This window comes from Schistocerca gregaria, chromosome 2, assembly GCF_023897955.1.
Source record: "Schistocerca gregaria isolate iqSchGreg1 chromosome 2, iqSchGreg1.2, whole genome shotgun sequence".
NCBI lineage: Eukaryota > Metazoa > Arthropoda > Insecta > Orthoptera > Acrididae > Schistocerca > Schistocerca gregaria.
In genome coordinates, this window is record NC_064921.1 from 62,826,910 (window position 1) to 62,971,088 (window position 144,179).

At 42.4% G+C, this 144,179-nt stretch overlaps 2 protein-coding genes across 3 annotated transcripts in view; both read left to right on the top strand.

The window, feature by feature from the left end:
• Window positions 1–3,580: 3,580 nt before the first annotated feature.
• On the top strand, window positions 3,581–96,089 carry LOC126336328 (elongation factor G, mitochondrial). Its single transcript, XM_049999892.1, has 15 exons — window positions 3,581–3,841; window positions 3,978–4,133; window positions 5,410–5,542; window positions 16,013–16,217; window positions 36,430–36,546; window positions 36,664–36,782; window positions 36,873–37,062; window positions 37,153–37,324; window positions 52,701–52,847; window positions 66,494–66,688; window positions 70,333–70,485; window positions 70,592–70,709; window positions 74,998–75,117; window positions 80,753–80,913; window positions 95,460–96,089. Exons 1-15 carry the CDS (start codon window positions 3,770–3,772, stop codon window positions 95,640–95,642), a joined length of 2,241 nt encoding a protein of 746 aa, XP_049855849.1. The 5' UTR covers window positions 3,581–3,769; the 3' UTR covers window positions 95,643–96,089.
• Window positions 96,090–106,365: 10,276 nt separating this feature from the next.
• LOC126336327 (leucine-rich repeat and calponin homology domain-containing protein) overlaps window positions 106,366–144,179 on the top strand; it is a 725,442-nt gene continuing 687,628 nt past the window's right edge. The window contains exon 1 of one of the 2 annotated variants that reach the window (XM_049999889.1): window positions 106,366–106,705. In XM_049999889.1, the coding sequence (XP_049855846.1) occupies window positions 106,531–106,705 (175 nt within the window). In that variant the 5' untranslated portion in view covers window positions 106,366–106,530. The remainder of the gene's footprint in view (window positions 106,706–144,179) is intronic. The other variant, XM_049999890.1, reaches the window with a different exon arrangement.

Consider the following 144,179-nt stretch of genomic DNA (forward strand, 5'->3'; position numbering starts at 1 on the left):
CTGTTAGGCTCCCCACACCTGTCTAAAACTACATGCACCTAACGGCTTATAATGGACAAGACATCCCCTTTCCCAGACCATGTATTTTGCCTTCAATGTAGCGCTCGCATAAGCGGACTGTAACTTTCACTATGCTGAAATCACACGATTGTGAGAACATATTAGGTCCTGACCCATTTGATTTTTTTTTTATTTTAAAATACAGGACAATGTGTAGTCAGTGTCTTCATTCAATGCAAAAGAAAGTGTAGCTAGCTTGCTAAAAAATTCCTTGAACTTTTTTCTGAAGGTTTAAGCAAAGTCAATAATTTTGTTACACATATTACTCTGAAAGACAATGCTCACCCGAAATTTTGCCAGGCCAGAACTGTTCCCATTGCATTAGGGGGCACAGTGTCTACTGAACTTAACGACTTGCAAGGCAGTGGAGCTATTGCGCCTGTACAAGATAGTCAGTGGACAAGTCCACTGGTTTTGCTCCCCAAACCTTCTGGTCGCATTCGCCTATGTGTTGATTTTACGTCTACAGTCAACCCACAAACTTTCATTGATACTTATTCACTGCCACACCCAGAGGCCGTGATGGACAGATTAGGCGCTGGTCGTTACTTTTCAAAAACTGATTTGTGTGACACATATCTTCAAATACACTAGATGAAGAATCTCAACAAGTGTGTATAGTGAACACTCATTTAGGCTTGTTTAAATAATTGATTTTGATTTTTGGCAGTGCTTAAGCACCTGCCATTTTCCAACAGTATTTGGAACAACTGACTACTCAAACACCAAACTGTTCAAACTATTTGGACGATATTGTCGTAGCAGGTCGTACACTGGAAGAGCAAAACAGAAATCATGCCTTCCTAGCTGCACTTCTGAACAAATTCTTGCATTGTTTAGCGAAGCTAAAGGACAAACTGTAGTGAAATAGCGAAGTTGAGGTGGCATTTACCGAGCTAAAGACGGCCATTGCAGAAGCGAAACTGCTAGGCACCTCTCTTCTTGATGGTTGACGTGTCTGCCACTGCAATTAGTACTGCACTGCAAGAGCAAATAGAAAAGCACTGGCAGCCCTTAACATTTTTGCGTAACAGGTAATCGCCATCTCAATAGAAATGGTCCACCTTTGATCATGAGCTGTATGCTACCTATGATGCTATGAAGAAATTTCGTCACATGTTGGAGGGACAACAGTTCACACTCATCACAGATCACAAGCCACTAAGCCACTAACATATGTTTTCCAGCAGCATCCTGGGAAAGCGTCACCTCGCCAGCTGCGACATCTCGACTATATTGGACAGTTCAACACCAATATTGTTCATGTTGACGGAGAACTGACACTCTATCTCAGATCGAAGCAATCACTGATGCAGTTGATTTTGAATCTCTCGCTGCAGCTCAACAATCAGGCAGTGAGTTACAAGATTTGTTAGTGCAACCATCTGGCCTACAGCTTCGCCATATTACATTGCCACTGTCAACTGTGCTGCTGTATTATTACATCATCACTAACAGGCAGCCACTATGTTGTGACTATTGACTTTCACCAACAGGCAATCGCCTGTTTACATAACAAGTCGAAACATGGAGTAGGAGCCACTACCAATATGGTGAAGCAAGCTTTTGGTTGGCCACATATAGACAAAGATTGCAATCAATATGTGCGGCAACCTATTGCCTGTTTATTAAATAAAGTTAGGCGGCACATTAGGTCACTATTAGCATGTTTCTTCCTCCAGGTCATCGACTTAAACACGTCCATCTAGACCTCTTAGGACCTCTCACACCATCAGAAGGATGCACCTACTGCCTTACATCCATCGATAGTTGCACACGCTGGCCCGAGGTGTTCCCAATCATCGACAATACCGCCAAAACTGTCGCGACTGCTTTCTTCTGGGGATGGATCACCTGTTTTGGTGTGCCTCTATGAATTACGGCAGACCGGGGAAGATAATTTGAGTAGCTTCTGTTCAAAGCACTAGCCGTCCTACTCAGTATGAAATGGATTAGATCTACAGCTTACTACCCAGCAGCAAATGGTTTAATTCAATGCATGCACCGCCAACTGAAAGTGTTGCTTAGATGCCACGACTCACAGTGGTGGACAGAGACGTTATCCATCGTCCTCCTGCGTCATCATGTGTCGCTGAAAGGAGACCTGGAAGCTGTGACTGCAGAACTTGTTTATGACCAGCCGATCCGACTGCCTGGCGAGTTCTTTGCTAACGTGCCAGACGACTGTAGATTTCAAACAAAAGCTGTGTACACCGATCCTGCAACTACACACCATTGCTCCAAGGTATCAGCAGAGTCATCACCCTTTCGCTTTTGAGAAGCTACAGGGGTGCCATCATGTCTTTGTATGGAACGGCACAGTACACAAGCCACTGCAGCCACACTTCGATGTCATCAGTAGGGAAGACATGACATTCAAACATGATGTGATGGGTACACCAATAATCATCATTGTTGACAGGATTAAACTTGCTTCCCATGCAGCATACATTGGTAAAGACTCACCTTCACACACAATGGACCTGGACAAACATGCTAGCTGTTCCAATATCCATTACAGATCAGCTGCAACAGACATCAGAGGCAACCTCTTATGTGCCATGAGTAACCTGTGTATGACCCCTTGTTAGAGTCCAGACGACACGTCTGATTCAACAGAAAACATCATTGACAGTAAGGGGGAGTTGTGAAGTGCCGTGTTATGTGCCGTGTGATGCTATATGAGAGTGACAACTATTTCAATGATTTTCTTTGGGGCAATCACTGACTTAGGTTTACATATGTTTTACACTGTTGTTGAATGCTCTGGTTAATGGAGTTACTTAGCCCCGCAACAAACCTACAGCAATAATCTGTCAGTGTGCAAAATGACAAGTTTCTCATGGTGCAGAGTCAGCATTAATGTGTAGTCTCCCTATGCCTGGTTGAGTAATTTAGGTCAAATGTTAGACGAAGATAAGGGTAAACGCCTTCAATAGAATTATTCCTAATAAAACACTTCTACGTTCACACTAATCGTATGTTTGAGGACAGGTACAGCTTTTACTATTTCTTTTATAAAATAGCTGAATAAGCAAAATGTGGATATGGCCCTCTACTTGTCTCCATAAGGACGGAAGATCACGGTATCTTACATAAGAGTCCAGTATCCAAGCAATTTGTTACCCAAGCTCATCAGAACTATTCACACTCTCCACTACAGTAGCAACTCAAAATCATGCCGCTTATGTACCAAAAGATAATTCAAAGAGTTGCTTTTTATATATTGTTACACATTAGTAGATTTATTTACCTCTACAAGCATGTTTCCTCAAAGGGAAATAGGAATTCACCAGTTTTACCACAGCAGAGTAAATGAACGACATTTTTATCCATTGTGTATATTGCTTTTAACGACATGAATGATGCCTGTGTGCTATATCGTGTTTGGCTGGACAGTATATTTAATATGAGATGATAGTCCTACTTTACTGTGCCCAGGACGCTGACTTTGAAGTTGACACCGACAACTTTGGTGCATGTAAGTTTGGTGCCATTAATCAACATGCTGTACTGGTGCATTCGTTGTAAGTGGTCAAGTCTTTGCAATCCCTCTTCGATAATGTTTGACACCATGTGTTTGTAATTAGCGGTGCTGTGAATAGTGTAAAAATGTTGTTATATATCAAAGTGAAGTAATAAATTCGAATATTTGTGTCCTAAATACTAATTCCGTGTTTATATATTAAATATTTAGTGAGACGGAAACATGTCAGTTTTTAAGTACATTGATCGAAAATCATTACGTAAAATCTTAAAGCTAACCTCAAATTTAAAGGAGGTAAACCAGAAAACATAGTAAAATATGAATGTAATATAGTGTAGCCATATATCCTGTATGCCTGCCTATAGCTGTTTGATTTGTTATTATTGTCCCAAGTTTTTTCACGCTAGTAGATGACTTTTTTCTTTTACAGGATAGAAATGTTTTCTCATCATACGCCAAATATGCTGAACATAAAGAATTGGATCACATACGGAACATTGGCATCTCAGCACACATTGATTCCGGGAAGACAACTCTTACCGAGAGAATATTGTTTTATACTGGGCGAATCTCAGAGATGCACGAGGTATGTCAGAAAGCCGCCTCAGTTTCATTTAGAGGATTCTACAAACATCTCACTATATCCCAGGAATCCACACTGTTGTGTCGACGTTCTCCATGTGTACAGTCTTCTTTCTGTGTCCCTGTTTGCAAAAAAGTTCTTCCGTTTCATGTAGGTAAGGAAGTCCCTGAGTCCTCCAGTTCCAGGCCGCCGCCACCGCTTTCTCTTCTTATGTACGACATATTACTTCAGTATTTCGTCCATAAGATGCTCGTGAGCGTTAGATACCAAGTTAGCAGGTGAATATTTCGACTGTGAGGCGCAAACCTGTGGTATATCTATTTCATTGATCCGAGTGTGGTTAAATTGTTTAGAATGGAGCCACGCTTTTAATTTCCAGGCCTAACTGAACGATTAGAGAGTTTCATTTGTGGAGTACTGAAGCTCAAGTTTCCGGTACTGCCAGCAATTTTTGGCTTTAATAAAAAAAAACAATACTGCTCCAATGGATTGATGACATCATTAACATGGAGGAGACGTGACTTCAAGAAACATCTGATGGATGTTGTTGCTAATAACAAGAAACCATTAGCAACACAGAAACCATCAAAGTAATGTGGCTTCCACAGGCATGGGTTTATTTAGGTTTGCATATTCTTGTTTGTAAAGCCTCAATAATATCAGACCACAGTAGTAAAAATGGAGGTTTTCACCAGGGCCGTAATTGTAACTTTGAAATGTGTGGCGTGTGTTTGTGTAAAAAAGATATGTTAGTCATTACTGTCAAATTGAAAATAGCTTTTTATTGTTTGAGACATTTGTTGAGCCTGGAAACTCACAATTGACCCATCACTACCCAACCTAACCTGGGCCTCAGACTATATTTCAGATCAGTCTGTCCCCAAATACAACTGCTGGCAAAAACTCAATACAGAATGTCAGTGTCACAATCATCAATATACTAGACATATATTGTGAACTTGGAAATGGATAGTTACACAGAAATTGCTATCGTGGACTTTTGTAATGTAGCTTTATGGTTCCTAGCAGTTCTTTTGCAATTGCTGTTATACCTGATCTTTGTCATATATTTGCATAATATTAATTAAAGCTGTGAGGACTGGGCGCGAGTCGTGCTTGGGTAGCTCAGTTGGTAGAGCACTTGCCCGCGAAAGGCAAAAGTCCCAAGTTCGAGTCTCGGTCCAGCACACAGTTTTAATCTGCCAGGAAGTTTCATTCTATATATTTGCGTAGTTTGTTGCACAGTTTCACAGAGTGTGAATACAAAATTTTTTCACAGGTAAAAGGAAAAGATAATGTTGGTGCCACAATGGACTCTATGGAACTTGAAAGACAGAGAGGCATCACAATTCAATCTGCTGCTACATACACACTTTGGAAAGGATATAACATAAATATTATTGACACACCAGGTAAGAAGCTTTGTATTTATATTCATGATTTGATTGTAATAGAGAACTTTTGTCCCAAAATGTATTTTTCAACTTGTAGTTTAGAATGGTCAGCGTCTTTGGACACTTATCTTTATATAGGCTATTCATTTTTTGTTATGTTGAACAGTTGAGTTTCTGCCAGTTATACGTGTCTTTCTTGCATGCTATTTCAACTGCGTGACTCGCAGTCTTCTTCAGGTGCTGTCTGATACTGACTCCAGCGTGCAACGAGTCTGGTATTTATGCTTATGTTGTGCTAGGTGTTCCTCTGTGGTCTATGATGTATCCGGCACTCTTTTCTGTGGTATGTACCAACCAGTAGCAGCAACTGTATTGTTTTCTATTAGCCATGGCTGTTCTGAACACTGCACACATTTTGTGTTCTTGTCCATTGTCAGTCTTGCTGTATGGATTTCTGAGTGATGTCCAAGCCATGTTACACATTTTGCCTTTCAGTTGCCATTTAAGCCCCCTTGTGATCTAGGACATCCTGTTATTGTGGCATGCCATGTCATGCATTCTGTCTGAGGTCCGTGCCCACCAGGAGGGTCTGCCGTATTATTTTCAGGCTGCTGGTGTTCATATTGCTGCTCTTGACTCTGTAGAAAGTCCTCAGGTATTGGGTCTCTTGTCTGAGGTACTATTTCATGTGCATCCTTTGCTACATGTACTGAGCTGTTTTCTCTAACTCCACCTTTTATACCTATGTCCTGCAGGGTCTTGATTTTGCCTCTGTTGCGTCTTCAAAAGATAGGGTGCTGGGTTCCAGGCAGAGCTTAATCTCAATAGATTCTTCGATAATGCTGTCCTAATATCTCGATGTTTGTTTTAGAATCTTGGCATCTTTGGAGTCCGTAAAATGACTGAGTTCTAAACAGTGCCAGCAATCGCTGATATGGTTGTCTGTCTATCTCAATCCGATGTACCTTTGGTGTTCTTTGCACCTGATGTCAATGTTGCTAGTCATCTGGCCATTGTATGCCATACCACATTCTCATGGTATGTGGTAAAGGCCCAATTTCTGTAAACACAGGTCATCCTTAAAACTTCCTAGTAGAGCCTTAATCTTGATGGATGGGTGTAACGCACTCTTGATGTTATGTTTGAGGAGAACTCTGCTGATTTTGGCAGATGTGAACCCAACAATAGCAAATATGCAAACTCCTTGATTTCTTCTTGTATCTCTTCAGGTACCTCTGGTGTGGAAACAGGCCACAGTGTCTTTTGAACATCTTGAGAAGAGTATCCATTTTTGTAGAAGACAGATTGTAGGTGTTCTATCTCCATTGCCAAATAATGTCAGATGTAAAATCATCATCCCGAGAGCAAAATTTCACAATGATTACTACTCAAGGACATGTGTTCATCTTTCATATACCAAAGTAAATCTGTTTTTATTAAATATGACCTGCTCCAAATATTATTTACTGTACTTCATACAAGATGACGAACCTGGGCTGTAAATAAATAAGCAATAGAGTCAAATGGTAGTGTGCGCATTTGAAAAAAGGATACTCTTACAGAGATGCTCAAAAGACACTGCGCCCTGTCTCTCCAACAGAGGTTCCTGAAGAGGTACAAGGAGAAACAAAGAATGTTGTGTATTTGGCATATATTGGGCTGATATCTACCAAAATCAGCAGAATTCTCCTCAAACATAACACCAATAGCATGTTACAGCCACCCACCAATATTAAGGCTCTGCTAGGGATTGTGAAGGGTGACCTGGGATTACATAAACTGGGCTTTCACCACATACCATGAGAATGTGGTATGGCATACATCGGCCAGACGACTAGGACCATTGACATCAGCTGCAAAGAACACCAAAGGCACACCCGGCTCGGACAGGCAACCAAGTCAGTGATTGCTGAGCGTTGTATGGAACTCAGTCATTCCATTAGCTATAATGTTGCCAAGATTCTAACACAAACATCGAGATACTGGGACAGTGTTATCAAAGAACCTATTGGGATTAGGTCATGAAGTATCTCATTAACTGTGACACCGGTTTCCACTTGAGCTCTGCCTGGAACCCAGTGCTCGATTTTCTGAAGATGCGGTGGAGGCAACACCAAGATCCCAGAGGATACAGGCATAAAGGTGGAGACAGGGAAAAAAAACAGCTCAGTACATGTAGCAAAGGTTGCATGTTAGATGGTACCTCAGACAGCATACCGGAGGATGTTCTGTCGAGTCTCGAGCAGTAATTTGAACACTATGAGCCTGTAAACAACCCTACAGCCATTCCTGGTGGGCATGGACCTCAGACGGAATGTCCCACGCAGCATGTCCTAGATCACATGAGATCATAAATGACAAGTCAGAAGCTAAAATGTCTAACACGCCTTGGACATCATTTAGAACTCCATATAGCAAGATTGAGCAATGGATAATAACCACAAAGTATACACAGAGCATTTGAAGCAGCCACAACTAGATGGAAACACTACAATTGCTGCTAATGGTGGGTGCATACTGCAGACAGAGCACCTGACACTACATGGACCATAGGCAGAGCGACTAGCACAACATGGCATAAATACCGGGCACGTTCCAGGCTGGAATCAGATAGTATCTGAAGAAGGCTGCAAGTCACACAGCTGAAGTATCATGCAAGAAAGGTGCAAATAACAGGCAGAAATCAGATTGTTCAATATGACAACACCTCACCAGGAGAGAATGAAGAATTATTTATTATAGTTTAAAATTTTTTCTCATTTATCCTTCCCAAACTTCCTTAAATTATGTAACTGGTGTAGAGCCTTAATTAAATATGCTGTCCAATATGGACATAATAGTTAAATTTTGATTATCAGGATGCTATTTTACATCTACGTCTATATTTCGAATGCTTATGGTGTGTGGTGGAGGGTACGTATGATATAGCTGTGATTTCAACCCCTTTCCTTTGCCATTCATGAATCTCTCGTGCAGGTCCGGGGGCTAGAATACGCCCAAGGTATTCCTGCCTGTTGTAAGAGGCAACTAAAAGGAGTCACACCCATTTTGGCCTTTATGTGATGGTCCCCTGTGGGGTTTATCCTCCTTTTTTCAAAATTTTCCTGAACAGCAAGCCAATTTGGGGAAGGGCATCTTACATGGTGCATCGTGTCCATTGTGCATTGAGATCTTCCGCCCACTTTCTTGTTGTTGCATTGCAGTGTCCCCCCCACCCCCCACCCGTCATTCTCCATCTCTTTTCACCATGCACTATGCAGTGTCACTTTTTGTGCCAACAATGACCATGGACTTCTTTGCACCTCATATCCAGCACGTTAGCCAGACCATTGTGGTGGGGCCACCATGTACCCTGTTGGTTGTAGCCCCCTGACAACAGAGATCGATCCGTTAACTCCCCACGTATGCTGAGGAGTAGATGCCTGTCACCCTGGGGCATCTGGACTCTTGGCAATGGCCATCCTGCCAGGTGGCCTTTGCTGCGGCTGGGTGGCACCTGTGGGGAGGGCACCTGGTTGGAGTGGATGGCATCAGGGCTGGTGACACGCCATGAAGCATAGTACGTCATCTCAAGCTGGTGATCTGCCACCAGCAGTCTCTAAGCAGGCAAAGTCTAACTACAATGCTAAGAAATATGATTCCAAGTCATTCCCCTCCCTGGCTACACCATGGGAGGAATGCCAGGCTAAGGATGGCAGTGAAGTTTATTTGCCACAGTACCTTGTATGCTCGAGAGTTGATGGGGAATCTTTCATGTCCAAGAAGCCTCAGTTTTTTATGGAGCATTTGGAGGACAAGATTAGGGATGTGGAGGTCTTGTCCAAAATGCGCTCTGGTTCAGTTTTGATAAAAGCAGTACCCTCTCTCCAGACATGGGCATTACTCGCTTGTGACAAGTTGGGGGGGGGGGGGGGGTGTTTCTGTTACCATAACAGCCTAAATATGATCCATGGGGACCTCCTTTTGCGGTCTGATGACGAGCTGCATGCCAGTTTAGAGCGGCGAATTGTTTATTTTGTCTGGCACGTCCTTCGGGGTCCGAGGCATAACCAGGTTGCCACCGGTGCCTTCATCTTGGCCTTAGAGAGTGACACATTGCCCAAGAAGGTTAAGGTGATGGTCTACCGCTGTGACGTCAAGCCATATATGCCTCCCCCGATGCTGTGCTTTAATTGCTGGAAGTTCGGCCATATGTCTTCCGGCTGTACTTTCAGCCCCGCCTGCCATCTGTGTCAAGTGTGGAGAGAATCATTCACCTTGCTTGCCAGACTGCAGGATTTTACACAAAGAGAGGGAAATCATGGAATATAAGACCCTGGACTGACTGACCTACACTGAGGCTAAGAGGAAATTTGAGTGCCTACATCATGTGGCCATGACCACCTCACATGTTGCTGCTACAAGAACAATTGTCGCTCCATCAGTTCCTCAAATTTCTGTCACCTCTCAGAACTGGGAGACTACACCTGCCCCGTTGAGAAGTGGGGGGCACTTCCCTCCCTGTTGGTCCCGCACCACCTACTTCAGGAGCAACATCCCCCATCCATCAGGGATTTCAGTCCCCACTTCTGAGCTAGAGAATTGTAAGGCTTCCTCGGCTCCTCTCACCATGAAGGGGTACCTTGGGTCACTCCCTTCCCATGTTTCTTCTAATAGGAAAGACGGTCATCCTCAGTCCCGGAGACTGATTCAGTGAAGTCCTCCCAGCCAGGCAAACCCAAGGAACGGCTCGAGAAATCGAAAAAAAGACCCCCAATAACAAGGAACTTGTGGTGACACCCACACCACCGCTACCTAAAAGCTCTGCGTCTGCGGATGGGTGGAGATTCTGGCGTCGGCTGAGGACCTGGATGTGACCGGACCCTCAGACACAATGGATATAGACTGCTTAGGCAAAAAGCCTCATTGAATGTTCAATGCCTTCCCAGTCACGATGATGTCATCCTCCAGTGGAATTGTGGCAGTTTTTTCCACTGCCTGCCTGAGCTGTGGCAGCTTTTAAGCTTTACACTTGCTTTCTGCATTGCCCTCCAGGAAACCTGGTTCCCGGCAATGCGAGCTCCTGCACTCCACCACTATAAAGTATAATACAGGAACTGTAGTGACTGTAATCGAGTGTCAGGTGGAGTTTGTGTTTTATGTCCTAAACTCAGTCTGTAGTGAAACTGTGCTCCTTCAAACCCTTCTTGAAGCTGTGGCTGTAAGAATTCACACTACGCGGGAAATAACTGTCTGCAGTGTATATCTTCATCCAGATTGTGGACCGAGCGAGGTGGCGCAGTGGTTAAACACTGGAGTCGCATTCGGGAGGTCGAAGGTTCAATCCCGCGTCTGGACATCCCGATTAAGGTTTTCCGTGATTTCCCTAAATCGCTCCACGCAAATGCCAGGATGGTTCCTTTCAAAGGGCACGGCTGACTTCCTTCCCCGTGCTTCCCGATGAGACCGTTGACCTCGCTGTCTGGTCTCCTTCCCCAAACCAACCAACCATCCACATCGTGCAGTATCCCTAAATGTATTAGCTGCACTGGTTGATCAACTCCTTAAACCTTTCCTACTTTTGGGAGATTTTAATGCCCACAACCACTTGTGGGTGACACTGTGCTTACTAGCTGAGGCGGAGATGTCAAAACTTTATTGTCCCAGTTTGACCTTTGTCTCTTAAATACTGGGGCCGCCACACATTTCAATGTGGCTCGAGGTAGTTAATAGGTCGCTGATTTATCAGTTTGCAGCCCAGGACTTCTCCCATCTATCCACTGGAGAGCACATGACGATCTGTGTGGTTGTGACCACTTCCCCACCTTCCTGTCACTGCCCCAGCATCAGGCCCACGGATGCTTGCCCAGATGGGCTTTAAACAAGGCAGACTGAGAAACTTTCACCTCTGATGTCATTGTTGACTCTTCCCCCACATGGTAACATTGATGTGATGGTTGAGCATGAGACAATCACAATTGTTTCTGTGGCAGAAAAAGGAATCCTTCGCTCTTTAGGGTGCCCCCAGTGATAGACAGTCCCTTGGTGATCGCTGAAAGTCGCTGAGGCAATTACAGAGTGTCTGCAAGCTCTACAGTGACATAAGCGGCGCCCTTCCCTAGAGCATCTGATAGATTTTAAGCAGCTCTGTGCCTTTGTACACCAGCTTATAAAATGACGGAAATATGAGAGTTGGGATAGGTATGTGTCGACCATTGGGTGCCAGATGTCACCTTCCCAAGTCTGGATGAAGATCAGTCTTTTTGGGTACCGACCCCAACAGGTGTCCCTGGCGTTACCATCAATGGCGTGATATGTACCGACGCAAACGCGATGGAAAGGAAAGTCCTCTTGTTCACTACAGGCCACGGTGAACCTTACAATGCCCCATTTACAGTGTGGGATCTCCTCAGCAAACTTGCACATTGCCCTGACACAGCTCCTGGGCCACATCTGATCCACTGTCAGGTGATTAAACATCTCTCGTCTGACTACAAGCTCTATCTCATTGTCATTTTCAACTGGATTTGGGGCGATGGTGTCTTTCCATCACAATGGCAGGAGAGCACCATTGTTCTGGTGCTCAAACTAGGTAAAAACCCACTTGATGTGGTTGGCTACTGGCCCATCAGCCTCACCAACGTTCTTTGCAAGCTGCTGGAACATATGGTGTGTCAGTGGTTGGGTTGGATTGGGTTGGGTTCTGGAGTCACATGGCCTACTGGCTTCATGTCAGGGCAGCTTCCGCCAGGGTCACTCTACAACTGATAATCTTGTGTCCCTCAAGTCTGCCATCCAAACAACCTTTCCCAGATGCCAACACTTGTTTGCTGCCTTTTTTGATCTACGCAAAGCGTATGACACCACCTGGCGACATCATATTCTTGCCACATTATATGGGTGGGGTCTCTGAGGCCCACTCCAGATTTTTATCCAGAATTTCCTGTCGCCCCATAGTGTCGGTGTCCAAGTTGCTGCGTCCCATAGTTCCCCCCATATTCAGGAGAATGGCATTCCGCAGGTCTCCGTATTGAGTGTTTCTTTATTTTTAGTGGCTATTAATGGTCTAGCATCAGCTGTAGGGCCATCGGTCTCACTTTCTCTGTACACAGATGACTTCTGCATTTCATACTGCTCCTCCAGTACTGGTGTTGCTGAGTGGCACTTATAGGGAGCCATTCACAAGGTGCAGTCATCATTCTAGCCCACGGCTTCCAGTTTTCAGCTGCAAAGTCATGTGTAATGTACTTCTGTCGGCATCGTACCATTCATCCGGAACCAGAACTTTACCTTATCGGTTCTTATGACTGGTTCTTGATACCCAATTGACTTGGCTACCTCACCTTTGTCATCTTAAGCAGAAGTGCTGGCACCTCCTCAATGCCGTCCACTGCACCAACTGGGGTGCAGATCACTCTATGCTGCTGTAGCTCTACAGAGCCATTGTTCAGCCTCGCCTTGACCGTGCAAGTCTGGTTTACATTTCGGCGGTGCCCTCAGCGTTGCATTTACTCTACTCAGTGCACCTCTGTGGTGTCCGCTTTGCGATGGGAGCTTTCAGAATGAGTCCGGTGCCCAGTGTCCTGGTGGAGGCCAGAGTCCCTCCATTGCAGATCCAATGTGCACAACTGCTTGCCAGTTATGTTGCACACATTCGTAGTTCTCCTGAGCATCCGAATTACCGTCTCCTTCTCCCACCCATGGCTGTTCATGTCCCGCATCGGCAGCCCAGGTTAGGGCTAACAATTGCAGTTCACATGTGTTCCCTTCTGTCTGAACTGGAGTCCTTCCCTTTACCGCCTCCCATCCAGGTCCGTCCGCATACACCTCCATGGTGTACACCTAGGCCGCAAATTCGTCTGGACCTGACGCATGACCCTAAGGACTCACTTACTCCTGCCACTCTCCGCTGTCACTTCCTCTTGTTCTTGATGTGTTCCGAGGCTCTGAAGTAGTTTACACCGACGGCTCTATGGCTGACGGTCATGTTGGCTTTGCCTACTCCACAGATGCCATTTTCAACAGCATTCCTTGCCCGATGACTGCAGTGTATTCACCGCAGAGCTGGTGGCTATCTCTCACGCACTTCAGTGTATCCATTCATGCCTCGGGGAATTGTTTCTTCTGTGTACTGACTCTTTGAGCAGCCTACAAACTATCGACCAGTGCTACCCTTGGCATCCTTTGGTAGCCGTCCAAGAATCCAACTATGCCCTGGACCGGTCCTGTCTTTCAGTGGTGTTTGTGTGGATCCCAGGACGCACTGGCATCCCAGGCAATGAACTTGCTGGCAGGGTGGACAAACAGACTACGCGGAAACTGCTTCTGGAGATGGGCATCTCTGAACCTGTCCTGTGTTCTGACTTACACCATAAGGTCTTTCAGAGACGGAATGGCATAACAGTTCACACAACAAACTGCATATCATTAAGGAGAATGTGTGGAAGACTTCCATGCGGGCCCTCACAGGGAATCAGTTGTCTTCTGCCGGCTCCTCATTGGACATGCTTGGGTGACCAACGGTTACCTCCTGTGGTACCCGTTTCACAGTGGCCCATGTTCTGGTGCACTGTCCCACTTTGACTGTCCAGCGACAAAATCTTGGGTTACCAGTCTCAGTGCTGCTAACTTTATCTGACAGCGCCTCATGGGCTGATTTAGTTTTATGTTTTATTCATGAGGGTGGGTTTTATCATTTGATCTAAGTTTTAGCACATGTCTTTTGTCCCTCTGTGTCCTCCACACTAGTGCTTCTAGGGATTAGGTTTTAATGTGTTGCAGAGTGGCTACCTTCTCCTTTTTTATTCTCATGGTCAGCCAGCCATGGTAATCAGCTTTTTTTGTTTTAATCTCTACACCCAATTTCTTCTGTTTCTCTGGTTTTCTTATCGCCTTTTGTCCATTTAGATGTCTGTTGCCCTTCATTGTTGTTGTGATTTTTCCTTTCATTCTCTTTTGAGTTGTCAGTCTCGTTTATTTTATTCTCACACTTGTGGCATTGTTTTATTTGGAACAAGGGATGGATGACCTCTTACTTTGGTCCATTTCCCCCTCTTTTAAACCAACCAACCATCCATTCATGAATGGTACATGGGGAGAAAGTATGTCACCAATACTGCATATGAGGTCTAGTATTTTTGTTTCTCTCGTCATGTGGTTTCGTGCGAGACTTGTGTAGGCGAAGTAATATGTTGCCGGGCTGTTCTTGGCATGCACAGTATTGGAATTTGAACATCAATCACTTCCATGAGGGAAAACTCAACTCTTGTAGCATCAGCTACTATTTCCATTATGCTTTTGCACTTACAAAATGACAGTGACAAACTGTGCAGCTCTTGTAATCTTCCCCGAGTCCAGCATTAACATTAACTAGTAAGGGTTCCAGATTAATAAGCAACACTCAAGAATTGGGAAGTGGTTAAATCAATCTTCCAAATTCTTTTGTGCGTGAAATACCTTTTCTTAGGTTTCTTTCAAGGAATCTCTCTTTGGGGCATCAATGTTCCCTACAACCAGTTTTATTGGGTCATTCTTTCATAGTATGTTCAATTCTTTCATAGTATGTTCAAGATGAAGATGATATATCTTTTACACCTATAACTGCTTTATTGCATGAATGCCTTAGGTGTTGTACTCTTATTCTGTTTAGGTTGGAAAGTGCAGAAGAAAGGCAACTCCTTTGGCTATCAAGCTGATCTGTAACAGGCAATAAAAAAGAAGTGTTTTAGTGTGTTGTGGCATGTATGCATAATAGCATGACTCTGATACGAGTATATAAGCACAAACCTGGAGGCAAGAGATTAGTGTGGCATTTGTATCTTTCTGACATGCATGCGGTAAATGCAGAAGTGTTAACTATGGTAACGTTATTACCAAATGCATTCAAACAGGATCAATGTATTATTAGTCTTTTCCTGGCAGCCAAAGGCCAAACACTAGTAGACATTCATCAGAGAATGAAAAATGAATATGGGGCAGCATATCTGCCACAATACCACTATCGTGGCGTGGAATGGTGCACCCATCACAAATGCTGTAACCCAGAAGTTACGCCAACTCAAGAGGGAAACAATACAGTGCCCGTCGTTAGTCCTGATCTCATCGTGTATGATTATCATGCCTCTGATCCCTGTTGGATGACTATGATGTGTAGCAGCCAGCCAACAGAAAATATGTTATGCTTTTTAGCAGCTAGAAACAACTTTAATGAAGCATATCTGACGTAAATGGAGAATCACAGCTTGTGGAGACTTTAATACTAATCTTAAAAGAATTATGAACTCAGTGGCCTTTGTTTTACAATTCTCTGAGTTCAGATTTTCTTCTCTTGGCTTTAGTTCATGCAATTTGAATGAACTCAAAATATTGTATGGGTCATATTATCCAAATTAGTGTAGCTTTGTTTCTTGTAATAACACATGCAACAATGTAGCCCACTTTCTTGTATATAATTTATTATCCAGTTTCCTTTATATTCATCATCAATTTATTCCTTTTGCTGATTAATAGGTCACGTGGACTTTACTGTTGAAGTGGAACGTGCCCTCAGAGTTCTTGATGGGGCAATACTGGTCTTGTGTGCTGTAGGTGGCGTGCAGAGCCAGACCCTAACTGTAAACAGGCAAATGAAACGTTACAGTGTACCCTGCATCGCGTTTATAAACAAACTTGACAGGATGGGAGCAAATCCAGTCAGAGTTCTCTCACAAATAAGGTAAATAAGGTAATTATCTAACAAGACCGCAACATAAAAAGATAGCTGTACTGAATTCATCCGCATTGTAATTGTTTTCAGAAACACTAAACAGAAAAAATGCCTTGAAAACTTATTGCATAGTTCATTTTATTAATTTTTTTATATTATATTTCATCTAATTTCTTGTCAGTTTTATTACTACTCTTATGTTGACTATCTGTAAACACAATTCAGTGAGTGATGTAGTTCATCAGTTTATTGGCATACAGTTCTGTGGAGGTTGTTGTTATCAAGGAAGAGTTAAATCACTAGGAACACAATTGATCACCCCAGAATGCTCACAACACTCGTGGATATGCGATTAATGAACATGTGCCCCTGAGACTTCACCATGGTCTGCTACTTCCATTACTCTTTCTGCATTTCGAGTCTAACCTATGACCATCCTCTTCCTCCCCTAAGGGGCTTAACCAGTAATTGTAGTGCTGCATCCTCCATAAGCATAGCCCCTGTTCATGTTTCAGCAAACACTGTAGGATGCAATGGCAGAACACTGAGTTTCATATAGAATAGGGCTCTTGGTGTAACCATTTGGGTTGTAGGGAAGTACAAATGTGTATTAAAAAAGAACATTAACTTCAAGATGTGCTATGTAGTGATAAGGGGAATGACTGTTGTTGCAAAATGATCATTAACTGGAAACCTCTGGGAAGTCCTCTACATGTGAGTTGTATAAAATTTAACCAGGCAACTAGGGCTCTACAGGTATAGACTTTATAAATCTTTGGCTGCTACTTAACATCATATTAAATAATAACTTCTTATGTGCACATGTGAGAACATACAATTTTCTTTCTCTTTCTTGTAAAACATAAAAGCGAATAATAAACAAGGGAACATCAAAGGCAAAGAATAACAGCATTCAAATAGTTATTGTTTTTTTATGCTGACTGCTGAACTGTGCATAACTGTTTATTTATTTTGTATATCTTCCCTTTCCCACGCAGCCCTCTCCCAGTAGAGCGGAGTTCCAGGTATGTGTGGAAAAATGTATCGGACCTTCTGACCTGCCCTTTTATAAATCACTGGTTTTGTGTCTTGTTCTTCTGCTGCCATATCTTCCACCAGATTTGATTTATTTGCTGTTCTGGAAGATGCTTGCTCCTATTCTGGCACCATATTCCGCTGTGAGTCTTGTACGTCTTCATGCTTTAAGTCTACCAGCAGTAAATGAGCAGGCCTCGATCGACTAACGGAGCACCGGTTTATTGTAAACCTGGAGCTTCATTGTGTGTGCCTTACATTGCTATACTTTATAAAGTCCAGTCTGCAATGGGCCTCTTACTGTGTTGGTTCGTAACACCACGTGTGAACACTTGCTTAAGTCTCTGTGCACAAATGGAGTGTCACCATGCCATTTCAGCTGTTGTGGCTGGAGATTAGCCAGCTGTTCTTTAACCCCCCTTCAATAAATGCAGTAAGCCAGTCTAACTCTTACACTCTTCAAAGAACTCACTAGGAAGGTGCAAGACTTCTCCGTGCGGAAGCTCTGCTGTGGATGCCCCTAGGTCGGGTTTGAAAACAGTGCACAGACCCAATAACACCAGTGGCAGTGCTGTAGACTGTAATCTTCCCTCTCCTACTTCATTGCTGCTAGCGTTCACTATGGTAAAATCTTTTCTGAAAATTTAACAGGAGTAAGATTACAATAGACTTTTTAGTTTACTTATCCTTTTCTTGTAGACTTAGCTCCAGTTTTCTAACTGAGATTTTCACTCTGCAGTGGAGTGTGCGCTGATATGAAACTTCCTGGCAGATTAAAACTGTTTTAATCTGCCCACAGTTTTAATCTGCCAGGAAGTTTTGTATCAGCGCACACTCCACTGCAGAGTGAAAATCTCATTCTGGAAACATCCCCCAGGCTGTGGCTAAGCCATGTCACCGCTATATCCTTTCTTTCAGGAGTGCTAGTTTTACAAGGTTTGCAGGAGAGCTTCTGTTAAGTTTTGAAGGTAGGAGATGAGGTACTGGCAGAAGTAAAGCTGTGAGGATGGGGCGTGAGCCGTTCTTGGGTAGCTCAGTTGGTAGAGCACTTGCCCACGAAAGGCAAAGGTCCCGAGTTCGAGTCTCGGTCCGGCACACAGTTTTAATTTGCCAGGAAGTTTCTTAGCTCCAGTTGTCCTTGTCTAGGGGTCTGATCCTTCAAGCTGAAGCTGAAATTCTAACATTTTAGGTTCTCATCGTTGTACATTAATTTATTTTCTCACATTTTAATATATCACACAGTCTCTTAAATTTTCACATTAACAAAGCCGAAATTACAATGTTTGCCCAAATACAAAAAATGCCTCTAATCACATCAGAGGCATGCTTACTACTACTTCACTCTGTGGTAATAACACTATTCCAAAGGATTTACAATTTTTCTTGACGAATGAATTTCTGTTACATTCGATTATTATTACATAAATGAATCCAGAAATAAACATAGTAAGCAGTACTTGATTGCATAATTAATAATAGAAATTTTAATTGTGTCAAATGTGTTCAGGGGAAAAAAATTGAGTGTACATTCATAGCTAGTATATATCAGTTGTAGCAATGAAAGAAAAGTAATTCCTTTTCATAAATTTTAGCTCGAAATGTAACATATTGTGTATAAAATTATATGAATTTTTTCAGATAAACAGCAGAGATAATACTGACCTGTTCAAAATTCAAAAAATATTACTGGTATTGACTACTACTGTTGAGGAAAAGTAATGCTAGAGGAGGATGTCCCTATAGGAGACCAACTGTCACCATGGCACATCAATGCAACTTTAAGTGTTCTGCGCCATTGCTATCATTGCTTTACTTTCTGGATGATAACTTGTTCTATGGTGACATCAGAGTCCACAAATGTTTATCAGTTCAAAAAATAATGAGGATTTGAACTGACAATCCTAGTCAGTCATGACTCGTACTGGGCATCCAAATCTTGCTACCTGTGTCACCAAGAAATTTCGACTTTGTCTCTGCTGATATGTCTTGAATTGATATGGTTTCTGCCCACCTTGTAAGCCTGTCAGTTGCTGCTAGCAGATAACAGTAATGTTTAGGCACCAAAGATGTTGAGGTGCACGTGTTCAAAACGACCAGATGGTTCATCAGAGTACCCCACTGGTTTTTCACATGACATCCCACATTACAATGTTGACAGGCAGAGCATGCCTGTGTCCACCTTCAACACTTATTCCTAACTCCAGGCCAAACAAAGCATTCCATCAGCAACTTGTTCATGTACCTGGGTGAGCCAAATTGTATATGCTTTTGAATATCTCGCACCATAAACGTTCAGAAATGAACAGTCTATGTCTTTCTTGTGAGGTATCTCATATATTTTAATTTCATCACCTTCCTGACACATTTCTGCAGTCTCAACCCTGTGGAGGTACTCTGCCAAAAAACGTGAAGTTGTATGTCTTCTCTTTACTCTCTTGCCCACCTCGCATAATCCACAGAATTGGTTCTCGCCGCAACACTTGAGAAATAGTTCGATACAATATTCCCTGCTCCTTTTTACACGATATAAGCCAATGGTGAACAGGCTTATGTACTCTGTCTGAACTGCCTAACTGACAGAGTGTCTGTATGCTTGCTGAACGCAAAGCAGAGCGGTTTGTGATATGTGAACACTGAAAATGGTCAACCATCACCAAAGGCCAAAAGTGCCTTTTTGCCTTGTATTCTGTAGTAACACAATTCACATTTCCCTCGCACTTCACCTAGTGTAGACCGGGAACTGTCTGCTAGACCTGCCCGATGTGAACTGACTGGGCACGGCCCGTGCTGCCTGAGTTGTTCTGCCGGCAGAGGGTGTGGCCGAATTCTCGCGTGCCCTCTGATGGACAGGACTTTACTTGCGGCAATTACTGTCCGTGATGCGCCGTGCCGATGTGCGCCTCCCGCAGTCTTTCTGGTGGCTACTGCACTCCTCCTCCTTCGGGGGGTGAAGCCAATGTGATCCACTGCGTCGGAAGGTGGACTGTCATGCAGTAGCAATGACCTCCACATCCATTGGAAGGCTGGAGTCGCGGGATCTGCCAACCCTCGAGCTGGAACCTTCGAATACGGTCAGAAGTGACCCACACGAAGAGGCCTCCGTCGTCCCACCACCGGAGATCAGAACAGAACGGGCCACAAGCCGTAGAACTCCGGATCACGGTCCGCCACGGGAGGGGCAAGACCCAGTGGTGAGGACGATGGGGAAGGGACGACCACAGGTGAACCAGCCTCCTAAGAAACCAGGTCTGCGAGGGGGGGTCAGTGGGTGGGTGCTCAAGTGTGGACTTGTTGATTTTTGTGAGAGCATACCTCCTGGTCACCCGCCTGCAAGGTGTAGAGCCGGCGGCCGTTGCGGTGCAGGACCACCGCCGGTATCCAACATGGATTGTGACCAAACTCACATGCCCAGACCAACATACCCGGTGGAAAGCCGGGTACCCCATTTTGTGAAGACTGGCGAGGACCAGGCCGGAGGAGGTGCAGCAGAGTCTAGGTTGACACCTGTGGAGGAGCTCTGCGGGGCTGCGTTCTCCCATCGGTGTGGTCCAGTATGCCGTCAGGAAAAACGTCAATGCCTCCTCCGCAGGAAATTCGTGCACATACTTTTTCATCTGCTTCTTAAATGTGCGCACCATGCGCTGGGCTTCCCCATTCGATTCTGGATGAAAGGGGGGAGAGCAAATGTGCCGAATACCGAAGTGCCTACAAAAATCTTGGAAGGTCTGCGAAATAAACTGAGGTCCATTGTCTGATACCAGGGTTACTGGCAGACCTTCCACAGAAAAGATTTTTGCTAGTGCCTGGATTGCAACTTCCGAAGTGGTTGAGGAGCAGCGAACCACATATGGGAATAGGGAATAAGCATCAATGACAATGAGCCAAAAGCCATTGAGAAAAGCGCCTGCAAAATCTATGTGAACACATTCCCATGCCTGGGTTGCAGGCAGCCATGAAGAGAACGATGACCTGGGTGACACCTGTTGGCTTGCACACTGGGAACAGGCAGCCACCAAGTGCTCAATTTCTCTGTCAATACCAGGCCAGTACACATGTCTGCGAGCCAAGGTTTTAGTACGGGAAACACCCCAGTGCCCCTCATGTAATAACGTGAGGACCTCCCTCCGCAAACTTCAGGAACAACCACACGAGGAACTGTATCATTGGTAGCCAGAAGGAGAACTCCTTCCAAGACTGAGAGGCGGTCTCGTAGAACAAAATAATTATGAAGAGGGTCCGAGGCCTGACCTGGAGGTCGGGACAACCACCCCTGCTGTACGAGGCGAACTACTTGCTGGAGAACCGGGTCACCTGCCGTTTCCCTGACGACTCTAGAACTAGTGATCGGGGAGCCATCAACTGCATGGCAGGACGCCACATCCAAATGAAAACACATAATCTCCTCCCGATCGAACTTAGGATCCGGGCCCACCGGAAGATGGGAAAGAGCGTCGGTAGGGCGAAAATGAATGTCATAATGGTACTTAGAGAGGAACAAGGCCCAGCGCTGCAGTCTGTGGGCCGCCCTATCCGGAATCTGAGAGGCGGGGCCAAATAACGATATTAATGGCTTATGGTCAGTGATTAACTGAAACTTCGTGCCATACAAGAAAGGGTGAAGCTTGGTAACAGCATAGATAATGGCCAAAGCCTCTTTTTTCCACCTGGGAGTAATGGGCCTGCTCGTAGCCAAACAAGGCACTGACATGAGGAAGCCCTTCAGTGAGGTGAACGCTCCCTCGCATGCAGGCGACCAATCAAAAGGAACACCCTTGTGCAGAAGGCAGTACACGGGGCGGGCTATGGTGGAAGCCCTGGGAATGAACCGGTGGTAATAGGCCATCTTACCTAAAAAAGCTTGTAACTCCTTCAGCAAAGCGGGCTGTGGAAGGTCGACGATACCTTGGACCAAACTTCCTAGCCGCTGGACGCTGTGCCGAGAGATGGTGTATCCCACATACTCAATGGACGGTTGGAAGAAGTTCGACTTACGCAGGTTGCAACGCAGGCCCACGGACCTGAATTTGAGAAAGAGGGTTCGAAGGTTGTGCAAGTGTTCCTCGTGCTGCGGCCTGTGACAATTATGTCGTCCAGGTAATTAATACAATGAGGGATTGTCGACGTCACGTGCTCAAGATAACGCTGAAATATCGCCAGGGTACTGGATATTCCGAAGGCCAACCTCTGGTATTGGTAAAGGCCAACTTTAGCAATGTGTCCTTTTTTATTACATTTGCGACAAACGGCCCAACGCTGGGGGCACTCTGACCGATCATGATGTATATAGAACAACGCACAGGACGTTAACAGGGGCCGGCGGCCGGAACTCTGTTTACGCGCCGTGCAGGAGCAGCTGTAACGACCAGATTGTACCGCTCGCATGTTGTCCACCCCGGTCACAGTGGACGCGGCAATGCCACCCTGAACCACCGCGATGCCGCACCATACTTCCAGCTGTTGACCTGCGGTGTGAGCAATAGACAAGATTTCCTCAAGGGAAGGGTCTTCCAACTGCAGGGCCCATTGCCGGACCTCCCGATCAGGGGCTGAACGAATAATGACGTCGCGCACCACAACGTGGGCATACGACTCTCACGACTGCTCCATGACAACATGACACTTGCGACTAAGACCACGCAGTGTAGCGGCCCACGCCTGCATTGTTTCTTGCATTGATAGAACTCGACCCTAGCCGCCACAACATGTGTGCGGCGGCGATAATATGAAGACAGCAGTGAACACAATGCATCAAAAGACAAGGACGAAGGTTCCTGCAATGTCGCTAGCTGCCACAAAACTTGATACAGAGGGAGATATCCAAGACAAGGAAAGAGTACGACATACCTCTGTATCGGCAACATGAAACACCTGGAAATGCTGCTGAAGCCGAAGTTCATATGCGTCCCAATCCTCCGCCGTCTTGCATACGGGGGAAAGGGAGGAAGGAACGGCGCTGGAGCAGACTGCGTGGAGAGCAACGCCGGGAGCATTTGTTTCATGGTTGCCATGAGCGCCGTCTGCTGCTCAACCAAAACTCGCACTAAATCCTCCATGCCATGGATAAGCTGCGAATGCGGAACAACGACCAACACGCGAAAGAACGGCCCTACTCGTCGCCAGTTGTGTAGTAACACGTTTCATGTTTCCGCCGCACTTCACCTAGTGTAGACTGGGAACTGTCTGCTAGACCTACCTGATGTGAACTGACTGGGCACAGCCCGTGTTGCCTGAGTTGTTCCGCTGGCAGAGGGCGCGGCCGAATTCACGCGTGCCCTCTGGTGGACGGGACTTTACTTGCGGCAATTACTGTCAATGACGCGCAATGCCGATGTGCGCCTCCAGCGATCTTTCTGGTGGCTACTGCATGTACTGCTAACAGTTCTCGGTTTTACACACACCAGTTCCCATGTGCTTCCATGCGTTTTTTTTTTATAAAAGCCCTAATGGCTGGCAGTGCCCAACAGACACTTTATGCAATGCTGCTCTAATGGCTGGCTGATTTGGATCTACTGTTTTAGGTAGTGTTGCGTCTCTTTCAGGATGGGCTAGTAAAACCGCTTGCTTCAGACTTGTCCTTATCTGTTCAAAGACTTGCTGCATGCAGGGTGTCCAATCTAGATTGTGATGTTTATTGGTAATAGGATCTGTCACCGCTTCTGAGAGTGGTGCTTGTAAAGGAACTGCTCCCAGCAGATGTCGTCAGTAAAAATTTACAGCACCTAAGAACTTTCATAACTGTCGCAAATCCAATGGCCGAGGTGTTTGTTATATAAATTTTGCTTTCTCTCCCAATGGGCGGATCTTGTCTGCTGAAACTGTGTGAACCAGGTACGTTGTGTGGATTTTTCGCAAGTTGCACTTATTTTCATTAATTATCTTCCTGTACCTACACATAGTCTATCAAAAACTACTTTAAGCTGCACCTCATGGAGATTATATGTTGCTGAAAACATCAGTATGTTGTCAAGACAGGCAAAGGTGAAGTCTAATCCTCATAACGCCTCATCAGTGAAACATTGCCACATTTGAGCCACATTTTTAAGGCCAAATGGCATACGTAAAAATTTTAAGAGGCCAAAAGGTGTAATGACAGCTGTCTTCAGTATGTCCGTGTCTGCAACCAGTATTTGATGATACACCCTTTGATAATCCATGATGCTGGAATATTTTGCTCCCACTAGTACATTCATAAAATCACAAATATTGGACAATGGATATCGATTGGGTATTGTGCAAGCATTCAACTCCCTGTAATCACCCAAGGCCTCCAACTTCCATCTTTCTCTCCTTTTTTTTACTAGACATAAAGGTGACTCATGCACTGTCAGATCTTCATATCACTCCTTTTTCTAACATATTTTTGAACTCAGCCTTTGTACACATGAAATTGCTGCTGTCAATCTTCTCACTCTAAAGGAGACTGGAGGGCTTGGTACTGTGTTTATGTGATGAATAATGTTATGTGCCACTGTGGTCGGCATTTGTGTGGGCAGGTCCATACGCTGGTCCACCTCTGTCACTTATACCCAACTGCCTCCTCTTTCTCTGAATTTTCCTAGAAACCCAGTAGCCATTTCTTCTCCTTTCCTGAGTCGAGCCAACCAAACATTGATGGTGTTACTGTATGCATACAGAAAATCTGCTCATAAGGTTGGTCCCAGCATATCCGTCACTACAAATGTGCAATGACAAAGTATTATGAAAACCTAAATTCACATCTTTGCTGCAACCGCCATACGTTGTTTGCTGCTGTGAGGTGAACAAACAAACTGTCCTTAAGTTACATACCTCTGTCTGTTGGCGATGTGCTTACGTCAGACCCAGTGTCTACCAGATAATAACATAAAGTTTTCCTGGTGCTCAGCCGTAAGTAGATGAATGGATGCAGTGGCGAAGCAAAATGTTTGTGGACGTGGCTATAGCTGTGTCAGTCTTTCATCAATGCAGCTTACAGTGACAGCTGTTTCTTGTGGTTGTGTTGCAAGTTGTCAACCTAGCTTTGTCACCTCAATCTTCGGAAGACACCACAGTAACACCATCTGGGGTAAAAGAATTTGCATCATTCTCCCTCCCATCTCACAAAGGTGGGCATACACAACTCATTACCATACTACCACCATATCATTGTCGCATGCTCCCCTTCACTTACAAACTAAACACCCATCACAGAACTTAACAAAATGCAGCATAACACCACTACAATAAAATAGTAGCACAGTCATCATATGTTTTACTCATAAAACTGCTTCATTTATCATGCCCTGCTGATATATCTAGATTTAGATGCAGATATCTATTGGTGTAATCTGGGTGCTCCAGGTACTCTGCATACATCTTGCTTGTCAACTCCCATTTTTTCCCTTCCCTTCACTGGTAACTACACTGGTATTTATGGCAGAGCATCCACAGTTCTCTTAAGCTTGATGCACCCTACATGAACAATGGAAGCTTTGTTAATAACTGTAACTTCACATTCGCAAGTGAAGTCATTTCTATGACTTGATATACCCTTTGGTCTACAGGGATTCACTAGGATAACCCATTGACTGATTTTGTACTCAGGTAATTTGTCAACATTTTGTCCCACTTGTTCTTGACATTTGAGCGGTATCATATTTACTTTTTTCGTCCATTTCCAAACCTCCCATAATGGCCTCAAAAACTTCACCATCTTCCCATTTTTTCCTAATTTTACACTTATTCACTTCAAAAGGTGTTGCTATCTTTCTACTGTATAACAACTTTGTATAGTGAAAGTCCAATGCTACTGTGTACTTTAGAAGTGCAAGCAACTGTGACCTATGGCTGGTAAACATCCTAATCATTGTAGTGGCTGTATATATAACAACTTGACATCTTGGCAACAGTATGATGTACACATTCCCTTCTCCCATTTGACAGAGGCCCGGTGGGAGTGTGAAAAGGTGTAGTTCTGAGCTTCTGCATCTGCAATAGATAGCATCATAACTGTTCAATCAACTCAAAATAAAGTTGGTGCCATGGTCTGTAATTATTGTCCTGAATACCAAACTTCAGTAACCAGTTGTTTACCGTAGTCTGTGCCACTTTATTCACTTGTTGCTTCATGATTGCAGTCGTCATGACATAATTTGAAAAGTGGTCTATGGTGGTTGACACATTGCGGTTACCTGCCAGTTTTATGTTGAACAGACCCAAAATGTCCATTCCCACCATTTAAAATTATTTTGATGCCTCTGGTAATCTCTCTGGTACTCATTGATAACTCATATCAGCATATTGTGCACGGGGGACACTTTTCCTCGCATACTGGTCGACATCCTGCCTCTGTGTCCCCTGCCAGTGTTGCTCAGCTGTTCAATCATTAGTTATCCTTTGCTCTCTGGTACCTGTTAATGCACGGTCATGTACTTCCATCAACACTTTGGCATTCAAAGCTGAAGATATCACAATACGTGGCTTGCACTTCATTCATTCTACACAATAGCCCCTTGTGCATCGCAAATTGTGCCTGTGTGCTAAATAACTGGCAGTCTTTGTCAACAATCTGCACTTCTTGCCACACAGCTAAGTTTCTGCCAATCTTTCCGTGCAAGCCATCAACATTGCTGTTTTTACTGCTGCATCTTGTAATAGAATTCACTAAGTTTTAAAGCACAGTGTGTTAATCAACTCAAAGGATCTTCAATTCCTGTAAACCACTTTAATGCTGCATAGTCCATGATAAAGTTGTATTTCCCACCTATAGGTAACAACAGAAATACATAATACCATGTATAACACTCGCCGTATCTTTCTCTGTGGTTTTGTAATTCCATTCACCTTTATTCAACTATCTCAATGCATGTGTGCTACTGGGTGTTCCCTGTTTCATGTGTGCTAACTTAGAATATATCCAATTGCGTGATTGCTTGTGTCACAGGAAAGGGTAGATTCCTTCTCATAATTTGCAAATATTAATATTCGCTGGTCTTTAATGCTTCTTTCTATTTCTCAAATGTGGTCTGACAGTTGACTACTGAAATTCCACACTTTTTTCAACAAGTGAGTTGAGTTGACTGACTAGCAATTTCAGCATAATGAATTTTCTATACTAATAACACAGTCTTAGAAATGATTGAATTTGCCTGTTGTTTGTGGCGGTAAGAAATCGGGGACAGCACATAATCTTGTGTCAGCCTTGATGCCATCTTGGCTAATCACATGACCTAAATAGTTTACCTCCATGGATGTAAAGCAACATTTTTCAATACTTAATGTTAAACCTGCCGAACACAACCTCTTGAACACTTCCTCCAGTCACTGGGCATATACCTTTAGATCTTTAGAAGACACAGTATCTTCATCTAAATGGAGTGTATACTGCCATGGCTTTAATCTCCTTAGTGCTCCATTCAGAAACCTCTGCAATGTGGCTGGCTGATGTCTTTTGGAACCCGAATGGCGCCTGTGTATACTGATTGTGACCTCATGGAATGGTAAATGCAATCTGCGGCCAATCGTCTGGAACCAAATCTAATCCATGATATCCACTCTTCAACTCCATTGTGGAAAAGTATTTACATTGACCTAGGTTTTCCAAAGTTTCTTTTATGTTCAGCGTAGGATATGCATCGTTGATTGTTCTTGTGAGTAGGTATTTTTAATCACAACAAAATTTGTATTTCTTTGGGACAACAGTGATGGGTGCTCCCCCTAGACTATCACTCTTAGTATGGCATCAGCTAATTACTGATTTATGAATTTTTCTTATAGGTTGGAGACGTTTGAGTATTCTGTACAGCTTTCTGTTGACTGGGGGTTATTCTGCATCTGAATATTTTGTTAAGTCATGGGTGTCAATGGTATTGGGCCACTGGGATTGACAAATCTGCAAATCTTACTGATACAGTTTCCATAGCAGACATCCTTTCCTTTTAAATGCTTTACCTCATTGTGTAATGCAGATGCATTGGTGATTTACTTGTGGCAAATGTTCCCACTCGACCTATCCAAATCATCCCCATCTAGGATGTTCAAATTGGCAATCAGTAGGCATCTTGACTGATTTTCTTTGTCAGACCCAGAATTATCTACACTCATCGGAACTATGTAATGTCCATTTCCTGTGTGCTTGCCACGTTTCTACACAGAAAACAGTGCAAAGTATCCAGTTCGTCATTAAGTTCTAATGGCTCTATAACACACAACACACTGTCCGTTAGATCAGTATCAACAATCACCCACAGTAATTTTCCTGTACCTTTTGGTACTTTTCATGCGAATTGAGCTTTAATGAATGTGTGTGCAATTTATTCGCTTCCACTTTCATGATCATGATCCTTGTGACACTGTATCACTTGCAGCGGTTGTCCCCAGCCTAAAACATCCCACTGAGATCGAACGTATGCTGGGATATATCACCTTTTTCTTGATGCTTATTAAGAAAATCCAGCCCGAGGTTGTGCTATCCCTCACTTACAAGGGGTAATACTTCCATGTAATACTGGAAATACAGAAATTTATCTGTACTGACCTGAATGATACAAAATCATTGTCCTTACTCCACATAACCCACTTTGTGGAGACTTCTGCCTTCCCAGGAGGTCTGGACTAGTTACTGAAATATAAGCCCCTGTGTCCAATAAATACCTATGTTCCATTCTGTTTACCATCCCAGCCAGGCTTCAATCTGCCATTGCAGATGCTTTTTCAGTGTTCTGTTTTACTGGAAGTGATGTCTAGCAGTTGAGGAATTCCTGATGGTGTTTAATAAGCACTTGCCATGATGCCATCCACTGTGCTTTTTACTTGACAGACTCGTGTCCAATGCCCCACCATGCTAACTTCATAACATTGCGGTTAGCAGCATCGTTTCCGAACATGACCCGAACTTCCATGCGTATAGCATTTTACCTCTGAGGAAAAAACTTTACGCTTATGCTGCCCCCGAGTCACTATGTCCACCTACTCAAGTTGTGTAACAGCCTTAATGCCAGCAGTCCAGTCCTTTTGATTTTCCATCCGTATTATCATCAACATTTTGGCTGGAAGTCTCCTCAAAAATACATCTAATGCCCTTTGTTCTGCCTCTTGTAGAATAATTTTACCTGCCTCTTCATTCTGCGTCAGTTCATAGGTATGTCCATTGATTTTTCTGATTGTTTCTAAGAATGCCTGCACCAATTTGTTTCATTTCTGAGACATTTCATTAAGTTATTCTATGAAGAGTCTTCACTATTCTGTTTGCAGTACCACTGATAGTCCCGTTCTAAGTTGTTCAAATGTGTGCACTTTATTTAACCCCACAAGCTACATGGCATACACCTTTGTATCACATACTACTCATAACTTAACCGTAAGCAAATGTACATCGCCTGGCCAATTACCCAGACTAGCAGCAACTTCCAGGTTGTCAGTAAACATTAACACATCCTTAGTTGTAGTCAGTATTCTTCTGGATCTTGACTGCATTGTCAGTGTGTAAAACTTCTGCTATTGTAAGTGTCCTTCCTCACAATATTATTTTCACTAACTGCTGAATGAGAAAAGTTTGGTTCTTACATACTGGCGGAAGAGGCTGTTACCAAACTCTGATTGGCTATTCAGGATGAAGAGGAGTGGTGTTAGACATCGCGTATTGGTGTTTTTATTACTTCATTTCATTGGTGGAAGTAAGGGTTCTTGATTGGTGTTTGCTTTATTGCATGCCACTGGTGGAAATAGGCAAATGGAAAATAGGGCGGCAGTTGTGACTTAACATTTCACTTGTCGACTAGTGCCAGCTGAGGCATGCCGGTACTCTGTGTACCTTCAGCCCCTGTGGTCTCCGGCACACCTGTGTTTGTTACTTTGCATGAGTTTTTGTACTGTAGCACTGTTACTCTTGGCAACCGAGATGCCAGAAGTTGGTACCCATCCTCTTTATTCATGTTGGTGGGCCACTTGGCTGTTTCTAATTTTCCTCCTGAAGGCAAGAGGCTCTTTTAACAGTATTCAATCTGTTTGCCTCACTCATCATGGTGTTCTGCCACCAATGACTTGATGTGTTTTCTTAGTTGGGTATATCTTTCGTGTTCAGATACCTATGTTTTGATGGTCCAGAATGCTGGCTCCAGTATTTTGATGAAACCTTCATTACCTGGCCACATAGAGAAGAAGAGCTACAGAACTTCCACCAACACCTCTGTCAGCAGCACAGCAGAATCCAGTTCACTACAGCCAGAGAAAGGAATGGAAATTTACCGAAAGCCTGATGGTATATTGGCCATGGAATATATAGAAAGCCCACCAGTATAGACAGGTACCTCCACCAACCACCACACTGTCCAGGAGAAATCCGCCCTGCACACTTTAACCAAGAGCGTCCCATGATCAGCGAAGGAGGAGGTCTGAAGGCTGAACTAAAAAACCTCGGGTCCATTGTTGGAGCCAGTGGCTATGGGATGAAGATGTTAGATAAAACTACAGTGGCAAAGGATGAATGCACACATAACTGGCACTGCCTACTTACACAGTAATTTATGACCCATTAAATTACAGTATTGCTATCTGACTGCCTGCAGATAATATGCTTTACAATTCCCCTTGAACTGTGAAAACTTCACAGGTCCATCTGCTTTTGTGAATTACACCATCAGATTTCTGTGCTCGTCCTGTGTAATTTATCATGGCCGTGGACAAAAAAAAGTAAAAAAAGATGACTAAAATAAAAACTCATCCACCAAAACCATACTGCCAACTGCACACGGCAGCCAGAGACACTGTCCTGGTCATTTACCTTTAGTGTCACCACCTACAGTGGCTGGTATGGTTTGCTGCCATTGTGGGTGATGGAACAGGGCAATGGTAGGTCAGGATGCTGGTAGTCCACCACACAGAGCGGGGTAGCAGTGAGTGGTTTCCTGGTAGTTGAATGATGTATTGTCAAGAAAACAGTCTTGTTAAATCATTCATTTATTACTCAGTGTTACACTAGTTGTGAGAATGTCCAGAGAGGTTAATGCCTGCAAGACATAAGCTGTAAACAGTTGGCAAGGAATGTACTATGGTTAGCACGAGGGTAATGGTCATAGGCTGCCAGCAGTTTTGCGCAGGCAATGATGCCATCAGCAAGGCAAGTCCGCTGACACCAACAAACAGTGTCCCACAATGGCAGCCTTGCTACCTAGCGACAGCCAAGCAGCTCCATATGAGGCCATGGCGTGTGAGATCATGTTGTAGACCCATTGTAGAAGAGACAGCTCCCAACCTTAAGTGTCTACCCATACAAGCAGGAAGGAGTTTTCTTGCGCAAGTTATGATGGATGAGTGGCTGCATGGCCCTAGTCTTGAGCTGTAGACTTCCGAGGTAGCAGGCCAACAGCATTAGACTCGGCATGAACAGCAGTGCTGCAGTTGGCAATGGCTAAATTTGGAGAGAAAAACCTGTAGTACTGTGGAGACTCGTGGACAGCTGTAGGTCTCTCCTTGGCACTGGGTGCTGGCAAACTGCAGTACCTCTGACTATAAATGAAGAATATTTATGCAGTCCTGGCATGTGCTCATTTTGCTAAGACACTGAGTTCTACCATAAGTCACAACAGAACTATTGTGCGGACATGAAGTAATCAGGCCATCCACTCTATGTTGGTGCTGCCTTTCTGCTGTGTCAATACTATTCCACTTGTGCTCTGTATGCTTAGTGACAACACAAGGCAGCCATCTTGCCACCTAGGCAACAATGCTCACTGCATCAGCAGGAATCTCCTGAGGTAACTTTGCTCGGTCAGCCCTACTTGACCTGGGGAAGGATGGTGAGGCCAGATTGCAGGTAAGTAATTCCTGGAAGATGACCAGAGGGTGGTTAGGTCAAATGATGATGATGATGATGATGATGATGATGATGATGATGATTGGATTGTGGGGCACTCAACTGCATGGTTATCAGTGCCCTTACAAATTCCCAACCTGTGCTCAGTCCAATCTCGCCACTTTCATGAATGGTGATGAAATAATGAGGACAACACAAACACCCAGTCATCTCAAGACAGGGAAAATACCTGACCCCCCTGGGAACCAAACACGGGACCCCGTGCTCAGGAAGCGAGAACACGCAAGATCTGAATTTGGAATGTGTTGGTAGGGAATTTTTGGTGGATGTGGCAATTTGAAAGGGTCTGCTAGGCAGGGTCTGGATGCTGTAAGTGATTGATGAGGAGGAACTCTTTGGGTTGGATAGTTTGCTGCCTTACCTCAGATGCATATATGACATGTCAGTATTATTTTTTGGATCTACTGACACACAGGATGAGTCAGAACATTCAAGACAACTTTCTGAACATTCAGAATCAAGAGTGGAAAATATGTGATAGATGCCAGGAGAAGTGAGAATTTGAGGCAACGGTAAAGCATACACAGCATCCGCAGATGTCTGTCTCACTATAACGCAGATGAATCTTGCCGTTATATGTTAAGGCACAATTTGAGAGCCAAAACTATCCTAGTTAGTCATGAGCTCTGTTCATCATTTAATCTGTACACATAATACTGGAAATTTCCACTGTAATAAAAGTTATGGAAGGGGTAACATCAACTACTCATCACATAAATGAAGTGTTGACAACAGGGCACTAACAAGACTGAAGTAGAATCTTCCTGGCATATTAAAACTGAGTGTCAGACTGGGACTCTGAACTGACATCTTTGCCTTTCGTGGACAAGCACTCTACCAACTGACCTATCCAAGCACAACTCACAACTTGCTTTACTTCTGCCAGTGCCTCATCTTTTACCTCCCAAACTTCACAGAAGTTATCCTGCACACTGCTGAGGATTGCTTCCAGAATGAATTTTCACTTTGAAGCAGAGTCTGCACTGATTTGGAACTTCCTGGCAGATTAAAACTGCATGCTGGACCAGTCCTTAAAACTGTGCCTTTCATTCTAAAGACTTCAGTTGTTGCTAAGCTTTCATACAGTGTCCACTCTCAAAGATAACATTGGTTAGTATTACACATTTATGTCCTGGATCATATGGCAAAAAAATGGATGAGCCAATAATCCTATTGCACATTAAAATCTATCCCTAAGCAGCTTAGAGGCAGCTTCTAAAACTGTTTCAATGTTTGTATTGTTTTCAGATAAAATTGGTATCAAACCCTCAAGAAATTTGAAGGCCCCACACTTGATAACAAATAAAACAAATTTGTCAAAATAAAATACACAGATATAGATACTTTGCGTGCATCGCATGCTGGTGGGCCCTCATTTAAAAATGTAGCCATCAGTAAAGGAGCAGTGCATTATTCTGACTCTGACAAGCACAACATTCTCTCATCTCTATCACAGGCAGGGCAAGCACCTTGGTCAAATGTTACTTAGAATATAAAACACAGGCCGCTGATTATTAGTGAAACATACTACTGTCTGACAAGGCACCCATCTCATTGTTCCTCCTGACAACAGAATGTGATAATGAATGCAGAATGCTCAAAGACAGATAGGCATGGATGCTTGGATCTTGTCATTAATGTAAATCTATAATGGCTTTGTGGTCAGTGTCATGGATTTCTATTTTGTTGTAGTTTTAAAATCATTCATAAGTTGTCAGTGTTTCCCTCAAATGTCATCAGCACTGCTCCTCATTTAATGTTTCATCTTTGTAAACAGATTTCTGTCCCTCTCACCACTGAACACATCGACCTTTCCTTTTATCCAATTCCCTTCCGTTCCCTCAGAATATGGCCTCTGTTATTTTGTCATACATCAAAACTGTTTATCTTCCCGCAAAAAAGGATTTACATCATTTCTCACATATGTGTTACGAGGGTGGCCTGAAAAGTTCTCGGATTGGAATAGAAAAAAAAGTACTTACATCACTTGAACTTTTTAATTTTTCAATGTAATCTCCTTATAGATTAATGCACTCGGTCCAACGATGTTCCAGTGCCTTGACCCCCTTTCAAAAATCAGTTTCCTCCAGGCCTCAAGAAAAATTTTCAGTTTTGGGAAGACATGAGAGTCTGACAGAGCTATATCAGTTGAATAAGGTTGGTGTCGCAGCAATTCAGACCTTAGTTCATGTAATTTTGCCATGGTGACGGCACGTGTGTGGGCGCACATTGTCTTGATGGATGGTAACTTTCTTCTTTGCTAATCCTGGCCTTTTTTCGTGTTTCTTTTGTTGCAATTTGCCCAGGAGGTTAGCATAGTATTCTCCAATAATTGTTTTCCCAGTGGCAAGATAATCCCATTCACATCCGGAATACTAATGCCAGTTGTTTTGTCTCTGGGGGTATAGTAGTGTACCCAAGTTTCATCTGTGGTCACAAACCAAAGCTAAAAATCTTATTTGTTTTTCCTGAAACAAGCCAAACATTGTTCCGATATGTCTATTCTTCAGTTAAAATGTGATATATCCTTACAGATGACATCTGGCAAGTGTGAGCAATTTCACACACTGGTCCTCCATGACAATTTTGTGCACTTTTGCGATGGTTTCTGGAGTAGTGACAACCTCGGCCGATCACTGCTTGGATCATCTTCTAAAATTCTTCTTAAATTCAATTGTCCACATGGCAACATTTGACTATGAAGGAACAGACTCCCTCAGTGTATTCTGGAAATCAGCATGCATATCCTTTGCTTTCATACCTTTCCTTACGAAGTAGTTAATCACTGCTCGAATCTCGAGATTATATAAACTTCCACATGGGAAAAATATATTAAAAACAAAGATTCCAAGACTTACCAAGCGGGAAAGCGCCAGTGGACAGGCACAATAAAATAACACACAAAATTTCTAGCTTTCGCAACCAACGGTTGCTTCTTCAGGAAAGAGGGAAGGAGAGGGAAAGACGAAAGGATGCGGTTTTTAAGGGAGAGGGTAAGAGTCATTCCAATCCCGGGAGCGGAAAGACTTACCTTAGGGGGAAAAAAAGGATAGGTATATACGCGCCCACACACACACCCATCCATCCATATATAGACACAAGCAGACATATTTAAAGGCAAAGAGTTTGGGCAGAGATGTCAGTCGAGGCAGAAGTGCAGAGGCAAAGATGATGTTGAATGACAGGTGAGGTATGAGTGGCGGCAACTTGAAATTAGCGGAGATTGAGGCCTGGTGGATAACGAGAAGAGAGGATATATTGAATGGCAAGTTCCCATCTCCAGAGTTCGGATGGGTTGGTGTTGGTGGGAAGTATCCAGATAACCTGGACGGTGTAACACTGTGCCAAGATGTGCTGGCCGTGCACCAAGGCATGTTGAGCCACAGGGTGATCCTCATTACCAACAAACACTGTCTGCCGGTGTCCATTCATGCGAATGGACAGTTTGTTGCTGGTCATTCCCACATAGAAAGCGTCACAGTGTAGGCAGGTCAGTTGGTAAATCACGTGGGTGCTTTCACACATGGCTCTTCCTTTGATCGTGTACACCTTCCGGGTTACAGGACTGGAGTAGGTGGTGGTGGGAGGGTGCATAGGACAGGTTTTACACTGGGGGCAGTTACAAGGGTAGGAGCCAGAGGGTAGGGAAGGTGGTTTGGGGATTTCATAGGGATGAACCAAGAGGTTACGAAGGTTAGGTGGACAGCGGTAAGACACTCTTGGTGGAGTGTGCTCGTGCGCGCGTGTGCTCGTGTGCTCGTGCGTGTGCTCGTGCGCGCGCGCACGAGAGTATATACCTATCCTTTTTTCCCCCTAAGGTAAGTCTTTCTGCTCCCGGGATTGGAATGACTCCTTACCCTCTCCCTTAAAACCCACATCCTTTCATCTTTCCTTTTCCTTCCCTCTTTCCTGACGAAGCAGCTGCCGGTTGTGAAAGCTCGAAATTTTGTGTGTATGTGTTTGTCTGTTACTTTATTATGCCTGTCTACCGGCGCTTTCGCGCTTGGTAAGTCTTGGAATCTTTGTTTTTAATATATTTTTCCCATGTGAAAGTTTCTTTCTAATATATATATTCCATCTTTGCAAATCACTATACAGGAACAACAGAACCATATCACCACAACAGCTCTCTTCCAAGAGCACTGGCGTGGCACGTGTTTACAGGCAACAGTTCAATGAACATCACGTGAACAACTTGTTGCACTAGTGCTGACCTCTTCACGTGATTCTGAGAACTTTTCAAACCATCCTCGTACTAATTTAGAGGAAATCTGAAATTTTCGTCTCTGAGGAGGAGGAGAACAAGCAGAGGGAGATACATATTGAATAACCTAATTCACTGTGATGCATTTTCAGGTCAAAACTGGGGCACAATGCAGCATTTCTTCAGTTACCCATTGGTGCAGAATCTGATACAAAAGGAATTGTAGATCTTATAGAAAGGAAGGCTCTGTATTTCGAAGGACAGCATGGGTAGGTATTATTTTAGTTTATGCCAATATAATGAAAAATGTGCCATTACTGTTTTTTTTTCTTTATTTCTTTCAGTTGTGTTTTCAAAAATACATTGAATTGTTTGTCAATTTTCAGGGAAGCTGTGAGAGAAGATGAAGTGCCACAAAGCATGAGAGCAGAATGTGAGGACAGACGGCAAGAATTAATTGAACATGTTTCAAATGCAGATGATGTTCTTGGTGAAATGTTTCTTGGTAATTTTTATTTAACATGTTGATATGTTCTTTCAAACGCTACCTCCTTTAAGGCATATTTATTTTTGAATATTTTATGAAAACTCACAGAGGAAAAGACTCCATCAGAAGCTGATTTGAAAGCTGCTATACGCCGTGCATGTCTGCGTCGTTCATTCACACCTGTTATGGTTGGAACAGCATTAAAGAACAAAGGTGTTCAGCCACTCTTGGATGGTGTAGTTGACTATCTGCCAAACCCAGGAGAAGTACAAAATGTGGCACTAAGAGAAGAGGAGGGGTAAGTTACTTCATGTAAAATATGGTAGCATCATAACATTACTCATAGCTATACAACAAAAATATTAAATTTGCAGTGTTTTCATTTTAGAAAGAAGCAAGAAAAAATCATTTTAAGTCCTGTGAGAGATGGAAGCACTCCATTTGTTGCACTTGCATTTAAACTAGAAGCAGGAAGATATGGTCAGCTGACATATCTAAGATGTTACCAAGGAATGCTGAAGAAAGGAGACACTATATTCAATGCCAGGACAAATAAAAAGGTAAGGTATAATTCTGTAACATATCGTGAGCTGATTAATATGTTTAAACAACTATGGTAAGTTTGAATTCAACAGAAGTAGAGATTTTATCCAACTAAATCAGAGAACCTACACACACACACACACACACACACACACACACACACACACACACACACACTTATTTTTGCCTTCATTACCAGTTATTCAGTTAAGGCTGCTAGAACTAAGACATATTCCACATTAAAAATGCAAAAAGAGACACATGTAGGAAAGCACACACAACTGATAAGGAACAGTTCACAGGGTCGTACAGTGTGAAGAATATTCTGAAATTACTAGCTATAACTGCTTACAGGTGCAAGCAAATGTGTGGACCAACAGTTGTACATAGTCTGGTTTTGTAATGAGGTTATGTAATGTACTTTCTGATATTAGATACTTGACTGCTCATTAGACTACTCTTAACAGACCTCACCCAGTATCAGCAGTCAGCCTCCTGAAGAGGAAATTTTAGCATACATCACACATTTACCTCATGTGACCTACTTGTCTTTCACTCATTGTAACACAAAGATATCTTAAAGGTGCTATGCTTTTTTCTTAGCAGTTTCTCACTTGATGTAGCCTTTTTTTTCTGAAAACACCTCTTTACCCTTTTTGAGTATGTGTCAGCAATGGGCTTCATTTGTAAGAGTCACAGTCCATCTACCACTGAGGTGAGACAAACATAACACTACTATTCAGTAAAAAATAAAATAAAAGCACCCAGAATGACAAGGTCTGGATATGGTTTGTAGTAAAGTACTTATTGAGAAGACACAATGGCCTTCACAAAGAGACACAGCTGTTTTCATTCCCCAACCCGAGATTTTGTTCTGTGTTTGATGTGACCATGTCATCAATTGGTATTTAAGATCAAGGCTCTGTATATTTATGCTACATGGTTTGACAATGTAAAAGTAAAGTCTAACACTGAAATTAGGAAGTGTATTCAATAAAAAATAACTATCAAAAAATTTATTTCGATCCAAATATGGGTACTGAACTGTAATTAAATGATCAGTTTCAGTGCCATAGCATTAGATGGACAAAGTGTGTTTCAGGTACTATGTTCATAAAGAAATCCTAAATGCGTAAACTCTATATTTGTAACTACTAAAATATAATAATAATAATATAATATCAGGCATTTTGTCATTAAGAACCTAAACTAGATGTAACCTTATCAGTCAAAATATTACAACGGTAGCCACCTTGCGGGTCCAGGGGTTAGAATAGGGCTGAGGTATTCTTGCCTGTCGTAAGAGGTGACTAACATGAGTCTTGCACTTTCCGGCCCTATAGTTTGACCTGTCACTTCCTAAATTCTACAGAAGTGTGGGCCATATGGGGAAGTACGTCTTACGTGGTGCATGAGTCATCCATAGAAGCCCTTAGATTCGATCTCCTGAATCTCTTGTCATGGCTTTGCATGTCCACCTGCGACTCAACTATTTGGGCAAGGATACTTTCCAGGGCATGTCATCCTCTTTCCGTTGTCTCCTGTCCTCTTTCGCCCCCATGACAATATTGGATTTCGCTTTACCCAATATCCAGAACGGTAGCTAGTCCGTTGTGGTAGGGCTGTCATGTACCCATTTGGTGGTAATCCCCTGACAACACGGATTGCACTGCTGATGCCTGAGCTATAAACTCCCCACATACGCCAAGGAGTATATTCCTGTCTTCCTGGGGCATCAGGACTCCTGGCAACGGCCATCATGCCAGGTGGCCTTTGCTGTGGCTGTTTGGTGCCCGTAAGGAGAGCCCCTGATTGGAGTGGGTGTCATCAGGGCAGATGACCAGCAATGAAGCGGACTAAGTCATCTCTTGCTGGTGACCAACAGCACCAGCAGTTTCTAAGAACGGCAAGATTGAATACAATGCCGACAGGTGTGACCCTAAATTGTTTCCCTCCCTCACTACACCATGGGAGGAACATAGGACTACGGGATGAAGAGAGCCATATTCGCCTCAGGTTTTAGTCTGCAGCAGAGCTGATGGAGACTCCTTTTGACCTTTGAAGCCTCAGTATTTTGTTGAAGACCTTGAGGATAAGTTTGGAGAGGTGACAGCATTGTCCAAGATGCGAAACAGTGCAGTCTTGATTTAAACAGCATCCCCAGCCCAATCCCGAGCATCACTCGCCTGTGACAAGGTGGGTGATAGTCCTGTTTCCATCATTCCCCATAAAAGCCTCCACATGGTCCAGGGGATTATTTTCCATCGCGATCTCCTCTTGCAGTCTGATGACGAGCTCTGTGCCAATGTAGAACGGCAGGGTTTTCATTTCATCTGGCACGCTTTATGGAGGACCCAAAGACAATAGGGTTGCTGCTGGTGCCTTTATCGTGGCCTTTGAGGGTGATTCATTGCCTGAAAAGGTCAAGGTGATAATTTTAAACCATAAGTCCCTCCCCTGTGTGGTGCTGGAAATTCGGGCACATGTCTTCCTGCTGCTCTTCGAGTGTCACATGTCAAGACTGCGGATGTCCACTGCACCCAGCCCCCCTGCGGGTTCGGGGGTACGAATAGGCCCGCGGTATTCCTGCCTGTCGTAAGAGGTGACTAAAAGGAGTCTTCAAAGTTTCGGCCTTATGTGATGGTCCCCACTTGGGTTTGACCTGCCATTTTCAAAATTTCCGTTGTTAGTGCGTGCCATTTGGGGAAGGACGCCTTACGTGGTGTTTTTCTATTGGTCCATCGTGCACCTCCATATTGCATGCTATCTATTGTCGTGTGGAGGGATTTACACCCCATGTCTTGTGGGTTGCCTCCTTGTCTTGTGCGCAATCCCCTTCTTAGCGCCCACGGCAACTGTGGACCCTTTCAACACCTAAAATCCAGCCCGGTAGCCAGTCCGTTGTGGTGGGGTCGTCATGTACCCTCTTGGTGGTAGCCCCCTGACCACGCAAGGATCGCACTACAGATGCCAGAGCTGTTTCCTCCCCATGCATGCCAAGGAGTATGTGCCCATCTTGTCTGGGGCACGGGGACTCCGGGCAATGGGATATCGGCCAGGTACCCGTTGCTTTGGCTGGGTGGCGCCCTTGGGGAGAGCCCTCGTTCGGAGTAGGTGGCATCTGGGCGGATGTGGCGCAATGAAGCGCAATAAATCTCACCAAGCTGGTGGTCGCACTGCCACCAGCGTCTCTAAGCGAGGCAAAATTGAATTCGATGCTGCACAATATGATCCTCAGTCGTTCCCCTCGTTGGCTGCGCCATGGGAGGGACGCAGATCTAGTGCCAAGCAGGAGCCTTATGTACCACAATACCTTGTCTGCAGCAGGACTGATGGTGACTCCTTTCTTTCGACAAAGCCTATGTTTTTTGTGGAACACCTGGAGGATAAGTTTGGGGAAGTGGCGGGTTTGTCTAAAATGAGGAATGGGTCCATCCTCCTCAAGACGGCCTCCCCAGCCCAGTCACGGGCGTTGCTCTTGTGTGATAAGCTGGGAGACGTCCCTGTTACCGTCACTCCCCACAGTAGCTTAAATATGGTCCAGGGGATTATTTACCATCGCGACCTCTTGTTACAGTCCGATGACGAGCTGAGAGCTGACTTGGAACGACGTGGTGTGCATTTTGTCCGTCGTGTGCACAGAGGACCCAAGACCAACAGGGTGGCCACCGGTGCCTTTATCTTGGCCTTCGAGGGTGCTGTATTGCCTGAGAAGGTCAAGGTAATGGTTTACCGTTGTGACGTCAAGCCATACGTCCCTCCCCCGATGCGGTGCTTCCAGTGCTGGAAGTTTGGGCATATGTCCTCCCGTTGCCCATCCAGTGCCACATGTCGAGATTGCGTACGCCCCTCTCATCCCGATTCTCCATGTGCGCCTCCGCCTGTCTGTGTCAACTGTGGGGAACACCACTCTCCATGCTCGCCGGACTGCCCCGTTCTTCATAAGGAGCGGAAGATTATGGAATTTAAGACCCTGGACCGGCTTACTTATCGCGAGGCAAAACTGAAATTTGAAAGGTTGCATCCTGTCCCTCTTCAAACTTCTTATGCTGCAGCTACGTTATCGTCGCCCTCGCGGGCGGCAGTTGTCGCCTCCTCTGTGCCGCCTTCAGTTGGCCCTCGGGGCCGTCCATCACTGTCTGCCCCCCTCGTGTCTGGGGGCAAGCCTTCCTCTGTTGCCCCCTTAGCAGTTGGGGGCAAACCCCCTTCTGTCACTCCCCCCGCACATGCTTCAGGAGTGACATCTGCTCCAAAACCAGGGGGCTCGATCCCTCCCCCTCCCCCTTCTCTGCCGGCGTCGTCTCCGCCAGCGTCGTCTCTGCCGGCTCCTCTCTCGCGGAAGGGGTCCCTCGGGGCCCTCCCTTCTTCCGTTTCTTCTGCTACCCCGCCGGATGTCAGCCAGTGGCTGAAGGTTCATCCACGTGCTGGTCGTAGGGCTTCTGCGTCGTCGTCAGCCTCCGACGCTCCTTCAGAGATACTCTCCCAGCCCTCTAAGCCAAAGGACAGACGCGAGAAGAAGGACCGGAATGTGTCCAAGAAGAAGGACGCTCCGGCAGTTTCAGTACCGCCTGCTGTCAATAGCTCTGGCTCTGGGGATGCGGTGGAGATCCTCGCCTCTGCCGCGGATCTCGCCCTCACGGAACCCTCGGGGACCTCTCCTATGGACACAGCTGACTCTCGCTCGGTGGCGGCCGTTGACTCTGCGGCGCCGTCTGCCTCTTAGTGGACTTAACGCCCTCCCAGTCCCTTCCTGCTTCCATTCTCCAGTGGAATTGCGGCGGTTATTTCCGCCACCTGCCTGAGCTCCGGATGCTTTTGAGTGTTTCCCCTGTTCTGTGCATTGCTCTTCAGGAAACTTGGTTTCCAGCAATTTCGGACCCCTGCCCTTCGCGGTTATCAGGGATACTATAAGAACCGCGCTGACTGTCAACGAGCTTTAGGTGGAGTTTGCCTCTTTGTTCACCACTCTGTCTGTAGCTCACCAGTACCCCTTCTGACGCCTTTAGAGGCAGTCGCTGTCAGGATTGAGCTCTCGCCGGCTATTACTGTTTGCTCTGTTTACGTTCCTCCGTATGGGCAACTCCCCCGACATGTCTTGGCTGCGCTGCTGGCTCAACTCCCGCCGCCATTGCTGCTTCTGGGCGATTTCAATGCCCACAACCCTCTATGGGGTGGGACTGTCTCCGATGACCGTGGTCGCGCTGTGGAGCATGTGTTGGCTCAGCTCGACCTTAGCCTCTTGAACACCGGTGCTCCCACGCATTTCAGTGTGGCCCATGGCTCGTTCTCGGCCATCGATCTCTCTCTTTGCAGCCCCGGACTTGTCCCATCCCTTCACTGGAGAGTTCATCCTGATCTGTGTGGTAGTGACCATTTTCCCATCTATTTGTCACTGCCCCAGTGTCATTCTTCTGGGCGCCTGCCCCGCTGGGCTCTCAACAGGGCTGACTGGCCGGCTTTTACTTCCGCTGCCACCATTGCTTCTCTCCCACAGGGTGACATTGATGAAGTGGTCCGTGTCTTGACCTCGTCAATTATTTCTGCGGCCGAGACTGCCATCCCTCGCTCTTCTGGACTCCCTCGGAGGAAGTCTGTCCCCTGGTGGTCGCCGGAAATTGCTGAGGCTATTCGCGACCGTAGGTGGGCCCTCCAGCGTCATAAGCGGCACCCGTCTCTGGAGACCCTCATCGCCTTTAAGAAGCTCCGTGCCTTGGCCCGTCGTCTTATTGCACGGCGTAAGCAGGAATGCTGGGAGAGGTACATTTCATCCTTGGGCTCCCGTGTCTCCCCGTCGCTCGTGTGGTCCCGCATCCGGCGGATTTATGGATACCAGACCCCTATGGGTGTCCCTGGAATCTCCCTGGACGGCGCTGTCTGCACGGACGCTGCCACCATTGCTGACCACCTTGCCACGCACTTTGCTACGAGCTCTGCGACTGCAACTTACCCTTCTGCCTTTCGCTCTCTAAAGGAGCGCGCCGAGCGGACGCCGTTATCGTTCCACACACGTCGTTCTGAAAAATACAATGCTCCTTTCAGCGAGAGGGAATTCCTCGCTGCCCTCGCCAATTGCCCTGATACAGCGCCAGGACCGGACTGCATCCACGCGCAGATGCTGAAGCATCTCTCCAGGGACTGCCAGAGACACATCCTCACCATCTTTAACCGCACTTGGAGCGAGGGCGTGTTCCCGTCGCAATGGCGAGAGGGTGTTATCGTTCCCATCTTGAAGCCCGGTGCGGACCCTCTGGCGGTGGACGGCTATCGTCCCATTACACTAACCAACGTTTTGTGCAAATTGCTCGAACGTATGGTGGGGCGGCGTTTGTGTTGGGTCCTTGAGTCGCGCGGTCTCCTCGCTCCATCCCAGGGTGGCTTCCGTCAGGGCCGGTCTGCTGCGGACAATTTGGTGCAGCTGGAATCTGCTATCCGTATGGCCTTTTCCCGCCGTCAGCATCTCGTTGCTGTATTTTTTGATCTGCGGAAGGCATATGACACAACATGGAGGCATCACATCCTTGCTACGTTGCGCGAGTGGGATCTTCGTGGTCAGCTTCCAGCTTTTCTTCAAAACATTTTATTGCGCCGCTCTTTCCGGGTGCAAGTCGGTGCCGCCTGTAGTTCATCTTATATACAGGAAAATGGGGTCCCGCAGGGCTCGGTGTTGAGCGTTTCCTTATTTCTAGTGGCCATTAATGGTCTGGCTGCAGCTGTGGGGTCGTCGGTGTCTCCTTCTTTGTATGCCGACGACTTCTGCATCTCATTTAGCTCAACGACTACGGGAGTCGCCGAACGCAGGCTGCAAGCAGCCGTTCGCAAGGCGGCATCATGGGCTCTGACTCATGGATTTCAGTTCTCTGCGGCCAAGACTCGAGTTATGCACTTCTTCAGGCGTCGGACGGTCCACCCTCATCCGGAACTTTACCTCGACGGTCACCTACTTGAAGTGGTGGACACTAGCCGCTTCTTAGGACTCGTCTTTGATGCCCGGCTCACATGGGTTCCTCATATTACTCAGCTGAAGCAAAAGTGCTGGCAGCACCTCAACGCCTTCCGCTGCCTGAGCCATGCGTCTTGGGGTGCAGATCGCAGCACGCTGTTGCGATTGTACAGAGCCCTTGTGCAGTCCAGGCTTCATTATGGGAGCCTGGCCTATGGGTCTGCATCGCCCTCAGTGTTGACGTTGTTGGACCCCATACACCACTGTGGGGTTCGGCTTGCAACTGGTGCTTTCCGTACGAGCCCCGTGGATAGTCTGCTGGTGGAGGCCGGGGTTCCCCCGCTGCGGATTCGCCGCCACCGACTGCTCGCCGACTATGCTGTCCACGTGCATTGCTCACCGGGCCATCCCAATCATCGCCTGCTCTTCCCTGCCAGGGTCCTCCCTCTGCCCGACCGGCGACCTAGGTCTGGGCTTTCCATTGCTGTCCGTGTCGAGTCCCTGCTGTCGGAACTGGGGTCGTTCCCTATTCTGCCCCCTTCCGGGCTTGTGCACCCACGCCTCCCTGGTGTATGACCCGTCCGTCCGTCTGCCTGGACTTGGCACGGGAACCCAAGGACTCGGTTCCGCATGTGGCCCTCCGTCACCGTTTTCTTGCGCTCGTCGCCTCATTTTCAGGCTGTGAGCCTGTCTACACTGATGGTTCCCTGGTGGATGGTCGTCCTGCCTACGCTTTTGCTCACGCTGCCCATGTTGAACAGCGCTCCTTGCCAGCTGGCTGCAGTATTTTTACTGCAGAGCTGGTGGCCATATTGCGCGCTCTTGAGCATATGCGTTCCTGCTCAGGTACGTCCATCATCATCTGCAGTGACTCCCTGAGCAGCCTCCAGGCTATCGACCGCTGCTATACCTCTTCTCCTCTGGTATCCTTTATTCAGGAGTCTGTTTTTGCCATTACCCGCTCTGGTCGTTCGGTGGTCTTTGTTTGGACGCCAGGTCACGTTGGCATCCCGGGGAATGAACGTGTCGACAGGCTGGCCAAAGGGGCGGTCGACGCCCCCACTTTGGCGATCGGCCTCCCGGCTCGTGATTTGCAGCTGGCATTGCGCCGTAAGGTGCTTCAGATGTGGCGTGACGAGTGGCGTAGCCTGACTTCTCCGAATAAACTGCGGGCTGTCAAGGAGACGACCGATGTGTGGCAGTCCTCCCTGCGGGCTTCTCGCAGGGACTCTGTCATCCTGTGTCGGCTCCGCATCGGCCATACCTACCTGACGCACGGACATCTTTTGCGTCAGGAGGATCCCCCCCTGTGTCAGTGTGGGTCCCGGTTGACGGTCGCCCACATTTTGTTGGAGTGTCCCCGCCTGCGCATCCTCCGGCAGACTTTTAATCTCCCGGGCACGTTGCCTTTGGTTTTATGCGACGATGCCTCCATGGCTGACGACGTTTTAAATTTTATCCGTGGTAGTCCTTTTTATGGTTCCATTTAGGGGGGACCTGTCCCTTTCCCTTTCTGTGTATCTTGTCCTCGAGTGTCTCATTGGTTGCAGATTTTAATGTGTGTATTCGGATGGTTGACTCTTTCCCAATTTTTGTACCCATGGTCAGTCAACCAGTCTCCGACCCTCTTATTTTCTTCCGTTTCTTTCTGTCCAGTGTTCGTCTGTACTCTTCTTGTCTCTAGTGTTCGCTGCCACATTGGTGTTCTTTCAGTGACTGGGGGGAGGGGCGTCTCCTCCCCCCTTGGGGTTTTACCTGTTCCGTAAATTTTGTTTCGCCGGTTTTTGGGAATGGGGGACTGATGACCTTAGCTGTTTAGTCCCCCTTAAACATCCCAACAACAACAACAACAACACTGCACCCAGATACTCCATGTGCGCCTCCTCCCACTTGCATCAACTGTGAAGAGCAGACTGCCCGGTGCACCAAAAGGAGTGGAAAATCATGGAGTACAAGACCCTGGACAGGTTTACTTACATAGATGCTAAACTAAATTTGAAAGTTTACACCCCATTCGGTTGACAGCAACATATGCTGCAGCTACTTCACCACCGCCGTCCCAAGTGCCAGTGGTTCCTCAGTCTGTGCCACGAGCAGTGAGCTCTCTGGGCCGTGTTGGTCCCAAAGTACCTATTTCGGGAGCAGCCACCCCTCCCCCCCCCCCCCCAAGTGAGGGAACATTGGTTCCCTCCCCGCTGCCAGAGAAGCAACAGCTTCCTCCAGCTCCTCTTGTGCAGAAGGTCCCAAGGTCACCACTAATGCCACGGAAGACACCCGCCAGTGACTAAAGGAGCGAAAAGCTGCTGGACGAAGAGCTTCAACGGTCTTCCTCCGTGCTTGGAGCTACATCAGAGAAGTCCTCTCAGCAGGCTCCTAAAGAGAAGCAAGAGAGCAAGCAAATAAAGAAGAAATGGGATCCTCAAGAAATGGGATCCTCTCGTGGCCCCAACACCACCACTCCTTGCCAGTTCTGCATCTGAAGCATGAGTTTAGTGTCCCCTGAGGACCTGGATCTCACTGATGCCTCATTCACCATAGGAATGGATACAAATACTTAGTGGCAGCAGGTCACCCTGAGGCGTAACCTGACTCCTTGCACTCTTCATGCCTTCCCAACCTCATGATATCATCATCCTCCAGTGGAATTGCTGCGCTTTTTTCCACCACCTGGCTGAGCTATGGCAACTCTTAAGCTTTACACCTGCATTCTGCATTGCCCTCAAGGAAACCTGGTTTCCGACAGTGCGGACCCCTGCCCTCAGTGGCTATAGGGGATATTAAAAGAACTGTAGCGACTATAATAGTGTGTCAGGTGGAGTTTGTGTCTATGTCCTGAACTCAGTATGCAGTGAATCTGGGCCCTTTCAAACCTCTCTTGAAGCTGTGGCTGTCAGGATAAGGACAATGCAGGAAATAATTGTCTGCAATGTATATCTTGCTCCGGATGGCACAGTACCCTTGACTGCATTGGCTACACTGATTTATCAACTCCCTAAACCTACTGTCTGTCTCTCTCTCTCTCTCTCTCTCTCTCTCTCTCTCTCTCTCTCTCTCTCTCTCTCTCTCTCTCTCTCCCTCTCCCCCCTTCTCTCTTTTTCTCTTTTTTTACTTAATGGGCGAGGCAGAGATGTCAAGGCTTTACTGTCTCAGTTCGACCTCTGCCTCTTTAATACTGGGGCCCCCACACATTTCAGTGTGGTTCACGGCACTTACTCAGCCATTGATATATCAATTTGCAGCCCAGAACTTCTCCCATCTATCCACTGGAGACCCCATGATGACCTGTGTGGTAGTGACCACTTACCCATCTTCCTGTCACTCACCTGACATTATGCCCACTGACATGATGGGCTTTCAACAAGGCAGACTGGGAAGCCTTCACCTCTGCTGTCACCGTTGAATCTCCCACATAGTGCCATTGATGTGGTTGAGCAGATCACTGCAACAATTGTTCCTGTGGCAGAAAATGCAATCCCTTATTTTTAGGGTGCCCCCAGTGAAAGACAGTCCCTTGGTGGTTGCTGGAAGTCACTGAGGCAATTAAAGAGCATTGGCATGCTCTACAGCTACGTAAGCGGCACCCTTCCCTGGAACACTAAATAGCCTTTAAGCAGCTCCGTGCCCGCGAGTGCCAGCTTATAAAACAACAGAAACATGAGTGTTGGGAGAGGTACGTATCGACCATTGGGTGCCATACGTCACCTTCCCAAGTCTGCACGAAGATCAGACATTTTTTTGGGTAGCAGACCCCAATAGGTGTCCCTTGCGTTAACATCAATGGCGTATTTTCTACCGACACAAATGCGATTGCCGAGCACTTTGCTGAGCACTATGCTCGAGCCTCTGCATTGGAGAACTACCCCCGGTCTTTCGCACTCTCAAATGGCGGATGGAAAGGAAAGTCCTCTTGTTCACTACACACCACAGTGAACCCTAGAACGCCCCAATTTACAGAGTGGGAGCTCCTCAGCGTCCTTGTACATTGCCCCGACACAGCTCCTAGGCCGGATTGGATCTACAGCCAGATGATTAAACATCTTTCATTCAACTACAAGTGACATATCATCACCAACCAGATGTGGTGCAATGACGTCTTTCCATCGCAGTGACGAGAGAGCACCAACATTCCGGTGGTCAAACCCGGTAAAAACCTACATGATGTGGATAGCTATTGGCCCATCAGCCTCACCAACGTTCTTTGTAAGCTGCTGGAATGTTTGGTGTGCTGGCGGTTCAGTTGGGTCCTGGAGTCATGAGGCCTACTGGCTCCATGTCAGGGAAGCTTCCGCCAGGGTCGCTCTACCAATGATAATCTTGTGAAAGTGTATGACATTACCTGGGGACATCAAATTCTTGCCACATCTCTGAGGCCCACTCCAGATTTTTATCCAGAATTTCCTGTCCCCCTGTACTGTTCGTGTCCAAGTTGGTGCCTCCCATAGCTCCCCCCCATATTCAGGAGAATGGCATTCCACAGGGCTCCGTATTGAGTGTGTCTCAATTTTGTGGCTATTAATGGTCTAGCAGCAGCTGTAGGGCTGTCGGTCTCACTTTCTCTGTATGCAGATGACTTCTGCATTTCGTACTGCTCCTCCAGAACTTGTGTTGCTGAGTGGCGCTTATAGGGAGCCATTCAGAAGGCGAAGTCATCAGTTCTAGCCCACGGCTTCCAGTTTTCAGCTGCAAAGTCATGTGCATGCACTTCTGTCAGCATCATACCGTTCATCCTTAACCAGAACTTTACCTTATTGATTCTTAGGACTGGTTCTTGATACCCGATTGACTTGGCTACCTCACCTTTGTCAGCTTAAGCAGAAGTGCTGGCAGCACCTCAATGCCATCCACTGCTTGAACAACACCAACTGGGGTGCAGATCGCTTTAAGCTGCTGCAGCCCTACAGAGCCCTTGTTCAGTCCCGCCTTGACTATGCGAGTCTGGTTTACGGTTCAGTGGTGCCTCCAACATTGCGTCTACTCGATCCAGTGCAGCACTGTGGCATTCGGCTAGCAACGGCAACTGTCAGGACAAGTCTGGTGCGCAGTGTCCTGGTGGAGGCCGCAAGTCCCTTCATTGCAGATCCGACGTGCACAACTGATTGTCAGTTATGTTGCACACATTCGTAGTTCTCCTGAGCAACTCCGTTAACCCCGCCACTCTCTGGTGTCACTTCTTCTCGATTCTTGACATGTTCTGGGGCTCTGAAGTTGTTTTCACCAACAGCTCAATGGCTGATGGTAATGTTGTCTTTGCCTATGTCCACAGAGACCGTATTGAAGAGCATTCCATGCCCACTGGCTGCAATATATTCACTGCAGACCTTGTAGCCATATCTCATGCACTTCAGTACATCTGTTTGTGTTCCAGTGAGTCGTTTTTGCTCTGTTCTGACTCTGTGAGCAGCCTACAAGCTATCAACCAGTGCTACCTCTGCCATCCTTTGGTAGCAACCATCCAGGAGTCCATCTGTGCCCTGGAACGGTCCAGTCGTTCAGTGGTGTTTGTGTGGACCCCAGGACACATAAGAATCCCAGGCAACAAATTTGCTGACAGGGTGGCGAAACGGACTACGCGGAAACCACTTCTGGAGATGGGCATCTCTGAAACTGACCTGCGTTCTGTCTTACGCCACAAGGTTTTTAGCCTTTAAGAGACGTAATGGCATAACAGTACGCACAACAAACTGCATGTCATTAAGGAGACTACGAATGTGCGGAAGTCTTCCCCGCGGGCTTCAGGGAAGACTCTGTCGGCTCCACATTAGCCATACGTGACTAACACATTGTTACCCCCTCCATCGTGAGGACCCACCTCAGTGTGGCTGTAGCTGTGGCTGACAAATGACGGGTGTCCAACTCTTGCTTGACTGACCAGTTTTAGCCACTCTGCGGCAGACTTTTTACTTTCCCAGCTATCTACCTACGGTGTTGGGTGACAATGCCTCAACAGCAGCTTTAGTTTTACGTTTTATTCATGAGGGTGGGTTTTATCATTTGATCTAAGTTTTTGCGCATGTCCTTTGTCCCTCTGTGTCCTCGACCCTAGTGCTTTTACGGTGGAAATTTTAATGTGTTGCAGTGTGGCTGGCTTCTCCTTTTTATTCTCATGGTCAGCCAGACATGGTAATATGCTTTCTTGTTTTAATCTCTTCTACTTCTTTCTTGTGTCTCTCTCTGGTTTTCTTGTCCTCTTTCTTTCTTTGTATTGTTTATTGCCTTTTTGCCATTCTTGTCGTATTTCCTTCCTTTTGGTATTGTACTCCACATCTCGTTTGTTTTCTTCTTTCCCCTGTATGATTTTTTTTTTTTTTTTTTTTAACAAGAACATGGGACTGGTGACCAGGCAATTTGGTCCCTTTCCCCCCTGTTAAACCAACCAACCGTGACGATGGTAGGGGCCTTAAACTGTACAGACCCTGATATGCCATCCATTCTTTGCACCTTCTCAATCTAAACCAATCCTGCCTTTCATTGTTTCATTGCATATGCAGATATTGTTGGGGAAGTAGCATTGTGCAGTTTGTAACAACAGTAACTTACATGGTCATTAAACAGTGGAAAATCCAGGATGGAATAGTGATAATATTACAAAAAGGATAGATTGCTACTCACCATATAGCAGAGATGTTGAGTCGCAGATAGGCACAGCAAAAAAGCTGTCACACAAGTGAGCTTTCAGCCAGAAAGGCCTTATTCTGAATTAGACAACTTAAACAAACACACTCACCCAAATGTAAATCATACCCACTCATGACCACTGTCAGTAGCTGCTAAGGACAGACTCTACCAGAATATTTTCACAACCACTTACAACAGAACAATTGTTCATTCTTTAATAAACGTTGTTGTTGTAGTTGTGGTCTTCAGTCCTGAGACTGGTTTGATGCAGCTCTCCATGCTACTCTGTCCTGTGCTAGCTTCTTCATCTCCCAGTACCTACTGCAACCTACATCCTTCTGACCCTTCTTCTAGTCACGTTGTGCCACAAACTTCTCTCCTCCCCAATCCTATTCAATACCTCCTCATTAGTTACATGTTCTATCCACCTTATCTTCAGCATTCTTCTGTAGCACCACATTTGGAAAGCTTCTATTCTCTTCTTGTCCAAACTATTTATTGTGTATGTTCCACTTCCATACATGGCTACACTCCATATAAATACTTTCAGAAACGACTTCCTGATACATAAATCTATATTCGATGTTAACAAATCTCTCTTCTTCAGAAACGCTTTCCTTGCCATTGACAGTCTATATTTTATATCCTCTGTACTTCGACCATCATCAGTTATTTTACTTCCTAAATAGCAAACTCCTTTACTACTTTAAGTGTCTCATTTCCTAATCTAATTCCCTCAGCATCACCTGATTTAATTTGACAACATTCCATTATCCTCGTTTTGCTTTTGTTGATGTTCATCTTATATCCTCCTTTCAAGACACTGTCCATTCCGTTCAACTGCTCTTCCAAGTCCTTTGCCGTCTCTGACAGAATTACAATGTCATCGGCGAAGCACAAAGTTTTTACTTCTTCTCCATGAATTTTAATACCTACTCCGAATTTTTCTTTTGTTTCCTTTACTGCTTGCTCAATATACAGATTGAATAACATCGGGGAGAGGCTACAAACCTGTCTCACTCCTTTCCCAACCACTGCTTCTCTTTCATGCCCCTCGACTCGTATGATTGCCATCTGGTTTCTGTACAAATTGTAAATAGCCTTTCGCTCCCTGTATTTTACTCCTGCCACCTTCAGAATTTGAAAGAGAGTATTCCAGTCAACATTGTCAAAAGCTTTTTCCAAGTCTTCAAATGCTAGAAACGTAGGTTTGCCTTTTCTTAACCTTTCTTCTAAGATAAGTCGCAAGGTCAGGTCCACATCTACCAGTTTTTCCATTCGTCTGTAAAGAATTCGCATTAGTATTTTGCAGCTGTGACTTATTAAACTGATAGTTCGGTAATTTTCACATATGTCAGCACCTGTTTCTTTGTGATTGGAATTATTATATTCTTCTTGAAATCTGTGGGTATTTCGCCTGTCTCATACATCTTGCTCACTAGCTGGTAGAGTTTTGTCATGACTGGCTCTCCTAAGGCCGTCAGTAGTTCTAATGGAATGTTGTCTACTCCTGGGGCCTTGTTTCGACTCGGGTCTTTCAGTGCTCTGTCAAACTCTTCACACAGTATCTTATCTCCCATTTTGTCTTCATCTACATCCTCTTCCATTTCTATAATATTGTCCTCACATCAGGAAAAGGGCATTCCAGATAAAATGCAAGTGAATGCACCAAATATAGCCTTGGCCCCTTAATTCCATTGCCATGCTCTTTCTTCCCTCTCCTATTGTCATTAAGATTGAGATCCGAATGATATACTTTGTAATATTCTTAATTATCACATACAGATAAATATAATTTACTGTTAAAGCTTTGCTTTATTTTTCAAATTTGATTTCAGGTTCGAATTCCTCGTCTAGTTCGTCTTCATGCTAATCAGATGGAAGATGTTTCAGAGGTTTATGCTGGAGACATATTTGCTGTGTTTGGAGTTGATTGTGCTAGTGGTGATACTTTTGTTCTCGATCCAAAATTAAATCTTGCAATGGTGAGTGACAAAATTTTATAATTATGAAGCACCAACTAAGGACTCTGTTTTGTGTGGTATGTTAACGTGCTTGATTCATGTGACTATAGGGTCATTCCATATCAAATTAACCAATTGTACTACATGATTTCGACCATGACCTCTTAGATTTGGATGAATGTTTTTTCGGGTAATGTACCCACTAACACTAGTTTAAATTTGAAATTTTTCTAACCTTTGTTTTTTGAGTTTCAAGAGTTTAAAAATCAAAAAAACCTCTGTTTTTGATCAATTGATTATTGTTTTAAAATTCTCTTGCTCAAAAACTATACAATCTAGAGAGCCCAAACTTGCACCATCGTTTTCCTCTAAAAATTCCCTTCAATTTGATAAGTAACATGACTGTGCTACCTAAATCTGAAAATTTTAAAACTATTCAAAAAAAAAACATTTTTTGGAATTTCTAAAATATATACCCTTGGATTTTTTTTATAAAAATTGTATGTGTTGTCCAGTGTAACTGACTACATGTGTGCAAAATTGTAAGATGGGATCTCCATGGGTTCTTCTATAAAATAATATTTTACTACCACAATACACACTAGTGAGGTGAAAAAGCAGACTATTTCTAGGCCATGAATACTAAGGTAGGCCTATGTAATTCTAACAGACTTCAATTATTATGTTAGCCTTTTATTGCAACATTACCCTCTTACTGTTTGTTAATTCATTAAATGATATAGTGTTGTTTTAATTTAATGTTCATGATTCTTTTAACTATGCATCAGAAGGAAGTGAACACATTTTAATTGGTAATATACGTGCTACAAATTAAAATTTTGAATAAAGCCACCTCCTTAGTTGTAAATGGCAGAGATTATCTTTTTCTTGGTTTTCCAGTGATATTTGTAATCATTTGCAACAAGTTCCTTATATTAGAAATTGGCATATAAGTAATTTCACTTGGGAAAAAGATTAACTTGTTGATATTTGCATGGATAGAACTGTATTTCTAATAGTAATTGGCATTTACAAAGTTATTACACATGGTATTTATACAACTTAGTGTTTAGTGAGGGTAGGTGTAACATAATTTAAACATGCTTCTTTTATGATCTTTTAAGATATTTTTCCAAAGCAAGAGAAGGCAACTTCATTTCTTTAGCACTTAAAGTGTAGGTTCTTCCCCCTTAGCTGTTGTTGGATTCGCTGTTTGTAAAAGAATATTCCCAGGGACATCTAATATATCTCTTGGTTGTGGATAGTATAAAGACTGGGCTGGACCCTTTGGGTGTAAAAAAATTTATTCGGTACATGTCATTGTATTTTTCTTCAATGCATCCTAGCCACCAAGAATCATCATATGCTACTGTCACAAAACCAGCAGCAATATTTTCAATATGTGACGGTGTTATTTGGTTCAGTGTTGTCACATATTCAAGAGACTCATCCAGACTAAAATGATAAGGCTTGACAGTAATTTGACACTCTGTGCAGGGTTTATATGAGTGAAACTTGTTCCCACAATCGCTTTTGATTCAGTAAACTGAGGAAGTAAGTATTCTTTGGTCAGTTTATAGTCCTCTGTTGTCAATGTTTTTTATGCTTTCCCTGGCAAATACATAAAGTGAGTTGGGTGTTAAGATTTGTTGGTCATATGGCCTTTGTAAGCTGGCCTTAGCAGCTAGCTGCTTAACAGTTCCGCCAAGGCCATCACAGGCACTCTTGTCATTGGATGTTGCAAAGAACTCCCACTCTGCCTCAACTTCAAAATCAGTTTTATGCAAACACAAATTAAGGAAGATTTTCTTATTTTTATATTGTGCAGTGCTGCCATCAGAAAAGTAAGTAATCTCTTTAAGTGCAAAAGGCAAGGTTTGCTTTATGATTTCTAGCAGTTTTTTTCGCAGACATACTGCAGATGTTTTAGTTTTTCCTCCCATTTATAATATATGATGAAAGGATGCAGTGTAGCTTGGGTGGTAGTCCTGTGGAGTGATTGTATTTCATCTTGTACAAAGAAAGATTAGTTTTCTGCAAAATCATAGTTGACTACTACATGTCCTTCAGTTAAATTGTCCTTGATTTCACTGTAGTATTCTTTCTGCTGACTATTTATAAATGAATGAGTTTTTACCTTCATTAGAGTGTCCAAAAACTCATCCATAAAGTCATCAGTACTTTCTACTACAGTTTCCAACAAACACCTATCTTCAGTTACCCACTTTTTGTAGGTAACTTCATCAAACATATCGTTAGTGCATTTTGCATTCAATAGATCTTTAAATCTAGAGACACCAGGACATTCTTCACAAACATCCACAAAACTTTGTTGCAATTGTGGATTGCACATCATCTTGACTAGGCAGGAATAATAAGATTTCAAATCAGTTTTATTTCCATCCAAAACAAAATTTTGCATCTTAGCACCTTTTATCATTAGCTTAAAGTTTTGGTGTAAGGTACACACACAAATGGTGTGTGTGCCACTTCTTCCAGCCAGGATACATTTCTTATGGTCACACAATCTTTTGTCCCCAGCATCATTCTAATAATGTCATCAGAATTGTAGAAGTCTTTTTCACAGTCAATAATGTTCTCATTTAGAGTTCTTCCAGGTTTAGGATTAGGATTTGACAAAATTACTTTTTCTTTTACTAACAGTTTTACTGCACGAGCCATGTAGTTTGTCACTCCAAATTCTTCTTCTACTTTCTGACAGCTCCAACTCATAGGTAAGATAGACAAAATCATCATGTTTTCACTTCTTTTTGTTGTTTGAGCAAACTTTTCTTTTAACTGTTGAATAATCTCCGATTCATCTTCGGAATGTTCAGTATTAACTTCTTCGGGGCTCTTTTCTGGTAGTAAGTTCTTTTCTAAGCTAGACTTTATTTTATCAAGTTTTTCCTTTGTATAGGTAGGCACAGCAAACTTTTTCGTCTTTAGTGGTGACTCACCAATGAGTTCCAATGACTTGTTCAAATAGTCTACGAAAGATTGAGGATCAGTAAAAGAATCGTTTACATTTTTGATACCGCAAGGTAAAACTACTTCTTCTGTTTTGTGTTTGTCACTAACCTTTTTCCTACATACATCACATATTTTTGTGCCACTAATGGTTCCTAGTCTAGAGAGCACATACAGTCTGTTACATTTCCTAGTGATGGTACACGGACTTTCTTATGTTGTTCTACTTTAAAAGGGTCACAACATTTAGCAGCAATAATCGCTCAATTCTTCTGAGATGCCATTTCTGTAAGGTAACAAATTCCACTATTAAAAACAAAGATTCCAAGGCTTACCAAGCGGGAAAGCGCCGGCAGACAGGCACAATGAACAAAACACACAAACACACACACAGAATTACTAGCTTTCGCAACCGATGGTTGCTTCTTCAGGAAGGAGAGGGAAAGATGAAAGGATGTTGGTTTTAAGGGAGAGGGTAAGGAGTCATTTCAATACCGGGAGCGGAAAGACTTAGGGGAAAAAAAGACAGGTGTACACTCGCACGCGCACACACACACACACACACACACACACACACACACACACACACACACACACACATACATCCATCCATCCATCCATCCATCCATCCATCCATCCATCCATCCGCACATACACAGACACAGTGTCTGTGTATATGCGGATGGATATGTGTGTGTGCGAGTGTACACCTGTCTTTTTTTCCCTAAGGGAAGTCTTTCCGCTCCCGGGATTGGAATGACTCCTTACCCTCTCCCTTAAAACCCACATCCTTTCGTCTTTCCCTCTCCTTCCTGAAGAAGCAACCATCGGTTGCGAAAGCTAGTAATTATGTTTGTGTGTTTTGTTCATTGTGCCTGTCTGCCGGCGCTTTCCTGCTTGGTAAGTCTTGGAATTTTTTTTTTTTTTAATTTTTCCCATGTGGAAGTTTCTTATATATATATATATATATATATATATATATATATATATATATATATATATAAGTTTGCTACATTTTTGTTATTTGGAACATTCTAGAAAAAATAAATATAGTAACTAATCATATTTTATGATGTTTGATATATTACCACATACATGGCATGGTGTACACTAAGACTACACCACTCTATACTAGATCACTTGGACAACTACCGAGCGAGGTGGCGCAGTGGTTAGATACTGGACTCGCATTCGGGAGGACGACGGTTCAATCCCGCGTCCGGCCATCTTGATTTAGGTTTTCCGTGATTTCCCTAAATCGCTCCAGGCAAATGCCGGGATGGTTCCTTTGAAAGGGCACGGCCGACTTCCTTCCCCGTCCTTCCCTAATCCGATGAGACCGATGACCTCGCTGTCTGGTCTCCTTGCCCAAAACCAACCAACCAACTTGGACAACTTAACACTAAACCACAGTTCAATATAGAGCACTCATAAGTTTTTTTCCCCCCTGCTATAATTATTTCATACACATTTTAATGTAGGGTCGAGGCCCCATTTACGGCCACATCAATGACATGTTTTTAGGTTTTATCATCTTTAACTTGTAGGAAATGAAAATATAATACTTAATCTTACCTCTCAATAAATTAAGTTTCTTCTGATGCTTTGTACAACATGTAGAAAAAAAAAAAAAACAGATTGTGTGTTGCTTAAAGAAAAACACTACATAACTCAACTTCTGCAACACAGATATTTTCATTAAATGGTGATTTCAAACAAGACCAAACAAAGAAATGTTTCTATAGACAATTGAATAGCACATTTCATATTGCTTATTATAATCTATGGTAGGACTGGCTGGTATTCCAAAGGAGCTTAAAATTGCACCCGTTACATTAAGGTGGCCATAAGTGGGGTAGTTGCCAAAACTAGAGCCTTGACCCTATATGAAAATCTCACATTTCTTTATAATAAAAAGTAAATGTTGTATAAAATCCTAAGATTCTTAAGTTATTATTTTTCTGTATATTTTATTTTCACATTAAAATATCAATTGATGAATTAACAAACAATAAGAGGGCAATGTTGCATAAAAAGGCTAACATAATAATTTAAGTTTGTTAGAATTACATAGGCCTGCCTTAGTATTCATAGCCTAGAAATAGTCTGTTTTTAACCTCACTAGTTTGCATTGCGGTAGTAAAATATTATTTTATACAAGAACCCATGGAGATCCCATCTTAAAATTTTGCATGTGTGTAGTCAGACTGGACAACACATACAATTTTTATTTAAAAAATCCAAGGTATATATTTTGGAAATTTCATAAAATGTTTTTTTGGAATAGTTTAAAATTTTCAGATTTATGTAGCGTAGTCATGTTACATATCAAATTGAAGGGAATTTTCAGAAGAAAACAATGGTGCAAGTTTGAGCTCTCTAGGTTGTATAGTTTTTGAGCTAGAGCATTTTAAAACAATCATCTATTGATCAAAACCAGAGTTTTTTTTAATTTTTAAACCCTTTAAACTCAAAAACCAAAGGTCAGAAAAATTTGAAATTTCAAATTTAAACTAATGTTAGTGGGTACATTACCTGAAAAAAATTCATCCAAATCTGAGATAATCAAGGTTCAGACTGTTAGTTGATTTTAGAGGGAATGACCCATAGTCAAATATCAACATTGTACTTATTTGGTTACAGAGATTAGTGACTGTAAGATACACAATTAGACTGTTACATGGTAAATGTAGTGATGTAATATATATCTATATTCTCTGTGGGATTGTTGATTATATAAAATATTTAAGAATTTCCTAAAAACAGAGTGTGCAAATCATATGATTACACAATTACTCATTTATACAGTAATGCTTGTGAAAATATAACATCCAAAGAATACATGCTACTGGAATGAACATTATGCCACATATTAAATACATCACAATACTCAAGTGATTATTATTTTCACACAATTATGGTCTCTGTATTGATTCCATAGATCTGAAGCTTCCAAACCAGACTTAACCTCTAAATGCTATGGCGTTGATTCACTGGGGGCCTACAAACTTTTGTGAGAAATCACCTTCCTTCTGTGTGAGCCTGTAATGTAGCAACAGTGGTTGCTGGAGGACCTTGACAAATATGTTAATGAATCAACTATATGCCATGTATGTTCTAGGTGTGGCATGTCAGGCAATTGTGCTTTCCAGGAAGCAACAGCACTCAACATTGTTCACAACCACATGTAGCCTTGCCTTGTCTTACTTAACTAGGGTACATGGAGAAGGGGGACCATACCTCAAGCTCTGCAGCCTCCTTGATGTAGTTTCTGATTACCATGACCAAATAAGTGTCAAGATCAGCTGTTGCATCCAGTAGTACTGCAAGTCACGACTTTTTCTTTTTAGATATGCTCTCCAAGATAAAAGGGTACCAATTGCAGTCATCGTGGTAGCTCCTGAAACACACTGGCCAGTGTGAAGAGGGTCTCACATGAAAATACTACAGTCTGTCATTTAGCAAGTCATCTGCATCATTCAGTCGCCTATTGCAGATTAATGCATTTCTCTCTCTTCACAATGGAAACTGACAGAATAGCATTTGTGCCAGCAATCCAGTCCACAGGAACTGGCACTGAACTCGTCATGCGGTGGCTCCCACTGTCAAGCATACGAAGCTGTATGCTCAATGACACCTTTGTCGACAAGATAATATTTTCCCATACTGTGGAACACAGTATCTGTTTGTTTTGCGCAAGACCCTCTCTCATCCAAGTTGGTGCGCTGGACTCATATCTGGGAGGATGACAGTTCAAATCTGTGTACAATCATCCTTATGTAGATTTGCTGTGATTTCCCCAAATTGCTCCAGGCAAATGTCAGAATGGTTCCTTTGAAAGGGTACAGCCGATTTTCTTCCCCATCGTCTAAACCATCTAGCTTGTGTTCTGTCTCTAATGACCTCAGTTTTAATGGGGCATTAAACCCTAATCTTCTTTCCTTCCTTCCCTCCCTCCTTCCCTCCCTCCCTCCCTCCTTCCCTCCCTCCCTCCCTCCCTCCCTCCCTCCCTCCCTCCCTCCCTCCCTCCCTCCCTCCCTCCCTCCCTCCCTCCCTCCCTCCCTCCCTCCATCATTAAGTGGTTCCAAACATGCATCAATGCTGTAGGAATGTACCCTGCCGAAGCCAAAGCATCACAGTGTAACAAACACATTTCTCAGAGAATGATCTTCTCCTAGTTCAGTCTCACTCCCAGTGCTGTACTCATTTTACATTCCCTTCATTTAACAGCTCTTTACAAACTGCTCTTGGCCTAAAACTTGAGACAAAGTTACATGTAATAACCTCGATTGTTAAGTAACTTTCTAATGTTCTATTTTCTGTTCTCCATGTAATGCGGTACTCGAAATTGTTAAATTCTTACCCACCTTATATTTTGCTAAACTTTGTTATTCAGTGAATAACTTTGAAACCACTGATAACAGTATAATTAGTTTTTGAGGACATATTTCATTTAAATAAATATTCCAAATTTACAATTCATGAAAACCTTGCACTATTCAAAATTTGGCCCCACTGATAATTATTTGTTTTAGTATTGACATACATAAATTGAAAGCCACTCTCTCTCCACTTTCTAATGAACATATTACTTTTTTTAAAAAAGCATGCATTTAAGAAGTTATTCCTATTCAAAATAATTGAATTCCAGAATATTCAAACCTTAAAATGAATACTGTCAGAATGCCAGTGGTATGGTTTGTAGCTCCAGTTTTCCTGTTTGGAGAGGAAAAATGCATTGTGTAGAATTAACAAATAGTTCATTTTACCCATCATACATTCCTGCATATGAAATGTATCCAACACATCAAAATGTTATTTAAAGCTAAAATCAGAATTATATCTGTCTTAGTTCTCGAGTTTTTGTATTTTATATTTGGCAGATGGTGCACCGGATTCCATCGCTAACATCAGGAACCATATGGTTGTAAAAATTGTCATAATTCATAAACTGTTCAAGATATCGAAACAGATGCAGGTGATAGGATACAAAGAGGCAAATATTTCACCTGTGATTAATGGTGTGGCTTGAAACACAGTCTTGAAAAACCAACAATTATTTATTATGTCACTGCCTCACTGCATAACATACAGGGTGTTTCAAAAATGACCGGTATATTTGAAACGGCAATATAAACTATACGAGCAGCGATAGAAATACACCGTTTGTTGCAATATGCTTGGGACAACAGTACATTTTCAGGCAGACAAACTTTCGAAATTACAGTAGTTACAACTGTCAACAACAGATGGCGCTGCGGTCTGGGAAACTCTATAGTACGATATTTTCCACATATCCACCATGTGTAGCTATAATATGGCGTAGTCTCTGAATGAAATTACCTGAAACCTTTAACAACATGTCTGGCAGAATGGCTTCACATGCAGATGAGATGTACTGCTTCAGCTGTTCAATTGTTTCTGGATTCTGGCGGTACACCTGATCTTTCAAGTGTCCCCACAGAAAGAAGTCACAGGGGTTCATGTCTGGCGAATAGGGAGGCCAATCCACGCCGCCTCCTGTATGTTTCGGATAGCCCAAAGCAATCACACGATCATCGAAATATTCATTCAGGAGATTAAAGACGTCAGCCGTGCAATGTGGCCGGGCACCATCTTGCATAAACCACGAGGTGTTCGCAGTGTCGTCTAAGGCAGTTTGTACCGCCACAAATTCACGAATTGTCCAGATAGCGTGATGCAGTAATCGTTTCGGATCTGAAAAATGGGCCAATGATTCCTTTGGAAGAAATGGCGGCCCAGACCAGTACTTTTTGAGGATGCAGGGACGATGGGACTGCAACATGGGGCTTTTCGGTTCCCCATATGTGCCAGTTCTGTTTATTGACGAAGCCGTCCAGGTAAAAATAAGCTTCGTCAGTAAACCAAATGCTGCCCACATGCATATCGCCGTCATCAATCCTGTGCACTATATCGTTAGCGAATGTCTTTCGTGGAGCAATGGTAGCGGCGCTGAGGAGTTGCCGCGTTTGAATTTTGTATGGATAGAGGTGTAAACTCTGGCGAATGAGACGATACGTGGACGTTGGCGTCATTTGGACCGCAGCTGCAACACGGCGAACGGAAACCCGAGGCCGCTGTTGGATCACCTGCTGCACTAGCTGCACGTTGCCCTCTGTTGTTGCCGTACGCGGTCGCCCTACCTTTCCAGCACGTTCATCCGTCACGTTCCCAGTCCGTTGAAATTTTTCAAACAGATACTTTATTGTATCGCTTTTCGGTCCTGTGGTCACATTAAACCTCCGTTGAAAACTTCGTCTTGTTGCAACAACACTGTGTTCTAGGCGGTGGAATTCCAACACCAGAAAAATCCTCTGTTCTAAGGAATAAATCATGTTGTCCACAGCACACTTGCACGTTGTGAACAGCACACGCTTACAGCAGAAAGACGACGTACAGAATGGCGCACCCACAGACTGCGTTGTCTTCTATATCTTTCACATCACTTGCAGCGCCATCTGTTGTTGAAAATTGTAACTACTGTAATTTTGAAAGTTTGTCCGCCTGAAAACGTACTGTTGTCCCAAGCATATTGCAACAAACGGTGTATTTCTATCGCTGCTCGTTTAGTTTTTATTGCCGTTTCAAATATACCGGTCATTTTTGAAACACCCTGTAAGTAAGACAGTACAGTTCAATGTCATGTTCAAGACTAGTGATGAGCACAGACTTGTTGACACACACAGAGCTGGTGACAAGTACAGACTGCTGGCTGGAGCCAGAGCACGGCGATATAAAGAGTATTTGCTCTCCAGGGACTGCTGGCTCTTGGCTGCATGTGATTGAGGTGCTGGACCGTGATCAGTTATCTTTGGCAGGGGCCAGGAGCAGCCGAACTGTACACTCCTCAAACTGGGTGATGCACGCTGCGGTAGGGGTGGCAAAGGTATAGTAATCTATGGGTTACTGCAACCAAGATTTGAAACGTTTTGGTCAGATGTTTGGGTGGAGCAGAAACAAGACTCCCTGTATATTACACAATGTTTTTTTCCAAAATTTTTATAGCCAAATGAAGAGTGAGAAATGCCAGCAGTCAATGAACAAACTCCTATGTCAGTATGTGGTGGAAATTCAATTAGTACAAACACGGTGCCATTTGACTTGTTCAGTCAGTGAGCCAGTCTGTAAACATCATCTAATGTTCTACACCAGTTCGTCTTTGCCAATTTTGTGAATTTTCGTTGGAACACTCCTATTCATTGGAGCTTACTGATCTCGCTTGTTAAAGTTATGTAACTTATCTTCGTTGTTGTTGTTGTGGTATTCAATCCTGAGACTGGTTTGATGCAGCTCTCCATGCTACTCGATCCTGTGCAAGCTTCTTCATCTCCCAGTACTTACTACAGCCTACATCTTTCTGAATCTGCTTAGTGTATTCATCTCTTGGTCTCCCTCTACGATTTTTAGCCTCCACACTGCCCTCCAATGCTAAATTTGTGATCCCTTGATGCCTCAAAACATGTCCTATCAACCGGTCCCTTCTTTTTGTCAAGTTGTGCCACAAACTCCTATTCTCCCCAATTCTATTCAATACCTCCTCATTAGCTATGTGATCTACCCATCTAATCTTAAGCATTCTTCTGTAGCACCACATTTCGAAAGCTTCTATTCTCTTCTTGTCCAAACTATTTATCGTCCATGTTTCACTTCCATACGTGACTACACTCCATACAAATACTTTCAGAAACGACTTTCTGACACTTAAATCTATACTCGATGTTAACAAAATTCTCTTCTTCAGAAATGCTCTCCTTGCCATTGCCAGTCTATATTTTATATCCTCTCTACTTCGACCATCATCAGTTATTTTGCTCCCCAAATAGCAAAACTCCTTTACTACTTTGTCTCATTTCCTAATCTAATTCCCTCAGCATCACCCGACTTAATTCGACTACGTTCCATTATCCTCGTTTTGCTTTTGTTGATGGTCATCTTATATCCTCCTTTCAAGACACTATCCATTCCGTTCAACTGCTCTTCCAAGTCCTTTGCTGTCTCTGACAGAATTACGATGTCATCGGCGAACCTCAAAGTTTTTATTTCTTCTCCATGGACTTTAATACCTACTCCGTATTTTTCTTTTGTTTCCTTCACTGCTTGCTCAATATACAGATTGAATAACATCGGGGAGAGACTACAACCCTGTCTCACTCCCTTCCCAACAACTGCTTCCCTCTCATACCCCTCGATTCTTATAACTGCCCTCTGGTTTCTGTACAAATTGTAAATAGCCTTTCGCTCCCTGTATTTTACTCCTGCCACCTTCAGAATTCGAAAGAGAGTATTCCAGTCAACATTGTCAAAAGCTTTCTCTAAGTCTACAAATGCTAGAAACGTAGGTTTGCCCTTCCTTAATCTAGCTTCTAAGATAAGTCGTAGGGTCAGTATTGCCTCACGTGTTCCAACATTTCTACGGAATCCAAACTGATCTTCCCCGAGGTCGGCTTCTACTAGTTTTTCCATTCGTCTGTAAAGAACGCGTGTTAGTATTTTGCAGCTGTGACTTATTAAACTGATAGTTCGGTAATTTTCACATCTGTCAACACCTGCTTTCTTTGGGATTGGAATTATTATATTCTTCTTGAAGTCTGAGGGTATTTCGCCTGTCTCATACATCTTGCTCACCAGATGGTAGAGTTTTGTCATGACTGGCTCTCCCAAGGCTGTCAGTAGTTCTAAAGGAATGTTGTCTACTCCCGGGGCCTTGTTTCGACTCAGGTCTTTCAGTGCTCTGTCAAACTTTTCACGCAGTATCTTATCTCCCATTTTGTCTTCATCTGCATCCTCTTCCATTTCCATAATATTGTCCTCAAGTACATTGCCCTTGTATAAACCCTCTATATACTCCTTCCACCTTTCTGCCTTCCCTTCTTTGCTTAGAACTGGGTTTCCATCTGAGCTCTTGATATTCATACAAGTGGTTCTCTTCTCTCCAAAGGTCTCTTTAATTTTCCTGTAAGCAGTATCTATCTTACCCCTCGTGAGATAAGCCTCTACATCCTTACATTTGTTTTCTAGCTGTCCCTCCTTAGCCATGTTGCACTTCCTGTTGATCTCATTTTTGACACGTTTGTATTCCTTTTTGCCTGCTTCATTTACTGCATTTTTATATTTTCTCCTTTCATCAATTAAATTCAATATTTCTTCTGTTACCCAAGGATTTCTATTAGCCCTCCTCTTTTTACCTACTTTATCGTCTGCTGCCTTCACTACTTCATCCATCAAAGCTACCCATTCTTCTTCTACTGCATTTCTTTCCCCCATTCCTGTCAATTGTTCCCTTATGCTCTCCTTGAAACTCTCTACAACCTCTGGTTTAGTCAGTTTATCCAGGTCCCATCTCCTTAAATTAGCACCTTTTTGTAGTTTCTTCAGTTTTAATCTACAGTTCATAACCTATGGATTGTGGTCAGAGTCCACATCTGCCCCTGGAAATGTCTTACAATTTAAGACCTGGTTCCTAAATCTCTGTCTTACCATTATGCAGTCTAACTGATACCTTTTAGTATCTCCAGGATTCTTCCATGTATACAACCTTCTTTAATGATTCTTGAACCAAGTGTTAGCTTTGATTAAGTTAGGCTCTGTGCAAAATTCTACCAGACGGCTTCCTCTTTCATTTCTTCCCCCCAATCCATATTCACCTACTATTTTTCCTTCTCTCACTTTTCCTACTGACGAATTCCAGTCACCCATGACTATTAAATTTTCTTCTGCCTTCTTATCTTTATTCTTCTCGAAAACCTGGAATTCTCATGGAGTTATATTTTACTTGGAAAAATCAGGGAAATCTCAGGAAATCTCAGGAATTTCATAAAATATCAGTGAATTCTGCATTTTTACCCAGTGCTGAAATTGAATTGTATTGACTTTTATAAATCACAAATTTTAAAATACTTAATATTTCAAAGTGTGTTAATTATATGAGTATTATTCTATCTAAATTATTGATGTTTAAAACTTGTGGTTAAACTACTGCTTATGGCTGACACACAGCCTGCCGAGAGGAAAGAAAAGTCTTTATTGTGGTATGCTGTTCTCCTCACACCATTTCCATTATTTTTGAGGAGCTTCTCCTGACACCATCTCCCCACCCCCCACCCCATCCCCCAAGTATGAGTAGCCACCCTGATCAAAGCCATAACTGTGATATCAGTAAATGAGTAGAAAATGAAAAGTAAATGTGACAGTTTTGTGTACAGTTATTTCATAACTGCTTAAAGCACTAAATAATTATCAGAAGATTTTTGAGGCTCAAGGGTAAGTTAAAAGCGCGCAGGACAAGAAATCTTCTGTACTGATAATATTTCATGATCTGTGAGTAATAATGTGATATTCTCTGAATTAAAAAGCAGTCCGTTACATGGGTAATTTATTTGGCAGTGTGTGTTAAATCTTATGGAAGAAATGGAATAGGTTATCTTTCTAAAGTGTGAACTATACTTCTTTGTCAACCAAAATTTGCAGTTACGTGTGTGTGGGAACATGCGTGTGTGGGTGTATGTGTAGGGAGCAGTCAGATCTCAAATGAGTACAGTTGTTACTATGAGAGACACAAAGTTTAAAAACCTGATAAAAAGTTAGTAACAGCATATAAACTTTTTTATTAAGTATGTGTTTAAGCTTTAATACAGTGCTGAAAATCGTAATAGTCTTGTGCTTTTTTTTAAATGTAGGAATCTATCTACGTACCAGACCCAGTGGTTTCAATGTCTATTAAGCCAGTGAATTCAAAAGACAGAGATAATTTCAGCAAGGCTGTAGCACGTTTCACAAAAGAGGATCCTACATTCCGCTTTCATTATGATCCAGACAACAAAGAAACTATTGTATCTGGCATGGGAGAGCTACATTTGGAAATTTATGCACAAGTAAGTTCCTTATGCCATGTGTTTTACAAGGATTTTAAATTTGCGTGTCATGATTACTATGAAAATAAGCAAGAGCTGTGCATAATAAAAGCCTGCCGCAACAGAATTTAATGCTGGTTTTCCACATGATTGACTAACATTCTGTATAAAGTTTGCACCTCTTTTCTTTGGTAGTATTATTTATTTGTGATTTAGGGACAAGCACATGTTATATTATAAGACAATTTGTTCAGAATAATGATACAGCAAACCAGTGCCACCACTTCTGATGTGATCATTGTTGGCACACTTACTAATATTTGGCATATGCTGGCAATTCCTTAATATAGATCATGTAAATGTTAGTGACAGTCACTTACATAAACTGTGTGGGATTTTATACTAGGTGAAAACAATACTGCTTGCAATTTAATTACAACATAAGGTCCAAATGTATTTCTTTCTGAATAGCATGTTTTTCTTCATTCTCATTACATTAGTTATTGTTTCATTCACTTAAGAACCCTCAGATAAATGTAGATTAATATTTGTTGGAATCAGCTAGAAATAATAAAATATATTGGCAAATTGTTCAAAAAGAGTAAATACAAATAAACGTACGACACATCTCTTCTTTTAAGTTGCAACAACACTACCCTCCAGACAAGTTTACTTTTGTATAATTTCAGTAACACTTTTGTATGTTTGGTGACTCTCCCACACCTTAACTCCGTTTTTTAATTCTGGAATATTTTGTGCTGAGTAATTTGTCATAATAATAATTTTATATACACTCAGTTTTCTTGATCCCATTATTGAACAATATTTTTGTGACATTTTGAGTACTAACTGATTTTGCGCCATCCATACCACTGTTTATATGTGTCTTCCAATTTAAAGTGCGTCTACTGAAAACACACTTTAAACAGCCTTTACTCTGTAGCTTTGTAAATCACAGTTTTCAGCATCACTTGTTGTTAGACTCCATTTAATGATTCCGACACTAATTACTGTTTGCTTGAAATTCCAGTCCTTCGGAAACTGTGTGTATTCTGATGTGATTAATAGTCCCATTCTCATCACAGTTTCCGGCAGTGTACAGTGTTTTGAAATTATAAAATTTAAATGTGTGACAACTTAGGATTTGTTTAAATGGTGCAAAAGTACATTTTCTGGATCAAGAGAATAGGAATGAGTCACAAGCAAATACCATTTGCACAGTAATTTGAACAAATGAGCTCCAGCTTACTGTCATCCTCAATTGGGGATTCTCGATGTGACGACTTTTATGTGAGTTATTAGTGTCCAGGATGCTTTTTAGGAACAGCTTGACAAGTTACTCAGACTAATTTAAAATTCTTGGCCACTTGGACCATCAAATTACAGAACTTTCTTGTTTTGCCGTGTAAAACATGCATAATAAAGAAGATTGTGCAAATGTATTATGACTTAAACAACACTACAGTTTGCTAACAACCTCCCACAAATAATTTTTAAGGCTTTATGCAAGCATTGTCAGTCTCATGTTCAGCACGTTTTGTTGACAGCTCCTACAATTATTCATAAATAATGTGTATATGATGATAGCAACTGACACAATTTTTGGAATTAGTTATTTTAGAGTCTGAGATAAATTGCATTTACATAATGAAAAGGATAGTTGCTACTCATCATGTAGCAGAGATGCTAAGTTGAAAAAAAGCACCAACTCAAAGACTGTCAGGAAGTTAGCTTTCGGCCAACAAGGCCTTTGTTAAAAGTAGACAACACAACACACACATGCACACACAGCTCATACAAACATGACCACAGAGTCTGTAACTGTGGCCAGACTGCGAACAGCAGTACATTATGGAAGAGGTAACTAGGTGGGGGTAAGGAGGAGGCAGGGGTGGGAAGGGGGCAGGGATAGCATTGTAGGGCTGGGGTACATGTAAAGTGCTGCTGGGAGTGTGCAGGGATGAGGTGGAGAGTATAGCAGCTAGGTACAATCAGGGGGTTAGATTTTGGGGGGGGGGGACTAACAAAAGAGGAGTAAAGTAAAAAGACTGGGTTCATTGGTGGAATAGTAGAGGGCTATGTGGTCATGTAATGGGAACAGGGAAGAGGCTAGATGGGTATGGAAAATGACTTATAATGGTTGAGGCCAGGAGGGCTATGGGAACATAGGATACATTGCAAAGAGAGTTCCCAGTTGCGCATTTCAGAAAAGTCGATGTTGATGGGAAGTATCCAGATCGCAAAACCTGTGAAGCAGTCATTGAAATGAAGTACATCGTATTGGGTGGCATACACAACAAGAGGATGGTCCAGTTGTTTCTTGGGCATAGTTTGTTGGTTGCCATTCATGTGGAGATATAGCTTGTTGGTTGCCATGCCCTCATAGAATGCAACATAGTGGTTGCAGCTTAACTTGTAGATCACATGGCTGGTTTCACAAGTAACCCTGCCTTTGATGGGATAGGTGATGGATGTGACCAGACTGGAGTTGGTGGTGGTGGTGAGAGGATGTATGGGACAGACCTTCTAGGTCTATTACAGGAGTATGAGCCATGAGGCATGGAGTTGGGAGCAGGGATTGTGTTGGGATGTACACAAGGATATTGTGTATGTTTGGTGGGTGGCGGAGTACCGCTGTGGGAGTGTTGGGGAGGATAGTGGGTGCAACATTTTTCGTTTCAGGGCATGACGAGAGGTAGTCGGAACCTTAGCGGAGAATGTAATTCAGTTGCTACAGTCTTGCATGGCACTGAGTCGTGAGGGGAATGCTCCTCTGTGGCTGGATAGTGGAACTTTGGGAGATGTTGAGTGACTGGAAAGATAAGGCACAGGAGACATGTTTTTGTACAAGGTTGGGAGGTCAGCTGTGGCCTAGAAACAACTGGACCACCCTGTCGCTGAGCACGCTGCCCAACAATGTGTCCTTCATTTCAACGACTGTTTGACAGCGTGTGCCATGTGAATCTTCCTACACCAGCTTTTCTGAATTTTGCAGGTAGGAACTCTCCCTGCAATATATCCTATGTTCCTGTAACTCTCCTGGTCTCAACCTTCATTAGTCATTGTCCATACCCATCTAGCCCCTGCCCTCTTCCTGTTCCAGCACTAAATAACCCTCTACTCCACCATTGCACCCAGTCTTCTTATTTCTCTTCTTTTCCGGTACTCCCCCCCCCCCCCCCCCCCCCGCCCCCCGCCCCCTTTTCTTCCGCCCTCCATCTAAGCTCCTGACTGCACCTAGCTGCTCTACTATCCACCTCGTCCCTGCACACTTCCAGCAACACTTTACTGTCCCCCATCCCTATCTTGCTATCCTTCCCCCTCCCTGCGAAAGCCTCCTTTTTACCCCGACCCAGTTGCCTATCCCACAATGCACTGTTGCTTGCAGTCTGGCTCCAGCTTCCAGAGAGCGCGCGCGCGTGTGTGTGTGTGTGCGTGTGTGTGTGTGTGCGTGTGTGTGTGTGTGCGTGTGTGTGTGTGTGCGTGTGTGTGTGTGTGTGTGTTTGACAAAGACCTTGTTGGCCCAAAGCTATCTGTCCAATAATCTTTTTGTTATGGGTCCACTATATGGTGAGTAGTGACTATCCTTTTCATTATATTGTTACATTTCATTCTATAATTTCCATTGTTTGATAAATTGTATTTATTTTATTCTGCATTTCCAGAGAATGCAAAGAGAGTATTCCTGTGAAGTTGTACTTGGTAAGCCCAAAGTGTCCTTCAGAGAGACTCTTGTTAAACCCTGTGAATTTGACTATCTACATAAGAAGCAGTCTGGAGGTGCTGGGCAGTATGCAAGAGTAATAGGTGTATTGGAGGTAATAATGATTTTGATAAATGCATTAAGCTAAGGTGATGTTCATTAACTGCAAAATTTCTGAACACTGCATCAAACATGAAAATTATTTTAAAAAATCCTTCCAGCCACTTCCTCCAGAGGCAAATACAGTTTTGGAGTTCTCGGATGAAACAAAGGGAACAAATGTGCCTAAGCAGTTCATTCCTGGAGTAGAGAAAGGATTTCATCAGATGGCAGAGAAAGGTTTGTGCAATGAAAACTGCATCATATATTTATCAGGTTTCTATCTGTACTAATTATTACATTCTTTTCTTTTGTGTTATTGTTGCACTTTCACATTGTACAGTTTTATACTGGAAAGTAGTATGTATCAATTGTGTAACAAATTCATGATTTATTAGGTACAAGTGTAACAAGAAAGCAAGACTGTAATGAAATAGGGAGTTGAGTCACATACAATTAAAAACTTGATCTTCGTATGTTGAGTGAAAGTCACATTTATGAAATAGTTGAAAGTTCTACATATGGAATTGCCTTGCCGTGCATGTCTGGTCGTTTCTTGCTGAATTGGGCACTTCCCATCTACCACCTTTCCTTTGGTCCCCTTTCGTACAGTTCCACGGTCCATACCTCGGCCACGGCTTCGGCTGGACCTATTGCAATCTCCCAAAGGCTCAGTTCCACCTGAAGCCCTCCATGGGCACTTTCTCTCTCTTCTCGGCAAGTTTGAGGGCTCTGCTTCCCTCGACATGCTTTGGTAATGACTTTGTCTTTTACAACAGTAGATATTCAGTGACTTTCATTTGGACCCCAGGACATATCGGGATACTGACCAATGAAGTTGCTGACTGCCTGATGAAACAGGCTACCAGTAAAACAACTCTGGAGATTGGCCTGCCGGAGACTGATTTGCGATCGGTCTTCAGCCGCAAAGTTTTTGCGATCTGGGATACTGAATGGCGCACCCTCAGTTCTCCAAATAAACTTCATGTTATCAAGGAGTCAACAAATGTGTGGCAGTCATCCATGCGAGCCACTTGCAGGGAATCTGTTGTCCTTTGCCTGCTCCACATCGGCCATACGTGGTTAACACATGGTCACCTCCTCCATCGTGAGGACCCACCTCGGTATCGCTGTGGCTCCCCGATGACTGTCGTCCACATCTTGTTGGACTGTCCAGTTTTAGCTGCTCTGCGATGAACTTTTAACCTTCCCAGCAGTGTGCGTATTATCGTACCATCTAAGGGAGGGCGTCTGGCCTTCTCTCAGAGGCCTCCACCCTCCCTCCGAGGCCTCCTCCCTCTCTCCTTCTGTCACCCTTTCTTTGCATTTGGTTTGTGTTGTTGTTCGTCTTTTCCCTGTGAGTGTTCATCTCGCCTTGCCTTTTTGGGCTGGACATTTTAGTGTGCAGAGTGGCTTGGTCACCCTCTTTTATTATTGTAATCAGCCAGTCCAGCTCTAAGGTTTCAACACCTTCATCTGCTTTTCCTTGTGGTGTACGTTTCTCCCTTTTTTGTTCATTTCTTTCATTTTCTCTTTCGGTGTGCTTCCACATTCCTTTTACCCCCTTTTACTTTCCCAAACTAATTTGGGTGTTGTTTTACCTCGAGCCTTGTTTGCGTCAGGAAAAAGGGACTGATGACTCTGTGTAGTTTGTTCCGTTTATACCCCAAACCTACCAGCCAATGTACATTATGGTTAACTGAATCAAACTGAGCCTTGGCAGTCCTCAGAATTATAATTTGGTATATACTTTTCACCATTTCAGAGACAGCTTAGTGCCTACCAGTCTTCTTCACATCCATTTTTCTTCTCTGCATGCATTCCACATGTCTACCTCCTAGTAGAGTTTATAAGGGTCATGAACAGTGTCATATGTTGAGTAATCACTGTGAAGGACACTGAGCTGTCCTGTGCTCATGTGAGACAGTGTTACAAGCACTTCACAGAGTTTGAAATTGGCCCCATTGTGGACCTCTGTTTGGCCAGATTGTCAACTTATGCAATAAATAGATTTGTGGGGCATTTGGATGTGACAGTGGCCTGATGTCGGTCTGCACGGAAATATGGGGACAGGTCAAGGTTCCTTGACCACATCTGACCACCACAAGAGGAATTACCACACTGTACACTGAGCACATAAGAACACTGTCATATTTGCACCTGCCATCCAAGAGCAAGTAATGGACACCCTGTAACATTCTATGTCATCCTGCACTATTAGTCAGTGTGTTGCAGCAGCAAAATTAGGGAATTCCCATCCCATGTTTAGGCTGCCATTAACACCACTACACAAACAGCTGCGTTTGGAATTGTGCTGTGACTGGGAAGCATGGACTGCTGACAAATGATTTCACACATTGTTAAGCGATGGATCCCAGTATTGCAGTCCCAGAAAACCATCACCAGGGAGTATGACAGTGACCTAGAGAGAGGTCTTAGTCTTCTAATGTTTTAGAGAGGCACAAGAGCATTACTCATGGCATCAGGGTGTGGGCAGCTATTGTTTGGCTGGTAGCTATTGAGAGATCGCTGATGGCACAATGGTATATCATGGATGGACATCCTGTGTCCTTGTGTGTTCTCTCTCGTGACAGCATTGTGGTGCCATTTTGGAACAGGGCAATGCTCATCTGCTCTTGTTACATGATGAGATTTGACTGTGGCCAGTTAGATCCCCAAATCTACCCCAGACAGAACATTTGTGGGAACAGCTTGGATGTCAGCTCTGTTTCTGTGTCCAGGATATCAAGGACCAGTTACAGCAGCTGTGAGCCAACTTATTTCAGAAAAAGATATGACTTTGACACCCTTGTCAAATAGATCAGTGCATACATCCATGCAGTAAGGGTGCAATGCCATGCTAATAAGTGAGAGCATATTGCTATGTTCTCCCTCAAATTGATTCAGTTTTCTAATCACCAGAGTAATGTGCAGTGGGTGCGCGTTTGTATGGGCACACACACACTAAGTTGTTGCATTCAAAAGTTGAGAAGGTTTTACTAACTTCTATTTAAAATGCTATCTTTGTTCACATGATAAAAAATGTGTTTTAAAGATCATCATTTGGTTCTACAAAAAATTTTGATCTTAGGGACAGTTGATCTTACCTCACTTGACTCTGATTTCAACTCTTGCTAAAAGTCCCTGACTTACATATCATCAATAGTCATGTTTCAGTGCAAGAAAGGTTGACCTTCAGTGTCAAATATTTGTTTCAACAAAGTCACAATGTTCAGCACTGTGTAGACATTTTTCTCTTGTTCAACTCATTTGTTAAAAAACGGTATTCTGATGTTGATAGAAATGTCCTCACATGCTGCACTATGATTTTCAAGAGCATCTGCCACAATTTTCACACTTCATTCATCTGTTGTTTTTTGGTTATGCTAATCTTAGTTTATTGTTTATGCTCACACAACTTTCACAAAAATTGTTAGCTCAGTGAGAAGGTGTACTGCTGTCCAGTGTTAATATATGAGAAACTTCAATTAAACTACTTGCATTCCAGTCAGATTGTTGCCACTTAAAGTTTCTATCTTTATGTATGAACCTAAACTGTCACAGAATACTTGATTATTGTGGGCGTTATTTCTGACTTTCATTATTACAATACAGAATGCGATATTGACAAAAATGATAGAGAGTTATCATCCACAGGCTGTGCCCTACAGCTGACTTAACCTACAATATTAATGTATTGTATAATTCACTTCACATTGTTGACGACCTATGCAGTCCAGAATGAGATTTTCACTCTGCAGCAGAGTGTGCGCTGATATGAAACTTCCTGGCAGATTAAAACTGTGTGCCCGACCAAGACTCGAACTCATTCTGGGAACATCCCCCAGGCTGTGGCTAAGCCATGTCTTCGCTATATCCTTTCTTTCAGGAGTGCTAGTTCTGCTAGGTTTGCAGAAGAGCTTCTGTAAAGTTTGGAAGGTAGGAGACGAGATACTGGCAGAAGTAAAGCTGTGAGTACAGGGCATGAGTCGTGCTTCGGTAGCTCAGATGGTAGAGCACAAGGCAAAGGTCCCGAGTTCGAGTCTCGGTCGGGCACACAGTTTTAATCTGCCAGAAAGTTTCGACCTATACAGTATTTGTGTAATGACGCCAATGAATGCTCAATCTTCTAACTGTTCTTACATATTTTACCAACAGTTTTCAACTCCATTTGGTCGTTCAACAGCCATAGGTCTAAGGGTGATGTTTATCTGAAATGGTTTAAAACTGTGGTTCAGCTTCTATAATACAATTTATTAGATGATTGCCATGAACCTTCCGAATGATAAAGATCCTATGTACATTTTTTTTTTATAATAATTGGTTGATAAGCAACTGTGTAAGTATTTCTGACATGTTAAAATAAAAAGAATATTAACAAGCGTATTTTGTAAATGTGTGGGCATGAATGTCCTAATAGCTCAGAAGAAAATTTGTTCGGTCTTTTGCAATTGCAGCCTATTATCTTGATGGCTGATAATTTGCTTTTCTAATATACTTGTTTTTGAATGTGTTTTTTCCATCTTAGGTCTTCTGTCTGGCCACAAAATAGCAGGGGTGAAATTCAGATTATTTGATGGCGCACACCACATTGTTGACTCTAGTGAACTGGCATTCATGCTTGCAGCACAGGGAGCTGTCAAACAAGGTATTACTCTAACATTGTCATTACATTTTGTTATATTTGTCCAGTTTAATGCTTCATTTAGTGTTGCTACATAGCCTGATGAGCTGAAATATTATGACCACCTGCTTAATAACATGCCAGTCCACATTTGGAATATGATACAGCAATGATTCTACATGACACAGATTCAACAAGTCCTTTGTGGGTTTCTGGAGGCGTGTGGCACTATATGTCTATGCACCAATCTTGGAATTCACATAAAATACAGGCTGATTGTTTTTGGACACAGAACTGGCACCTACCAATGTCCAAATACATTCAGTTGGGCTCAGATCAGTGCGAGTTTACTGCTGTGCCAGTGGGTGGCATTCAATCTTGCATTGAGCAGTGGTCGCAATGTTTAACTTGTCAGTGTATGTAGTACTTGTTTACATTCAGGATACTATTCAACGTCTTGGTTCCTGGTACATAGTATTTTTCACAATATAGAGCAGCCATAGTCATACGTTCATTTGAGAAATCCAACCAGAACAGGGATCCATTGGGGACAGAATGTATGAGTGAGGAGAGGGAAGGAATAAAAAATAATCTTCAGGAATTATTTTTTTAGGATAAAAATTGTAATAAATGCTGTGGAGGTAAACAATGAATGGAAGAATGCATGAATAACTTAATTGCAATCTTAATGTATCCCTGCTACATTCATTTCAGAAAAGCCCACCTCTAACAGAACCATCCTCTTCCTGAAATACTGCCTAACCCAGGATATCCACCCAATGGCCTTCTTACAAAAATTCCTTATTCTGAATGCCAACCCCTCCTCAGACAGACCTCTTTAGTCATCACATTCTCCAATCATAATCTCTCTTAAATAAATTTCTGCAGAATCTTTTTTCCATGGCTCAGGCATCATGGAAATTTTTCTGCTTCTTTTGTCTCTTAGTGTGCAAATACAATTTCCTACACTCCATCACCCACATCTCCTTTCCTGTCAACCTCTCATGCCACACAAACCCTGCAATGTGGTCTATTTCTCTCTGCTGAATTCCCCGTAGCTCACTTCCATTCTTCCCACAAGAAGTAGAAATCAGAGAAACCCAGGACACTTGACAAACTATTCCACCCAAATTCAGTTACGCCGGACTCATCAAAGATCTATTTTCATTCTTCTGATTCCTACAATAGCAACACTTTTTTGCTGCTTACCTTTCTCAGTTGATGCCTCTTTTCAACTGCACTCCCCTGCTCTCATGTAATCACCCTCTTTATATCCCAGGAATTCACCTCCAACATGGTCTTAGTATGTTTCCCTAGGTTCCTTTTCAATAACAGCTGGTGGCTATCTGCAGTGTGAAAGCGAAGCTGTATTTAGTCATCACCCCTGCAGATAAAGATTCCACCAGTGCCCTGGATCTCACAATGCTACCTGATAAAAGGCTTTTGCCAACTGTTGGACTCTTTCCACCAATAAACTCTGCCATAGTAATCTCATTCCAGAAGTAGAGCACAACATCGAATCTTCACTCTCATTTGTAGATGCTTCCTAGAACCTCTTGTCCCAAATCCATCTTCTTCCTCTGCCCAACTCCTCCTCCCCCCCCCCCCCCCCCCCCCCCCACTTACGTGCCCTACCCACATCTTACATATGTTCCATAAAATCACCTGAACCGAGTACCCTGGAAGAAACATTGTAGGTAGTCACTATGCTCACAAGAAAGGAATTTCTGTTGTAGTTGACCATCTCCAACCTATTGCCTGAAACCTAATTTCCTGTCTTTGTTGATTTTTATGACATAGGCATTAGGCTGTAGTCTAAGGTCTGTTTCTTTCTGTCTTCTAATGTTGGAGACATCATCAGAGGCTATAAAGACTAGAATAGTAGCTACAACGACACCAAACCAACTATTTATACATATCCATGCAGTGGTTGAGTTGTAGCATCAGGCCACTTCCTAAGATCATGGAGAAGTGCTGACTTGTGATACGGACCTTATAGGGTGAAAGAGTTGATACTGTTAGATTCATTTAGTTCTAAGACAACCAACTTGTTTAATTTAAAGCCTTCTTTTTGTTAACATTGTTTCCGTGCTTTTCAATTTTGTGGTCTCTTCTTATGTGAATGATTGAATCTTGATAAAGCAAATAGTAGTGGAGGAATGAATTTCGTGATTTCTGGTTACAGTTCATGATCTGCTACTGCTGATATATCCATGTTTCTTGGACAACTATTTCTGTCTTTAGGACAGGTGTTGTGAATGCTTCTTCTAGCTGTTCCTATGTTCACTTGACTGCATATGAAAGATATTATGTATAACTGTGATGTGGTATGTGGCAGGCATAGGTTCTTTGCAGTATTCAACCAGTGATGCACTTTTCTTGTCAGTTTGAAAAAAACTGAGTCAGTACCGTGAGTTCGTAGCATCTTAACGATACGACGTATGACGTTTTTTTATGAGCAGGAAAATATTTGGTTAACTGGTTCTTTTCTGCTGGAAGCTCCAGATGTTTTAGGATGTAATGGACCATTTATTACAGTAGACATTTCTTCTGAAAGTAATTCTTAAATGATCAAGCTTTTCTCAAAGTACTGTTTTTCACAGATTCTTTTAGCCTAGTCCACCAACACCTTAATTACTGCTCATTTCTGTTTGGACTGGTGACTGAAATTTTTGTGAAGGAACCTATCTTCCTGAATGGGATTTCTGTAGACTTTAGGGTACAAAGTTCAGTCATGTTTTTGGAGTACCTGTACTTCTAAAAATGAAGTTTGACCTTATTTCTCTTTGTCTATTGTGAACTTTTTAAAATTTAGAATGTTTGTTCTTTCCACGGGGCCAAACAGCATCAACATGGCGAAATTGGATTTTGTCGTCTTAGCCATCTGAAGGGCCGTTTCTTCAAATTCACCACAAGTGTGCTAAGTGGGTTTCCCATAGCCACACCATCAGTTTGCTCATAGAATTTGTTGTCCCATTGAAAATAAGTTGACTAAGTGTTTGGAGAGATCTCCCATATCCTTGTGAAAATACATTACACCTGTGACATCAATTCATTAAGAGAAACCTTTCGAATTTTATTCTTCTGTTAATATAAGTGTCAGTTTTTCATACAAATGGCTGTGGCCAAATGCTAACAGTAGGCCTTTGCAGGATGCCAGGCTTTTGAATTTTTAATAAACCATACAAGTTTGGTGGCAACAATTCCAATTTGATAACAACTTCTTTCAGTGGAAGAAATGAAAGAGGCTTTTTATTAGATAAGAGTCTTCTGAGTTGTTAGGCAGCATCAAATTCCTCTTCAAACTACTTCACTACTCAACATTTCGATCCCTCTGCTAGCATCCTCTTCAGAATTCCACGTGTGCTGTGGAGTGTTCTGCCATCAACGGACCAGTGGAATCCTGAAGAAGATGCCATCAAAACTTCAAGGAATGAAGAAGTTTGAAGAGGAATTTGATGCCACCTAATGACTCAGAAAATTTTATAATCAATGATTGCAGCCATAGGGCTTTTATTCACTTGTTCATTACCTCAAGAGCAGAAACTGTGTGATCTCTTTTAAATTTTCTGAATCTTCCTAGTTTTAATCTTGAATCTTCCTAGTTTTAATCTTGAATTTTCCTTATGCTTGCTGAGGTTTCTTGAGTTTGAAGGTACTATCTGAGTGTTTATACCCTCAGGCAATGTCTCCAGTATTAGGAGACAAAATGTTAGGCACAGAAACATGCCTTACACCATGGTCTATTGTCCATGTAACAAATATCAATGAAGATGCAAAACTGGATGTAAAAGCCTGTACTGTACGATCTAACTACCTACTTTAAGGACATGAATTGTTCTTCATTGCCCCTCTGCCATCTCTTTCCCATTATCAGCTGGGCCCATGTTTGTAACTTGTCATGAGTCATGGCAGGATATCTCAGTCATTAAGAACATTGCCTGTGAAAGGTAAGATTCTGTACAACTATTTGTCTGGCATACAGTTTTAATCTGCCAGAAAGTTGAACACAAATACTGGTCAGAATGGTGGTCTGGATTTAACTATTTGAATGTTAATATTGCCAAATTCGTCAGCGCATATTCTCATTTCAAGATATCTTTCACTTGTCTTCTCAGTAGCATTGAGGCAATCAGGTCCCTTCATTCATTCTAAAATGGCAGCGAGTTTTCTTGCTATAGAAATCACAATGTATAGTAGTTTGTGTTATAAAAAAATAATTGTCTGCATTAGAGTCTGGAGTCATTGAATTTTCTGCATTTTTGCATACAAAAAAGATTGAACTATCTTTAAGCCCTAGATTAGCTGCATTGTAAAGCACATTCATCATACCCCCAATGTTTGGTGTTGTGTTTATACATTATTCAAAAGGAGTTATTTCATAATATAAAAAGCTAGTGCTGTACTGTTCATTCACTTCCTAGCACCAGTCAGTATACACACTATCAGCCAACAAGAAGACCATGACAATGGTGTCTGGTTTCTATTTTGTGTACCACAATTTCCCCTTTGTTTAAATAAAAATCTGACTCAGCGTCCTCCACAGTGACTGATACATTCAGCTCAGGAAAAGAACTGTGATGTAATGTTGCCTACATGAAGAAGAAAAAGAACAAAAAATGAGTGTGAAGGTGAGTCGCGAAATGAAAGATCTATACACCAAAGTCTCTACTGTGCGTTGGGTGACTAGTAATTTACTAGATAGAATGCGTTGCTTTACATATGCTTTTAAGTACCTTTTAAAATAAGTATGTTATAGTAATCACTTTAATCTTAAGAGACAGTCTATTGTACAGTTTTATTCCATGGTAGAAAATTCTGTTTTGAGTTTTTTGGTAAATGTGAGATTAGTCTGTTCTTTTTCTATGATCATGGATAGAGCTGTCCATACTGTAATTAGGAAGCATTTTTATGTGTAGAACTGGTTGTTAACAGTATTCACTTGTTGAAGTTAAGATACGCAATGTTTTGAGCAGATTACCAAGTATTGAGTTGATGGCCAAACATATGTCGTATATGTTCAGTGGATGACAAGTAAGGGCAGGAATATGTTGTTTCTTAATAAAAAGTCTCACACATTTCTTGCTACACATGTGTGGGTTTGCCCTTCTGACAGTGGTGTGTAGGAGGGGCAGTACTCTCTGTTCCAAAACCTCCTTGATGTAGCCACTGCTGTTCAAGAGTTCCTTTGGTATGTAGAAGTCAAGGTGTTTCATCTTGTATCTGTTCATGTGATGGCCTACACAATCAAAGCTGTCATTTACCTATTCTGCCTATCAGCAGTGCAGACTGCCACACTGTGGTCACCACAGTAGTGTGCAGACACCACTGCAAGACTTAACACAAAACACAACAGTTTGCCACTTCACACATCAATATTCGTGTACTCATAGCAGTCTGACCCAGTTGTGGTTTCTAGACAACAGAAGCTGGCATTGGTCATGTTGTCATTGTTTCAGGCCATAGCAAATGGTATCAAAATGTCAACAAAGTCAATGCTTGTATTAGTCTTAGAAATGGGTAAAATGTAAAAAATCTGTAGACATATTGTATCAAATTACATATAAATTAATTTGGTTATTAAAATTATGCTTCAGGAGTGTTTATTTTTTATTGTATATGTTATTTTGGACTTACTTGTTGTCGTTTGTAATTTTAGTGTTTGAGAATGGTGTGTGGCAAATATTGGAACCAATCATGTCAGTTGAAATAACTGCACCGGAAGAATTTCAAGGAGTCATTGCTGGACATATAAGCAAGAGACATGGAATCGTAACAGGGACAGACAGTCAAGAAGGCTGGTTTACAATTTATGCTGAGGTTTGCCAGTTTTACACTTAAAAGATTTTATAATTTAAATTTACAGTTTTATGTTAGATTTTTCAGATATGAAACTTGAAAAATATACTATAAATTTTTGTGTGTGTCACAAATGAATTATTGTATGTATGTTCATGTTTGTTTGTTTGCATAATTTTCTTTCTTTGCTGTTAAACAAAAATCGTCATCTTATCCTTGTGATTGATTATTAACAGAAGATTTAGAATAATGAATTGGAAACTATCTTTACATGTAATTAGTTGGTAAATGACATTAATGTCTCAACATTATTGTTGGTTCAGAATTGATGGTGAAGTGAACTGCTGAAATGTCGGTTTGTGATATTTCAAAGAATTTTCAGAAGGGGTTGAATATTTTTATTGCCAGTCTTGATTTTACTTTTACCTTGCATATGCCAAGAGGCTTCTACATCAAATATGTTCAACATCACATGACCACTAAAATGCATTTCTTTAGCTGAATTTGCCAACAGGCAAGTAAATTATTCTACCTGGCTATAGCAGTGTGACTTGAAAGGAGGGTTTTGTGTGTGTGTGTGTGTGTGTGTGTGTGTGTGAGAGAGAGAGAGAGAGAGAGAGAGAGAGAGAGAGAGAGAGAGAGATGCTTTGCTTGTAAACTTTAAGATACAAGAAAATATCACTTGTAAACTTTAAGATACAAGAAAATGATATATGCCCATAGAATCAAGTGCAAAGTAGTTCTCAGTACAAGTACAGTACATTTCTTTGATACAGCAAAGCTTCTGCTCACAAATCAACACAGTTATAGAAAACATCACTTCTGCGAAACTCAGCTTGCCCTTTTCTCACTCGATATCCTGCGAACCACGGCGAAGGGTAACAGGCAGATTCCATACTCCTAGATTTCCAAAAAACATTTTGACATGATACCGCACTGCAGACTGTTAATGAAGATCTTAGATCCACATTATGTTCTCAGCTATGTATGTGGCTCACAAACGTCTCATGTGATCGAACCCCATTGTCCTCGTCAGCAATTGTTCACCAGAGACGAGGGTATCATTAGGAGTGCTCCAAGGAAGTGTGATAGGACCGCTATGATTCTCTGTATACATAAATGACCAGACAGATAGAGTGAGCAGCAGTCTGCAGTTGTTTGCTGCTGATGCTATAGTGTGTGGGAAGTTGTCTTAGTTGAGGGGCTGTAGGAGCATACCGTATGACGTAGACAAAACTTGTAGTTGGTGTGACAGTAGCATTAGTAGTGTGCTGTTTGATACAGTCACGTCAAATTAAAAATATAGATATAATATTGCAAACCAATATGAAATGTTATTAGCATGTAAGGATTACAGTAGGGAAGGTGAATGGTTGACTTAAGTTTATTGGGAGAATTTTAAGAAAGTGTGGTTCATCTGTAAAGGAGGCTGCATATATACTAGTATGATTCATTCTTGAGTATTGCTCGAGTGTTTTAGATCCCCATCAAGTCTAAAGGAAGACATTGAAGCAATTCAGAAGCGAGCTGGTACATTTGTTACTGGTAGGTTCACCCAACATGCATATATTACGGAGATGCTTTGGGAACTCAAACAGGAATCTGTGGAGGGAAAGTGACATTCTTTTCGAGGAACACTAATCAGAAAATTTAGAGAACTGTCATTTGAAGCTGATTGCAAAATGATCCTACTGCTACAGCCATATATTTCGCTTAGGGACCACAAAGATGAGAGAAATTACAGCTCACACATAGGCTTCACTGTGTTTCCAAATGGATCAGCAAAAGAAATGATGGTAGTGGTATAAGGTACCTTCTCCCACACACCATATGGTGGCTTGCAGTGTATGTAAGTAGATGTATTTATTGAACTAACAAGTGATGCCAAGAAAATGCTGCATTATAATATCTGCTTGGAGCCCATGTACTTACTTATTTACTTACTTACTTATAATGGCCACACAAACTGCAGCTGGTCCTTGGCCTCACTCAGTCCAGCCTTTCACACATTCCTGTCATCTGCATCTTCCTCTCCCAGACCCAGTATCTGCATGTCTCCCATGGCATTATCCTTCCATCTCATTTGCATCTGTCCCAGTGTTCTCTTTCCTTCAGCTACTCCATCCATTACAGCCTTTATTATTGTGATCTCCCCTCTTCTCCTCACATGTCCATACTGTCTTAGTCTGTTAATTTTCACACTCGTTAAGATGTCAGGCAGTGTGTAATTATCTAAGTTCTCTGTTTTTCCCTATTCTCCACTGTTCATTTTCTTTCACTGGTCCATGTATTTTTCTCAGTACTTTATTTTCAAAAGTGATAGTTATTTCTCCATTTTCTTTGTAAGGGTCCATGTCTCACTTGATGATGGTCTGATATATTCTTATTTTTGCCTGCCTAGATAGTAACTTCAATCTAATGATGTTGTGCATAGCTCCTTGATGTCTTCCCCCAGCTTGAATTCTTGTTACTATTTCTTGTTCTATAAGGTTTTGTTGGTTGATATTGACATAGAGGTACATGAATGTGTCTGTCTTCTGTATTGCTAGATTTGCGATTTTTAGATGGTTTGACGCTAAATGAGCTCTTCTTCGTAATACCATGAACTTAGTTTTACTTTCATTTATAGTTAGAGCTACTGTCTTAGCGTCTTCCTTTAGCACAGTTCCCATTTTCTCCAGTTCTTCCATGTTCTTCCTATCAGCATGATATCAGCTGGAAAAGCCAGGACATTTATCTTTTTTCCTATGGTGACTCCTGCACTTTGACATGTTGCTCTCCTCAGGATGTTGAGGACCAAATTGAACAGGGTTGGTGATATATCATCACCCTGTCTCACTCCTGTTTTTACTTCAAATGCTTCTGAGAACTCCCCCTGTACTTTCACTCTACGCTTTGATTCCATCACACACATTTTAGTTAGCTTTATCAGCTTGTCAGGTATCCCATACTCTGCCATTATCCCCCACATTTCCTCTCTTACTATGCTGTCATGTCCTTTGTTGAAATCTATAAACAGATGAAAGGTATCATGATTGTGCTCCCAGTTCTTATGTAATATTTGCTTTAGTGTGAATATTTGGTCGATTGTTGATTTACCTTTTCTGAACCCTGCTGTGTCTAATATTTCCCCAATGTATGGGTTGAGCCTGTTCAGTATAATTCTTGATATTACTTTATAGCATGCGCATAGGAGAAATATCCCTCTGTAGTTCTGTGTCAGAATTTTGTCTCCTTTCTTGTATATGGGACACACAGCAGCAGTTTTTAATTTCTCCAGCATTATTTCTTTTCTCCATACCTCTTTTATTAGTCGAAGATCCAACTCTGATGGAGGTGAAGGTGGCAATAAAAAGACCAAAAAATGAGAAGGCCCCTGGAATAGAAATGATATCAGCAGAGCTCATCAAAAAAGGAGGAGAGAAGATGCGTGAATGGTTAGCTGAACTGATAAAAGAGGAGCCCATGTACCTTGTCAAAATGCCAGATTTCATGCTTTATTACTGTGTCCTATTCATTAGTGTGCTGATCCTCTGCTGCTGTGTCCTCCTCACAATCTCTGCTGTAGATTGTGGAAACGATGTGCTCAGCTGCTGTTTCTTGTCCCCTTTTATGCTGGTTTGGCCTCCTTTAAATATTCATTGTGCTTGAGTTGTAGTCAGTGAAAAGTGGTGAAATTGTCTAAATAGTAATATAATTTAGCGATTGGTTTGTGGTCTATTCTTCCATGCTATCTGCAATTTGCAGCGTATGCTGTGCAAATGGCCACCTCTCAGTCAATTTGCAGTGTATGCTGTGCAAATGGCCACCTCTCAGTTTTGATTACTCTGTAACTTCAGAGGATCATGATGGACTATTGCATGTTGAGTGTTGCATGAGAACTATCATGAAGCTAATTTTAAGTTGTGTAGGGACATTTTTGCACAGAAGTAAAGTGTTATCATGTGAGACATTTTCAAGAAAAAGTACTTAGTAACAGATATCAGAATGCTTCTGAAATATTGCTGTAATGATACATTCAGTTCCCTTAAACTGTTTTTTTAATATGTATGCATCATTTTAACTTCATTCAGTTGAGAACATTTGACTCAAAAATTTTCTTTTTGTGATCATAGCAATTCTACCCACACAATAATCAAAATGCATGTTGTATTTCTATTCTAAAGTATATACAGTAACACTGTTACATGTTACAGGTGATTTTCCAACATCCTCTCCTTGTCACTTGTACATTTGCTGAGTATTTATATTTTGATGAAGGTCGAAGATGATAAAAATCATCAAATTATGATGATGATGTTTTTCTGCAGACTGCAGTGGAAAATGGGAATGATTTTCCAAAATGCGCCATTTTATCCTCAGCCACTTAATATCAACTGCTAGATAAAGATCACATCTATGTCATTCCTTCATCTTTTTTTAATGTCAACTGCCTATGTTCCATTGGGTAATCTTCTCAGTCTTTTCTTGTCTCTTGGAGTCCAGCAAAGAACTTCCTTGGTCCATCAATCGTACATTTGCCTGGTAACATGTACGACAAACTTACACTATACTTTGATCATTTGTCCTTTTTCTTGTTTTCTGTCTCTTCTAGTAATTCCAAGTGTGCATCTCTCCATTGTTCATGTAGCAACCCTTAGTTCTGGAATTATTTTCTTGTTAAAAGTTTGTATTTCACTACCACAAATCAAAAGTAGTATTATTTCAACAAATGTTGCTGCTATTGTCATCAGGAGTAAAAGTACTGACTGCCAAGGTTAGCAAAATGTTCCACTTATGCACGGGAAACAATAGCATCCTGAAACTACCAGAGGAGGGTCAGGAAGATGTGTGTGGGAAGGCATGGAGCTGATTTGCTGTGGAACCAAATGACGTCTGGAGAAGACAAAGGTCTTAGCCTGTGTGTCTTCATATTGGAATTCCTTTATAACAGAGACAGCTGAGATCCAGTTAAATTGTTGTAATATTAACTGACACAATGTACGGGGGCATGAGGAGTGGTTTTGGACACAGAGAAAAATCATAGGTGGAGATGTGACACATATAGGCAGGTGAGAGCAGCAGTTTCAGTGTGGTGCCAGACCTTTCCTCTACCTGACTTCATTCATATCTGGGACTGATTGAAGCTGCCAGAAGCTTTCCAGCTGACACACGTCACTTCAGCCCTCCTCCAAAAGTTTGTAGGCACTGCTTCCTCACCTATATAAGTGGAACACTGTGGCAATCCCAGCAATTTGTGCTAGATGTTGGCATGAAACAGCTGTCTAAAATTTATTTTAATGATGCTGCTTGCAAACTGAGAAGGTTTTAGTCATCATATCAGGAGTTTAGTTTCTAAAATCCTATTTCATTTAGCAAAAGCACTCCAGGCCATTTTAATACTTTTATTTACTTATTTTCCTCTACAACCCACTGTTTTCTTCAACTGCTCTAAATCTAGAAATTCAGCAATTGGTTGTATGACTTCATTATTAATTTCAGCTATTTTCTTTTTGGTGTGTTTCTTGAATGCTCTAGTCTCTTTATAATTGTGTTTCAGAACTCTCTTCAGATTTGATCTACTAAGTTCTTCCAATTACTGTTGCTCTTTAAGTACTCAGTGTCACTAGCGTAATGAAGATAGTTCATATATGTTTATTAATCTGTATTCCTTCTTCATGCTCTCTGTTTAGAAATCTGAAAACCATACTAGTGTCCAAAATTAAAGCAATAAATAGAAATCTGCAAGGCTGCATTTCTTTTGCCACGAAACAGTATAAACAGGTAGTAGTAAAGTAGAATCAATGTAAAGAATACAGAAAGTAAACATGTTGTTGTTGTTGTGGTCTTCAGTCCTGAGACTGGTTTGATGCAGCTCTCCATGCTAATCTATCCTGAGCAAGCTCCTTCATCTCCCAGGACCTACTACAACCTACATCTTTCTGAATCTGCTTAGTATATTCATCTCTTGGTCTCCCTCTACGATTTTTACCTTCCACGCTGCCCTCCAATACTAAATTGGTGATCCCTTGATGCCTCAGAACATGTCCAACCAACCGATCCCTTCTTCTGGTCAAGTTGTGCCACAAACTTCTCTTCTCCCCAATCCTATTCAATACCTCCTCATTAGTTATGTGATCTACCCATCTAATCTTCAGCATTCTTCTGTAGCACCACATTTCGAAAGCTTCTATTCTCTTCTTGTCCAAACTATTTATTGTCTATGTTCCACTTCCATACATGGCTACACTCCATACAAATACTTTCAGAAACGACTTCCTGACACTTAAATCTATACTCGATGTTAACAGATTTCTCTTCTTCAGAAACACTTTCCTTGCCATTGCCAGTCTACATTTTATATCCTCTCTACTTCGACCATCATCGGTTATTTTGCTCCCCAAATAGCAAAACTCTTAGCGATATATAAAAACGTTCATTTTTTTCCCAACTTAACGAGAACATACCTTCACCAAAGAGTCAAGCAGTATATTGCTCCCTCCTACGTATATCTCCCGAAGAGACCATGAGGATAAAATCAGAGAGATTAGAGCCCACACAGAACCATACCGACAATCCTTCTTTCCACGAACATTACAAGACTGGAATAGAAGGGAGAACCGATAGAGGTACTCAGGGTACCCTCCGCCACACACCGTCAGGTGGCTTACGGAGTATGGATGTAGATGTAGATGTAGATGTGCACAAACTTTCAATGACTGGTTAATGTGGTTCATATGGGATGGGACCATCTCTGGTAACAATACAGACCTGACGGCGACTGGGCGTGCTGTGAATGTAGCAGTAGCATTCATGTGTAGATCTCTTTTTATAAGGATATAGAACACGCCAAATTATTTACAAGTTTAGACTAATTTAAAATAAGTTAATTCGTATACACACGTTTACAGACTTCTAGTTAGAGTCGGACCATTAGATTTACTCCTGGTATACGATACTTTTTTTTTTACAAATAACTTATTAAATAATGTAATGCCACCTGTTCACTCATATCCCACTATCAGTCAATGCACACACTATACATACATTGTTTCATAACACGCACATGCACACACACACACGGTGGCTCTGGGCCATTTTCTGTACCGCAACTTCCCATTTGCTATCCTGAAAAGCTGAGTCAATATCCCTCCATAATGAGTGAGATGTTGTGCTCAGAAAGAGGAAGAGGTGTTAGTATTGCGCTATGCATAGGTTGTGGGGATAGTGTCTTTAGAAACGAAAAAAGAAGGAAAAAAACATATAGTGAAGGTGTTATGTGGAATGTTGGATGTTTTATGATCATTGTTATTATTGTCATTATTATTATTATTTATTTGTATTATGTAACCCCTACTCTATTTTATCTAAGTAATTCTTCAGTGTATAAAATGTCTTGCATAACAGGTACTTTTTAGCTGCCTTTTTAAATAAGTGTGTTTTTGCAATTTCTTTAATCTCTTTTGGTAATTTATTGCACAGTTTTATTCCTTAGTAGAAAATGCTGTTTTGAGTTTTATGTTTATTTTTCTTGGTAAATGTAAGTTGAGTCTGTCTCTTGTTGCAAGGTCATAGACAGAGCTGTTTGTGCAATAATTACCAATGTTATTTTTGATGTGTAAAACTGACTGGTAAATGTATTCCCATGGAGCAGTTAAAATCCCCAGTGTTTTGAACGGATCTTTACAATGAACTCGACTAGTATTTTGGTTATTATTCTTATGGCTCTTTTCTGTAATTTGAAAATTGTGTTCATATCTTGTGCATTTGTTCCCCAAAAAAGAATGCCATAGCTAAGAATTGAATGTACATATGAATAATATGTAACTAAAAGACACTGCATGTTACATGCTGATGATAGGATTCTAAGGGCATAACATGCTAATGACATTCTGTTTGCAAGTATCTTTGTATGTTCACACCACTTCAACTGAGAATCAATATTCACTCCTAGAAATTTTTCATTTGTTACAGTGTCTATAGAAGTGGCATCTACATTTAATTTAACATTGTAATTTTTCCTCTTCAAATTGAAGTTCATGGCTTTAGTTTTCTTTATGTTCAATGTCACTTTGTTACTTATTGACCAATCATAAACTTCCTTGAGAATTTCACTTGCTTCCTCTGCAAGGAGTTCTCTTGTTTCCTCAGTGACTATAATATTGCTGTCATCAGCGAAGAGAATTTTTTCATCATGAGTAACACTACTGGAAAATAAAATTCTTTTCCGGGCTATTATGCCGTGGTCTGATGGATTTCGCATTGTAACCCGACGTTTCGTCCCCATCTGCGGAGGACATCTTCAAGGGGGTTCGTGGCTTCTGTTAACTTCCGAAACACACACTGTCTCACTACTGACTGCAGCAAATTTTTGTTTTCGCGTGCTCCCGCGCATAGGCGTGACATCACATGTTTTGAATATGCGAGCGCAGTTGGCCGTTGTCGGTTGCCGCCGTCCGCTGTTGCTATCATCCCATGGCGGAAGACTGGTACACATCGTCTTCAGCACCGGCATCCAGATGTCATTCAATTTCACGCCCTCCTCCTTCCTATTAAAATTCTACTTTACTACGAGAGCGGATTCAACAGACCCGCCGGGACTTGGCAAGCACAAACTGTAAGTTAATGTCTCTCCATATTACTATCAGTAATAAATTGTGTAGTGGTGACTGGGATAGAATTGACAGACTGTTGCATGGCGTGATTAGGAACCACATGTTGACAACGTCTAGTAGACAGAGGAAGAAATTTGATAATTTGCATCCTAATCAGACGATCCGCCAGTTAGACGCTTCCCGTACTGTTATCAATTTATCCGAACACTTGTTATCTGACGATGAGAGATCTGTGCTTGCCAAGGATGGAAATTTTGCCATTAGTCCGCGAGTTGTGCCCACTGAGGAGATAATCGCCAGTGTAGAAGCAGGCATTCGTAGTGTGGACGCGATTACAGCCGAAGAAATCTGCATAGAAACTGTGAGAGTATTAGCTCGCGCAAAGCCTCCAAAAAGTAATTTAACCGTGGGTGAGAGGAATGCAATAAATCGCCTAAATGAGGACGATAGTATTATCATTGTCCCCGCCTACAAGGGAAATGCGACGGTGGTTTTGAATGTTACTGACTATCACAGCAAGATTAATGACTTACTAGATCCGCAGACTTACAAGAGGTTGAGTAAAGACCCGACTGATAAAGTTCTTAGAACGGTTACGCGGTTAATTAAGAAGTCCTCTATCAAACAGAACGTTCAGAAAAGTCTGTTCAATTCAGTTGCGCTGCCACCAAGACTCTATGGCTTGCCGAAGGTTCATAAACAACATGTTCCTCTGAGACCTATAGTGAGTGCCATTGGTTCGCCCACCTATTCTATTGCCAAGTTTTTGACAACGCTATTACGGCCGCATGTGGGACGATCGGACTCCTATATCAAGAATTCTGCACATTTCATCAGTAAATTAAGCGGCATAGTGGTCCAGCCGGAGGACATGTTAGTCAGTTTCGATGTGGCATCGCTATTTACTATGGTTCCTCTCAATGAGGTGTTGCAACAGCTGAATAGAATTTTTCCTCCCGACATTGCAGAACTATTTAAATATTGCCTTACGACCACATATTTCAAATGGAACGATGAGTTCTACGAACAGACTGATGGCGTGGCAATGGGGAGCCCCTTAAGCCCGGTTATAGCTAACTTTTTCATGGAAAAATTCGAGGCGCAGGCTCTAGAAACTGCCAACAAAAAACCGAATATCTGGTTCCGCTACGTAGATGATACGTTTGTGTTGTGGAGGCATGGCAGAGAGGAACTAGGCCGTTTTCACAAACATCCAAACGGTATTAATCCGAAGATTCAGTTTACCATGGAGGAGGAGGCAGAAGGGAGACTAAATTTTCTGGATGTGCTAGTTTACAAGAAACAGGATGGTAGCTTAGGCCATACAGTTTACCGGAAACCCAAGCACACGGATCGTTATCTACACCGGGATTCGAACCACCACCCACAACAAAAGCGAGGCATAATAAAAACGTTGGCGTATAGAGCGAGGAACATCTGTGAACCTGGGCTACTGGATACGGAACTGGAACACCTCACTGATGCATTACTCAGGAATGGTTACTCGGCTGCTGAGATAAAAAGAGCGTTAAGACCGCCGCGTGAAAATCATAGCAATGCACAAGCGCTAGCAAAATCGAAAGTTTTCCTGCCTTTTATTAAGGACGTCACTGACCGCATAGGGAAAATATTGAAAAAATGGAATATCGCGGTGATTTACAAACCTACCCGGAAGATACAAGAACACCTGAGATTGGCTAAGGATGCTCGTAAACCGCTGGAAAAAGCAGGAATTTACAGGATCCCGTGTAGTTGTGGGGAGGTATATGTGGGTACCACAAAAAGAACGGTCAAAAAACGACTAGAAGAGCACAAGGGCAATTGTAGAAGGGGAGAGATTGATAGATCAGCTGTTGCGGAACACGCTTTGCAGTCAGGAGACCACCACATTTATTTTGATAGAACTCAAGTGCTGGCAGCTACAAGCAGATATCATGAAAGGCTTTACAGAGAGGCTATAGAGATTATGAAACACCCCAGGAATTTTAATAGGAAGGGGGAGGGCGTGAAATTGAATGACATCTGGATGCCGGTGCTGAAGAAGATGTGTACCAGTCTTCTGCCATGGGATGATAGCAACAGCGGACGGCGGCAACCGACAACGGCCAATTGCGCTCGCGTATTCAAAACATGTGACGTCACGCCTATGCGCGGGAGCACGCGAAAACAAAAATTTGCTGCAGTCAGTAGTGAGACAGTGTGTGTTTCGGAAGTTAACAGAAGCCACGAACCCCCTTGAAGATGTCCTCCGCAGATGGGGATGAAACGTCGGGTTACAATGCGAAATCCATCAGACCACGGCATAATAGCCCGGAAAAGAATTTTATCAATCATGACAGTTCCGGCCGTGAAAGTTTACATTTTACAACTACTGGAAAAGTCATTGATGTATACCAAGAATAGTATTGGTCCTAATATGCTACCTTGCGGAACCCCTATATTAATGTATTTTGGTTCTGATAAGTGTTTTACTAAATGTTTAGATCTATTTGAAGTATGTGTTACGTCTACTCTTTGTACCCTGTCTGCTAGGTATGATTGAAACCAGTCATTAGCTACCCCTCTTATTCCTAATGCTTCTAATTTAACACAATCTTGTGGTCGAGTGTATCAAACGAATTAAGAATTCTACTATGGCTGACTGTATTTTTGCCACTTCAGAAACAAAATTCTCTTAAAAGATTGTATTTATTCATGTAATTCATTAAACTGTCTTTCATAATTGCTTCTATTATTTTTGAGAATGTTGGCAGCAGGGAAATGGGCCAGTAATTTTCTGTCTTCTGCATTACCTTTCTTAAGCAAAAGTACAACTCTTGCCTGTTTTAACTGCTCTGGAAATGTCCCTGATGTGAAGGATTCGTTTTTATTATATTTGCTAAGGGGCCTTGTATAATCCCTATGCATTGTTTCAGTACACACATTGGTACTTCATCTAAGCTTACTGACTTTTTTATTTTTTGAATAGTTTTATTGACTTCATTCTCTGTCGTTGGAAGTAACATCAGTGTATTTAGTGCACATTATTTACAGTTATTATATTTGTTTTGGGTAATTTTTGCTGTAACTTCTCTGCAATACTTGAAAAATGCTTGTTTACATAGTTTGCTAAGTGTGTGGATCACTTACCTTATCCCCCTCCCTTAGCAGTATATTATTCTGCCTTTGTTTGCCTCTCCCCGTTTCCTTTTTTATAACATCCCAGACTGCTTTGCTTTTATTCTCTGCATTATATATTATTTTGTCATTAAATGACTTTTTTGCGGCAATTAGCACCTTCCTTAATAGATACCTATGATAGAAATTTAAAAATTCTAGATCATTGCGAATCTTTTAATGGAACTTAGGTGTTTAAGTGTTAGGGAGGACGTCTTAATACCTGCTGTTATCCATCTGTTTTTGTGAGATGTTGATAAAGGCATGCATACTTTTGGAAATGCCCTTTCATAGTTCAATTTAAACAATGTGGAGAATTTAGAGAATTTCATATTCACATTAGTTTCCTTATACAATTCATCCCAGCTTTGTTTTTCTAGTTCTTTTGAAAAATCTTTTATTTTGATTTCTGATGGATGTCGTTTGTAGGATTGTAGTTTAAGGAATGATTCGACGACTGATTTCACTGTTTTTTGACAAAGATGGTCCGATAGACCAAGTTCGTTTACAGCTACATCACTTTTATCTTGTCCATATTTGTGGCCACATGGTCAATTACTTATGCTGTCGTTGTAGTAACCCTTGTTGCACTGTTGATCAATAGGGACATGCTAAAACTTTGAACTATGTTTATGAAGGTCTGGAATCATTTATGATATTAGTGTTGATGTTAATGTCCCCACAAAGAATTATGTTGACCTTTTGTACTTGAGACTTTATCTAGAACTTATGTTATTTTTTTTTAAAAAAAGTGCCCACGCTACCACTGGGAGATCTATACACACACAAAATGATTAATTTCTTGGTGATATCAAGCCCTGTTTTAAATGTTTTATTGATGTAAAATAAAATACTTCACAAAAGCAGAAGGGTAGTATGTTATGATGATGATGATATCAGTGAGTCATAGTTGGCATCCTTTAATTCCTACAAATACTTGGGAGTAACCAATAATTTATAAAGATAAGAAATAGAGCAATCACATAGCCTCACTCTTAGGTAAGGCAGGTGACAGACTTCAGTTCATTGGCAGAATACTGGGAAAATTCATTCTAAAAAACAGATTAGTTACAACTGGCTCCCATCTTAAGAATACTGCTCAAGTGTGAAGGACCCATGCCAAATAGGTCTAACAAGTTATACTGAATGAATACAAAGAAAGGGTTTAGTACTTTGGTCAAACTCAGCAACTGTAAGTACATTTGTTGAAAGAAATCAACAACCAATTGCACAAAAGAAATTTTATTTCTTTACTGGTGTTGGACACCTAGTGCCCTGAATGAGATTTTCACTCTGCAGCGAAGTGTGCGCTGATATGAAACTTCCTGGCAGATTAAAACTGTGTGCCCGACCAAGACTCGAACTCGGGATCTTTGCCTTTCGCGGGCAAGTGCTCTACCAGCCAGTCGTGCACACAGTTTTAATCTGCCAGAAAGTTTTATATCAGCGCACACTTCGCTGCAGAGTGAAAATCTCATTCTGGAAACATCCCCCAGGCTGTGGCTAAGCCATGTCTCCGCTGTATCCTTTCTTTCAGGAGTGCTAGTTCTGCAAGGTTCGCAGAAGAGCTTCTGTAAAGTTTGGAAGGTAGGAGACGAGGTACTGGCAGAAGTAGGGCTGTGAGGACTGGGCGTGAGCCGTGCTTCGGTAGCTCAGACGGTAGAGCACTTGCCCACGAAAGGCAAGGTCCAGAGTTCGGGCACACAGTTTTAATCAGCCAGGAAGTTTCACCTATTGCCCTTCTTGAAAAAGCTTATAATTATTGCATTATTAGCGAGCATAAGAAATAAGCAGGTTTATGCAGCATAGTACTTAAGCCTTCTGTGTAGAACATCTTGCTCACTGTGTTGCTATCTGCCTTAAAATTGTGTTTGACTTACGATGTACTGTCCAACAGTGTTATTCAGCTCCTTTAATTCCAATGGGTGAAAAAGACCAGTTGTAATACCAGTTCATCTGCAGGGTGGAAATCTGCAGAAAATTTCACTATTCTGAAAACTGAAAAACAGTCACCTATGACCAGATTAAGTATCTTCCATTTGAGAAACAACACTAGTATTTTTGACACTGCACTGATTCCACTACAAAGAATACCCATGGCCTGATTCCCAAAAAAGAAAGAAGAGTGTCACAAATAGTCACAGGTTTGTTTGATTCATGGGAGGGCATCATGGAAACACTGAAAAATTTGAATTGGCAGACACTTGAAAATATATGCTGATTACTCCATGAAAACCTATGTACAAACTTTCAGGAAACAGTATTAATTGAAGAATCTAGTGATAATTATGCTGAATGACAACTGTGTATGTATTACGTTACAAACTTTGGTTTGACCTTTGAAGCCAGTGTCTCTGATACGGAAAAGTATTAAATAAAAATGATTCATGGGAAGCATTTTTTATGATAATAAAATTTTCAAAATAATGGTAGGTATGAGATTAGCAGTTTATCCCTTGGTTAATAAACTAATAAAAAGAATGTGACAGATACAGTTACAAAAGCACTGCTAATGGCTAATAAGCTGTTAACTGTTAACATAGTCACCAGTCTTAATAAAAATAACATTGTAGCCATTGTGTTTACGTGGAATGAAAAAGAAGTCCAAAGTGCATCATCTCCTTGTTGACTCACACTTTTTATTTATTTTTCCTGCTTTATTTTGTAGATTTGTTACATTTTTTACAGGACTCCCTTTCTTTCAGATATGCTGTAGTGTTTGAAATGAATTCAAGGACCAGTTTTAATATAATGTATAATTGAAATTTTTAATACTCTGTTGAGTATATCATTATTATGTTTATATTATGATTTCAGGTACCTCTCAATGAAATGTTTGGTTATGCCTCTGAGCTGCGTTCCTCCACACAGGGGAAGGGGGAATTTGCCATGGATTACAGTCGCTACTCACCATGCCTACCCGATGTTCAAGAACAGCTAATGCAAGAATATCAAGAAAGCATTGGAAATGTACCTCAGCAGAAGAAAAGGAAAAATTAAATAAAGTCTTTAGATAATTTGATCTAAGCAAATTATATATAGTTATCAGTAAGGGGGGAAAACTGTGGAATCAATATCCTTTCCACTTTTCCATTCCATTTTACTACTGTCTCTCTGAGTTTCTGTGTAATGACTCGGTGTTTTCTTCTCAATCAGATGTGATATTTTGAATGTCTGATTGCTAGACATTATTCAGTGGTATGAATACATAGATACATTGTGTGAGACTATTTGTTGAAGAGATGTGGCTAGAGAACTTTTGCCACAAAACTGTGATTTGAATAATAGGTTACCTATTTATGTGAATGACAATTGTGTTTGTATTATATTACAAACTTTGGATTGACTTTAGAAGTCATTCTCTCCGATCTGGAAATGTAAGTTATTTGTATCAAGATGAGATGTAAATATTGTATATAGCAGTCAATAAAAGTATGAGACATTTTATGTTGTTGTTCATAGTTAAGAAACTATGTTTGACTTTCAATTCTGTGTTACTACAGTTGACATATTTCTCAGTTTTTCAAAGATTTTAAATTGTTAACTTCACCTTCCATAAGAGGAATACCTTTCACTGGTAAGAACAGAGTATATCGTGACCTGTTTGTAATAAATACAGAATTGCAAGGACTGTTTGAACATGCAATGTAATGCCTGTCACCTCGTATAATTCTGTGTGGCCCAGCCTCATAATAATATTACAGTACATACATTTTGTTTCGTAATTATTACAGACAGAAATTGTAAAACTTCCTTTCCCTATACACAATTAAAACATTGGATATTGCATAATTCTCTTCCTCCAGCAAAGACTGAGTATTTGATGTTTTAATAATAAAAAGCATTCCACCGTTCACCATCATGCTGCCAAACAGCAATCCAAGTATGACATGCATTCCAGTTCACAGCTTCAAATTACCAATGTTTTACTGCTGCATCCTCTAATGCCACACAGGCTCTCCCAAATTGCTATGCGACTAGTATCCATGGGAAAAAGGATAGTGTGTAAAATGATTTAAACCTTTCTTTTTTATTTAGGAGAATGTGGTGTATACAGGGTGAAAATGAAAGATATCAACAGTTAAAAAATCTGGAAATCAATGGTATCTGTGCTAAAGGCAATGCACCAGCTTGCACAGTACACTCAAGTGGACTACACATTATTCCCATGATGGCAGAGCCCTTGACACACACTCTGTTACCTACATTACTGGTCACCATTTCCACAATCGCACAGTAATGCAAAGTAAACTGTTTCCAATATATTTTACTGAGACAGGCATATCTGTATGAATGCATAACCCTAGGGTGGGGGGAATGAATAAAGTACAGTTTAATTATAGTTCACATTTTCATCCACATCTTGTCAAATGTGTGCTTTACATTATTATTTTTATGCAGGTCGTTCAAAAGTAAAAGTACAAAAAAACACTGAGTATAACTGAAGTCTTTATTCAGAAGTAATCAACAGAGGCTCAAGCGTAACCATCCCAGTGTTTCGCGAGCTATAGGGTTCCCTGTTCCCGGGATTCCTGTGGCGCCATGTCGAAGCTACTTCAAAAATAATGAGTATTTTTCTTTATACTAACAGTGGTAAATGTTTCCCAAAAGTGTAATATCTTAAGTAATCATGTACATAGATCAGCTGTGGAGCAACATGCGAGAATAACCCCAATATCAACACCAGGTAGGTCACTTATCAAACCATCAATATTGTGCAAGTTATTTCTGGTACTGCTGTCATTCCCTCCAACCCCACGCTGCCCTGCCTGCCCTCTTGTTCCATTTGTGAATGGGAAGAACAACTGTCAGAAAGTATCCATATGAGCAATCTGCAACAGATTGATGTCAGTGTTATAGTCCTGTAATTACATGTATCTGTCTGAGGACCCTTCTTGAAAATGGGAACAACCTGCACTGCCTTTTCTCAATTGACTGAAACCCTTACTTGCTTCAGTGGCCTATGATGAGCTGCTGCAAGAAGTTCTTTTGCATAATCTGCATAGAATAATACAAGTATTTAATCAGAGCTAGATGCATTCCCCTGTTTAGCCACTCTGCTGAATTTGTATTCTGTGATCACCCATCTTAATACCTACCACTCATGTGATGATTGAAAGTAGGAAGTGTATTACAAACTTCCACCATGACATGATTTCAGAAAACTGTATTCAATATTGCAGCCTTCCCTCTCCATCTTCTGTTTACGTGGTAGTATTATCACTGACTGATTGGATTGATGATCTTGCTACATGTACTGACTTTACTGCCTGTATCGTCTACAAGTTTAGGACCCATCACTGACACTGAGCAAAGTAGCACAATGATTAGTACCCTGGATTCGCATTTGGGAGGATGACGATTTAGGTTTTCTGTGATTTTCCTAAATCGCTTAAGGCAATGACGTTTGTAGACTGGTGCAGAAATCTTCAACAGTTTGCTGGTAGATGTTAGGAAGAAGCTGGAAATCCTCAGACAGTCAAAAACAAAGTAAAACTGTACCTTATTAGCCACTATAATTTAGCAGACTATTTTGATCATGGCATAATCTGCTCTGCTCACAGAACACACATTGTTCCATTCCTCTGTTCAATTGTTCCTCAATACACTATTAGACACAGGTTGCCAGAGGATGAAGTGTGAGAGGGAGTCTGAGGAATGGCACCATAACAACAAGGCTTACGCAAAAAGTTCTTGACTTTCCTAACAGACATTCTACAAGCAGCATTGGTCCAAATTTGTGCTGCAGACTAGACACAACTAGAAATAGCTGCTCAAATAATGTGACATTAAAGTTTAAAATATGTACACTGCTTCCACCTGGAACCAGGATAATGAACACATGCACTCTCCTCTAGTACTGATAAACAATTCATGTTCAACCAAATAGAAAACTGTATTCAATATTCCAGCCTGCCCTCTCCATCTTCTGTTAACATGTCAGTATTATCACTGACTGATTAGATAGATGATTTTGCTACATGTAATGACTTTACTGCCTGGTGCCAGGACTAGCAAAACCCAATTTGTTTTATTATGATAAAGCCATGTGGTTCCTTTGAAAAGGCACAGCCAATTTTCTTCTCCATCCTTATCTTTTCCAAGTTTGTGCTCCTTCTCTAATAAACTCGTTGACAGGACTTTAAACGCTAATTTCCTCCTCCTTTCTCATTGGCGAACTTTCTTCTGTCATAACAGTTATATCTTGGGTTTGTGCATCAATCCAGGATTCATAGATGAGGGCACCTTCACAAGGAATGATATTAGCACTCACAACATGCATCTGGGAATAGGCCTTGAGTGGCATAGAACCAGCAGTACTGGTTTAGCCTTAGTGTCAGTGGGGATTATTGGCAACCCCTTTATGGAACGAATTAACTATCCCTCAACAATGCCTCACAGGTGAGAAATATATGCACAAGTTATGGAGCACAATTCAATATAATTTTTCCTGGTAAATGAATTGCATAAAGCAGTCCAGCTATAGGGCCAACCTGGTCAGGAGATCTCTATCCCTTGAACCTGTGGTAACATGTAACAGGTACTGTGTGTGAAGCTCACCCACAAAGAGTAGACTTTGTAATAAAGCACAAATATGAATACTGATGGCACTCATACATAGGCTAGTTGATCTGAATGAGTGCGACAGCCCCTGTTGTGGTATATGTATATATGCTTTGAGGCATGTGGGGATCACTTCAAACATTCCATTCACACCATACGACAATATGTTGGCCACTGGAATGTACAGAACAAGGTGCTGGATGGTATGAATAAAATATCTTCTGGCATGAAAACCTATAAGTAGTCTGCCCTATATCCCCTAGCCTCTCCCCTAACACTCACCAATGTTATTTTAGTGCCAATAAGATCTAATAAATATGATGCGAGTGCTCTAGCAACACTGTTAGAAAAGTGAACATTGAAGCACCAACTACACTACTCATTTGTCTTTGCCTTGAGGAAGTTGACTGCAAAACACCTGAAATGTCTTCACCACCAAAACTTCAAATTTCATTTCAGTTTGTTGATAGAGCTACACTTTCTAAACCTGTACTGTGCTCCATCCAAAATGTTATTCTTTTCTGCAAAACTCGGAATTGTGTCTTTTCCAACAATTTCTACTATTTCAGATACAGCAAATGTAATAGCAATTGGACTCTTAATTACCATGATTTTCTTATATTCACTTTTACACATTAGTGAAAGTCATTGCAGTGAAACCCGAGATTTGTATGGCAGGCACTTTGAGTGCCATGTCCATAACATTACGTTGTCTCCAATGTAGGAAGGAATGCCATGCCGCTAATATTATGGGCTCATATGAGTGAGGACTGCCATGCCAGATAATGTGTTTGTAATATTATGGGCATGGCACTGAATGTGCCAAAGCAAACTCATTAATTGTAATAATTCAGAATGACATGCTTTGGGCAGAGTAGGAGCAACATGCTGATAATGAAAACACCGAGCACATAAAATTGAATTTTACTTGCTGAAAGAGTGGTCATTGTTTTGAGAGTCATAATGGGTTAATGAACACTGTAAGCATGCCAGAACAGCGTCCAGTACAATTCATACACGGTTAATAATTTCAGCAAGGACATATATTTTTATTTTCAGGAGTTTAGAGTGTCATTACAAATAATTGTCTATTTGTTTGAACATGAATTCTTTATCAGTGCTGGAGGAGAGTGCATGTGTTCATTATCCTAGTTACAATTGGAAACAGCATACATATTTGGAACTTTAATGTCACACTATTTGAGCAGCTACTTCTAGTTGTGTCTAGTCTGCAGCACAAATTTGGAAGAATGCTGCTTCTAGAATGTCTGTTAGGAAAGTCAAGAACTTTTTACGTAAGCCTTGTTGTTATGGTGCCATTCCTCAGACTCCCTCTCACACTTCATCCTCTTGCAACCTGTGTCTAATAGTGTATTGAGGTACAATTGAACAGAGGAATGGAACAATGTGTGTTTTGTGAGCAGAGCAGATTATGCCATGATCAAAATATTCTGCTAAATTGTAGTGGCTAATAAGGTACAGTTTTACTTTGTTTTTGACTGTCTGAGGATTTCCAGCTTCTTCCTACCAGCAGCCTGTTGAAGATTTCTGCACCAGTCTACAAACGTCAATTTTGACCCTTGACTAGGATGCACATTTATATGGAAATCATTTTTAATTCTAGTATTGTGGTTGTAAATTTCACATTTCATTCTAAATTCACTCTTGTTGTTAACCATAAATTTCAATAGCGAACAAAAGTATTGGCAGATTAGGGTAAGAATCCCCAAGTTCGTGAAGAGGCTTTTGCATTACACTCTGTTGTTAACTTTATATAACATTCTTAACCATATGTATCTGTAAAATAAATACTTTGTACCTTAGTTGCATTGTCCTGAAGTTTTTTCTATGGAACAATATTGAACTAAAGTATGATAGCAATCCATGCATTGTAACTAGGTATCACTATACAAGATACTGATCTGTCCTTAGATGTATCGCCTCATGATTTTGATCACATAGCTTGTACAGTCTGAATAACATACAGATAAAGCTTGATTGATGTTGGACCATTGCTTAATGTTCTTTATGCCCACAACATTAATCTTTTTTGTGCATGTAGAAAATATTCTTTCTGCTACAGTTGAATTTATTGGAACAGCAGGTAGGTGCATCATTCCATGCCAGCAATGTGTAGTTAGTCTGGTCTGTATTTCATCCACATCTACAAAGTTGTCTGATTTTAGAGTAAGCACTTGCTACTGTTTTATGCTTTTTGAGTTCTGATTCCATCAGCTGACAACTGAAATAGACTTATAGTTGCTCCACATTTAGAGTGTGCTGTTGTTTTGTAACTGTAACTGGATTTAATGAATAGTCACACCAGCTACTAATGTTTTTTATTATAGTCTACGATCTGATCAGACTGTTATATTAAAGCCGTTAACTAGTGTATCTGAAAGTTATACTTGTTAACTGGAGCAGCTATTCATTGATTATAATATGACTTTCTGCCACATTGAGACTGTTCATATCACAACACATCCATAAGCGACTTTTAATATTATGGTACCTGTAAAAATCCTTGTACTAAGATGTGAACATAAGCCCTCTCATATTCTCAAAATGGCAGCTACAAAATGTTTAACCATCAGTTTTATATGACAATGTTATTGTCATTTCTGGATGCTAAATACCACAGTATTACTCCAGAAATGTTTTCTACTGTTAGACAACAGCCAGTGATAGTATGTTATACATGTAAGTTATTTTGTGTGTACATATGGATGTATTTAAGGTCTAAGCATGTCAAATTATTTATATTCATTAATTTACCAATGTGTCCATATGAATGAATTTCAGTGTTTGTTCGACTCCTTTTTCTGGCAGTGGATTCACTCTTTATCAGTCTTCTTCCCAGTATGGAGCACATAAATATGACTCTCCCATCTTATATTTTGAAAGTAAGATTCTGGTTACACAAATGTTATTGATGCCATATCACCTTGCAATTAGTTCCCATAATCATGTGCTATGAGCTCCACAAAAGCTTTTCCAGGGCTGTAGGAAATGTCAATATAACAATTTATCTATTTCAGAATATGTAGTACATCAATTCAGCTCTCTTTAAATATAATTTAATTCAGTACTTGACATTATGTACATACGAAATCACTGATGATAGTCAAATAATGAAATCACCTTAAATAACATGGCTGCTACAGAACTAGGCAACTTTAAATCTGTTATGTGGCTACACATTGTAACTAGGAACGCCCAACTCTGAATTATTTCATGCCAGTGCTAAACACGGCTTTATCATAATAAAACAAATTGGTTTTTGCTAGTCCTCGTAAACACACATCCAGTGTGCTAACCATTGTATGGTGGCATTTGTTTTTTCCACACTATTTTGATAATTATCTGCAAATATAGATAATTTAAAAACAGTGTCTTCGACGGCAGTACTGTAGCAATGCTACCATCTGTTCATGCCTTATGGGTGCAACTATTTAATCAGTAAGTACCTACCACAGTTACCAACCTATCGGTAATCATTAGTCTTCTGTGTGTATGGCTCCATAGTGGCTGCAAAAGACAGGCTATGAAGACAATGACTTCCCTGAATATGCGTACTTACTGTTTGCTATTCCAAATTATATAGCTGCTTTCCTGTACTGTTTGCTAAACACAGCTGAAAAAAGATCTGCAAGGTTCCGCACAGTGTAGAATTCATAGAAATGTGAATATATTATTTGAAAGACTCTAATGGAAATGCTAAATGAAGGCGGATATAAGCTTTCAGCACATGTAACTAGAGACATTTTGGAGAGAGGAGTTGCGTATATGTTAAAACCGGCCATGGTTTGAAAAATTTGGAAACTAAAAAGTTTGTGTAGAGCACCATATAGAAGCTTGTGCATGTGAGCTTAAACTAAACAATAGTACTTCTATAATTGTAGCCAGGTATAGGTCCCCATTGGGAAATTTTCAGCTATTTTTGAAAAACTTTGATTCCTTGTTGTGCTGTCTGTCTGAAAGAGGGTAGCAAATTATTGCTTGTGGGAATTTCAATGTAGATTTTCTGAAAGAGTCCGATAGAAAGCTTGATTCAAAGTATTACTGGGTTCTTTCAATTTGATGTCACTTATTGGTTTTCCACCTTGGTTGGTAGAGGAAAGCAGCACAATGATAGATAATGTTTTTATAGATCAAAATAAATTTGATCAAATAAAAACTTTGCCTGTTAAGAATGATCTGTCCGATCATGATGCACAGCTAGTTACAGTATATGACATAGTTCCATATAGTAATGCAAAACAGTCCTCTAAAATAGTGCATTCAATTAACAATTTAACAACTGAAAATTTTTGAGAAACCTTGCAACAATGAGATGTACAAGGAACCTGATGCTAATTTAAAATTTAACTTAATTCATGATATCTTTGTGAGTATATTTGAAAACAGTCTCGCGAAGAAAATACTAGCATATAATTGTAAGAAAACATTTAAAAAGCCACTGCTTATGAAAGGGATAAAAAATCTTGTAAACAGAAAAGGGAAATGTATCTTATAGCTAGGACCCAGAAACAGTGAAAAATTATAAAAACTACTGCACTACATTAAGATAAGTTATTGCAAAGTCCAGAAGTGCATCCATTTTGTCTGGGATTAGCACATCTGATAGTAAAATTAAAACAATTTGGAATATTGTTAAAGGGGTAACAGGGCAACTGAGAGCGCAGGAAGACTGTATTTCTATCAGACTCAATGAAATATTTGTTAGCAAGAAGTCATGAGTACAAAACATTTTTAATAATCATTTTTTAAGAGCCTGAAATTCATCCCACCTCTCCAATTGAAATTAGGAAAATAATAAATTCACTCAAAAGTAAAAGCTCACATGAAACTAAAGAGTACTAAAAGGTTGTTCACAACAAATAAGTAGGATTTTCAGCCACATTATGTAGTAGCTCACTGGAACAGGGCATTTTTCCAGATAGACTGAAATATGCTATTGTTAAACCATTGCATAAAAATGGGATACATCTGATGCTAATAACTACCTCCGAATCTCACTTCTGACAGCTTTATCCAAAATTCTTGAAAAAGTAATGTATTCAAGAGTAATGTCACATATCCGTAAAAATGAAGTACTAACAAAATGTCAATTTGATTTTCAGAAAGGCTTTTCAACAGAAACTGCTAAATATGCTTTCACTGATCAAATATTGAATGCACTGAATAACCGAACATCAACAATTGGGATATTTTGTCATCTCTCGAAGGCTGTTGATTATGTGAATCATAAAATTCTTCTTGAAAAGCTTGAGTATTGTGGTATGAGTGAGACAGTGCACAAATGGCTTGATTCATATTTAAATGGAAGAATGCAGAAGGTTGAAATTAACAGTACATATAGTCTGCAAAAATCAGCAGAGTCCTCTAACTGGAGAGGTATCAAGAACGGTGTCCCACAGGGTTCAGTCTTGGCTCCCTTACTGTTCTTAATATATATTAGAGGCTTTCCACTCTATAATCATGAAGATGCAACGCTAATTCGTTTTGCTTATGATACAAGTATAGTAATCACAACAAACAAACAAGAATCAGCTGAGGAAATTGTAAATAATGTCTCTCAGAAAATTATTACGTGGTTCTCTGCAAATGGACTCTCACTAAATTTTGAGGAAAAACAGTATATACAATTCTGTGGAGTAAATGGGATAAAACCATTGATAAATATAGGCTATGATCAGAAGTCTATTACTAAGGCAGAATATTCAGACTTTCTGGGTGTGTGCATTTGATGAACAAATTGAATTGGAAGAAAGACATCGATGATCTGCTGAAGCGGTTAAGTTCAACTACATATGCTATTAAGGTTATTGCCAAATTTTGTGATAAACATATCCGTAAATTAGCCTACTATGTCTATTTTCAATCACTGCTTTCCTATGGCATCATATTTTGGGGTAATTCATCATCAAGAGAAAAAAGTATTCATTGCACAAAAGCGTGTAATCAGAATAATAGTTGGAGCCCACCCAAGATCACCTCGCAGACCTTTATTTACGGAACTAGGGATATTCACAGTACCTTTGCAATACATATATCCACTTATGAAATTTGTTGTTAATAACCCATCCCAATTAAAAAAATAAGGGCGAAGTGCATAGCTACAACACTAGATGAAAGTATGATCTTCAGTATTATGGATTGAATCTGTCTTTGCGATAGAAAGAGGTGAAGTATGATTTCGTCATTTGCCAAAAAACATTAAAAGTCTAACAGAGAGCCAACCAACATTTAGAAACGAATTAAAATATTTTCTGAATGACAGCTCCATCTACTCAACACGTTAATTTTTTGGTATGAAGAATTAACGATAAAAAAATGAATAAATAACTTATTTTGTGCAAAGAAGACTTACGTATCAGTAACACGTTCATTACGAAATGTCGTTTTCATGATCTACGGAGCAAGTATTAATGTGTGTATGCACGCAACCTGTTATCTGCTTCCATATGCCTCTGCAAGTACTGCGTTTTATTCGTTTGGTAACCTAGCGTACATTTTATAGATTATCTGATCTTATTGTATGGGAGACGTGTCACGCATCAAATTGATCTCATTCAAAGTGATCTGAGCCTTTAACTCGTCTCGTACTCTATCAAGATTAACGTGCTGAACATAATATTATGGTCATCACATTTGCCACTGGATGACCTTTTCATACCGGTACCGCCCATGTGAGGCCAAAATGTCGATGTATTAAATACCACAGTAAAGTTCCTAAGGCCGTACATTAAATATTTATACATAGTTGTTATTAATTTATTATACAGCTCAAATGGACGACTTGTGCATATGGCGATTTATGTGACTGAAACAGTATAAGTTCTAACTACCGTTTTGAATTTTTGATGAAAATATATGGTAATTCATGCTGAACAATGGCAGCGAAGTAAGTTTTCGAAATGAATATTGCATCCCAGGTAACATAAAATGCAAATGTGTAATACTGTTTCACTATTAGCAACTTTATTCTTAACATTGGGTTATTTCGATTGTTGTAGAAAGCATGCAAAAAAAACACTCCCTGTATTCGCAGTGACTCAACAATGGAAATAGGTTTCTCTGTCTTGTTCCTTAAACGACACAAGTACTGAGGTATATCACAAATATATTATGGGAGAGAAAAGGATACTGTGTGTCCCTTTCAAAAGTACACGCAGAAAGAACAAATGTTACACGTTTGACTACAGTTGTACGCAAGCACGTGGTTCTGTTTACAAATACAGCAGACGACAAAACAGTGACGCATGTCCGTGACGTCACAGTTACCCACAGACCTTTGCGCAGTAAGGATGAGAAATGTAATATGGCGATGGTCGCGTCGAATATGAGCGGCCACTTACAAAGTCAGTTAACACGTTCGTTGGAAAAAATTTTAGAAGAGGCTCACCTGAGTGGAGAACTGAGACTAACTGGACGCAAGCTAAAGGACTTCCCGCTCGTCCGCGGGAAATACGACCTCAGCGACACAGTTATTGCAGGTGAGCGAACAGTCGTGCTAGCCCGCTGTTGTTTTGTCACATAGCCAGTATAGCGTACGCTTGGTGTCAATCTTTGAATCGTATGTTTTACTAATTATGTTACCATTTGGTCGTTTTCAAGTAGTTCTGATGATAAGGGAGGTCTGAACTTCGCGTACACGAATTTTGTCGCACTGTTTAATTCAGAAATCTAGTTTTTCTCGTTCAACAATTTGTAGTGATTATTGTAGGAGCGTGTTTGTTTGAGAGGAAAGACGCAGAGATAAACGTGAATTTTAGGTTTCGTTGACACTAGCAGAAATGTCCCAGTGCGGACATTGTTATAAATTAATAATTATAGTGTTCCACAATTATTTACAAAATGTGCAAGGCCTGACACATGAGGAATAAAATGAGTTTGCTACTTAAAGCCAGCTAAAGTTGATTCCACTGCTTTTTAGAAGACAAAATTTTTTAAATCACCTGTGCTTATCTAAATAAATGTTTTGATCCATGAAATGCAAAAAATGCGAAGCGGATAATAATTACTAAACTCTCACTGACTTTCACTAGCTATTTTTTCAAGCATTGCGTGTCTACTCCTGTTTAATTTCAGGCGTTCTGTAAGTTTTGTCAGTAAAAAATGAAGTGCGGTAAGCCATGAACGACAGCGAACGGTGCAAGAAGTTTGCTAAATGCACGAGCTTCACCAACACATTGATGTGCACTTGGAAATGTTCCAAGTCTAGAAAGGCCCGTCGTTGAATGCGGGGACAAAAATACGCCTTTCGCTGTATTCAGTTGCCAGAAAATTGCCTGGTAAAATGCATGTTGTTTTTCCGGCCATCCCCCGTGTATTGCTTATTTGTTATTGACGCGAGTGAATTAGATCATTTGAGCCTAAACACTATTGCATTAGATTATGACGAACCGGCGATTATTTGGTTTACATACTGAACTTCTGGCGTCATCGTTCAAATATGTCACTTAACCCAGACCATAATAAAGCAGATTGTACCGAGGTGATGACATGATTATAAACAGGCGAAATAAAACTTTTTTTTACTGTTGCGCTCGGCTTGCGAAAGTTCGTATTACTTTGGGATGGGTCCTGCTAAGGCCGTCGAAGAAAATTCGTTTCGTTCTGTAATGTGTGCATCGGTTTTAACGGGATTTACTTTCTGATAAAGCGCGGAAAATTTAGAGCATAGTTTATTAACGTATTCTAGCTTTTGCGTTCGCTCGAACTGTATGACCCGCATCTGAAAGCAGTAAAATACTTGACAGATGGAAATTGTTGACTGGGACCAAGCGAGAAGCTGGTCCAGAATCTTTGTTTTAGTGGATAATGTTACTAGGGGAGCTGTGCAAGTATTCTTACGGCCCTATTAGAAGCTCTCCTACTTCAGAATTTTGCAGAGGTTATCCTGCTTGGCTTGCAGGCGTAGGAGAAAAAATTTGTCGGATAGCTCCGTACGAGCATTGGTCACGAAAAGGTGAGCCTGTAGCCCGTGTTTCGTTGTTGCGCGCAGTTCCAATACACAACGAAATGTTTGTTTTACTGAAATATTCATTCAAGAGGCATTACAGTCTATTCTAGGTGTCATTTGAATATCACATTTTACATAATTTATATACAATAACACTACAAGCTGTATTTGATTTTCCTAAATGTGTACTACTCCCACTCTCGAATGCAGTTACCCAAACTCATATTTACGGTTGATATAATTCACGTGTCGCATTGATATTCAAAATTTTTCATATTTTTCCTTGTCGATATATTCAGCGTAAAAGAATGGAATTATTGTTACTACACATTGCTGCGCTTTCAGTAAAGCATTTTGGTGTTATATACCTTCCATTGAGACCACAACTGACAGTTGAGTAGTATAAATCTCCGCGTAGTTTTCTTGTCTTAGCACAGGTGAAAGTGCCTTTTCGGAAAATCATATTGAGATTATTTTGTGATACGTGTAACTGAACTGTACAGCTGAATTGGTACGAGCACAACTAATTTGTGTAATTTACTGCCGTCGATGAGTAAAGAAAGGAAGTGACTATCAAAACCTTTGCAAACAGATCTGTACGCAAAGCATCCAGTGGATTGCCAATTGCCAGGCTAACGTCCTATTTTACATGATTTTAATATACAACACAGTGCAATGAAGTTTTGTCCAGTGCAGAGCCACACAATGTGATAGTGGCTGATCTTCTCTTACACACACAATAAAAATTACAATTTTCACACCGGTAGGATTCAAACCGGTGGATGCGCCAACAAACCTCTGAGAAGCGGACAACTGCATTAGGCAGCGTGACGACGTTCATTTAAAATAATAATAATAATTTTAAAAGATTCTGTGACATCCGTAAGAGAAATACGGGTGTGGGAGGACCAACTAAATTTGAAGTAGTTCCTGTCATAAGTTATACACTGGCCTTTGAATTATGAGTTATATATCTCCAATCTGCATAACGGCTCACATAGCGTTATGTGAGGAATGTACGGTTTTAACTGCTATGCGCCTAGGCATTTTTCGCGTACAGTGGTTGTCACGCAAAGAAACAGGATAGAATCCTAATAACAATAATAGTTAAAACATCGAACCTCTACACTGCTACCGACAAATCAGATTTCGAGGCCCACTGTATTTTTCGTCTCGTTTGTTTAGCATAGATTCGCCGTCTAAAGAAGTCCTTTACTACTTGCTGTTCTTGTGTTTACGCTTTGTTATATGACTGGCGAGGAGAGTTGCATCAAAGCAGACTTCGGACTGACAAATCCATGATATTGTAGTGTTTAGTGTACACTCTGCTCAGTACGACCGTTTTCATTTGTCAGTGCCACACTCCTCTTAACTGATAGCGTTTTCACTGCTTATTATTCATTCTAGCTTCGCTTGTTGCCACGAGTAGAGCAAAAATTATTCATCGGTTTTGAATTCTGCTGATATTGGAATGCGTTGGGAGCGCTCACACGCAGCGTATGACCCAGCAGTGGGTTTCGCTCAGCGTTATTGGTTTGACCTTACCCTTCCTCAGTTCAGGTTCCCAGCGCGGCTCGCAATTTCCCGTGGGCGGTTAAGCGGTTTACCGACATGCAGTAGACCTTCAGAAGCGGTTCGCGCTTGCATTTATCATTTATTTCTCATACTATATACATGCTGGTCCAGTTAACTTGAGGCAGCAAAATGTGGTAACTAGGTATGCATCTCACAATATAATAGTAAAGATCAGATTTGTATCAAAAGACATCTACAAAAAGACGGCTTTATCGTTGGTGAAAAAGAGGTCCTCCGTAAAGGTTATGGTACTGGGAACCCTTATGTGTAATTGAATATTTTTTATGAGCAAAAAAATGAGTAACATAGTACTGGAATTTTTAAGACGAGGCATGAAATCGAAGTTACAAGCACGAACCGACACGCACAATTTAAGTGGAATGTTATACCGACTGTACAGCAGCTACTCAAGAACAGCGGTTGTGTTCATGTAAATACAAACGTTAATGAGAGGATTCTTGATATTTAGTCGTACTGAATTTGTATTCAATCAATCTTATGAAAACCTATAATTTGTAGGTAGACTTTCGTTACACGCCTTCCATTGTTCTTTGTGTACTGTCAGCCTTTGTTATTGAAAACCATTATGTGACTTAGAGTTTCATATTCTTTTCTGCTGCGTTTAGGCGGGCGACTTGATCTTTTCAGAATTCGATAGTTTAAGCAGTAAGTGAATTGGGATGTTCCAAAAATAACCTGACATGATTTTAATTAAAATGGCGAATCCATATCTGTTAGCCCTTACACTGAACATCTCGTGCTTCGTTTTACCACGTTGTGAATTTAACACTAATGAAGACAGCCGAAGATCAATCACGAATGAGTGTAGCCTCAAGTGGCATTCGACTTCCTACTATATGGCGCTGGAGAAGAAACATAAGGTAACTCCTTTTTTCTTTGTTTATATATGGAACCTGTAACTATATCAGCATATATGAGACATTATGAATATTTTTATAAAGAAACTTTTTTAGTGACTCAACAATCAAAGCAATTAGCATGGATGCTTACACATTATGTGGATCATATACTGGCTTCAGTGAAGAATGGATTGTTTCAATATTTCGAGAACACTCGTCCGCCTTATTAAAGAATCGACATCTAGTGAAATTTGGGATCCATAACAGCAGCAGCTAACACTTCATGTCACTTATCCCCCTTTACACTATATTTTCGAGACATGAGTGTGTGTGTTTGTGTGTATGTATCTGCTTGATTTTTTTCGTTGTGTGTGTGTTTGATTGTGAAATTTGCAGTAGTGGTGCATGTGTCATGTTATTGTAAAATAGTCAATAATTTTGACAAAACAATAGGTTATGTTCATACGGGTGTAGTTAGTGGTGACCAAACTGACACAGGTGTTTATAAGACATTGGACGTGTATTACTGAACAGATGACGAGGAAGACCAACTAAACTCTAGATGAAGGTATGCATAGTGGAGACGGACGTTCAGAGGACGCATTGACTCGAAACAAATGACAAATATCGAATCCCAAAGTGAACCCAGTGGTCAGAGGACAATGGTTGGGGGAAGAAGACAAAGGAGCTACCTCTGAGGCAAACCTATTGCATCAAAATTCACGAATTACGTCGGCTACGACGCGGGCCGCGTTCAAATTGTTTGCGATGATCAACTGACTTCATCACTTGAGGTTAACGCTGAATTTATTCAAAAACAGCGGTTATTCGCACCATCAGCTCCTTTCTGGCTTCAGCCAATCCAGTTTAGGCGATAGTAAGAAGGTTTGAAGTTACGAACTCTGTCAGAATGATTACCTGCCAGGATCGTTTCATATAGGATCGCAATGGCACAAAATGATACAGACTGCTTGATAAGATTATCCTCTCCAGTTTTTCCTAGTGTGTCTGAGACCCAGTCATTTTTATAAGGTCATGTGTATATACAATAGTGTGCAAAGCTTACGGACGAAAATAACTTTTGCTTGATGGATCGCTACCAAATAACATAGCTCGATGAAACTTGGACCATAATTAGAAAGATCTACTACAGTATAGTACAGAAGGAAACTGAAAGAAATACACAATGATACGAACAGAAATGACATAGACAATAGCTATACTGAAGTCGCAGAGATTCATGATGGTCACCTGGATATTGCAAAAGGCGGGGCATGGTTGTCAATAGGATGTGTGATCACCACGGGACACAATGACTGATCTGCAACATGCTCCCATGCTGGCAACAAAGTTGGTAATCAGTTTTGTGGCAGGGCGTTCCAGCACCGTTGACACCTGCTGGATGGTCGTTGCAGAATCTCGACTTGCTGCAATACGTCTCCCAAACGCATCCCACGCATGATGAATGCATTAATGTCGGGGAAACGGGCAGACCTGTCCCTGCGCAGCTCTCACACACCAGTCGCGACACTCACAGCTGTAAAAGTTCTTACCGTTTGACAGATGGAGCGACACGAGCGCTCCAAGCGGCGAGTGAGGTGAACATCAGACGCGTCGTAAGCATAATGTTTGTTTTGCTAACAGAACTACACCGCCTGGGCTGGTGACCATATCGGTTGGACCATAGGTGACGGGAAAACAGTGGCTTGTTGAGACGAATCCGTTGGTCCGAGGTGACAGTGGGGTTCGAGTGTGGCGCAGATCCCACGAAGCCATGGACCCAACTTGTCAACAAGGCACTGTGCAAGCTTGTGGTGGCTCCATAATGGTGTGGGCTGTATTTACACTGAATTAACCGTGTTCTCTGAGCCAGCCGAACGAATCTTTGACTGGAAATGATTATGATCGCTACTTGGAGACCATTTGCAGCCATTCATGGACTTCATGTTCCCAAACAACGATGGATTTTTAAATACGGCGATTCACCATCTCACATGGCCACAGTTGTTCGCGATTGGTTTGAATAATATCCTGGACAGTTCGAGCCAATTATGTTGCCACCCAGATCGCCCGACTTGAATCACACCTAACATTTACGCGACATATGGAGGGTAAAGTTCGTGTACAAAATCCTGCGGCGGCAGTACTTCTGCAGTTATTGACGTCAGTGAGGCAGAATGATTCAATATTTCTGCAGGGGAGTGCCAACGACTTGTTGAACGAATGCAACGACGAGTTGCTGCACTACACAGGGCAGGAGGTGGTCCTACACGACATTAGAAGATATCCCATTACTTTTGTTACCTCTGTGTAGTGTCCTTGCGAATATAAAACTTTGAACCTTCCTTTGACCGGTGACATGTGAAGTATGTTTGTCTTTCCTAGTTTGTTATAATCAATGGCAATCTGTCTTTTATGTGCCCTATATTACACGTTATGTGTGTTTTTCCTGCAGTTACACGTGCTATTGCCGTGGCTTAATGGAATGTCTCCCAAGAAAGCTGAGAATGGGAATTTGGTGAAGGATGGTCGAAAGCCAATAAGGCGATGTTTTGTAGAAGGGCTCACGCGGCAGCACGGTTACAGAGTTACAAATAAAGAAGAGATTAGGGGACGTATTTGTGTAGATGTAAGGAGCCGAAGGGCCGCGTGTTCTAGCACGGGGAGGCGCCGACCGCAGGTCGTGGGTCGTGAGTCACTCCTCAAGCGTCGGCAACTTTTCCTTTTTCTTTCCGCTCCACCTCACCTCACCTCACCTCACGGACGACTCGGCGGCGACGGGCTGGACCACGCGCCTCAGAACTGGACGGCGTCAATACAGCAGCGTTGGCTTCTGACTCGCGATCAGTTCCTACTACCTCCCTGTCTGGTACAAAATCACAGGTACGTGTTGTGCCAGTACAGTTACTTAATCTTTTGATAATTAGTGTTTCTTCTCCGATAATTACCCATACAAGGGGACCGCGCACACACATCATTACCGATCGATATCCAGGATTATGGTATCTACAGGGCTTGGCCGACAGGGCTGGGAGATCCAGATGGCCAAGAATTTAAGGGGAAAAAAGAAAATCAGCATTTTTGGTGCGGGTCGGGCGACGAATGAGCTGTTTTTGTTATCATTTCCATCTAGCGGTTGGCATCACAGGCGGTAATCAGAGGATCGTGGGTTCGAGTCCTAAAGCAGATATTTTTTATTCGTTTTCAGTTTATACGTTAGTTACACTGCAGATAACCGAAGCGATGCTCAGTACATTGTATTTATTAGAATTTTCCTAAAAGACTAGGAAAGGAAGGAAGAAGGAAAATTTGGGATACCCCTCAAATGCATTCCGCAAATGCAACTCAATGGCAATTTTTTATCGTCAGGTAAAGAATTTGATCTAAAAGCTTTAAAGCTCCTCGTCTCTCATCGAGAGAGAATAATAAATAGCGTTCCGAAAAGGCTGCATGAAAATACATTCTACCGGATATCACTAGCTATCCTCGCCAGTATTTGGCTAAATGATGCGTTACGCATGGTTTGCTGCAAACTGTTTGATGAGAGAGAACCTTTCACGGATGTAAACTAAGTTTGTTTTTCTATAGAAACTTTAAAATAACCACGTAATTGTGAAAGTACAGCTTTTATAACGCGTGCAAGAGGCCGAAAAAATTAACTTCCCTTTTTTTATGATGAATATCATCCAAGCGCGTGTAAAACAGCAGTAAAATAATAAAAGTACGTAATTTTATATACACACACCAAAAAAAGTTTTTCATCACCTGGGTTCCGAGAATTCCGGAACCTGAACAGAAAATTGGAATAGAGATCAACATACACATATTTTCCGCCTCTTTTATTGCTCATGAAAACCACACATTGCATGTTGTACCACCATACAGCGAGACCTTCAGAGGTGGTAGTCCAGATTGCTGTACACACTGGTACCTCTAATACCCAGTAGCACGTCCTCTCGCATTGATGCCTGCCTGTATTCGCCGTGGCGTACTATCCCCAATTTCATCAAGGCACTGTTGGTCCAGATTGGGTCACGTCGTCTATAAACAGCCCTTTTCAATCTATCCCAGACATTTTCAATAGGGTTCATGTCCGGAGAACATGCTGGCCCATTCTGGTCGGGCTATGTCGTTCTCCTGAAGAGTCATTCACAAGATGTGCACGATGGGGACGCGAATTGTCGTCCATGAAGACGAATGCCTCGCCAATATGCTGCCGATTTGGTTGCACTATCGGTCGGAGGATGGCATTCACGTATCGTACAGCCATTACGGCGCTTTCCATGACCACCAGCGGCGTATGTCGCCTCCACATAATGCCACCTCAAAACAGCAGGTAACCTCCACCATGCTGCACTCGCTGGACAGTGTGTCTAAGGCGTTCAGCCTGACCTTTGCCTTAAAACACGTCTCCGACGATTGTCTGGTTGAAGGCATATGCGACACTCATCGGTGAAGAGAACATAATGCCAATCATGATCGGTCCATCCGGCATTTTGCTGGGCCCATCTGCACCGCGCTGCATGGTGTCGTGGTTGCAAAGCTGGACCTCGCGTCGGGAATTAAGTTGCACATCATGCAGTCTACTGCGCACAGTTTGAGTCGTAAACGACGTCCTGTAGCTGCACGAAAAGCATTATTGAACATGGTGGCGTTGCTGTCAGGGTTTCTCCGAGCCATAACCCGTAGGTAGCGGTCATCCACTGCAGTAGTAGCCCTTGGGCGGCCTAAGCGAGGCATTTCGAAAGTTCCTGTCTCTCTGTACCTCCTCTATGTCCGAAGAACGTCGCCTTGGTTCACTCCAAGACGCCTGGGCACTTCTCTTGTTGAGAGCCCTTCCTGGCACAAAGTAACAATGCGGTCGCGATCGAACCGCGGTATTGACCGTCTAAGCATGGTTGAACTACAGACAACAAGAGGCGTGTACCTCCTTCCTGGTGGAATGACTGGAACTGATCGGCTGTCGGACTCCCTCCGTCCAATAGGCGTTGCTCAAGCATAGCTGTTTACATCTTTTCGCGGGTTTAGTGAAATCTCTGTTCAATATCCACAGTCAACGTCTATCTTCAGAAGTTAACACTAAAAAATGTATGAGCATAGGGATTCGACCCCACGACCTTACTGTTTTGTAGTCACCCCGCTGTACCAGCTGCTGGCTTGATATGAAATTCACATAAAAAGCTCATGCTGCCTCCGACTCTCTCCAAAAATGTTTTTTGTAAATGCTTGGCCGTGTGGAGCTCGTACGTCTGTCACTTTCATTTTTGGCCAAGCCTTACATATACCAAAAATTTGGACGAAATCGGTGATAACGAAGGCACGGTTCGCTTATTAGCCAGCTAAAGTGTCATATGTTTCACCGGATGCTGACTTAACTCCTGTCAGCAGTCCAGCTAAAAATTCAGACGAATAGGCTCAAGCGTTAAAAACAAAGATATTTTTTATTTCAAATTTTTGTGGTTCGCACCTGTAGGATGCGACCTACATAATCTTCGCGTAAATACAGCTCCGGTGCGACGTATCAAGGACAGTGGAACCACTCGTCCAAAAAGTCTTGTCAGCTGACAAAGAGAAACCACACAAACAAAACAAAAAAATTGCGTGAGTGAACAGTTTCAACAACAAAAAGGACATAGTTTAAAACAAATCGGGTAATACAGATTATAGTACTATACGAAGAAAAAAGTATTTAAATCCATCGATGCTGCAATGAGCCAAGTCGAAAGCATAAATTTCTCAACGGAATTTCTAATTTCTCTCTTAAATTGGCGAGAGATATGGCGATCTTGCTGGCCTGTACAGTTTTGTTGTATACCACGAAGAGAACATTGCGTCGTAGCAGTCGTACGTGGACCTACATTATCCTGTTGAAAAGGCAAAGGCACTTCATCTTTCTGTCGAAGAAATGGCAATGGCACAGAGATACCGCGGTCGCTGGTTACTTCACCCTACAGAAACACCAAATGGGGACCGCGAGTTGTAACTAACGTCCACCTCCCCTCCCCCCCCCCCCCCCCGCCTCCTCCACAATGAAGCCTGGGATGGGACCCGTGTGTCGTGAACGAATGTATTCTGGAGTAAACAGTTAACTAGATCTGCGCCAAGCAAGTGTATGTCCATCGTTCGCCTGTAGACAAAACTACTTTCATCACTGAAAACAACAGGGCACCATTTCATTCTGCATTCAACTCTTAAACGACGCCAGAGTAGTGATGTTGGGTGGTGTCGTGGTGCAAGATGCACGCAGAATCTTAATCTTGTTACAAGTAGACGGTTTCCAATGGCCGTGATGCTACAGCTGGTGCAGCATGTGCCCGGATTTCGTCCCTGGATTATATTCGGTCCACCACAGCTGCTCGCACAATGTGGCGATCTTGATGCTCGTCTGTACTAAGCGGACGTCCAGAGCCTGATAATGATGTGGAAACGCCCCTCAGACCGTTGTTGACCTCAGCGATACACAAGCGATACACAATCGATACACTGTGCTCAACATGTGTAGCAATACGGCGGTACGTCCACAGGCCAAAAATACAACTTCTTTCATATGGCTGTAGCTATTTAACACCAGTACGTACTCGTCGGTGGGGCACATTTGCACCCTGTAATGAATGTTAAAAACTCTGTTCACATGTACGCTCAACACAGTTACTGCCTGCAGAGTCAAAACATAGTGTGCACGGACAGAATGACAAATGAATCACTAGCACCACAACCCCTTTTTATGCGCGTATTATACCGTAGTGGCACTGAACACAGTCCGTATTGCATTTTGTCTCTGGCAATGTAAATAATGGAGACGAGCGTCAAAAGTTAACTGAGGAGTTGATGGCGGCGCGGACACTTAGTGTGTCCCAGGTCCGAGAATTTCCCAACAACTCTGCATGAAATCCTTATCACAGAAGGAAATTTTCTCGAACGATGACATACGGATTTGTTTACTTCTCGCTACGATTTCTCGACAATAGAGGCATGTGTGTAGAAAATAAATTGTGTGTGTGTGTGTGTGTGTGTGTGTGTGTGTGTGTGTGTGTGTGTGTGTGAAGTAAACAATATAGTTACTTTGTTTTTTAACCTCGACTCGGAACTTATTTTTCGGAGGCCCCTCGTAATAAATGGAAAAGTGTTCGTCAGTCTTGTTTCTGGTATCATTTGCAGTTGTATAGTAGATACAATAGCTTGTTTCCTAATTTGACAAGGAGGATACTGCAAACCTGTTTTTGTTGCTCGTTGGGAGTATGTGATAACTGGCATTAGCTGCCCTGACTATATTCGCGGTTGCAGTATCAATGTGGACGGCTGGTGCAAAAAATCGTCCCTAGCGTTCCAGTCCATGACCCTGCTAACATGTGGCTCCGTCCCTCGTTGCAGGAGACCTACCCTCAGTTGCCAAGCAATATCTGTGTGACTCATCAGCTATCGACCAAACTTCGAGCCCTTCCCCTTCCCACACCCACGTCTTTACTCAGTCAAAGCAGTTTTTCCGCTCTTACCGCCCTAGTCAGGACCCTTCCCTCCTGGAGGCACTGAAACATTTAGGCAGGCAGAAGTGAGCTCTAATGCATGCGTGCAGAGCATAACGATAAAATACCAAATGTTCTGTCAATAGTCTCCAGGAGCTTTTTTGTATCTCATTTTCTTCGTCATTGTTGTAGTCATCGGTGGTGGCGATGGTATTCGAATGCTGGTTTGATGCAGATCTACACGCTAGCTTTCCCTGTTTCAGTACCTTCAATTGTGCACAACTGCTAAAATCAGTTTGAACCAAGAGTATTTTCATTGGGTTCCACTGATTTTCCCAAGTCATTCGCTGTATTTGACAAACTCCATTTCCAAATTTCTCCTTTAATGCTTGCCCTACGTACTGATTGAATAACATGACGGATAGGCTGCAACTCTGTATTACTCCCTACTCAACTACTACCGCTTTTTCATATCCTTCGACCCGTATCACTGCAGTCTGGTTTCTGTACAAGCTGTACATAACCTTCCTTTCCTTGCCTTGCCTTTCATCTCGAATAACTTCTGTATTTAAAACTGTGTATTCTTTTCTTATTTCTTTGGGCTATTTACCAGTTTATAATTGTATCAGATTTTGACACAAAAGTAATCAATTCCGTCTTCCACAATTGGAATAATCCCTTGAATGTGAAGTGCATTGCAACGACTTAATTCTGAGACTGGTTCCATTACAGAATCCGATCAGAGCAGGGTGACCTCTTGAGTCCCTCCTATCCATACCTCGAATAGTGTAAGAATTGTTATGGCTTTTTTGAGGCACATGGGCGTTGTTAATCCTGAATGCAACAGACAGCATGTTTTTATATAACGTTTCCGCATACTACATAATCGTGTAAAAGTCGTCCTAGCTTAATTTCAGTAGAAGTCATTTACACGTCTCCGTATGCCAAGAGCGGCGGAATAAGCATAGTGATTATTGCAGTGGTGCTCATTTTGTAGTTTGTTTCCCCGTCTTGCCTCTGACCATGAATGTTCGCTTTTTTTTTTTTGGGGGGGGGGGGGGGGGGCTTTCCCAAATAACACTATATCCGTAGCCATAGCTTCTTAGTCCTTTAGTAGTTGCGACGAATCCTTCTCCACATATCAACATTAATAAATCTTACCATTCTTCCAGGGGAAAATAAAGCTAATATGACAACTGGTTTGCATACGTATGATATGCTAAATCCTCACAGCACGTTTTTAGTGGCTGGCAGAATCTATTTTTCACATCTTCTATTCCGCCATGCGAAATTACCTACTACACGCGCAATCAAAGTTGACACTTGGCGTGGTGGCTGATGGGAGCGACCGTAAAGGCATTTGCCATTTACAGTCGCCTCCATCAGCCGCCGCGCCGAGTGTCAACTTCGTTTGCGCGAACAATAACAGAGACTGCGAAAAAGAAAACAGTGTAGAACCTTCCTTAGAAAATTAGGTACATCGTGTCGGTCATGATATACCGTTTGTTCTTACTATGTTACACGGTCTGCATTCCAGGCATTAACGAATACTCGGCAATTTATTTTGTTATTGTTGCTATTGGTGGTGGTGGTGGTGGTGGTGGTGGTGGTGGTGGTGGTGGTGGTAAAAAAAAATTACGTAGTTCCTGTATGCTGAAGGTAGTTTCACCGCAAGCGATAAATGGGTGATTTGATGCTACTTTCCAGCTGATACTTTATTGAAGATAGTTATCAAAGTGGTAGGGACACCTATGTTTTCACTTCGCACTTCCTTGGCATGGTTACTGTATATCGAAAACTGTCAGCGTATTACGTCTAACGGGAACAACATTTTACAAGTTGACGTTTCAAGTCACGTATGTTGAGGAGAGTAATAGTGGTCGAAAATCATTCTTCAGTGGTTATAATCACTGAACACTGAAGAAGATGGTCGCAAAAGGACGTAACCATATTTACGAATGTGATGTTACACTATTGACAAATCAAAATTTCTGCAGTCACGTATTAGACTGTAATCGGACAAAATGAAAATTCGTCTCCCTGCGTTAGCATGACACAGTTAATATCCAAGTGCGGATCAGTAGTGACAGCAACAGGGCATCGCGGTCACGTGAATTGTCCAGCACATTCTTAGCAACAGTAGGTGTGTTTTCCGTGTAGCGGGCGCTCAAAGAATCTTGCACGCCACACAGACATCAAACTTGGAAATGCATGTATGACTGTTTCAATCACTGGATGTTCCTAATTTATTTTGCTGTGAACAATTATGTCAAACTGTTGCGCAGACATCGCAGGTAAACTGTAGTACAGAAGTAATTTTTCTTCCTTTTTTTTAACTAGGAGAAGACCCTTTCGAATTTTAAGTGGCCACTGTCAGTACAGTTTAGATGTTATACGACGAACATGTCACTAACGTATACCTTCAGTAGCTTGCCCAGCTATCGAATGTATCAACCTCTAACAGTGGATGAGTGACAGATTTCATAGTATGCATCACAGTTAAATTTTATTCACGCATTACTTACTTGCTCTTACCGCAGTCGGTTTTTGGCCTCGTCAAGTAGCCTCTTTTACAGTATTCCGTCTCCAGCATCTTCTTTCCTTGCTCTCAGGCATCGACACAGATGATGCATAATCGTTAACTGAATTGGGTAGCAGTGGACTTCGTACTTAAATCATGGATGACAGTTACAGGTATTGGCACTGGTGGAGAGGTTAGTAATAGATGTTAAAAAGTAAATATTTGATGAGAAATTAACTGTCAAAGTGTGGCTGACGTCGTGTTAACAATGCCTAGCAAACATTTAACAGCTTACAAATTTTGATTGTACCCTAAGATAGCAACTTGAGAGTTCCAGTACAAATGCTTCAGTATACATGTTAACGGATATTGAATTAGGAAAGAAGTGACGAATACATGTTGCAAGAGTCAATATTTCCTGGTATTGTGCGATAAGGAGACCGGTTTCTGTACAAACTGTGTTTTCGAAGGCGCACACAGGAGTTTCTACTACTTCTCACACTCAGAAATTTTACGAGAATGTCTTGTGCAACAACAGATTTCTAGTCTTGATTATCATCGCCTACTCCACTACCTGAGATGGTTCTCCAGTCGAAAATGCGTGTAATGCAACAACGGTCTTTCCAGTCGCACTAGTGGAAAATGTTTCGCACTTCTAATAGAGACAGGAAACATAGCCCTCTTTGGGTAGCTGTGAGAACATTTGCTGCGGAGTAGTTTTTTTTTCTGTCTAACAAGCCATTTAAAGTTAGCCGCGGCCGTACCACTGTCCTAAATTGCCGGCTGTAATTACGTGAACTGCGAGTCGCGCATTTCATTCGGTACCCTGTTGTGAGCGGTCTTTCTCATAGAGAGCGACGAGTGATCAAGCAACTTGGCTCGTACTGTTGCCCTATCTTGTTCCGCGCGACCTTTTAATAGCTTAATCAGTTGTTCCATGGCGTTCACTTAGCGCCAGACGATGCAAGGAGTCTTTGGGTGGATGCCCTCCGATGTACCAGAAAACAGCCTCAAGCCATATTTGTCCTGTTATAATCCAGATATTGCAAAATTTGATCTTGTTAACGACGGCGGTGGCGCAATAGTAAGACGTTAGACGACGGTTCAGGTGTCCCCTCTCCAGCCATCCAGATTTAGGTGTTCTGCGATTTCCCAAAATCGTTTATGCGGATGCTAGGATGGTTGCTATCAAAGGGTACACCCGATTCTTTCCGAATCCTTCCCCGCTCCGAGCAAGCAGCTGTCTCTAATGACACCGTCGTCGACCGGATGTTAAATCCTAACTTTCTGCGACCTTGCTTGGTGCCGGCAAGTACCATGAATATCCGTTGACGCCTAAGGAGTTCAAATAATCTTTGCTGTTATTACGAGGAAGGCGACGGAGTTTAGACTTAACTAAATTCTACACACACAAGACTACATCAGTTGTTCCAAGCCAATGAATATTGCGTAAATGTGGTTGTGCCAACATTCCTTGGCAATGTTATAAACAGACAGATTGCTAAAAAGGACGACACACAAATGATGAAAGCGACTAAAATAGTCCTTATTGTTCTGTGGATGGAGGCAGTATTAAAGAAGGAAATACGGATAATTAGGAGTTAACATCTCCTGAACGCTGAGGGCATTAGACGGAATGGTTCAATTGGCTCTGAGCACTATGGGACTTAACATCTGAGCTCGTAAGTCCCCTAGAACTTAGAACTACTTAAACCTAACTAACCTAAGGACAGCACTCACATCCATGCCCGAAGCAGTATTCAAACCTGCGACCGTAGCGGTCGCTCGGTTCCAGACTGAAGCGCCAGAACCGCACGGCCACACCGGCCGGCCGTTAGACGGAGCACAAGCTTGTGTCGGACAGGGATGGTGGGGAAAAATTAGCCGTTCTCTCTCCAGGATAAAAATCCCGGCATTTGCGTTCAACGATTTACAGAAGTGTGTATGGCCGCAAGGGGAAGTGGGTGTTGTGAATCCCATGAGACCAGTGTCTTAACGACTGCTCCGTTTCGCATGTTCGCGAAAAAAAAAAGAGCGCGCCCGGTTAGCCGTGAGGTCTAACGCACTGCTTCCCGGGCAGGAAGACGTGCCGGTCCCCGGCACGACTCGGCTCTGAGAATTAGTGTCGAGGTCCGATGTACCGGACAGTCTTTGGATGGTTTTTAAGGCGGTTTTCCATCTGCGTCGGCGAATGCGGGCTGGTTCCCCTTATTCCGCCTCAGTTACACTTATGTCGGCGATTGCTGCGCAAACATTCTTTCTACGTGCGCGTACACCATAAATACTCTACTACGCAAACATTGGGGTTACACTCGTCTGGTGTGAGACGTTCCCTGGGGGGTCCACTGGGGACCGATTCGCACAGTAACCCTGGGTTCGGTGTGTTGCGACGGTGGGGTGAGTGGACTGCTATAGCGTGTTGTGGGGTTGTGTACCACTGTGGGCTACGGCGGGGACGAAGCGTCTGCGTCGTTTCTAGGTCCCTTGTTCAATGCAATACTATACAAACTTCGTATAATCAGTAATATCAGATGTCCAGTTCAGCTTTCTAATGAAAACATGTGGTGATACTGTTGAGCGAATATGTCAGCCGAAAAATAAGACGAAAACATGGACGCGAAACGGACGGAAAGTCAGATTTACAGTTGGTGCTGTTGAGAGTATTGTGCTGAAGGATTACACTGAGGTGACAAAATTCATGGAATACCACCTGACATCGTGTCGGACTTCTTTTGCCCGGTCTAGTCCAGCAACTCAGTGGCATGGACTCAACAAGTAGTCGCAAGTCCCCTGCAGAAATATTGAGTCATACTGCCTCTATAGCCGTCCATAACTGCGAAAGAGTTGGCGATGCAGGCTTTTGCGCACGAAATGGCCTCTCGAGTATATCCCATAAATATTGGGATCGAAGTCGGGCGATCTTGGTAGCTAAATAATTTGCTTGAGTTGTCCGAAATGTCCTTCAGATCAATCGCGAGCAATTGTGGCCTTGTGATATGGTGAATTCGTCGTCCAAGCAGCCGTACATAACCATCTCCAGTCAGTAATCTGTTCATTTCGAGTAGTGGATTCAATCCCTTCCACGTAAACACAGCTCAGACAGTTATCAAGCCGCCACCACCAGCTTACACAGTGCTGTGCTCGCAATTTGGGTCCATGGTTTCGTGGGGTCTGCGACACATTCGAAACATATCATCAGCTCTTACCAATTGCAATCGGGACCCATCTGGACATGCCACTGTTTTTCAGGTCTCTAGGGTCCAACCGATGTGGACACGAGCCCAGGAGAGGAGATGCAGGCCTTGACGTGTTGTTGGTAAAGGCACTCGCGTCGGTCGTCTGTTTCCATAGCCCATTAACGCCAAATTTCGCCGCAGCGTCCTAATGGATACGTTCGTCGGACATCCCACATTCATTTCTTCGGTTATTTCACGCAGTGTTGCTTGTCTGTTAGCAATGACAATTGTACGCAAACGCCGCTGCTCTCGGTCGTTAAGTGAAGGCCATTATCCACTGCGTTGTCCGTGGTGAAAGGAAATGCCAGAAATTTAGTAATCTCGGCACACTCTTGACACTGCGGATCTTGGAATATTAAATGCCTTAATTTACGAAATAGAATGTTCTATGCGTCTAGTTTCAACTATCATCCCGCGTTCAAAGTCTGTTGATACCCGTCGTTCGGGCCATAATCACGTCGGAAATCTGTTCACATGCATCACCTGAGTACAAATGATAGGCCCGCCATTGTACTGCCCGTTTATACCTTGTGCATGCAATGCTACCGCCGTCCGTATACGTGCATATCGGTATCCCATGACTGTAGAAAGGTAGAGGAAGCAAGTCTTAACCGGACATTTCACTTGGAGTAGATGTAATTAGAGGCAAGGGGATAATTTTTGGCGAACCTGCAGTGGCAGTCGCTAGGCGCGGCCATGGTCTCCCAGCAAGCACGCAGGAAAGGCGGGCTCTTTGTCACCACTATTTATAATGCATCGGCCTGCCGCCGGCGTCGTGGCTGTAAACGTTGACTTTCAGACCTCTGGGAGCAACGCAGTAGCCGTAGTGCTAGGTTACGGTCGACAGGGCAGCTAAATACCTGTACTGTAAGCACCAGAGTTCTCTCAGCGCGAGTGTGTGTGACGGAATTCAAATGCTTACCGTGAGGGCTGAAGCCTATAGACACACTAAAGTATACGTGTTTGTCCTATGCAAACAATCCCTTCCGTCCTCAGATAGGACAATAGGCTCGATAAAATATGAAAACTATCGTAAAGCAGAACTCAAGAGAACAAAAAGTGCCATTAAAATCGGGTTTGTCGCCACAGTAATGTTACATTCAGGTACCACTTAAGAACGAGCAGCACTGTGATCCACACGCCTCAACTGTAAGTGGCATGCTGCTCCGTAGGACTACATCGTGTCCAGTGCTGGTGAGAACAGGCAGACGAGATAGCTAACGTTATGAAGTGGCTACCAGGTACTGTTTACCGGATGAAGGAAGACTGGGATTTAACATCCCGTCGACGACGAACTCATTCGAGGAGTACAATCTTTTGTCAGTCAAAGAAAAGAAAAGATAGGATACTGGCCAAGTTCTTTTCAAAAGCACCATGTCGGCATTTGTCATAAACGAATTAGAGAAACCACGAAAAAGTAAATCTGATGGCCAGACGGGAAGTTGAATCACCATCCAGTCTTATGCGTGTCCATTATGTTATCACCACGTTATGTTTATCGAGTTACCGGGCGAATTGTGGTGATAAGTCATGCAAATTACAGGTAATTCGCACTCGAACACATTTCACACAGTGATCAGATATACGCCCTTCTGTTCATAGTGTGTTAATTATTTCTGAACACAAATTTGATGCTAGGTGGTTTGTACTCGGGCAACAGAAATATTATGCGCGGCGATGAACATAATCTGTTAGGCAGTTGTCGTCGTCGACGACGACTGTAGACGAAAAACAGCGCGGATTGGATAGGAGCAAGGATGCAAATCTGCGCAAACCTTGCACCTTCCTTAAGCCATATTGGGAACCAAGGAAAATTCAAATACACATGGCTGATCAGTTCTGCCGAATGCGAATCCAGTGTCTTGCCACTGGGAAGGATAGTGTCGTAGATGTAAACCCAGCCACGGGCTGACGTCACTTCAGCCATTGGATGGATCATATCAGTCAGAATTGTGCCCAGGAGGTTCCATAAAGATGGCATACGTGGGAGACAACGAACCTTGCGTGCACAACTCTCCACTCGCCACAGAGAAAGAGTTTGTGGGGGGTACATGAACTTGTGGACTGGACTGATATCAGTACTTCGCCATTCTCTTCATGGGTAAGGCCCGGTGTAGGTTACGAAGTGGTAGTAGACATTTTTTGGTTTGGCAAGAAAAAGTAACCCATTGCCCAACATCATGTTCATGAAAGTGATGCTTCTGTAGGGTTCAGTCTCTGCGTTTGAAAAGGTATTTTTGTTTATGGACGCACGCATTTGCATGTTTTTCCAGCAAGTGTATAGAGATGATATCCCTGATGACTCTGTACGTCCTTCATCCCGCAAGATAACGCTCAGAACATAAATGGCATGTCTCGCGGACGTATACCTTCAGCAATAAAGAGTTCAGAGCAAGGAGGATTCATCGGTCTCTTGACCTGAATCTGGTATAGCATATTTGAACTGCCCTCAGGAGACCTGTTGATACTCGCAGTCCTTCCCGGAATCTCGCCAAGTCGAGGGCAGCTTTACGAGAAGAATCACTCAGTGTTGATCTCATAGACGGCATCGTTGGCTGCATCACATATCGCTATATTGGTGCTCTCACGCACGTTATTGGCGTTATTTTATTTATTTTATTTGTTTCTCTTTGTCCATTCTGTGTCATCCCAATACGCCCATGCTTTAAATTTCAGACATGTTGTAGCTTCGAACATAAAATTCCTTGCTTAGAACCACATTTTTATGTTTTGTCTGTACCGCTTAGGACCGAACAAGGTGGCGCAATGATTAGCTACCGGACTCGCATACTGGGGACGAAGGTTCGAATCCGCGTCAGACCATCCAGATTTAGGTTCCCCATGGTTAACCAAATCTCTCCGGGCAAATGTATGGATGGTTGATCTGGAAAGGGCTTGGCCAACTGCCTTTCCCACGCTTTCGTAATCAGAAGTATTGCTCTGTTTCTAATGACCTTGCCATCGATAGAACTTTGATCTGCCTTCCTTTGCTCTAGCTCGTAGCGCGTTCTACACTGCGTTTCGTCGTCGTTGACATATAGCTTCGTATGTTGTTGCATTTGTTGAGATTTTTCCATGACCTTTAGAAACCAGCGTTAGTGCTGTCGCAAGTTCTTACGATTCGTGTGTGCTGCAGGTAACTTAATACAAGGTGTTGTGCACATTAGCGTCATTTGCTTGAAAATCACGGGCAGGACACAATAAATTTATGATGATCAATCAAACGACGAACCAGACCCACCAGGGTAGCAGAGTGATCTAACGCGCTGCTTCCTGGACTCGGGTAGGCGCGGCGGCCCTGGATCGAATCCGCCCGGCGGGTTAACGACGAGGGCCAGTGTGGCTTTTACGCGGTTTTCCACATCCCGCTCGGTGAATACCGGGCTGGTCCCCACGTTTCGCCTCAAGTCACACGGCTCACATACATCTTAACACATTCACTCTATTCCACGGATTACACTAGACGCAGACAGTTGGGGCAAAGGGCATCCGGCCACCCCTTAAAATTAACGTGGCATTTCCGATTAACCAGCAGACTCCGCACGTCGGGGTAAAGGCTTGGAAAGAGAGAGAATCAAGCGACGAACCACAAATCTTTAAACTTGTACAACCAAATCTAAAAACCAGTATAAATCGGTGACTTGCACTAATGAGTTTCTTTTTGTGAACTCAAGACAAATCTTACGACGAAGGATTTCGGAAGTGAAGGCCATTATGGGAAAGGAATGTAATCAGTTTAAAGTCGCAAATTCCTTAAAGCTACTTCTATGAACTGCTCGCAAGGATACTTAATGCACTAGTACGTAATTCATTTCATCGTGTCACCCAGAATATATCTGCTATATTTGTTAGGTTCTGTTTCATCACTTACCAGTAACATTTTCTGTTCGAGAAACTTCAGCTAAACGAAAGTAAACCGAAAAGAATGAATGAGAGTGGTGGGACGGTCTTCGAACCACGAGCAGCCGGGCTGGAACCTCCGCTTCTCTATCCTGATACAGTTTGCATCAGTAGGGTCGTTGCCGTTCATACCTTCAGCCTCCTCGTCTACTACACCTTTTCCAGTGGTCCGTGTCGAAGTATTTCTCTAGATATCGGCCGGAGGGTAAGGTCTCGTCAGTTATTTACCAAAATGACGTATCGAAAGAAACAGAATTCTTGGTTCAAAATAAAATCTGTTACGCATTATTCGTTCACGTTTGCTTGAACTGTTAGTAACGTGTATTAAATTCGGTTAGTGGCGTCTATGAGTTTGAGCAATTCTTCTCCAGAAACAGTGTCACGGATGCCAAAGGAGCGTATTGCTTGTGTGTTATTCTTTTTCTCTTGGTGCAGGCATCTTCGATTTTCTTCACGCAACTGTCGCCTCTGTTACAGAATAAAATACATATTCCGGAATTGTTTAAACAGGAACTTTCAGCTGTATATTAGGACCAGAGGTTGGTTCCGTCTTACTTTTGAATAGGAGTGTCCATTAAATTTACTTGACTCGACGTCTGCGAAGTATGTGGGTCAGAGGGTACACGGAGATTGCGGCGGTATCTGTGAAGAGCGGATGCTGTTCGTGGCTTTGTGCGTTATCAGCGAGGCTGGTGAAAGAGCGACGCCTCCCCCACACTCTGGTATTGCTTGTTGGATTCGTAATGGATCGCTATAATGTGTCTGAAGGGATATTGTAAATGGCGATTAGATTTTTCCAAAGTTGGGGAAAAAATTCAAATGTCACGTGGCTGTTGTGATAGCGAAGTCCAGATAAGGTAATATACTGAGGTCGGACAAATATTTGTGGTAGTACTGTTCGAAATTCTACACTTCCCATCTGTGCTGTAATCTTTGTTGATAATCTTGTGTTCATGTAACTATCGTAATGTACGATAACTTTTAAGCAACGTAGTTATCTAATTGCTCCCTCCAGTGATAACTATCTGCCTGATTAGAATAGATATTTTACAGATGATGTTGAGTTCCAAGGACAATTTACAGAGAAACATAGCGAGCAGCCTTCGGCTACTAGACCTATTTGCCAGCTTTATTCCACGCATTTCCAATGAAAATCAGGGAACAGATGTAATATACCGGTATTCATTTCCCTGGTTCAGTTTGGCACAAAACACGTTAAGTCAAAATGAAGTTTGTGGTTAAACACCCCGTGGACGTAGAGGACATTAGACACGGAGCATGAACTTGTATTAAGCAAGGATGGGCTGCGAGTGCGGCCATAATTTTATTGAAGGAATCATCGTTCCATTCATCTTTCTGGTAAGATTTAGTAAACTAACCGAATTCTAAAATGTAATGGCTAAACTGGGATTTGAACTGCCATCCTTCATAATAAAAGTACAGTGCCACTGTCCCGCCACTTTGAGTCCTATTTGACCTACAACCCGTTGTTGTTGTTGTTGTTGTTGTTGTTGTTTGGTGGTGGTGGTGGTGGTGGTGGTGGTGGTGGTGGTGTGTGTGTGTGTGTTAAAACGATTAATTGCAGCCATTTCCTCCAGTATTCATAATAAAAAGCAACCATCTACGACGTAACACATTTTCGTTATAGGTGATTTACCTCACTGTTGGTGTAACCGTACAATATTGCAATTTCAGCCTCTCACCAGATGCACTGGCTGTTTGAACTTGCCCCACTGATTGCCACGCAGTTAAAATTCCATTTACTATAAAGAAAAAATATATTTCTTAGTTGCGATATATTGTTGTTCATAATTTAACACCATGACGCGAAAGTAGTAAAAAAAGAGTGATGTTAAGATATAAACGAATGCCTTGGGACTGAAAAACAGCTAATTTGTTCAGATTTTTTTTTCATGTCTTGCCTGTCAGCAGCCACTGTTTAAGATTTTTATTATTTCCAAGCGTTTGAAGAATGGTTTGACTCGATCAGAAAGCAGAGTGGGACCCGTGGGAGAGCTGGCGAGCTGGTATGGCATGGGCATACAAAAACTGCCACAGCGTCTACAAAAATGCATCGACAGAAATGGTGATTATGTCAAAAAAATAGCTAAATGTTCAAGATGTAAACTGATGTAAACCATTGTAGAAATAAACAGGTCTATGTACTTATAAAAAAAATAGACCTTACTTTTGAGATTACTCTCATATATACAAAGGGCGTTCAAAAAGTTTTACACTGTCGTCTCTAATTTTTTTTATTTTTTGCAGGAGGAGAATGAATTTTTTTGTAATCATACTTGGAACACTTAGCTATACCTTGAGCCTACTCAATGTAGTCTCCATCAGCTGTGACGCATCCGGCATAACGTTCTTTCTATGATGTAAATGCAGTTTAGTAAAATTATGGGGATTGACCCCATCGCTTGACACAGGAAATAAGGTCTTTCTCAGTATCAAATGTTTTGCCGCACAGGTGAGCGTTCAGACGACCAAAGAGGTGAAAACCAGACGGAGCCAGGTCCGGACTGTAGGGAGGATGAGGAACAATTTTCCAAACCAATTTTCCCGATTTTCTCCTGCGGCATAAGGGCTGTATGGGGTTTGGCATTGACATGATGTAGTCTGATGAGCTGACCCTGAAGCTGTGGTCTGCGGGTCTTGATGGCACGTCACAGCTTGTCCAATGACAAACAGTAACGGTCCCGCATTGATCCCAGAAGAAGGAGGCCTGCTGTTCGTGAAAGTCTTGGCTGCTTCTTGCGAGGGGAAACCGGATAACACCACTCCGTGGATTGGGTTTTGACGCCGTCAAAGCACTGTTTCCACTCTTCAGTAAAGGTCTTCATGAGACCCTCGCATACATTCTTCCTCATCGTTTTCATTTCTTGTCAATAATCTAGGCACCCAACGTGCACAGATTTTTCTGTACCAAAGCAACTGTACCTGTGATACCACACTACCCAATGACAAACGAGTCATTTCAGCAAGTTGTCGTGTCGTCACACATGTCATTTTGGATGATTTTATCAATGGTCTCACATCACTCACTGCCGTCGATGTTCTACCGTATCGTGGATTGTCCGGTAGAGAGAACTTACCTTCTTTAAACTTGTGCAACCACCGCTGGATACTGCTGCGATCCACTGCGTCCTCCCCATAAACAGGGAGCAACTTCCTGTGAATCGATATGGCAGTCGTCGCCGGTTTTGAAGAGGAACTCAATCACCGACCGTTGTCGCAACCTGACCTACTTCACGGTCTGTTATGGCTCACCTGTAAATATATACCAAGTTATAGCTAAATGTTCCAAGTACGTTCACAAAAAATTTCGTTCTCCTCCTGCAAAAAAATAAAAAAATTAGAGACGACTGTACAAAACTTTTTGAACGCTCTTTGTAATTAAGGCGAGGCTGACCAATGATACCTTCCATGCAGATGCACACTACGCTCAAACTCTTACGGGAATCGGTGAATCGCCGCGAGTAATGAAGACGATGGGCAGTAGTCGGTGCAGTTGCGATGACCACTGTGTCGGATGGCTAAGTGGTCAGGGCCCCTGCCCAGTAAGCAGGAGATCCGGTTTCGAATCCTGCTCCGGTACAAATTTTAAACTTCCCCATTGATGTAAATCAGTGCCCAGTAGGAGCTAAATGTCATTAATTTCATTGTGTCTTCACTAAACATTAAATTTTTGTTGGGCCCAGGACCTGATAGGTAGGCAACTTGCGGCTGGAAACGGAATATCGTTTTAGCTGTTTAGATTACTGGGTCGTAATGACATCTTTGTAGTAATGTTTTAAAAATACTGCTGATCACGATACGAAGACAGGCGGTCTGGGTTTTGAGAAGATGGGGAGCGGGAACGGTTGTCAAAAAGCCGTAATCTGATGACTGTGGAAGCCAAGGGAAATGCTACTACTGCAGCGTGATATTCCAAATTTGACCCCTGCAGAGTTATCTATACGCTGCGGTTCTTATCAGAGTACAACCGTTGTACTATGTGCCTAGATTACGTATTGTTTGCCTTACTTAACTATGCCTTCCAACATTTATGCACGCCTGTCGCTCAGCCGCGAGAGCACGGAAAATACAAAACGAAGTTGAGAGGTTTTATTTGAGTTGGACTGATTTCTTCGGCATTTTGAAAGAGAGTATGTAATGCTGATGGAATTTAACATAAAGCTGTCATTGCATGCATAAAGCAAATTAAACAACTGCTGTCGCGCACTATACTTATAGATGCGCAGGTAGTATAAAACTTGTTTTCGAAAATTGTATCATCAAATTAGTTTTGTTTATACCTCGAGGCGGTAAGAATGTGTAAACAGAGCGGGTCTTTGAGGCATCAAGCAGTTAATTCTCTTGATAATTTTATCTAAATATGGGTCCACAGCTTCGACACATTTTTGAAAATAATGGGCTGTCTGATTCTCAGTTTATTTGCTTTTGGCCAATTTCGACCTTTTCGTCATTATGGAGCAACATCCTGATGACATCTATGTAACACGTGGCAACAGATGTAACAGTGGAATGATTTGCATGTTACGTCTGTTGACGCGTGTTGCATAAATGCCATCTGGTTGTTGCTCCATAATGACAAAAATGGTCGAAATTGGCCAATACTAAATAAACTGAAAAGCTGCTACTTTAGCTTCATGTTATATTGTCTAGTAATTTTGAACACCCAGAATGTGATTTACATTTAATCATCTTTTAATTTTCTGGTGATTTTATTACTTTCCCTGTTTTAGACGCACGCAATACTAGTGTATACAAGAACGTGGCCAAGTCGTGAAGGTAAAGAGGTAGGTCGTCACAACGAATATCTCCTCTTTTTCTCCTCTGTCGCTTCGATAAGGTACTCACCCGTATTGGGGAAGGGCGGACCCGGAGCTGATAAGAGCTGCGACAAGGAGTTTCGTTGCCTTTTCTTCCCCACTTTGCTGCCTGCGTCTTTCTTGCTCTTCTGTTTCTGACATGTGAAAGCTCAGCGGGTAACCGTTGGCATTCCGCAGCTCCAAAAGGAAACGGTTGACTTACCGTTAGTGCTACAAACTTTGGGTCAACTTGCTGCGTGTGAACGTATCCTTTCGCTGCTGTCGCTCCTCGCACGCAAGTGTCTCTTAATATGCCACTACTCTCCTGAATTAGCGTAATTGTTTCTCTTATGAAGCTCTCCAGCGTCCTGCTATTATAGTCAGATCTGCTAATTAAAACATTACTCAGACGGTAATGGCTCGTGTGTATACGAGAGCACGCTATCCGACAGCACTTTATCCACTTCGTTTGTTGGCAGGTAATCCATCGTTACCACGACCGCCATTTCTGAACTAGAAATGTTACCTATCATCGGCGACTCCAAATGAATTTATGCGAACATTCGCTCACAATACATATCGAAGAATTAATGTTTACCTGGTAGCCTACTTTTTGTCCTTTTTCCATCGTTACCTTGCTTTTCTGTCAGAACAGGGGAGCTTTTATCGGTGTTTGAACTTTTATACAGACTGAAGTTCACTCTTAAGATCTCCGCTTGGACGGAAAGGAGCCAAATGACCTAACTAAGGTAAGACACATCTCATATCTCGGTTTCTGTCCTGTCTCTCATGACACTGCCATCGACATAGACATCGATAGGACATTAGTCTTCGTTACAATCTTCCTTCCATTCCAGGCACCCGCTGTCTTATCTAGTGCCTATTATTTCTGGATCCTGCTGAACACGGTTCCCAGAACCAGTCAGGTTTCTCCGGTCATAATATTGTAGAAAAAACAATTTCAGAAGGAGATTCGTTTTTTAAACTAGACTGCCTGTTCCCTTTCATGTCGTCTTAGTATCACTTTTAGTGTGTGATTCATTCTTATTTAATAAATGTTATAGCTTTCATCTTTATGGTGAAATAAGATAATCATTTTAAAATTTGTCGACTTCGCATCTAACAACTTCCTCAGTCCGTTATCATACATTCGAGAAAGACAAGCCAGTGTATGGCAAGGAAAAACATTGTTGATCAAAACCAATTTTTAAAGCTAATTGTCCTTCTTTTATATAAACTTGTATGGTACCTTGTTTGTATAACCTGGCCAGGCGAAGTATATTTGTATCTGGTGGTGATGAATTGTACCCTGTTGTGCGCGCGCGCGAGACAGACAGACAGACAGACAGACAGACAGAGAGAGAGAGAGAGAGAGAGAGAGAGAGAGAGAGAGAGAGGGGGGGGGGGGGGAGGCAGCACTATCTGTCCCAGAGTAAGTGAAAAATAAATTAAGCATTAAATATAGTTTTTTATATTATTCTCGCGAACAACGAAATAGCCGTTCAATGAATTGTGCATTTCATGATAACAAGTGTTGTTTATTATAAGCTGCAGAAATCCCTAATTTCTTTGTTGTGAGGTGTTGGCTTGAAGCGTGCGGCCATCGTTGCTGCATCAACTTGAAGTGGCACCCTGCTGCCATCTCCACGTGCCCAGATACTTCTTAACAGATCACCACACGGGTTCCCGGGTTCGATTCCCGGCGGGGTCAAGGATTTTCTCTGCCTCGTGATGGCTGGGTGTTGTGTGCTGTCCTTAGGTTAGTTAGGTTTAAGTAGTTCTAAGTTCTACGGGACTGATGACCATAGATGTTAAGTCCCATAGTGCTCAGAGCCATTTGAACCATTTGAACAGGTCACAACATCGTACCAGAAAACTAGTGATCCTGCTTGCCACTCTCCTCGTCAGACGTTCTTCATAACTTTGACACGACATCTACGTCCCTGGAACGGGAAATTCACATTGGTTTTCCTTCACCTTACATAACTGCCGTAAGTTCCGCTGTCGAAAGGGCCTATGATGACGAAGTTCAGTCCGGCAAGTTTAGCAGTCATTATCATGTTTCTGACCAATAACTAATTCCACTGCTCATGGTAACTGAACAATGTCAGAGTTGTAGGGTTATGGGGCAAGTAGTCGACTGTTAGCGTACAGGTTATTAAACTGACGCACGTTAGCCTCAGTTCACATTTTTCGAAGATGTGACCCTGTGCTAGGGCTATCATCCGTTGTCAGGATGAAGCTATCACTACGGACAGGGGCAGTAAGGTAGTGGATTGTCAGTATTATATTGTTTTTGATTTCACGTTATTTAATAGGAAGGTCAGTCCATAATAATGCGCAGCTTGACAACATTGAGAACTGGATGATGTAACAAATAGTGCAAGCAGAGTCGAGGTTGTGGCTCCATCAAGAAAGTCAAACATTCTACACTGACGGTATCAACAACCTGGTCCCTCGTTGGGAGAAATGTGTACGTCGTCAGCGTAACTATGTTGAGAAATAAATATGTTGACATGAAGAATAAAGATGTAAGCTGCAAGTGAAGTTTAAGCTTTGAGTTTTCCATAAATTCGGGGGCATTACTTTCCATCACACCCTCGTAGCTGCGCGACGTAGTGTCTCCTTTTACGCTAGGCGTTATTCACATTCACGGATGAGCTACTCTTTCATTTTTATCACATTTCTAACTCATTAAAGGTTGTGAAGTTTTAGGTAAATTTGGTTTCTGTGTAGAAATTTCCGTTTCATGTAGTGGCGTCTTTTCAGTTTCTTACTGAGTTCATCTTAGGTTGACCCTAAGTTTCTCCTCAAGAAATTTTTGTGTACTGGAAGATTGTCTTCTACGCTTGTGCTGAACAGAAACTTAATTGTTGCTATGTATCCACTTAAATACCAGAGAGATGGTCAGGCTTAATCAGACCACAAGGAGAACCAATAAATGTCCTCCACCATTAATCGTATACATTAAATTTGTACACAAGCGAAAATTACTTATTTGGAGTTAACCCGTGTCGTAAAATGTAGCGTACCAATCGATGGCACAAGAGCCTTCAGCCTTCCAGGACGATTAGGTTGGATTAGACGCTCGTAGATATTTGTACCCCTTTTCTCCGTGCAAGATGATATACAACTGTGTAGTAATTTTATTGCTCCTGATCTAACTGCCGACGGGCGATACAGCTTATCAAAGATAAATGCTGAGCATTATACTATTTCAGTGACTCCCATTTCATCAGACCACTTTTTTATGCTCTACACTGAGCGTATACGAGCATAGACACTTAAAAAAACAGAGGGTCACATTGTGGCTAACAGAGAATTTACCAGTATTTCTGGACTATCTTAGGCTTTCCTAGTTAAAAAAAAAAAAAAAAAACTATTCAGCAAAGATCGAAAGATGAAAGCGAATCCACTCCACACTACTACTGCTACATCATCATTTACTACTAGTACTACAACTATAATGCCGCTGCTACCACCACGACCACGACCTTTTTAGGGGGATATTCACCGACCTAAAACATGCTGGTGCACTTCGTAAGTAGGTATTAATCTTGCCGAAACGAGATTTGCTGAGAAATTGCAGTAATTCGTTTACTGCCTTTCTTCATAATTCAGGTTGTATCAAACATTCCGAGATATTTATGGAGGGCGTGTAACAAGGTGAATAAATGGTTCGAGGAGTTCATGTCGTTTCGTATTTGCATGCAATCTCAAGCTTTCGACGACTCCTCCGTCGTCATCTTCAGGAGTTACTAGTTGGCTGGGTGGTACTTTGTTTAGTTGGGTGAAGTCATGGAACTTCTATATGCTACCAGAGATTGTCTATGTCTGTGATGGAACATTGGTAGTGGTGTTGATTTCGTTAGATGGCGATGACCGTAGCTTGTTTCTCTTCTGCCTCTCAGCATCAGGCGCCCGTTTTCAAGCACCGCAGAGGCTTGGATAACCGCTGTCCGAGTTAAAGTTGTTTTTGATAATTCTGATCTCAAAGGCTTCTTTGATGATGGAATCCCTGTTCGTTGATGCATGGGACAGCATTTTTATTTCTTTGTATATGATCGTATGTGTCTTCCTGAAGCTGTGTTCGGTAACAGTAGATCTGTGGAAGTCGCGATGTTTAATGTTGTGTCGACGCTCCGTGCAGGGTACTGAAATCGTTCGTTTCGACTTACCAGTGTGACTTTTACCACTTTCAAAAGAAATTTTATAACTTCCAGGAACACAGTCCAAGGCAGTCTTTTACTGAGCGCAGCATCTGTTCCGTCTTCTTGGGTGGTCGTAAAATGGAATGAATACCGTGTCTGCCCAGGATTCTGCCAATTTTATTTGTTTCAGCTTCGAAAAAATGCAGTAGTTCTATAGGGTGGTGACTTTCTGACGATTCACTGTTTTTTGTTTCTTTGGCTAACTAAATATTTCGTTCAGTGAAATATTATCCATGCATCTTCCTGCTGGCATTTTATCATCAGAGAAGCCGGTGAGATCAGAATGTGCGATTTTAACCGGTACAGCGGCTATACCCTTAGTGGTTCGTGAAAACCGGCGTCTGATGCTGAAAGGCAACAGGGGAATGACCTAAATCATTCACCATCGTACAAAATGAACATCACTGCAACATGGAGGTATCACAAAAGGAGATGGCGGCTCCATGGAGGTAGTTTACCACAGAAGTCTGTATGTTGCTTTGTAGCAGGCATCGCAGTGTTAAATGCGCAAAACATTAGCAGACTGCTGTTAAAGATTGCTTTTTATTCTTAACTTCTGTCGTGTATGCACAACACTTGTTTTGCGCAGAAAATGTTAATAGTGCTTTCGTGAATAACATAGTGCGAAGGATTTTTAAAACTTCTTTCTCGTCTTACACACATTTGATCCAGCAATACGACGCATTTCATGTCGTTAGTGTAGCTTTCTTTTTGAAACTTCCTGGCAAATTAAAACTGTGTGCCGGACCGAGACTCAAACTCGGGATCTTTGCCTTTAGCGGGCAAGTGCTCTAACATCTGAGCTACCCAAGCACGACTCACGACCCCTCCCCGCAGTTTCCCCTTCACCTTCAAAGGTAAAGGTGCCGAGTTCGAGTCTCGGTCCGGCACACAGTTTTAATTTGCCAGAAGTTTCATATCAGCGCACACTCCACTGCAGAGTGAAAATCTCATTCTGCTAGCTTTCTTTTTCTTAAAAGTTTCGAATAAAGAAGTACGTTATATGAAAAGGCTGCTTTCCTAATCCAGCAGTTTCCTTATACGGACTGACGAAAGTGATTTTCGGTCTATGTTCTCAACTCGAAATTCCTGAGAACATGTTTTGTCCTGTTTGGTTGGTTTCCAATCCTTCCTTTTCACAGTATTCACTTACAGAGCTTTTAGAGTTGGATTGATATGACATCAAAAGTCAAATGACATAGATAAAACCACTACAGTAAATGTAGCCAACGCAACCGAAATTACGTACATAAAAGAAAATATCGCTTGATGGAGTCCACATGCGAATGAAATGTGATTACTTTGCACTTTAGACTATAATCAGAATTATTAGTACAGCTGTAAATGGCGCCAGCGGGTTTCCGTCATCAAAACACATCTACGTGAAGCTAATATTTGGGACAACTAACATTGCGGACGTCGTCTTCAAGTTTGTGACTGCGTGATAACTGCCCTTATTATACTTCTTATTGCTACCAGTATTATCATGGGGATAAAAAAGCTAGAGTGCGCGGGACCTGCCGCCATCTTAAATAGCCCAAAACATTAGCAGACTACTGTTTACAATTGCTTCTTGTTCATTATTTCTGTCGTGTGCACACAACAGCTGTTTCAGTTACTAAATATTACAGGCTTACAGGAATACCATAGCGTCAGGTAGACAATTTCGAACGTTTCTCGTTCTTGAATGCGTACTTGTTCTAGTAAAACAACACACTTGGCCTGATCAGTGTAAATTGTTTTTCTTGATATATTCCGAAATACCAAGATTATGATGGGGAAAGGATGCTTTCGTAATCTGTGGAATTCCATTTTTACTGTATTTGTATCGACAGCAAAAGGTGTAACTCTCAAACCAGTGCTTGTTTGCTTACTGGTTATGCTGCTTGTTCATTGCATTTTCAGCCTTCACCTGCTTTGCACAACATTTTTAACGTTCACTTTTGCAAAAAAAAAAAAAAAAAAAAAAAAAAAAACTCACCTACGTGTTATTTGCAAGCCATAAATGAGTGCAATGAGGATAGAAGCAACGCATGCTACCGTATCTAGTGCATGTCAACAAAGAGAACGATTATTGAATTGTACATTCGTACACGACGCAGTTTATGAAAAACTACGTCTCCACACAATCAAAGCACTGGATGTTGTTCGGAATACGACCTCGAAAGTCGATAGTTATTTCCAACGGTCACGTCAGAGCGATGTCACGGGAAAGTATCATCGTGGTGAACCATTGAGGTATAAATGCAGTGAACTTAACGTTTTTGGGCTACGTAAGATGTCGGACGTCGGCTTCAAGTTTTTGGCGTTATGACAACTCCCTTCTTTTTTTGCCTCCGTTAGTACTACTCCAAGGAGTCCGGGTTCGATTCCCGGCTGGGTAGGAGATTTTCTCCGCCCAGGGACTGGTTGTTGTGTTGTCCTCATTATCATTTCATCATCACCAGTGGAAGGCAACGGGAAACCACCACTGGAATAACTTCCCTAGACGCTCATCCGGTGAATCTCTCTGACGAGGCTTCCCCCACGACAAGAACTGCCGTAAGGCAGAACGCAAAGTTTTTTAGTATTACTCTATCGTAGACACTGACATGATCTCTGGTACCCTATGGAAGTTCCATGACTTCGTGACGTCTCTGTGACATAGTTCGGTTCAGATGTGCGTCGACGAACTGAATGAAGTACCTACCACACGTCCTACTGACACCTCCTGACGACGACGGCGTCGGCGGTGACGGAAGCCGTCGAAAGCTTGAGATTGCATACAAATTGACTGGGCAAAAGCTCAGGGTAGCTTTTATTCAAGAATATCGCTGTGAAAAACATCTTTGTCGTGTTAGTTATTGACACTCTCCTGCAGCTGGGTACGAGGCAACTCGGGGCAGTTGTGGCAGTCGCCTTGAGCGGCTAGGTCACGCCGGTCTGCTCGGAATTGGCGGATGTGTGAGGTGGTAGGAATTGAGTAACAAAAGCCTGGCGTCGGCCGCTCGGCAGTGTCGGGGGCCTGCTTGGCTGGCGGCCAGTTCACGCAAGAAAACTGACGCAAGGGCTGCCCCTGACTGTTTTGTGAGCTGCCTGGAGCCACGGTTCGTTTATATCCTAGCCAATGCTCGCTAGCTGTGTGCTCTTCCACCCAACAGCGTGAACTCTTTTGCTCGCCAGACGATCGAATTACGATGCCTGTTCCTTGTAACCTCTTAATAATTGTTGAGGCGGGATCTCTAGACGTTTTCTACGTAAAACCAAGTACCTGGAATGTTTCCTGGAGCAATGAGCGAAAGAAACGAAAATTGAATAGCACACAGCAAGTGCAATCGTCAATGCATTTACTGCAGTGCGCAAGATAAAACAAGTTCACGAAGAAACAAATATTTACTTACTTTGTATTAAAGCTCATGCAGGCGTTTTGTATAATGAAACTTTAGATTTGTCGGGCAAGGAAGCTGCCATATTCGGAACCCTCTTAGATATCAAGTTACTTTACACTGATTTATTGGCCAGTCATGTGGCCGTGCGGTTCTAGGCACTTCAGTCTTGAACAGCACGACCGCTAAGGTCGCAGGTTCGAATCCTGTCTCGGGTGTGGATGTGTCTGATGTCCTTAGGTTACTTAGGCTTAAGTAGTTCTAGGGGACTGATGACCTCAGATGTTGAAGTCCCATAGTACTCAGAGCCATTTGAACTGATTTAGTGCATCAAATTAATGGATGATAGATCCCAGTGGGAAAAGTAATGGAACACATCATCTGTAAATAAAGGGAATTATTATAGAATGAAAATTGTTGGCAGATGAAAACTGGGTGCCGGACCGAGACTCAAACTCGGCACCTTTTCCTTTCGCGGACGAGTGCTCTACCGAATGAGCTACCCAAGCGCGACTCACGACTCACCCTCACAGTTTTACTTTCGCCAGTATCTCTTCCTCCGCTTTACAAACTCAACAGAGCTTCTCCTGCGAAACTTGGAAGACAAGCACTCCTGGAAGAAAGGAGTGGTTCAGTCGGTAGAATACTTGCCCGCGAAAGGCAAAGGTCCCGAGTTCGAGTATCGTACTTACACTGAAAGCCAAGTAATAAATAAATACGCACAAATAGTAGTAGCGCAGTTTAGTGAATGGTAACTTTCATCGAAAGCGACCTAGTTTACACAATATCGGACCACTGTTGATACTGGATTTGCGAAAGGGGGCACAACATTTGGTTCTTAAGCTCGCTATAATTTTAGGTGTAAAAGTAACCTCAGACGTGTCCCGAGGGACAGCACAGCTACTGTTCATGATACGCAGGGTGAACACGAAGTCCACCGACAAAGCTTGTTCACGGGTATTTTGTGAGTAGTTTGGTATAAGGGACCCATGGCCTGCGCTGTCTTTTTACAGAGGAGTAAAGTAATTATGATTTATTCGGTTTGTTAACCCAACCACCTTGTTTCCATTAAAACGCCCCCATATGAATGAAAAAGCGTGTAAGACGCAACTGCAAAACATATGAGGGCTGATCAGCTGAAACTGAGACTAAGTTTTTCTTGTAGCTTCCGTGATGGTTTCTTGCCTGTACCATGAATATTTTAAAAAAGCAGGTGTTTGTATGTGATGTCCATAGGTGGCAGCACTCTCGTGTCGGTAGGTTGTTCTGTAGTCGGTCTTTGCATTTCGCATACCAAACAATGGAGGTGACGCGAGAGGAGCAGTGCGGCAATAAAATTGTATTTGTTTAAAACCATACGACCACTAACACTTGAAAGAAGGTTGACATGTCTGTATTAAGCAAGGTGGGCCTGGTGTTTCGGCTGTTGCTGTGACTGAAGTCGACATCAACACAGCTGCTGTGATTGTCCGTGAGGATCGGGGGATAACGCTACGTAATCTCAGTGAAGTGTTGAGAATTTCTTGCGGCAGTGTCAACGATTATGCATGATCATCTCCATTCGACATGTGTTCGTGCCCGTTGGAGGCCACGTCCGTTTGCTGCAGAACAAAATTCTGTGCGAATGGAGGCTGCCTTTCGTTGCTGATGGAGGGGTTGCGTTTCTGGAATCGATTATCACCGGTGGTGAGTCACAGCTACATCGTCATGATCCCGAAGGAAAACGAGCCAGCACACTCTAGAAATCGCCATGTTTTACAACACCAGAAAAGGCGAAAGTTGTCCTATTTGGACGGAAAGTGGTTGGTGATAACATTTTTTGACTGTGAGGGAATGATTTTGGAGCATGCTGGCCCCCTCACACTACTTCCGCAGCAACATACTACTCTCCAGTTTTGGCTGAACTGGGGAAGCACACTGCAAAGAAATAAACAGAACTTTCTAGACCAGACAGAGGGGTCATCGGATTAGGGAAGGAGGGGGAAGAAAGTCAGTCTTGCCCTTTCAAAGGAACCATCCCGGCATTTGCCTGAAGCTATTTAGGGAAATCTCGGAAAACCTACATCAGGATGGCCAGACGCTGGTCTGAACCGTCGTCCTCCCGAATTTGAGTCGCGTGTGCTAACCACTGCGCCACCTCGCTCGGTACGGATCCTGTTGTGGGTAGGAAAATCGCACGGGTAGAAACCTGTAACGAAATGCTGGAAGACCTGTGGAGAATCGACGCTTGCTGTAGGGACTGGCAATTGATCCTCGACGTAAGCATAAGTGACCTATTGGCTCAAATAGGGGAAAAGACACAGTTTGATTCCACAAGTGGCGATCAGTCACTGGAAACAGTAACAACTGTAAAATATCTACCTATCCTTGAATGGAGTGATCTCGTAAAAGTAGCGGATGGCAGACTGACAAACCTGGGAAGATTCCACCCTTTTTCTTACGATATTGCAGTGCCTATGTTGTTCAGAATCACGATACAGCGTTCCTTCGGACACGCATGCATGTTCGAAGGAACGGGCACTGTGGCGACTACAGCCACTAAGAAGTACATGAAATGTATTCGCAATTGCGAATATGGACAACCACTCGCTGTATAATGGAATGACGACCATGAAAAGTTGTGCCGCAGCGGGACTGGAAGCCGGATTTCCCGCTAATCGCGAACCGTTACCGTACTTAGGCTACCCCAGCACACTCCTCGGCATCCCAAACTTCCGTATGTGTCATCCGCGTGTCCACAATCTGCACTCGTCCTTTCGTTGTGTGTATACCCATAGAGGGGAGACATTTTATTTCAAATTCACTGACCCAGTGTCGGCGAATGCGTGTCCGAAAGAACGTTGCATCGTATTTTTTAACAACATAGTCACTGGAATATCGTATTTATTCGCCGACACCGGTTAGCGACTTCCAATTAGAATAGATCCGCAGTATGGGAATATACGTAATGAATGTAATAGTGCAGGATGTAGACACATGGTTGACAGCATACCGAAATTTGAGTGTGTTCGTGTAGTGTGCTCTAATAATCTAACGGTAAGACTACCGCTCGCGGTAAGCGGGAAATCTGGGTTCGCATCCGGGTACAGCACAGATTTTCATTTTCGTGATTCCATTATACTGCTGATGGTTGCCCATATTCGCAACTGCGAATATGTTGTATGTACTCCTTTTTCTTAGCTTTATCCCGTGTTTTGGGGGATCGGCATGTTACTCGGGATTTGACAGTGTCTGTGGTGGAGGTGGCCGGATGACCTTGCTGTCACTACTCCATCCGTCGTCATTCCAAATGCGACTCCAATGTGCTGCCTACTGCGCTACCCCGCTCGTTCTGACACGCACAAACAAGAGCCGAGGTTCTCAGCTACCCAGGTGGTGGGTGTGTGCTTCCTCAGAATATTGCTCGTCGCACTGACCGTCAGCCTGATGTAACGGCAGACAGAATAATAAGAGGTAAAGAAGAAGCAAAGTAGAGCGGAGAGTTTCGTCACGGATTCATCTAGTAAGTGCGAGAGCTTACGGAAATTCTCAACACACTCTAGTGGTAGACGGTACAAGAGAGGCACCTTACATCAGTACTAGGTTACGGTCACAGCTCTGAGAACTACGCTCAAAGAAGAAAATCATATTAGTTCACTTCATAGTCACCTAGACGAGTTCCCATGACGGGAAATTCAGAGATACTCGAGCTCATATAGACGCATTTTCGTCATTTCCTGTTCCATTCACGGATGGTGAGCGGGAAGCTTCTATATGAGCTCGAATTTTTCTAAATTTATCGTCGTGGAGGTGGTTCAGGAGCCTAAGAAACGAACTAATATGTTGTCTCTTCTTTGAGCGTACGTTCTGAGAGCTGTGACAGTAATCCTAGCATTGATGTAAGGTGCCTCTCTTGTACCGTCTGCCACTGGAGTGCGTTGAGAATTTCTGTAAGCTCTCGCACTTACTAAAGGAATCCGTGACGAAACTCTCCGGCACCTTGGTTCTTCTCTACCCGCCACACGGCGTAAGGTAGTTAGCGGAATGGAGATGTAGAGGCTGTATACTAGTGAAGCTT

Bases quoted from the DNA above. Each gene is read 5' to 3' on its own strand.
- LOC126336328 (XM_049999892.1), top strand. From the start codon at position 3,770: ATGTCAGTTTTTAAGTACATTGATCGAAAATCATTACGTAAAATCTTA. The intron at 5,543-16,012 runs GTAAGAAGCTTT...GCTGATTAATAG, and splicing joins AAATATTATTGACACACCAG to GTCACGTGGACTTTACTGTT. The intron at 70,486-70,591 runs GTAATAATGATT...AAATCCTTCCAG, and splicing joins GAGTAATAGGTGTATTGGAG to CCACTTCCTCCAGAGGCAAA.